Genomic DNA, 144,179 nt, shown 5'->3' with positions numbered 1-144,179 from the left:
CAAAAATAAAATTACATATACTTTTATCTGTACATAAAGACTGAAGACGATATTACTCAAAAATATTTAATTAATTTTTTATCAGTGAAACTTTTTTTTTTGCAACTTCACTTCTACATATATTATATATATATATATATATATATATATATATATATATATATATATATATATATATATATATATATATATATATATATATATATATACACACCCATTCCAACATTTTAGGCATGCAATGCATTCCAAAAAATATATATATGTTGGATTGGTAAAGGTGATACCTTGAAGGCAACATACATTGCTCTAAGATCTCAATTAATAATACTGCACTCAGCAAAGCAACTGATAACAGTCAGGATGGTCTTTTTCATGTTTTTTTTGTCTAAGAACGGATTTGTGCCTCCAAATCTACAAAAATCAATGACGTTCTAGATGTAATGCTTCTGTTCTGTTCCTTAAAAATAATGACAATAAAAAATGATACAAAGAAAATGTTTAAATCCATTTACAAGCTTTTGAGGAACGTTGTTTTAAAACATTTCAATCATTTTCTCACTCATTTGTTACAAACTGGAGATACTTTGCCCATCTTTACTCCTCAGAGACTCTTCATAGATTCTGCTTTTGTACCAAATCATGATTTTAATCATACGATGAGATCACTGGTTTGAAATCACATTATAATTTAGTATTTTTCCTTTGATACTTGTTTTAATACTTCATACTTGGCCCAATATCAATATAATCAATATAATTATATATTTTTATGTATTTTTTTGATAATTGCATTTATCATATAAAATATCTGCATAACGTTTTCTGTTTTAAAGTTACCTGTATATTCATGTGCAATTCTGTAATTTCTTGCAAAAAAAATTAAAAAATTAATGTAGCTTAATATTTTGGACTGTTTTTTAGAGACATACTAATAAAAACATATCACAATGTGTATTGTGATTTTTTTTTTTAAACACTATACATTTTTATAACAAAGTGTGATCAAACATTGATCTTTTGGCAAAAATCATGGATACATATCTAACATTTATTATTATGATACTGTTTCAAGATTATTATTAAGTACTCAACATATTTTACTGCTATCATTATTTTTATTTTGAGAAATTGTCATATATTCAACTGTTGACTTTTAATTTGACTTTTTTCAAATTAGATAATTTAGCTTTTTTTAATACTATAAAACAAATTAAATAAAATATTTTGCAAACAGAATTACATTTTTTGACAATAATCTTGTAATGAGAAATATTGAACATATCTAAACTGACCTGTTTTGACACTTCAACAAATATTTTTTAATTCATGAACAAACATTGGTTAAAAGATAAATATTGTAAAAATCAGTCCAGTTTATGAGTTACGTATGGATACATATTCATGTTTATGTACTGCATAGCATCATGTCACGCCTCCTCCCTGTATCTGTCATCCACATGTTAATTTGCTGTTTCACAGCTGAGCGCTGCAGACTGTGTGATGCATCCCACCAGCTGGTCCAAGCATATTGCTCATGCTAGCCCAGGGGACAAGTGTGTGTGTGTGTGTTAGTACTGGTATTGATCAGATATGCTGCCTTTGCTTTATTGTTACAGACAGTCGGCACACTCCCCTCTCTGCGACTGGGTTGGCCGGCTCTTTGACTGAGGGAGAGTGTGTGTGTGTGTGTGTATTGTGTGATTGGACACCCTTTGGGTGAGGGAGTGTGTGTGTATTCACAGGGCGATTTTACACACTTCTGCAGTGTATTGTCTGTGCAGGAGGAGGCTTTTCTCTACACACACAGCCGGCGGAAAAGCAGCTGCTTCTACAATGCAGAGGCAGCACTTCAGCCCACACAATGTGTAATGATGAGGAGAGTCAGGGGGATACAGCAGACACACACACACACACACAAACAAAAATGTCTCTGGGTTCATACATGCATTCTTAAAATTAATAGTGACTAAACATTTCTAATATACATAAAAGATATGCAGAATATTTTGAATAAATTAATATAATACATATAAATGAATGAATATAATGTCATGATAACTAATTTTTAAACAGGGTCGACACACCAGCCAATTCACATTACAGTTTTTGGTACCACTTTAAAATAAGACTACCTTTATAAAGGGTTTATAAATGGTTTACTGATGGTTGAGTTTATTGATGGTTACTAATTAGGTTGTAAATGCTTTAAACATGATTAATAATCAGTTATAACACATACAGAGAAAAGGCAACATTATAGATGGCTGTGGGTTCACTATTTGGCAAACAACAGGTCATTGTTGCCCTTTCTACGCATGTTTTTTAAGGGATTTTCAACCTAATTAGTAACCATTAATAAGCTAATTGTAAACCATTTATAAACCCTTTATAGAGGTAGTCTTATTTTAAAGTGGTACCCAGTTTTTTAAGTTCACTACAACCCGATTTCTGGATCTATCTCTTCTTTTGTTCAATTTTTTTTATTTTTTTATTTATTTATTTGTTTTGTTGCTAAGACCCCCCCAAAAATTATAGTTGTTGCACATTTTCTAGAATTAGTAACTCAAATAGCTGTAAGGTCTTTTTCTGCACCTACACTCAACACAGTTCCCTACATTATATACAGCAGTCCAAACTCAGCACTATTAATTTTACTTTAGAATACACTGAATGGCACATTTTTTTTAATTGTATGCTTGTTAAAATTCACCTGTGGCAAGTAACAGGTGTGAGCAATATAGAAACCACACCTGGAACTAGAGAAAAAGTTGAAAAGTTGACTCAATCTTTGCAATGTGTGTCTGTGTGTGCCACAATAAGCATTGAGAAAAGAAAGAGCAGAGGAGAAATGTCTGAGAATTTGAGAACCAACCTCAAAGATTAAAAGTATATATCCAGAGATTTGATGTACCTTAATCAATGGTGCACAACATAAACAAGAAGTTTACAACCATTGGTACAGTAGCTAACCTTCCTGGACGTGGATGGAAGAAAAAAAAGATTTAAATAAAAGTTGCAACACAGGATAGTCTGGATAGTGGATAAGCAGCCCAATCAAAGTTCTTAAGAAGTTCAAGCTGTCCTGCAGGCTCAGGGTGCATCAGTGTGTCAGCACAAACTATCGGTCAACATTTGAATGAAATGAAAAGCTATAGCAGAAGACAAATATCTCAAAAATGTTCTATTGATTGTGTTTTTTAAGTCAACTGAACAAAAAATATCGAATTGCACCGTAAACTATAGCAAACTAATTGTCTCAACTAACATTATTAAGTTTCTTGACAGAAAAGTTGGTCCAACTACATAATCTGTGTTTGATTTTTTTTTTTTTTTTAAGGTAAAGTCAAATATTTTCACATGCTCAGTTTGACTTTTTTTTTGTTGAAAAGGGTCTAATGAGCAATTTTGCAAGAGTTTTCACCTGATGACGTTCATGCTATTTGCATATTGGGTGTTTCCTTCTACCTTTCATTTCCATTAAGGTGTAATCACCCAACCCCTTAAAATGCCTTGTCCTATATATGGGCTACAGGTGTAGGTGATACAAAACTTTTTACTGCAGTAAAATAACTTATTTACACTCTGAAAATCTCCAACAGGACACTTGGAGAAGCGGCCTGTTTTCAATTTACTCCACTTAATAATTTCAGATCAGTAACAGGAATCAACCCAAATTCTGCATGTTTGAAAATAGACATAAAACTAGACAAACATAACGAAACTAAAGGTTTGAAGGACATGAACTGTTTGATTTGTTTTCAGGAAAATATTGATTTTAAAATGAAATTCAGGAAAAGCCAATTTTATGATTTTATTCATTACATTTTGACTTTAGCAGATTTATTTAAATATATTTTTTATTTTTTCTATTACAATTACAATTATGTTGTCAGTAATGGTCCTTATCAAACATGAAAGCTTTTTATGTAATGCTTAAATAGAAATCCTCAAGATTTAGTGGTGTAATGTCAGGCAGACTATTAACAAATATCCCGGCCTGTTAAGGGGTTAAATTAACACAAAAATAGTGGAGCACCTATTGCATGAGGTAGATTAATGTAAAGTGTATAATTGACACAACTTAAATGTTTTCAATTGATTCTAAAGAATAGTCAACTATACTTACAAGACACCTTTCATAGAACTGTTGGCAAAACTGGTGGCTTGAGTTTGAGTTGGTCTCAAAACTCAAAAATATAGTGCACTATGTTGCCTTGAGTTTTCTAAACTTATTCATTTTTACAATATGGCTGAATAGATAATTAGATTAGATGAAACTGTATGAAAGTGTGTCTGTGCAGATATAAAAATAAATATAAAAATAACGTGCTCAGTCAATATAAGCAAATATGTTTTAACACACATGCATAAACTAGGAACACAATACATGCCCAGTTCTAAAGCAAAAACTGTTTACAGTAATGAAAATTCATAAAACTTTAAAAAGGTTCTTCATGCTCACATTTGCACTGAAAGACTCTACAGTTTCTACAAATCCAAAGAAATCCTTTCGGCTCCTTTACTTGTAAGATTGTAGACTGTATGTATGTCTATAGCAGAAGCAGGTTTAGCCTTTTTTTAAATCCCTATAGCTTAGAGAGAGCTCACAGGCTGACAGAGACCTGCTGGGAGGAAGAAAGTGCTAACACATCCCACCAGCCCGGGGCCGCTCACCCCACCGTGGCCCCTCTAGCTGCCCACCAGGGCTCTCCAGCATCTCCTGCATGTCCTCGGGGCTGTCATCATCCAATAGATCGCCAACACCGGTCTAATGACAGTGCCTCGGGGCCCCCCGACCAAAAGCACACGCCCTCCCCAGGTGCCTGTCAGCAGGGACCTCTGCACCAAGACAGTGGTGTCACCCACCCCGTGAAAGCTCTCCCTCTGTGCTCTGTCTCTCCAGCCCTGGGGCCAGCCTTTGATATGACCTGCCTCCCTGCCATTGTGTGAAGGGGCCGGTGGAAAAAGGCCATTATTTCAACTCAATTTACTGTGAGTAAACTTTGAGTGATGGGGCTATGCCTTGCACACAGATCTTTCTCTCTCTCTCTCTTTTTCTCCTGCACTGCCTCTCTCTCTCTCTCTCTCTCTCTCTCTCTTTCTCGCTCCCGACGACCACAGGGGCTATAATCTACACAGCCGACAAATCACCAGTCCTCCATACTCTTCATCACCCTCTCTATAGTCCCGCTCCCTAATTCACTTTAAGGCACAATGAGGAGGACAGGAGCCATGTGTTGCTAAATGCACCTTCATTACGATACGCTCCCCCGAGCGGCCGTGTGCCCTGTGGTACACATATATATCCAAGCAACCCAAAGGCCTGGCAGTGGCTGGCGATCCACAGGGCATAGCATAGCTTAAGTAGCAGCAGCACCCACACCAACACCAACAACTGCAACCACCAACACAAACAACAAAAGCAGCTACTGCGGTAAATCCATTCGTTCCGCTGACGTGAGCATGACATATATATACACACACACATGTAAAAACATGCCTTTGACCTGGGTGTGGACACTCGGTGTCCTTTGTGTGCGAGGGACAGAGGGACAAAAGAAGCAAAGCAGTGCAACTTCTGACACACAGCTGAGACTCAGAGCGTGAAGACTGTGTGTGTGGAATACAGATTTCAGTAACTGCTCTGCTTTTTTTATTGTCAAGTTTTGCTCAATAAATATAAATAAATACTAGGCCTATTTTATATTTAAGCACTGAATAAGTAAAAAAACCTAAACTATATGTATTAATATATTTTAAGGCACTCTTCTGAACAGCTAAAGGTTCCCGAGAGCTGCAAAAGAGCCTTTGTTTGCAAAAGGCTACGAGCAGTATGTCTTAATTATGGTGAATTAGCAGCTAGCTTTAAGTGGAGGTCGTTTGCACTGTATATCCATGGCATGCGTAACGCGATTACAGCCCGTGTGCTTTATCTTGGGCCAAAAAGGGCTGACACAGAGCTAGAAACTAATGCGATAAAAGCTGCCACTATCAGGCCGGCGCTCAACGATTCGAAAGCTAACTGTTTATGACAAGCTAATAACGCGGCATGCAAAAGTCAGGGCTGTAAATTGGTTAGTTAGGAGCATGATGGATGAGGGGGAGCCTAACCTTATTTCCAATAGTGCCTCTTGATTTTCAGACCTGCTGATAATGAATTTGATTTAATTAGCCTGCCTCTCATCTAATTAAGCAGGGGGGGAGAAAAAAAAAATCTGACCCCGATTGTAGTGGTAAATCATTCCCCTCCAAAACAAACAAACGGAAAGATATAGAGAAATAGGGAAAAATAGAGAAAAACGAGACCGAAAACATTCAAGATACAAAGACAAAGAGACAAAAATATTTTCTACTGCTATAAATATATGTGCTTTTCTTTCAGTTTTATGGTAAAAGGATAAACTTTTTTCAAAAAACAGACCTACTGCAATTTACTCCGTTAAGTATCCTATATAGATTACCCCTGTTCACCTCAGCTTTCCTCTTGTCAGGGAAGACTTTTTTTTCATAAGCCAACTCGTCTCTGAGCACCTTCATCACCTTTCCTTAAAGAGTTCAATCTCTCGCAATTATTCCACTTCACAAAACTCCACCGAGCCAACCCTCCAGCCTCAGGTACATCATGCTTACACTAATTGACCAGGCATGCAAGAGGCTAGGCAGTGGGAAAAGAAATCTCAAGAAAAACACCGGCAACAAACGATGGCAGTTGCAACCAACCAACCACTTCAGCAGTTGCCCCTCCCCGAGCTGCAGACTTGGTGGTTTCACAGGGCTGTTTTTCTTTTCGCTGCGTTATTTATCTCCAGTCAGATTTGATTTGCTCAGGGTCGGCCTGAGCTTCTCAAACTCTGCTTTGAGATTCCCCTCTTTCCAACAGCTAGTCTTCACTGAGGGCTCTGAAGAGGAACACTTAAGAAAGCACTTCTAACGTCACTCACGTGTTCTCTTTGACGACTTACTGACGGAATCAGGAGAAAACAAACCTTAACCCATCGGCGCTTGCGTTACCATTGCAGTCCTGCAGATCTAATTACCTGGAATACGCACTTCAGTTTATCTACCCTCTGGTAATTATCTAAATTGCCGACATATCATTAGAGTATCTGGTTGTGAAGTGTATGTTTTGTCAGTGTGTGTGTGTGTGTACGTGTGTGTGTCTGTGTGTTTCCACTACCTCCTAATAGGGCCCAAAGGGAGGGGGTTGTTTGGGTGATTAGCCCTCTGTAGACTACATCAGAATGGCTTTGTAACTATTTTAAAGATGCTAGATGTAGCACTGAACGAATCCTTTACTCAGACCAAGAGATAAAGCACTGCCTAGAGACGCCATCCCACTACACTCGCCATCCCACTGTCCTACAAGATCATTCATTAGGAGACTTTTGGAGGGATGACAATTTTCATCATTTTCATTTTATCTACATGACTGGAGATTATATTAAAGACTAATTATAAAGAGACACATTGGCTTTTCAAACACAGTGAATTCAGGTAAAACATTGAATACATTATTTAATTGCAGTTTCCATCTAAACCACATAAAAATGTGGAAAATTTGAGCAACTAAATCTAAAAACAGCTACCATATCAATAGCAAACGGATAAAATCTTTGAAGCCGGTGTCACTTTGTTACGCAAACAGCAGTAGAGAAAGAAAGTGTGACAGAACATCGCAAATCAATCGCAAATTGGGTGAATACCAGACAACCACACGTATACTGGCTACCAAACACCAGTCCTGTGGATGTGATTTTCAAAACAGACCTACGTTAAACTGTAACACAGTCTGCCGCATCTGACCACTACCCGGTTCTGTTTAAGAGGCTGGATATGGGACTGAAATTATTGCAGCGGTTCTGAGCCAGCTAGCCCGAATGGCTCTATATATCATAGCGAGAGATAAAGGCTTCATGTCAGCCGAGCTCTTAAAAACAAAACCACCGTGTGCTGGCATCCAGCGCAATTCCCACTGTGAGCTTGTTTTCTCTGTTTTCCTCCCTTCGCCTTGCGTAACCCGGTGCCCATATGGATCACATGGGAAATACGACCAGCAAGAACCAGCTGACTGTTAGAAACCAGTTAACGCAATTAACTCTTTTAAATGTTAATGATTTATGAATAGTCCTTATAATTAAAGTTTTACCAATTCTTTACCAATTTTTATCAATATGTTTAATTAATTAATCATCCAAGGGTTGTTACATACATCTATCGTTACTTGATACAATAATTGTTTAACAAGTTTAATTAGAAAAAAAAGTAGAAAATCCTAAAGGTCTTTGTAACACATTCACCAATAGTAAATGACAGTATAAAAAAAGACCAAACTTCAGTATATATTCAGTACAACAGCTTATTTACTTATAGTACTTGAAAAATAGTTGAGGATTAAGATGTTATATCAAATAAATAACTTTTATGCATTAACATAAAAGTTCCTAAACCAAATAACTTTTTTACCCACCGTCCTAGTTTCTCACTCAACACTACCGATTACATATAAGTTTATATAAACTCTAACTATGAATTTTCTAACTGCATATACTGCTGCTTTTACATGTGGATGTATAATGACTGTGTTTTTTACAGGTTCAGAGAGAGAGAGAAAGTGCCGGCTCTTCGGTTTATATACAGTATATACCAATACACAAACAAGGAAAATTACATAAGAATGAAAGAATCAAAGAAATCCCAGGTTTTAGGATTCTTTCTCCGGCCATTCATTTGTCTTGCTAACATGTACTCATATGCTGCTGTTTCAGATATTAATGTCATTCATTCTTTTGATATAGGCATATTTGTACTCTTCTAATTATTGTATTTAAGATGATGGGGCAATACCTATCATGATTATAGAACAATTGCTACATGAAACATTTGTTAATTCTCCCAGCAGACAGTGTCCAGGTGATAGTGGGATATCACATTTAGTCCATTTACCCAAGATTTCCAAAATATCTGTGGAAAACTTGTTTTCCAAAAGGGTACAATCATTGTTAACATACATTTTAAGTTGTTGGACCAAAGGAGGATGGGTGCCTCCTTACTTATATTAACCTTGATATTACATGTGATAGTACCTCCTAGCCTCTGTTGCTCACTGGAGGTTCTGTGTTGATTGTTAAATTTTTTGTCTGAACCTCTGTCCTGCTAAAACATTTCTGTGAATCTGCTTTGTGAAAAGCATCAGTTGTAAAAAGTGCTATTTAAACACATTTGATTTGATTCAATTATTTGCACTGTTGGGAAAAATCATGGTCATTAATATAACTTGTAACAGAGATTCCTTATTAAAAACAGGGTTTACAAGCGACACTAGGACTTGTTATGTTGTTGTTGTTAGGTTCTAAATAGAGATTTAACAGTTAAATTTTAATAGTTAATTTAACACTGGCACATTTGCTGTGAGGAGAGGCTCTAAAGGCTTTAAAGTTTGAAGAACACTGACAAAATGTAAAGGCTTTGTGCTAATTCAAATCTCCAAAGATGTGAAGCATTTAAGTTAAGTTTTATTTTCAACACTAAAGGCACAGCCGCCAGTGTTGAAAGAAATAAAAAATAAAAAAAATAGATGCACAAATTAAATGCATTGGGATGACACTGCCCTGTCACTAACATAATCAAGAGGACAAATGTATAGGGAGATGGGCTCCAGCTCTAGCCCAGAGGTGTGTTTGTTTGTGTGTGTGTCTGTGTGTGCAATAACACCATCATCTGATAGATAGACAGCTAGATTAGAGATGGAGACAGGCAGACAGACAGAGATCAAGCTGTATTCCCCATGTCCATCATCTGGCTACACTGCTCTCAGGTCAGCACAGCTAATTTAATTCTGCTGGTTCAAAAGGCAAGTGCCACTCAGATGAAGTGACACGGGAGAGGGAGGGGGCGAGAGAGTGATCGGCAGAGAAAGAGAGAGAGAGAGAGGAGGTGGATGGGAGCAGTGAAAGGGAGGCACTGAATAATTATGAATCAAAGGAGATTAAGCTTTCCAGGGAGTTAATTTGAAGAGAGACAGTGATGAGTAGTGAGTGTATGTATGCGGGTGTGTGTAAGAGAAAGAGAGAGAGAGAGAGACAGAGAGAGAGATAGAGAAAGAGAGAGAGAGCTTATTTCCCAGGGGTCTCCCCTAAGCCATTGTGTGAGTATGAAGAGATCAGAGCTCAGAGCAATATCGTGTCTGTTAGCAACCATATGACAAGCTGACCTGGTAAACAGGCCGACCGCACCTGCCGTCATCATGGCTAATTTGTTAAACAAATCAATAGCGTTCTATTGGCTCTCCAACCCCCTCCCCTCCCATCCCTCTCTCCCTCCCTCCCCCAGCTCAGGCCTTCCTGATTTCCATCCACTGCTGTGGTCAATATACTGTGTCAGGAAGCAAACGAGTGTAGCTGCCCAGAACCAGCCACAGGTTAAAGCAGCAAGTCCTGCAATAATATGTCTTGGTTAAAAGTGGACAAAAAATGTTTCTAATTAATGGTCTCTCATATATATTTCTAATATTTCTTAGTTAAAAGTGTGTCAGCATGGCCATCCATGCAGCGTCTAATATACTCACTCTATAAACTGATAGGTTGGTCTGGTAGGTTTGGTAGGTTTGCAATTGCTCTCTATACATGTTGACAGCAACAAAACAGTATATTCCAAAAACACAACATTTCACACAGCAATTTATTGACATTAATCTGTATTAAAAGTACTCTTCTTCCACATGCTCTGTGCAATTACATATTCTCACCAGAGAGGGCTCCATACTTCCAAATCCTGTACAGACCGTCTCTTTAACGGTCAACAAAGAGGCAACATTAAAATAAAGCTAGAAATGCTTTAGAGCAAATGAAAAGCAATACATTGTAACATTTCTATCACCGGCGAATATGAAAAGTACACAGCGCACATCACTATAACCAAAACCAAAAGCTTCTTCATAAACTGCCTAATACGCAATCGCAGTTCCTCTTATCGCAATGGACACCACCCGGCAGATTTTGCACCCCATAAAGAAATTCAGAATGCATTTGGGAGTGCTATGATAACCTGGCCCGGGTTCTAAATATATCATAGTATGCTGCACCTGAGTCGAAACCTAATAAATCACAGGGTATATCTTTTCTTTTTCTCCGTGACAGTTTCACTCTCACAAATGTAATCATATTCCTCTGATATGGCAGCGAGATCAGATTAGCACTGAAAGTAGCTTTGGGGAGAGTGGGAGAGATGGAAAAGGAGACAAAGGGAGAAAACCTGGAACAGAAGAATAATATGGGTAGAGGAAGACAGGGGGAAAAAAAGAGATAGAGGAGGAAAACGGAAAAAGAGGCGAGAATAGACAGAATGCAGCACAATAAAAGTAAAAAGAAAGAATGCTGATGATAAGAAAATACAAGAAGAAGACACAGAAATGCCAAAAAAAGTGCAAAAAGAAGCACACAGCATAAAGTAACAATAAAGACCTAAGAGAAGAGCTCTACGTAATAATAATAATAATAATAATAATAATTATTATTATTATTTTATTTTTATTTATTTTTTTCCTTTGCAGCACAGACAGCCTCTAGTCTTCTTCTAAAGCCTTACACTAGATTTTGGTATATTGCTGTGAGGCGATTTGATGGCATTTAGTTGACTATGGAAACAATAGTCGGGTCAAAAAATAGCTAATTATGAATGATAAACAAAGATGAGATGAACAAAACACCATTCAAACTAGAGTTTAGATTCTTTGCTCGAGCCTGACCCGAAGCCAGACCCCAAATTTTTGGGCCAATTCGTGTCGAGCTCAAGAAAATGGTCAGTGACGTAGGCGGCTGTTTTTTTAATGCTATTTTTATTTTATATATAAAGCTATGGCGTGATAAATATAGCAAAGTAACAAATCAAACTGTGTTTTTAAAAAGTTGCACAAATTAGATTGTTACAATCATGCAGCTCTGGCCTGTGCAGTGGGTGTGTGTGTTTTTGGACGTAGGCTATATGCTAAATATCGCATGTTCAGGAAGTATTCTTAAACTTGATAATTATATTAGAGTATAGAAAAGTCATTCTAAATGTTTGTATTGCTGTTTTTTATGTTTTTGGACGCAGGCTATAAGCTCAATATAAAAGATGTGTTTGTTTAGAAAGTATTTTATATTCTTAAATTATATTGGATCAGAGAAAAGTAATACAGACTTCATTCTTCTAGCCTAATTTATCTTTGTTCAGGCTGTGGATCATTGTTTGCATTGTTTGTTTGTCTGTTCTTAATTAACATTGTTCTTAAATAATAGGTCTATGCTTCTTCAGTGCTGCAATGTCAATTAAAATAATTCTGAACAGATTTTGCTCATTCAGACAGCCCGAAAACATTTTTAAAAAGCTCAGTATTAATGATCTACTTACTAAAAAAATCTCAGGTTTAAATTAAAGACAGTTTATGGGTCGGGCTCAGGCTCGGGCATATGTGCACGGGTTTTGGGCTGGGTTTTTTTTTTATTTTTATTTTTTTTATTTAATCTCTAATTTAAACTTATCTTAAAACTATTGATTAGACCTTCAGCACTCCATAGCACAGTGCCACTGTTAGCATAGCGGCTAACCTGCTTCAACTCAGCAGATGTCAAGACTCTAACACTGCTTCAGACAGTGATCTTACATGACAATATAGGAAGATTATACAGCATTAAGTCATACTGATACAAAACAATGAATATAACAGTAATAGAAGTACTAATAAAACTTTGGTGAATTGGTGAAACAAGGTACAAGGCTTGAAACAATTCAAAATAAGTGATGGCGGAACACACTGTATTGTGCTAACAAATTTTAAATTGTAGTTTTTTATATATTTTTTTTAATTTAGTTTACATTTAAGCTATTTAACTTATGCGGTGGTAACTGAAGGTTTCATTCTGTTTGATATCAGTTCAAACTCTCTGCATACTTGATATAGTGTGTGGTATAGATATATAGAGTGTGTGGTAAATGTCAAAACAAATTCTCAGAGCTAGGAAAATGTGAAAATTGGTCATGTAAAAATATTAATAAAAAATATATAAATAAATGAAACTATGCACTATTAAGAGGTTATATCTGCATTAACAGTGTAAATGTTGAAATTATGTTTTTGCCTTTTAATGGGGTTCATTTCAAACTGACACTCTGACTGGTTTTGTAGCACTGCGCCACCCACCTTTACCTGGGAGGTTACAGAAGACGAAACAAGAATCAGACAAACTCCATCAGATGTTCCTCCTAATTCTACCACAGCCCTGGGCTCTGGGCTCTCAGCCTGGAGCTGGAGAGTTGTTCTCATTTTGCAGGAAACAGGAATGCCTCAGTATGAGTGAAGTCCCTATAGCTGTGAGAGAGACGAGACTGGCGTGGTGTGTGTGTGTGTGTGTGTGTGTGTGTGTGAGAAAGAGAGAGATGCTGTGCGGCCTGTGGGGAGACCCTGACGCCTGAGCCCACATCTGCTTCCAGTTTGCCACCAGCCAGCTCCAACAAGGAGCAGCTCCGCCAAGGGGTATCACGGGCCTCTGATTCTCCGGCTCTTTTGGCTCGCTTGAATTGTCATCCCTCATTACGCAGTCAGAAGGTGCTGAGACGAGGCAGAAAACATTAGCTGAAAGTGATAAGCTCTGGAGGCGAGGAAAGCAGCGTATCTTTGCGGGCGCAGAAGGAACACAGACGAAACAAAACAAACATCGTTCTCCCCCGTTCTGCTCATCCCCCCGCAGTGGAGCTCATCACAGCTGAGCTGAAGAGTGTAGAAACGCTCGGAGATCAGTGATTTAATGGAGGCACAAGAATTAGGAAAGGAGGCTTCATCTCCTGTCAGAATCATCAAAACCAACCATGACTAATAAGTACTAGGGGTGGTGTTGTTTTGAAACGGTAGCATTTGTAATGCTGACACAACAATGTATTTACTGTATTTAAAAGAGCACCCTGGCCCAATCATGAGGAGTCTAATGGAGGGAGTGGGTTTCTTTCTGCATGAGTAAACGACACACTAAGGATTGTTAAATTGCTTGTTTGTTTTTCTCTAACTGTTATGAAGCCCAAATTGTTGGTCTACGCTCATAAGCATGAACCAACATTGGGCTTCATTACAGTTATAAATGCGTTGGTAGTGGTGGTGGTGGTGGTGGTGCATAAAATGCTTTGAAATGAATGAATCCGTACAACTAAAGAAGGCAAACAGTGTATGAGAATGCTGGAAAATGCCAGACTCTGAGGAAACAAAAAAAAAAAAAGGTTTATTTTCACTGTTCATGCAAAGGATTTGAGGTTGTTATGTGCCAATTTCACAGTCAAAGAGGCCATATTTTCAGGATCAACCAAACAAAACAAACCTTTGGCACTTTTATTGGATAATCTTATGAAATTATTTACCATTTCTCTGGAAAACCAAGAAGGAAAACACGAAGACTCGGGAGCCAAAACAGAGGAGAAAAAGAGCACTGACACGCAGTAATCCTACCTCCATGTGCTGCTTTTGTTCTTTTTGCTCGCTGCTACGCTGTGCTTCTCTCCTTTTCTCCTTTTCTCCCAGACTCTCATTCAATTACAGTGTAACTGTGATCCACTGCGGCCGCATGCAGTGGGTGCTCGAACCCTGTGCTCAGGTACGCTTCCCTCAGAAGTGTTCCTAATGAGTCCAAAGGTTGACTCTTACCTCAAGGTGTTAAAATAACCATCAACAAAGAGGCTTTCAATTACACCTGGCTAATCCTTCAAGCAATGGCAGGTATGTATCAGGTGAGAACAGGTTAAGTCACACACACACACACACTGCTGACGAGCTGAGCTGGAGCTGGAGTTCCTTGGAGAAACACACTTGTACTGCTGTGACGTGCCCAACGTATCATATTGCAGATGGTATGCACACTGTCAGCCCTGTGGTGACATCCTGGGAACCCAACACACACACACACACACACACACATACACACATTCACACATTCACACACACACACATTGATGAATACTTTTCCCAAAACTTTTCAAGAGGGCTTAAATCTGTCAACCACTGTAAGAATTTCAATGTAACTTGTTTTTAACCCTGTATATTCTGTAGTATCAATGATTGACTGCATTGTAAACGAGGGTGATTTTTTCATTGTATTCTTAATATAAGTTGAAATAAAGCCTGATTTATGAATAACCATTAAAAAACTCATTGGGAATATTCAAATATATAAATAAATACAGACGTCCAAGACGACCATCGCATCTTGAATCTTCCTGCTTTCCTGCCAGTGAAAAAGTACAGATCGCTACCAACACACTTTTCTTTTCTGCTTTCTTTTTAAGGACCACTTTCTCTCTCTATCTCTCTCTCTTTCTTACTCCGTTGTTGAAGCGTGCCATCAGATTAGCCTGATCTCTGGTTTCAACGCTAATTGTGCTTGTCCACTTAAGAAGCTGACAGATTCGCGGGTGAGGAAAGGCTCAGGTCTGGGTGGCTTGCCTCTCATCCATCATCAGCTAACAGATCCCTCTCACAAGAGCCCTGCGCATTAGTGAGTGCTGCTAACACTGCTACTGAATGACCGCCTGGCTTTAGCACAGCAGCCCGCCGAGCAGCGAGCGGCTCCTTCGCTACGTAAACAGCGCTTAGATAAGCCTAGCATGCTAAGCGAAGGACTATGAAGTACCTCCTTTTACACAGGCCTTCTCACAGACTCTTCTGATGCTAGGATCTAGGATGCTGTTGTGTAGACCAGTGATGCTTAGTGGTGCCAATTTGTGTGATTTAACTTTTTTTTTAAGACAGTTTTCTTCCCTTCTCGTCTGCTTGACCTGGTAAAACGATGTTTTTGTTTACTGATTCGTTTATTTGGTTATTTTATTCACCAAGATCAGGAGATTTAAAAAAAAAAAACCTCCGACCCACACCCCGCTTCTCCTTCCGTTACTCAACCCCAAAGCCATTCTAATTTCATATTTCGCAAATGACAAAAGCCATGATGACGATTTTTAATTAAAACACGGAAGACAGAAATGAAAGTGGGAGGAGAGACAATAAAAGCAGGAATGTGCCCATCCGCGGACAGATTCTCCACGTTTTTTATTTAAGACCTCTCCAGTGCGCTAACTGCATTAATGATGTTATAAAGAATTATGAGGGGAAATCAAATTTGCCTCGCCACTTGAGCGCCACTAAAATGCCAAACAATAAACTACCAGATTGCAAATTAGATCAGTAAAAATATCAAACACATTGCAGTGGTGGGGAAGGGCGAGGGGGGCGGAGAAAAATCCATAATTGCGTTTAGCGTCTGGACCCTAGGGAACGGAGACACCAAAGATCATCAGGCCTCGCCGCACAAACCTGCTATTGACAGAGCGCTAAAAATCGACAGCCTAACTAAATAAACACTCCCGGCTCCATTAAATATTCACCAGCTGAGATTTGACTAAAGCGGCTATATTTCGCTTGCCTTCGTCCCTTCGGAATCACCGCTCCTCTCCGTCACACTCTAGGACACTTTCTCTCCTCCCTCCACCTCCCTCCCCTTTCCCTCTTCTCTTTAGCCCCCACTCATCACCCCATCCCTTTTCCCCTCCTCTCCCTGCTCTGACTCCTGACAGCAATAAATGATGTGGAGCCTGAGGGCCCGACTCTGAGGGGAGAGGAAGAAGGACAGGGTCTGTGAGGAAAAGCAATAGAGGAGAGACAGCCAATGACCAATACTCATCACAGCAGCACTGAGACCCAAATCACTGACATTAAATAAACGTCCCCAACACCTCACGCAGCCAAGACGGAGGACCTGTCACACACACACGTCCACACAGCCTGCCCAACATGCCGGCTGTCCAGAGGATAGATACGAGGTGCATGAATTCCATATAAGGCCCCGAGTCCTGGTTTGATGGATGTTTAAAATGTTGAAGGGATGATTATTCAATGAAAAAAGTATATATATAAATAAAACAGATACTAAAAAAACTGACCTAGTCATTGATCAGCGATTAGTATCTGTACACACATTGGTAGCAAGTCAACATTTTGACTTTGTTTATCCATTTCCAAAACTCTCCTTAAGGAAGCATTGTATTGTTTGGATTCATCATCTAATACCTGGTTTGGTTTTTCAGCGTGTGATTGATTATGGTAGGTCTAAATCAGTTGTTTGTACTGCTAGTAAAACTAAAACAGATTCAGTTCTGATGGTTAAAGACACCATTGAGAACCAAACCCTCTCTTCTACTAAAGATAAAGTTCTACTAAAGATATCAAGTTTATTTTATATGAATTTATTGACCCCCCCCCAACCCCCCCCCCCCCCCAAAAAAAAACAAGACTTTCCTTTAAATGTCTACTGGATAAATAAAGTATCTATCTATCTATCTATCTATCTATCTATCTATCTATCTATCTATCTATCTATCTATCTATCTATCTATCTATCTATCTATCTATCTATCTATCTATCTATCTATCTACTGCATTCTTAAATTTTATTTGTATTTGTTCTAACTCTATCTGCTTTTTTCAAAGACATAAACTTAAACATAAGCTACTTGTTGCTTACATATTAACGTATTCATTTAAGCTTATTGTTTCTGCTTTTAAATGTTCAATTGGTAAATCATATAACAAATAACATAATAATAATTATACAATTTAAATGTTCATTTTATGAAAAAAAAAATAATAGCCTACTTAACAGAATATTGTACATTATATAAATATGCTGATAATCTACACAGCTGCTCACATTAAGATCCTTAGACAGAATTAAACTTAAATTTAATGCAAGAGCACCAAACAGCCATAACCTCACAAACCTCACATTCACACACCCTCACACACACACTTTGGTTCACTGCTGCTCTGCCTCCATTGGAGAGGGGAGCAGCACTTATGCAAATGAGCAGTGACAGCGTTATTGTGGAAGGAATATCAATGGAGTAATTACAGCACACATCCCCCCCTTCCTCCTCCTCCTCCTCCTGCCTGTCTTCATCTCTCACCGCAGCTCCGCGCTCCCCCGGGGCAGAGACACGGCCGCCACGCTCCCGGATCCAAAGCTAATAACGGCGGCTCCGCGCGGGCACTGAGGGAGCCAGCCCGCGGGTCCTGAGACGCAGACGCGGCTAAACACGGCTAGGAGTCCCACTGGAGCATCACAGCTCAGATCAAATCATTAATAAAGAGAGGTGTGAGTGTGTGTGTAGGTGTGTTTGTGTGAATGTGAATGTGTGTGTGTGGGTGTGTGTGAATAGAGAAACTATGCTTAAAAAAATAATAATAATAAAATACATATACACTTTAAAATTATTAGTTTCTTTGATTTGACCAAATTGAAAACCTTTGGAATACAGTATAATCAAAAAGAAGATAGATAATCACAAGCCATTAAGCCACCAAGGAGTGGCATAAAAGGTATCAAAAAGCAGTGTGTAAAACTGGTGGAGGAGAACATGCCAAGATGCATGAAAACTGTGATTAAAAACCAGGGTTATTGCACCTAATATTGATTTTTGAACTTTATTATATGAACTTATATATATCTTTTTATTATTATTTGAGGTCTGAAAGCTCTGCATATTTTTTTTTTTATTATTTCAGCCATTTCTGATTTTCTGAAAATAAATGCTCTAAATGATGATATTTTTATTTGGAATTTGGGAGAAATGTTGTCTGTAGTTTATAGAATAAAACAACAATGTTCATTTTACTCAAACATATACTTATACTTAATAGCAAAATCAGAGAAACTGATTGAGAAACTGAAGTGGCCTGCTAATTTTTTCCAGAGCTGTACATTTATTTTTACATATTTGATGCCACATACCGACAATGTATTGCTAATGAGAACGATATGATACATCACAATATCAATATTTTGTCCCACCTGTGGCTGATATTACACTGTGTTACTAAAGTTTCAATCAAAACAATTCTGCATTATTTCATTTTTTTTCCCTATTTTCAGTGTTAGGGTTACAAAATAGGAAACTACACAATACATTTACTAATGCTACATGAACGCTACTAGTGACAAATCAACACTTAGTAATGTTATTTTAACTCTAGAAGAGTTGATTTAATACTTCTAGTGATTTGACACTGTTTCATCCGTGTCGATCAAAAGGAAAGCTTACTATAGTTATTCTTAAACAGCTCAAACCAGAAATAAGCATTTGTTGAAAAAATTGGTGAAACAAACAACCCTTTCACGTCTGTATCTTTACTGCCTCTTGCTAGAATAGATAGATGCTCATTGCTCTTTACTAAATAAAAAGTGATTTCACAGTTGGCAGTTATCCAAATTCTTTTGGCATGTCAGTGTAATGTAATTTACAGCTCTGACTTGTATCTTTGAGCTTAAAGAAAGTAGTCTCATTACTTTCTAACACAACGAGGCCTTGTGTAATCTGTCACTCTTGCCATCTTCTTCCAGGTGAGGAATGGGTAGTGCCATAAGCAACACAGAGGAGGAGAAACGAGAGCACGGACATGCAAAACCCTGGAGTCAAGGTAGCAAACTGTGTGAAGAGAGAAAACAGCTGAAAGGGAATGAAGAGAAGGGAGGGGGGCATCTTCAAAGCAACTGCATTCTTCCGTACCCCCCCAGGCTGAGAATTAACATAGCTGGGTCAGGAATGCTCTGATTCCACACCCCTACATGTGTATCACCAGCCTAGGGAAAACCCCACAAACACCTTTTCCGTCAACATTCGATTCTCATAAATGTTTTTGGTCAAACCCTGCCCTTATATTCCAAGTAATCAAAGTAATCGTTGGTGACTGCACATGCTATGTAGCAAGCTCCATGGAAATGGGCATAAATCAAATGACAGTGTTACAGAAATGCTGAAATGCTGTGGGAACAGGCATACAAGTGTGTGAAATCTAGTCGTCAGCAACTGATAGCGACTCTCAGAGAGGGTCAAGAGGAGTGCCGCAGGGGTCAGTCCTGAGCCCCAAGCACGTTCTGTTACTACACAGCACTGCCAACATCCAAACACCTCATAGATCAGCGAGAAAGGGAACTGGCTTATTTCCACACTTATCTCACAAGCAATAAATACCAATTAAAACTGAGCGAGTGTAACTGATGAATGGAGACCCAGCAACTAAAGGTTTTAAGGGCTCCTCGTGCACTCTTCCGCACCACGCTCTTCACTCACACTCACACTCAATCTGACAGCCCAAACAAATCCCGCTCGACCCTGCCTCTAAATAAATTCTGATTATAAGGGCAAAAAGGACCCACAGGGTTCTCGCGCTGCACATTTTTGAGGTTCGTTTGGCCTTAAAACCTACATAAATCACAATATCATCCAGCATGCTTGTACGTAATCCTGTATTATCACAGGAGAAAGCCCTTTACGGTTCTATGGACATTTTATGATGAATCATGTATAAGATAATGTACTGTAATAGTATATGGGGAGGTAGTTCACAGCCATTATCTTAAAAAAAAAAATAGGTACATGTTCTTATGCATAGTAATAGAGTTACAATAGTCAAGACACTGTTGACTGTTGACAGATGCTGAGAGATGGTAAAGGCTTCTTGAAGTGTCTTGTCTTCTTGTCTGGCACTCAGGCATATGATTTACTCAGCAGATGAAGTAAATGAAGGTCTGCCTTTTAAACAAACTCTTATTTTAAAAAAATTAATATTTTTAAATATGATTGTTGTCCACGTTCCAGTCTTGTTGTGCTCTGAACTGAGAAAAGAAATAAAAACTTAGAGCTACACCAACCTGCCTGAAAAAGAATAGTGGTAGGTGTTGTATAAAGATAAGTTCTTTTTTTTGGATTAAAAAAACAACTGCCATTGCATTTTCTTTGCATTGTTTCTTTTCTTTGTTTTTCTTATTGACTATAAAAAAATCGAACGAAAAGACGAGGGTCTCTCGCTGCACAGAACCTACAAGAAGCCATAAAGCCGATGCTAACATGATTAACAGCACAGATGAAGGGGAAAAAAAAGCTCTGTTTGCTTTTCCTGTTTCTCTACATGTTGCTTTTTCAGCGGCTCTTTGATCCCGCTGGCCTTATGAATCTTCAACATAAACGGTTACCTGCGTGAGACACTTTTAGTGCCCTCTGAGATTGATGCAATGCATCTGTTTGGAAGTCTCAAAATATCGTATCGAATCACAGATCATGGGAAAACAAATCAGGCGGCGAGCTCGGCTGACAGTTCCCTCCTTCGCTCTGGGGAGATGAAGAACACGTTCACTTTCAACTTGCAATATGCGGAAAACGGCGACGCGATTCTTTCGTGTATTTTTCTGCGTCTGTGTCATCCTTGGATCGATGCAACAATAGTCAAAATGGCATCTCCAGCATTCTGAAATGTCATTGGTATGGCAGGATTAGAGGGACGCGTCGTGGCGGACAGCCCGAACACCTGAATGTGTCTGAGACATCGTGATTCAGCCCAGGCTTTGAAATGTCAACCGCTTGTGCAATTACTCGCCCGCCTGTGGCAGTTTTCCACTGCAGGGCAACTTTCTCCTCAGAGGAGGACAGCTCAAACATGATAAACACACTGAAGAATGTTCTGTCAGTTCAGAGCGAGATCTCTCTGACCTCTCCAGCTCAGCCGTTTATACCCTACAATACTGAGGTATCTCTAGAACATAGTAAAAAATAAGAGTCCTAAAGATATGTTTATATTTTATTGCTTTTCATTGTAATTAATGGGGCTGCAACGATTAGTCGATATAATTGACAATGTTGATTTTTTTAATTTGTCGACTACAAATTGTATTGTCGACTAATCGTTAATTTGTAACAGTACCACATTACACAAAGAGACAAAAAGTGCCCAAACACAACAGATTGCATATTTATTCACTAATTAAATATCAGTACTCTCCACGCCTAAACAACATGCGGACATTTAAATGCCTTTTAAATCTCATGTTTAGCTGTTTTTCTGTTGTTTTTAGGGATGGAGGACATGGCAGAAATAATCGTTGACTAATCGAAAAAATGATCATCAGATTAGTCGACTTGCAAAATAATAAAAACAAAACAACGGCAAGATATCCATCATCCGATTCTGTCCAGTGTGTATTGATGTACTGCTCTGTGCTACATCAGTGATTCGTAGAGTCTGTGTGTGGGCCATATTTGTGGTTAAATTCTTTGAATGCTGTGATAGGTCTGATAGAGTAAATAGGTAAATGCTATGCTCTCCGTATTGTTACATATATTTCCCTACTTATCAACTCATGCAACACGAAACCCCTGTATATAAACAATAGTACAAGCATGGCTATAACAGCAGCAGAGGCCGAAACTTAAGTGCATTTGCAGAGCACTCTGCCCCAATAAAGACCACAGGAATTGTTTATCATACAGTATCCCAGTGACTAATCCAAAGCAGGCCCTGAATCCAGGACTCGTTTAAAGGTCCAAAAAGTCTACTGTGGAGAAACGGCCTCTCACACACACAAAAACACACACACACACACACATATAAGCACACAAACAACACACACAACTCAAAACCCTGACCCTTCTTCCCCAAACAGACCCTCAAGTGACCCCTGCAACCTTCTAGGTCAGTCAAAGATCTCACAAGCCACCCTGTGATGTCCTTCCCTGTCCCCTCCGTTTTTTCCCCAGCATGCTTTAGTATGGGTTGCCTGGGGGTGGAATACACGGAGCACCGTGCTTTACTCAACACAAATGTTCTCTTTCGTTTTGGTTTATTTATCCCATTAATAATCTTAATAATCTTCAGATAATACACAGCTTTTGTCTCCCTCCCTCCCCCCCCGTTTTAGGACCCCATTCCTTCGCTCGTGAATATCAAAGACTCAGGAGTAAATAATTACAGTAAATAACAAAGGAGTGCAGTGAGGGCAAAACATAAAAAAAAAGAAAAGAAATGCAACTCAAGACTTCAACGATCATTGATTGCAGGGGCAAAGTAAGAGTTTCCATTCGTGGTTGCCAAGGCACCGTTAAATGTTATGGGCACATCAGGGCCTGTTGGTCACTGCTGAGGGGAGAATGACATCTAACAATGAGCAGAACCGCTCTTGGACTGAACAGACCCTGCGCTTCAAAAGGCTCCGGCTCCTGCTCGGGAAAAAATAAAAAAAACACAACACTGGGTCATGGCTGAGGCTTTAATATCGGAGAGAACATGAGGTTCTGCCTTTATAGCCGTAAGGAGGGGCTTGAGAGCTTCTGTATTGGTCCAGAGGACAGTGCTAAAAAAATACTGCATCTCGTCAGAGCTGTGTGTGGAGTTGGGCTTGATTCTTCAGGAACAGTCTTCAGGGTTCCTTAATGGTTAGTGGCTCAGATTCAGAACCTTTAGGTCACATGGAGGTGCTTAAAACCAGCAGGTCAGAATATCTGATGCTTTATCATAGAATAAATGTCCATATTTTTGCTCCTATCAATCTCATAGTTTCATGCAACTTATAGAGATTCAACTGTGAGGGAAGTGAAATCACCACTGAACATCACACAAAATGTTCTTCACAGCTTCACGCCTCACTTACAAAAAAAAATATAAAAAAAATCAAGAACTACCAATTAAAGAGTTTTCTGCTGATGAACACCAGTGACAAATGCGGCATCGGAGGATAAACGCTACTTCTATGACAGAACATTGGACAGGATTTAGTCTCAGTCTTTAGAAAGGAGGTTGGAAAGTGCCTGCCCCGCTTGTCAACTAACTTTTATAACTTCCCTGAAATCCGTGAAAGAGGAGCTGTTAAACAAACGAAAACGTTCAAAAGATTGAGGCGTAAATCTCATTTAATGCCATACAGCCCAGTGTTAATGCTGCTTCCAAAAAACATTTACTCACCGCCTCTCTCTCTCTCTCTCTCTCTCTCTCTCTCTTTCTCTCTGTCTCTCTCTCTTTCCTTTGCCCTATTACTCTGTTTGCAGTATACAGCAGATCCACTTCATCTCCCAATACGGCATATTATCAGAGATTTGTGAGAAACTGCATGAATTTGAGCCAAAGCTCAGACGACTGCTAAAACGCTAATGCTAAATGCTACTGCTAAATGCTTGCAATTCAATTACTAATGCAAAATCATTAAACCTCTCCTGAGGTTCTCATCTCAGATTTCACAGATTTATAACAGTCTGATGTTTTAAGAGCACAGAATGAGTGTAGCTGCAGTTTATAAAAGTTAATAATGTGGAAGTGAATAAAAGCACATAAAGTTCCTTTGAAAGCATCCACCATGATTACTAGATTGAAAACATGCTCTAAAATATATACACTACCTCATTGTTTTTACACCTACTGTATATTTAAACAGCTCCATTCCAATCACACAGGATCTGTATGTAGTTCTATAAATACAGACTGTAGTCCTGTGGTTTCTCTTTATATTTATATATTGTTTGTTACCCCACTGGACCATCAGGGTGCAGCAGGTGCTTCTATATGGTCAGTGGAGCTGAAAAATGGACAATCAGTTATGATTTTCTTTGATTTTACCAAAATGAAAATAATATAAATAAAGTATAACCAAGAGGAAGATGGACCATCACAAGCCATCAAACTAAGCTGAACTGCTTGAATTTCTGCACCAGAAGTGGAATACGGTCACCAAAAAGCAGTGTGTAAGACTGGTGGAGGAGAACATGCAATTTCTAAACTTTAAATCTTTATGAATATGAACTTGTTTTCTTTGCATTATTTGAGGTCTGAAAGCTCTGCATCTTTTTTGTTATTTTAGCCATTTCTCATTTACTGCAAATAAATGCATACGCATAAAGGGAATAGGAAAGTGAAGAAACATATAGAGAAAAAAAAGTATCTGTCTCAGTGTCTCAGTCTTTTAAACCTTTAATAAACTAATGCACAGCAGTACATGTATTGGAAAAAAAAATAGTTGTGGGCAAAAAGAAAAACATATGTCGCTTAGTGTGGCACTAAACCTATATTTCATGCATGACTTTGGAGAATGTTAATAAGGATTAGGATCATTGTTCCTTTATTTGTGTGGACAAGACTAAGACAAAAAACATCTAAACCAAACTTTTTTTCATGTTAACTTTTTGGAAAATAGAGAACTCGGAGTAGATTTACACTTAGGAGCATAACGGGTAACTAAAATGTGAAGATAATCATCATTCTCTCTGTGTAAAACGGCTGACTCCCATGCTCTTTTCCTGTCCTCTCTCTTGATTCAGTTTTATTGGGTTGGGATGTCATGTCAGAAGCCCTGTAAGCCACTTCTTCTGACCCAAACTCAGTGACTCAAACTCATAAGTGCACAGCTTCTGGTTAAATGTCGTACCAATGTGGCTCTTAAGAGGAAATGTTTCATGTGCTCAGTGTATGTGCTTTGTGTCTACGTAAAGATGGGCCAATTAATTGAATTATATTCTCAAATGTGACAACGTGTACATCTGTATGTGCACATCCAAGCATGTGGTATACAGTTGTGCTGTGCGTCTGTGTGTGTAACCTGTAGATAAAGGCTGAAGATGATTGTTGAAAGGAGACAGCAGCTGCCCTCCCACTGCAAAAGCAAAGAACCCCAGCCCTTCAGAAACCAGTACCCACAATCCTTGCAGCCTACTGCCAACACACACATTTAAAACACTTATAGAGTTGGTGTATGGGTGTGTATGTGTGTGTATATACACTCGTGTATGGCTGACAGATAGTGTGCCCACTCGGACTCATCATTTGTCAGCATGATAAATGTGTTCCGCCATGGTGTACAGAAAGGTTCAGTGCTGAGTCGCAACTGTATGCAAATACAGCCCATGGGTGACTGACAGAGAGCGGCTCTGAGGTTGGGAAATAGCAACAGGAAAGAGCCGTGAAAAGGATACAGCGAGTGAAATCATAAACCTCCGTCCAAGCCTTCACGCTCCATTTGATAGCACAACACTGCAGCACTTAACACTACTGAACAGATCATTTTTTTCGCTCCGCTGTCGGAGGCGCTGTCATTACGGCCTGGTGTGTTATGCTGGGGATTCGACTCATTATTCTGCAGAGTTTAGCTAAGCTCGCCAGGCGAATGTACGAATGTGAGAGCGGAGAGCGGAGGGAGATTCATAGCTGAGCCGTCGCTGCTGAAAGCCAGGATACAGAGCTAACCCAAGAAAGTGAAAATGAGTATGCTTTAGTGGAAAGCACTCCCTACCACATCCTGAATAGCCAAAGCCTGCTCAGAACCTTCACACCAGCATGTTTCTGCCAGCATTATGTCTAGTTCCAGACCAACTTACATATCAGAGCATATAAACTATACACACTACCCTATATCAGCCTGGCCCAAAAAAAAGAAAAAAAAAAAAGAAAAGAAAGTAGCCACTTGGATTTAACTAAGTAAATGATGTGGGGTTGATGCTGCAGGTGGTCAGGTCTAGGTTCAGCAACAGTATGTGCTCAATTAATCAGAGGTCAGCTGACTACCTGAATATGGATTTTTTTTTTCCTTCTCTGATGGCATGGCCATATTCCAAGACAATGACAATGCCAGGATTCATGGGGCTGGAATTGTGAAAGAGTGATTCAAGAAGCATGAGATCATCATTTTCACACATGGATTGAGAGAGTTCACCACAGAATCCAGATCCTAACATTTCCCATTGAGAATCTTTGGGATGTGCTGGATGGAGAAGACTTTGAGCAGTGGTCAGACTCTACCATCATCAATGCTGCTGCAAGATCTTGGTGAAAAATTAATGCAACATTAATGCATGGATTGAAAAAAAAAAAAACACACGTGGACACACGTTTTTTTTAGAAAAGCATTCAGCTAGTTGCTGTCATTGCTGTGCAAGATAAAAATGACAGCATAAACCATAAGCACCATTCCTAATGCCAGGTGTGGGCTAGAGTATTGATCTGTGAAACAGTGGCTTATCTTCCTGCACTGTCTATATGTATTTTTGTTAACATACAATAATATTAGTCGATAACGTTCTGGGTAATTATTATTAAATTATATAATTGTATATATTGCCTGTAATAATGCTGTTGGATTTTATTGATATCTATGTGAAACAATATAACAATCCTTAATTAATTCAAGCTTACATGTTACTAAAAAAAATAAAAGGAATAGTTTAACAAGACATGATTACAGTAAATGGAAGCCAGTAGTAAGCAAGCAAATCAGCCAGATGCTAATTACATTTTAATTATATGATTAAAGAGTCATGCTATTATTAAATCATGTAAGGAAAGAATATAAAAAAAGACAAAGAATGCAGAGCTAGGGGTGAGACTAAGAGCAGTCTGAGAGAGGGGCTTGATCAATAAACATTAGTGGGTTAAAAAAAATCTGAGCACAGTCTGATACAACTCTTTTTTAATACTGTTGATTTTGATCAACAATTGTTGATAATGAGGCAAGTTTTCCAAAAGGTACGTCCATATTGTGCAAATTTAATTCATGTTAATTAGGGGTGTGAATTATCATATTGTACGCAATAATATCGCCAACATGTTTTAATATGATGACCGATTTTATACCCTAAATTATCGTGCCATATCACTCCGAATTATCACATCAGGGTACTACTTTTTTGCTGTTTTTAGCAAAGGAAAAAATCACACTGTTCTCATTACCCATTATATATCTACTAGTGACAGATTATATCTGTCCAGTATAATTTATTTTACTTTAATCTTGGATATATGCAGATATATGAAGTACATTATTAGTATCATGATATTCTGGATTATTGACTTCTGTTGCAAATCTGATAAAAATTCTTGTATTTTTAAATATCTCAGTTAGGGGTGTGCCATATCATATCATATACAATAATACAATTTAATTGTCATTTTGTTGCAGTAGTGTATTCTTGAAATATTAATATATTTTTAATTTAATGTTTTGTCATATCGCCAAGAGTATTGCTATCACAAAAATACCATGAAATATCGTAATATTATTTTAGGGCTATATCGCCCACCCCTAATAGTTATGTAACATGAGCACAAACAATTACAGGGTGGTGTCCATATATTATTTGTTTTATATAACTTGTATTAATGTCAGTTAATGCAATTCTATTAAAAATATTAAACCGCATCAAATGATATTGCTTTGTATTATGGGAAACGTATCATCCTGGTATGAGCCACATATTTTTCCTATGGTTCAGGTCGTACTTCAGAGGAGGCTGGAAGGAGCCTGCACACATCGTGCAGCGCCGACCCAAGCACAGCACCAGCACCTCTCCAGCTGAGCTCAGAGTGACACACACCGGCTCTGGTTTCATGTTCTGGGGGCTTGGGGTCAGCTCGGCTCTCCCCTCCACTAACGAAGGCCCTCCTCACGCCTGACAACAGACAGACACCCACCTCTGGGGGAGACGGGGGTTCTGAGGCGCTCGCAGAAGCAGGGGCCATGCAGGGGAGATGGATTGGTCTGAGAAGCAGCACACAGTACCCGCTTCAATGCACGGCCTGTTCTGAGTTACATGTACTGGTCTATGTGTTTATTAGCTTATGATAGATCTACATCTAAGCGATGTTAATCTTACATTCCAAAAATACCCAAAATAATACAATAATGTGGACCATGCTCTTGTGCTCTATTATAAACACCAGCGCTGCTTTACAATATTCCAAAAGCAGATATTTTTACTGGTTATTCGTCCTGTAATACTGAATAAAATTCTACTCAACACTTAAAGTCAGTTCAGCTCCAGTGAAACCGCTCTGTTTTCTGCATGCAGTCCAAAAAGATCTTCATGACTTCTAGGAAAGTCCAACATTAACAGAATGGGCCTGTCATTGGGTTTGTGTTAGTGGCCAAATATGAGCCATGCTGGACTGGTTTGGAGCAAGTCCATTCAAAACAATTCAAAACAATGTTCAGAGCTAAAAGAGAACAATAGGAGTATATCACTCCATATCTCATATCTTAGCCTATTAGTTTAGTTATATGTTTAGTGCTGTGTAAAACTAAGTGCAATATCATGACCCATGAAACACAAGGAACACTGCTTGACATTTAAATATAATAAAATCTATTTCACTGAAAATAGTTTCTACAATTACTTTATTCAGCAATCAGCTCTTGTTTTTCAATGTTTTGATTTTTTTTATAAATATTAATTTCACGTTCTACATCTCAATGTTGTAGGTGTACCGATACTGAAGTATTGATTGACATAATCAAGACCGGGTATTTATTGCATGTAGAGAATCTTCGATATCTCATGCCTTTTCCTGAGAGCAGTGGATCGGTTTTCCATGTTCACCAGTGCTGGAATTACCCAGGAAGACGTATTGTGGCTGTTTTCAGAGAAATATTAGCAAGCAGCCAGGAGGGAGGACAGAGCAGAGCGAAAGAGAGAGAGAGAGAGAGAGAGTAAGAGAGTGTGAGAGAGTATGAATATTACTATGATCAGAATAAGAGAGTATGATTTTCTTTCTTTCTCTCTCTTTCTCTCATCCTTTCATCTATGTATTCTATCTTTCCATACTCCTCATCTAATTCAATCAAAGTTTTCTTTCATTTCTTCTTTTCAATGTTTCTCTTCTTTCTTTATTTGATCTCCATTTTTCCTATAGCTTTTTTATATTTTTGCTTGTTTGTTTATTTTCTTCCTTTTTTCTAAGTTATTGCTTTTTTTGCGTTCCTCCCTTCACTGTAAACCCAGAAGTTGTTTGAACTTAAATAAATTAAGTCTGTTTTACAAAAGAAAAAGAAAAAAAAAAGATATTTCTAAACATTACTAAACAAACTATTTTGAGTTAGTTGAACATTTGTGGGCACATATACATTCAAACGGAGATCTTTGAGTTGAACCAACTTAAAATAACTGAGTTTAGTCTGTTGCCATTACTGTTTTCTGTCTTCATCTACTTTTCTATGAGTATTAACAAATAGTAAAAAATATTATGCAAAGCAATTGATATTAAATAATTAAAAATACAAATAACATACTATCATATAATTTGTGTTTTGGTTAAGTTGGCGGAAATTATATCAATTATGTAATTCTTACTAAAACCAATGTAGTATACAGTACTTGAGTAAATAAAATATATAAGTTCAGGAAAATCGTAATTTAAAAATAATAAAAAAAAAAAAAAAAAAAAAAATATATATATATATATATATATATATATATATATATATATATATATATATATATATATATATACATATAGGTGTGTGTGTGTGTGTGTGTGTGCGTGCGTGTGTTTCTTAAGTTCACTGTACTTAAAAATTATATTACGTGAACTTATATTAGATAATCGGTTACAACAAAAGTTTTGAGTTTAGTCAATTTATCAGGTTCTACAGTGTTCTTTCTTTTTACCTTTCTTCTTTCTTAGCTTCTTGCCTTCCATCCCTTTCACTTTTCCTTCTTTCTTATTTCTTTTCTCTCTTTCTAAGTAACTGACATCACGCGCCGCAGCCAGCACAGCCCTCACTACAAAAACATGATCTGTTAAGTTGAGGAATTCTTCCATTTACAGGGAAAATGAAAAATCCCGCGTTCCTATCAATCCTATGATCTCACACTTGTATCAAATGATCTCTGACTGCTCTGTCTGTTTAGTTCTTCCAAATCCCGGGCCAAGTGCTCGGGTAAAGCCAACATCTGTATTGTTGTAAAGCCACTCATCACTGGCGCGCGGCCTCCTCTCTCTCTCTCCTCCTCCTCCTCCTCCCTCTCCAGCTCATCCTTCTCTCCTCCTTCCATCACCCTGCCTCCTGTCGACTCCTCCACTCCTCCTAACCTCTCTATCTTACAAATATTTCCCCTCGCCGCTTTTTGAAGCTGCCACGGGTCGGCTGACCCCCGGTACAAATCATTTTAGTCGCTGGCGGGGGGGCTCCCCGACCCGCCGACACCGGGACACGCTGAAAGGCGATCCGCTTCGTTTCGCGCTCGCGTTTGTTTTTCCAAGCCCAGCCGGTGACGGTCTGATCAGCAGCGATCCGCGAGCCCCACCGAGCACAGGAGGGAGGGAGGGGTCGGTCGGGGTTGGGAGGGTTTCCAGGCTTTACGCCGATTTAAACATCGTTCCTTCAGTTTACTTAAACCCCCAACCCCTCCCTCCTCTTCCCGCGCGCCCCCGGGCCCTCTAGGGAAGGAGGCGTAGTTAGAGTTCTCGACGGCCCGCTGAGGTCGGGGTTCAGGATTTGGCCCCGGATACGCGCACGCTGGGCCCTGACGCTCCCGCACTGATGGACAGCGCAGTCTCCGGCCCCTCTCAGACTGTCTGATCCACAATATTAACAGGAAGTATTAAGTGTCTGAGTGTGTTGAGAAGATAATCTAGAAAACCAAAACACGCACGTGGAGCCCAGAAGAGATGGGGGTCCAACGTTTGATGTGAAAGAGTCGACCTGGTGCTGTTTTTGACATGCGTGGTTATGAACCTTTGCTAATACAGCTCTGGAAAAAATACGAGAAAATAAGAGACCGCTTAAAAATGAGCAGTTTCTTTGATTTTACCAAATAGAAAACCTTTAGAATATAATCAAGAGGAAGATGGATGATCCCAAGCCATCAAACTAAGAAAAACTACCTGAATTTTTGCACAAGGAGTGGCATAAAGTGGCATTATCCAAAATCAGTGTGTAAGACTGGTAGAGGAGAACATGCCAAGATGCATGAAATATGTGGTTATTCCACCAAATATTGATTTCCGAACTCTTAAAACTTTATGAATATAAACTTGTTTTCTTTGCATTATTTGAGGTCTGAAAGTTATTTTTTGTTATTTCAGCCATTTCTCATTTTATAGAGTAAAACAACAATGTTCAACATATAGCTATAAGTAGCAAAATCAGAGAAACTGATTCTGGTCTCTTATTTTTTTTTCCAGAGCTGTATAAGGTGTAGGCAGGACAACCTTATCCCTTTCAGACATGAATTATACTCCTGTGATGAAAAAAAAAATATATATATAAATGCGTTTTTCTGCTTGTAATGCACACAAAAGAAGAATCTAATACTCTAATCTAAAGTTTGTTTTTTTTACCAGTGAAGTGGGTGGGGCTAAACTACTGATTCTTTGGTTTGTAAACGTATATATTGGCTGGTTCATGCTCTATTCCTAGTATTATGAGCAACACAACATAAAAAAGGAAATACGTGATGTCCATTGTAATGGACACAGGGTTTGAAAGGGTTATATGTACACCAATAATTAAATGTATAGGTCTCAGAAAAGCATAGCCACACTTTACAAAGAGCTCTGAACAACAATAAGTTTTAGGTTGAGTTTAACAAGACAATATTTGCATAAAAGTGGTACCAAGATTGGGTTTTGTTGGTAGGCATGATGAAACTTCTGGTTTACATTATCCATTTGTGCAGATCTTTGCTAGGATACTACTAGACTACAGGCTTTGACTTCGACCCTGCCTCTGAACCACCTAAAGCACTCAATGCACTCTGGTGCATGCACTAGGACTGGGCGGGTGCAGTAATCAGATTGGTTTCAGTGCATCTGATCTGCAGTCTAACAGACTTCCAACCAGTTGAATGAGTAAATAAAGAGCAGTGGGGAGGGAGCTCCAGCTGGAGACAGATTACCTCCAGCACTGAGAGGGTGCAGCGCAGTTAAGGCTAAACCCAGGAGGAGGACAAAAGTACCCTGTGTGGGCACAAAAGCCAGCAGCAGGGCTTCCTCCAGGAACCAGAGGGGCTTATTTATTCCGAATCAGGGCCGCTGCTCCTCCCAGGCTGTTTAGATGTGGGCAAACACACGTAGGCATACAGATACGGAGACGTAGATCTCATATGAATTATTAGCTGATGTGCAAAACACTTACTATTTTTATAATATAAATATTAAATAGTAATACAGCAAGAAGATTTCGGTCCTCTATGCATAAATCAGAGTGTATGTGTGTGTGTGTGTACTTCAGGGTGTTGCTATGTGTATGTGTGTCTCATAAGACCTCTCATGCTCATTTGGCTGTGAGAGAGGGCTCAAAAGGCAGAGAGTCTGTGGTGCCAGTGCCATTCCAGAGCACTGTCTCGTTCCGCCCCAATCAAGCCTCTTTTCTCTTCCCAACACGAATAAAGGGATTAGAGCACACAGCTTCCGCCAGACCCTCCATTCAACACAAATCAGCCCAGAGCTTTAGCAAGACAGCCCAGGATACGGGGCTAGATCTCTGCCACTCACACCCTTCAGTAATGCTGCAGAGAAAGTCTAATCTCATTACAATATGGAGAGAGAGAGACGGCATGATAGAGAGAGACAGGGTGATAGAGAGACCGAAAGAGAGAGGAAAAGGAGGAAAGGACTGTACTAAATGAACTTTGATTATCAAATTTATTACTGTGCACACTGGGCAGGCTTCACCAGACAGCTACTTCAATCAAAATTCAAACCCACACACAAGAGCTGTTTAAAATATCATGTAAAAACCACTAAAACCAGGGACTAGTTTCTAAAGTGTGATTTTGTTCCTTGTTTTTGCAAATGGATTTCAAAGCAGCAAAATAAGCCTTCATGTCAATCCCATTGGCTTCTTTCAAGACACGTGTCTTCTGAGCCATTGAGTACACTGTGAAGATGCCACAGGATGGTGATTAAGTAAAGCCTCCTGCATCACTGCTAAATCCAAACCCGTGAGCTGCATCTGCATGTGCTGGTAGAATGTGTGAGGTGGGTGCCACAGCCAGTCCAGACCAGGCTGCACGGCCCTGGCATCGCTTGGCACCCCCATGAAAGCTTTTTCTAACATCCCTGTGAAAAGTCCAAGCATAGCTGACACAAGCTGGAGCTATAGTGGCATCAGTGCTGGACCAGCCAGAGCCTGTTCTATGCTGGGGCTCACTTATCAGACGCTCTGTACATTCTACAGCACCTTCCTAAAAAAAAAAAAAAAAAACTCCTCTTCATAATCATACAAGAACAATTGTGTCGAATTTATTAATAGAATAAACATATAAATTAAAGATGCACCATATGTCTACATGTTGTGGACATACCTTCTGGTGAATGTAATTAGCTACAATAAGTTGCACCTCTTGCTGACAAATGAACACACAAACACACACACACACACACAGCTCCTATAATCCCTGTGGAGAAGTACTGCCAATAGAATAGGACTCCCCACCAGCATTGAGCTGCAGAGCAGTGGAGAGCTGTGCTCTCTGGAATGTTGGCACTCCATTTAATAATACTTTTGGATGGGATGCGTTAGGGATTTGGGAATGAGGCAGGGTGGTGATCCTCAACATCCTGACCTCTCTAATGCCCTGAATGCAATCAGATCCTCAAAGCAATGCTCCAAAATATAGAAGAAAGCTTCCCATGGACAGTAAAGACTTAAAAAAACAGTAGTTACTCCAAAAAAAAAAAAAAAGGACGAGGAACTATTCACCTATTCTTGATTTCTGGCTAAAAAAAAATAAGCATATATATATTTAGTAGTTTATTGGCAGACATTTTTAAGCTACAATTTACAAACAATAATTCTGTATATTTTAATATTTGCTCTACTGTTTGAACCATTAGACACTATATGATACATTCATACCACCACAGTATAAAGATACAATTAGAATTTTTTTTTTAATTATTTTAGTGCCCTTTAGTTACTTTAGATGAAGCTGATTATAAGGCCTGTCACAATAGGATTTTTTTGTGGATGATATATTATCCCAGAAATTATTGTGATAATCGATATTATTGTCATTTTAAGACCATTTAATGATATATACCACTAATAAAATGATAATAGAATATCATAACAAAAAAATAAATTACACCCTTTTAAAGACAACAAAATTGTATCAACAAAATAATCATAGTTTTGGAAATAAATAAGTATTTTTTCTTCACCTACTGCAGTCCACACTGTGTATGGAGTCTCAGTTTTTGAAGCATTGCTCTGTTATTGCTGACAAAAATCCACTCTTCATTGTTATACATGTGTATATATAGGTGTACAAACATACAAATAAACATATACAATAGGCAATATAAAGTTTATGTCCATTTATTGTACGATAATGTAGATTTTGTAATTACTGTGACAGGCCTCTTGATTATACAAGACGAGAATTGCGGTAAATGTGCAAAACCTGCTCTTTGATATCTAATATCTGGACTAAAGCTAAATCTAACTAAACTAAATGTAATGTTCAGTGTGTGTTAATAAAGAATATATGATTAAAGCAAATACAGCATTAAAGAGGTTGTGCAAATGCAGCAAAGCTAAATGCATACAGAATAGCTCATTTGTAATGCATTTTTAATGCTCTTCAGCGCACCTAGTATAATGTTAAGTAGGACCAGTAATGTATTTAATAGCAAAGGAACTCTCAGTGTGCGATGTTCGTTAATATTGCTTCTATCTTCTACATTAAACGCCTAAATGTTTTACCTTGTCAAACACTTAAAGCGTGCTATAGCAGGAGGGAGCAGGGGAACAGACAATAATTGTTCTGAGAGAAATGAGTCCGCCACAGAAAAACCTCTCTGTAGGTGAGTGTAGGGGAACACCATCCAACACCCCAACCCCCCTTCAAAATAACATCCCGTTAGGTCAAAGCATTAAGGCACACTAGTCACGAGATGACAGATTATTGCATCATTTTAATGCTGCCGGGAGAGACTGGGCTGATGTTGACACAGAACCTAATACTTCCGTATAGAGGAACAGGCAGAGCTTCAGCCCGTGGCCCAGAACCCTGCTCTGTGAGGAGCTAACCTACAGCCAGTTGAGCTGTTGAGCTTACATGGCAGCAGCATCAGCATCAACACACTTACATTGGTTTCCTTAAATCAGTGCATCACTGTTAATATTGTACTGTATAATTTAATGCTCCCTGGATCTGGCAGTAGTGTTTTTTTCTTTAATATTTTAATATTTTCTTTAATATGTCCTATCTAGAGGTTTTTCAGCTCTTAACTGAGTGGTGGGTGATGTAGAACTATTACTTTAGATTATTTAAACTTCCTTCCTATTAGGGGTGGGTGATATGGCCCTAAAATAATAATATCACAATATATCATGGTATTTTTGCGATACTGATACAAACCCTGCATTAAAAAACATTATTTCAAGAATACACTACTGCAACAAAATCGAAATACTAATAATGCACTCCACATATCTGCATATATCCAGGATTAAAGTAAAATAAATGATACTAGACAGATATAATCTGTCTCTAGTAGATATATAATGGGAAATGAGAAAAGTGTGATTTTTTTTTTTTTAGCTAAAAACAGCAAAAAAGTAGTACCTTGACAATATTCAAAAATGTTGGAGATATTATTGCGATTACAATATGATATGGCACTGCCCTATTTTCTATTTCTTACATACATTACCTACAAAAAAAATAGAAAGTTTCTGGAGCAAATCAGAAATCAAAAAGGGGTTGTTTCACGGCTTGAATCCAAATGTGCTTTGAAGTTTTTATAGGTCATAGTTCTATAAAGAACCTGTAAATAATGCATTCAGAAAAAGAAGGGAAATGTAAATCATGGTAAAAGAGACATTATGACGTGACGTATCATGCGGTAGCAAATACTGTACATTACAGTTAAATATGTGTGTTTAGCATCCACCGCATCCCTGTGAGTCAGGAGAATCCACAACTCTGGTGATCCAACAAACACACACAAAGCCTAAATCCACCCCAGTCAGCATTAACTCCACGTCCCACGTGCCGAGCAGGGCTAATTAAAAAACAACACATGGCAGGAGGACACTCCCTCGACGTTAAAAAAACATCCATCAGCACACCGGGGAACATGTTCTCAACTTCCTACTCAGAGCAAAATTGCTCCTGGACAACACAGCCAAGCTTAGCCTTCAACAACAAGAACAATATATGATCAGACCAAAAGCTCCAGTTTTACAGAGAAATAAAAGTGTGTCTCATGTGAAAAATATGAATATAATCAAAATAAATACTAAAATGTACAAAATGTACTAATAATAGTAAAAAAATATGGGGAAAACCTCCTGTGCATTAATAGATAGTTATAGGGGAAATTGGGAATTAGCAATACCTCAATGCTGCACAGAAAAGCAAACCCAGACCACAACCAACCAACAAACACACACACTGCTCTGGAATAATAACAGAAATCACAATACTGAATCACAATTGTCTCTCAGGGGTTTTACACACACACACACACACACACACACACACACACACACCACACACACACACACACACACACACACACACACACACACACACACACACACACACACACACACACACACACACACACACACACACACACTTAAGGCCAGCAATCCTACTCAGGTGATTCCATACATGCTTAAATCGCACTATAGAATGGAATTTTAGAATATATTTAAGAATATATTGGTCATTTTATACAATTATCTTCATGAAAATATACTACTACTAATAATAATATGAAGAGGAGTACTAACACTACACAGTACAATTTACAGGATAAAATGTGATATTTAACAATATACTATTTTAATAGTGTTAATATTAATTATACTACTATATAATAATAATAATAATAATAATAATAATAATAATAATAATAATAATAATAATAATAATAATAATAATAATGAGAAGAAGAAGAAGAAGAAGAGAGTACTAATTCTACACAGTACATTTTTCAGGATATAATGTACTACTAAACAATCTGTTAAAAAGTGTTATTAATTAATAATTGCCGTAGTGTTATTAATTATTGTTACTAATATAATAATAATAAAAAAATAATGATAATAATAATAAATCCCCTGAAAAAGTTCCATTACAATTATATATATGCATAACATTGTCAACAAAATAGTTACATAATATAATTGAAATGAATGCTTAGTAAAAGTGAGGTATATTGTAACAGTAATATTTTGTTTCCAAATCATTTTAGAAATGTATCCTTCAAGAGATTTTTTTTTGTTACCAGCCTGAAGTGTTTTAATATCACTATTCACTATATTTAATAAACGCATGATTAAAACGTTATTTATTCAGACCTACTGGTTGTGTTTTGGAATTGACGTCTATGAAAAACTTTAACACACGTTCACGACGTGCTGAAATAACAGCTGTTATGAAAAAAAGTAATTCCAAGAATAACTAATGATCATTAATTTACCTGTATGTCATTAAATTTAATATGTGTTATGTTTTGTCATTACACATTATAGTACATCAAAATCTGGAATTGCAGCATATGGATTGTAATAATAATAATAATAATAATAATAATAATAATAATAATAATAATAATAATAATAATAACAATAATAATAATTTACTGTGTGTATATGTACACATATATGACTTTAGGGGCAATCCTTAAATTATATAATTTGCTTTTGATGCCCCGAATTATAGAAGGGCTGCAATTTGGGTTTAAAAACAGGCCGTAAATCAGCGCGTGAGGCTCCTGCTGGAACCAGCAGCGGAGAGGCGTGAATATGAAGCTCCGCCGCTATTGTGATTTATGTCTCTAATGATTACAGCGCGTGAATCAATCGATGCTGGGATGTGATTAGGCAGAGATCCAGCCGAACGGCCGCGAGCGTCACGCCCTGAGCCACAGGCTCTCTGCGCGCGCTGACAACTACAACCTAAATGAACGTCATAAAAGTCCAAAAGGTGCCAATTACATCTCTAAGTAGGCCGTCAGTGCAGATCAAATAAACAAATGAGCTGAACCAGGTGAGACAAGAGTGTGTGTGTGCGTGCGTGTGTGTAGAGGTAAAATCACACACTTATACACACACACGGTTTACTCTGAAACAGAAGAAAACGCGCGCTCACTGATTGGAACACACAAAACATACGAAAATAAGAAGCGATTATTATTTAAGCATGAATAATTCGCAAGAAAGGCCCTAACAACTTGTTTATATTGCATTGAAAATATTTAAAAATCTAAAATGATTATTTAAAATCCGCAAACGGGTTTTTACTTTTGGGAAATGTGTCATGGAATGAACAGAGAGGACACACACACACGAACACCCCAAAAGGTAAAGGAACAATCGTGCACACACACACTCCTAAGATAAAGGGTATGTTTTAAATAATTCCACAGTCCATTGTATATAAAGGAGCTCCTGTTTGTGGCCTGCAGGCATCTCCAGAGCTTCAGCTGGAATTCTCATTCTCTCCACTAACTGCTTTACTCAGGTCGGCCTGCTGGGAGAAGGAGCGGGTGTAAGGTCCTGCAGTAGATACAGCGCAGGCCTGCAGTATTGTTTGTTTCTGGAACTGAGAGGAGCTCCTGCTAAGCCCATGATAAACCTGATGCTCAAGCACAAAAAAAACGCCTCTTTCACACGACGAGGCCGAGCTGAGCGAACCGCAAAGCGTTAACGCAGAGAATACGATATACAGCACAGTAGATACCCAACACCCACCCAAACACACACATACACACCCACAGCTCACATCTCCGCTGTGCAGGCAATAGTAAACAGAGGAAAACAATAGTTATCTAATATTACGGAGGTAATTAGTCTGTAATTGTCAGTCAATAAAACACCATAGCCTCAGTAGGCCTGTTTGTTTTCGCTTTTAAAAAAAAGTGACGCTCAGCATGCTCCCTAAAATATTCTCAATACTATATAACCCTACTGATATTAATACGAATTTTAAACTAAACGCAAGTCAAAAATAAATAATAAAATATATATTCGCAATTATAAACGTCTAGATTTTAGGTAATAAATAACGCCCGCTTGTTTTAATAATTCGACCACTTCCTTTACATTTGGAAAATGTGACCAACTGCCCAAAAACATTTACTGTTCTCCGAGGACTCAATGGGCCTCTGTAGCCCACTGACCATCACTGAGCATGTCGATGACAGGTGGTCAAATACTCGCACTGAAGGCGCTCAAATATTTGGAGTGTAAGCGCAAAGAATATATATATAAAATGAATACAAATATAGCCTAGTAGGCCCTACATTTTGTCAGCAATGGACGAAAAAAAGCAGTAAAATATTAAATGTATTACTTAGTGCCTTGTGAACAATGATATCCCATTGCAATAAACTTTTAAAACTGAAACGGAATCAATCAGTCCACGGAATGCACACACACACGCCTGTGCACTGAGATCACATGCAGCAACCAGAGGAAGTGTGTAAGGCCTATAGAAGAAGCCGCGCTCTTACTGTTGGTAGTCGTGCTTGCAGTAGAGTTTTCGCTCGCGCAGGTAGCAGCTGGTGGTGAGCGGCTGCTGACACACAGCGCACTGAAGACACTCCTCGTGCCACGAGGCCTCGTTCACGCGCATGAGGAAGCGGTCAGATATGGGCCGTTGGCAGCCCTCGCATACCGCCTGGTGATGATGATGATGGCACTCCGGCCCTGGATGCCAAACAGAGACACGCACACACACACACACACACACGTACATTTTCAGTTATTCTATCCAAAAAAATGCTACCTATATTGTTATAATGTATCATTTTTTTTTACTTTAGAATTAATTACAGTAATTCACGTAAAAGCAAAAATAAAAAGCATTAAGTAAACTCAAGAACAATACTCTAACCAAATAAATTAACAAATAAATAAATAAATAATGCATGCAGGATGAGCGATCTGTAATTACACAACTAATCCCCCATCTCAATCCTTTAGTGTTATAAATAAATAACATACGTCTTAAATAAACAAAACATAGCTTAAATAAATAGATGAATGAATTATCAGCACCAAAAGCGATCTAACCTAAACAGACACCACCGCAATGTGCGTAATGATGTGCGCAAATAAAGCTGAAATAATGTGAGTGCAGATTTAAATACATAAATAACAATTTTAACATCTGCAAGTTTAAAATAAATATGAGCACTGGACGTGTACTCGTTAATACAATACATTTTCCTTATGTGCGACCGCTTGGCAGATTTAAATCATAAATAAGTTTCCAGGGCGTAATGGGTGGCAAAAGTTTGGATAAAGTTTTGCAAAAAAAACTTTGATGTTAATTTAATAACACACATGCAGAGGTTATGGGCAGCTGACCACTGAGCTCTACAGGTATACGGTATGTAACTTCTACGAAGGTGAGACGCAGGATCAGGGAAAGCAAAAATGCAGCAAAAATATTTGGATGATTTCATCTATTAGAACTGAATATAGAACTGTTTTCTAAGACTTAGCTCGGACAGGAGCGTGCGCGTGCACTTATAGAACAATGTTAGCTTTCTGGACACTGCATGTAACCACAAACAGCCCTTAGAGGCTCCTTACCCAGCATGACTCCGAGAGTAGCCTGGCCTGTCCGCAGCGGATGGTCTTCGATTTTGATTCCGTCCAGCATGTCTGAACACCGCGAGCCTTTCCCCACGCAGAGGCGCCGCTGCAGGGACTCAGGACCTGTTGCAATATCCATAACAATATTTTGTTCGTCAGGCATTTTCTCGCTTCAGATTCCAGAACTAAAGCCCATAAACATCAGCTGACAGCACACAGTCTCAATTACTACCGAGAAACAAAATAAAACGCCCGTTTTTACACACGTCTCACTACGGCTGTCACCGGCAGGGCTGGAGGGTTTTTCGCTTCATTAAGAACCTCACGGTTTTGGCGTCGAGGCTCGAAGAGTGAGAGAGATAAAGAGAAAGAAAGAGATGCAAAACTTGATCAATCACCTGCTAATGAGGAGTACGCGCGGCTGGACAGTGTTTTTCTACTTTGCACCGCACAGAAGTTTGGTTGTATCCGGGCCGCTGTCCTGAAGTGCACAGAAGGATCCTCCCTCTCTGAACGCAGACACTCGAGCGGCCTCGCGCACCAAAACAGCAACAAACGAGTAAAATCCAAAACAGTGCGACTGAGATGTCACGGCTGTAAGCGTTTAAATGAGTGTGCCATTGAGATCCGCCGCGTTCACGAAGCCCTAAGCCTGAGAGGAGCTGAGGGAACCCCCCCCCCCTCCTGTTTCTGCCCGCCTTCAGAGCTCCCCCTTCACTCCTGCGCGCGGACGCTGCTATTGGTGCAGAGTTGCTGTCCTCAACACTGAGAGCGCGAGCCTCCGTCCATATGAGGAGACAGAGAGAGGAGAAACGAGGAGGTAAAAGCATATAAAAATTCAAAGGTAAAGGCGTCAGAGGAGTACCGTGGCAGCAAGAGAAAAGCAAAAAGAGAGAAAGAGTAAAAAAAATAAATAAAGGACGAGAATAAATAATAATATATTTATATTAAGAAAGAAAGATGGGACACAAGGATAAATAAGAAAATATATATAAAAATTAAAAAGGCTAAAGAAAGGGATTATTTAAGATGTTATAGTAAAGGTACACATTTTGTTAAAATCTAAATCACGCATTATATTACATGATGTAGAACATGCGTATCTCAGCTTTCCGTTTTTTACATAGTGTGCATATAGCAGTTGTTCTTTGTTTTAAAAATATTTCACGAGGAATAGACGGACTAATAAAAATGCTCCAATATGACTTAAAATATCGTTTTACTAAAAATCATTGGCTTTCATTAAAAGTTAAGAGACGTCAATATTTTAGAGATACTATAGGCAAAAAAATGGCAAAAATTAAACACATTAAAGAACTTTGCCATTTTATTCTCGCTAATTTAAAATGAAAAGCTCGTTTTCACAATAAATTAGACATGTACATTTTAAAAACATTTAAGATAAAACAATAAAAAAACAGCTACGAGAATGTAAATAACAATATTTTAACAATTATATTGTAAAAAAATAAGATGCGTATTATTTTTTTTTATTATTATTATTGTTATGAAATGATAATGTTCTAGATTAATCTGCAGTAAATGAAGCCAAAAATTAGAATTAGACGCTTTTATTTGAGCAGGGTTTTAGTGGGGAAAGACTCGCTGCTGTGTGCTGAAAAACTGCGCGCTTTGATATGAGTCAGTGAAGCATCGTCCCCTCGCTCTTTTCGGTCTTTCAGCCTTTGTGTCCATCATGAAGAACTTCGAACCTTCTGACCCGCATGTCCGATGCACCTGGAGATCAGGGTCGATAAGAGCAGGGCAGCGAGGACTACAGGAAGGGGCGGTCGGGGCGGTGCTGCGATCCCACCATCAGCACAATTAACTACATCAGATTTAAAACATGAAAAAGAGGTGATGTGAATTATGGAATAATTTGTCTTTATTTATTAAATAAATATTTTAGAGATCTTAAAAAGCTAGAAGCTCATCGAATTAAACAAATGAATGCTCTGAATTATGCACAGTTCATTAACACATTGGTGAATTTGGTAACTGGAATTTATTTAGAAAGGAAATAGTGGTTGATTTGCTTTATTTGTATTGTATAAAACAAATGTGTATTTCGGCATTTAGAGATGCAAACCGTTGCTTTAGCGCCATTATTTATTTAACAACAAGTAAACGCAATATCTCTAAACAGCGATGGTTTCTCGGTGGACTTTTAGAGGAGGAATTTCTCTGTTTGGACTTTGCTAGTGAGGAGGACTCATATGGTGGACCGTTTGATTTCAGAGCTACCTACATTACTTTCTAAGCTCTTATTCATTTCACATGTTTTTGGCTGTCGCTGAAATTGAAGGTTTCACCCAAACTGCCTCCCCATTATTTAAAATAACTAGGAACTGTAGAGAGCTATTTTTTCTGCAGCCATTGCACTTCGTTGTACACTCAAATCACAATTTGACTGTACATTTTGGATTTTACACGAGTAACAGCAAAACAGACAGGAGCTTTGCGTGTGTTATAGGCAACATCACCTTGACCTTGTCTTGGTATGTTTGGGCCTATACCATGCACACACACACAGTCGCGCGCGTCCACCACCACCGCCCTTTAAAGAGCACCTCTTTTTAAGCATGCTCTTTTCCAGTCTTCATATGATTACCCACAGACAATAACCTTCGCGCGCCTACATTAGGAAGCATCTTAGTGAACGCTTCCACCAGTTAAGGTCTTTCTCCTCACAGAAACTGATATATGTAGTGTGATAATGTCTCTAAAACGGAAAATAAAATCATGTAATTAAACATTCGGTATTATTTATCACTCGGTGTTTAAATCCAGTGGCTAAAACGTCCAAGAAGGCAAATAAATAAAAAACCCAACCTGTCATGGCACGAAATCCGAGAGCGGACGGACTATTTGCATAGCTTAAAGCAGTTAAACACGCTTCTATAGTTTATTGCATTAACCTGTGTTTTTTGGAAGGAAAGCGCAGGAGTAAAATGACGGGGTCAGTCCGGTGCGTCACTGTTGCTGTTGGTATTAATAGTATTTTATATAATAATTATTAAAACGGTATAGTAAAATTTATTATTTTAATTACACATTTTTCATACAGTGCACAAAGAATGCCCTAAATGTACAAAACCAATGGGAGGACGTACTCTCTAAAATGAGAAAATGTGAAAGTCAAAAGACAAAAAAAATATATATATTTGTTAATAAAAGCACTGTTAATACGGAGCACTCACGTTTTGTTTGTAAAAAATGAATATATGTACATATATGTATATGTACTATATATATATATATATACGTATATATATATACGTATATATATATATATACGTATATATATATATATATATACGTATATATATATATATATATATATATATATATACGTATATATATATATATACAAATATATATACGTATATATATATATATATATATATATATATATATATATATATATGTATATATATACGTATATATATATATATACGAATATATATATATATATATATATATATATATATATATATATATATATGTATATATATATATATATATATATATATATATATATATATATATATATATATATATATATATAGTATTTTTTACAAATTAAGTGCAACTACTACGATTTCTGTCACCCGGCCACTACGACCACCTTTACAACAACAGCAACAACAACAACTATAATAAAATAAAAATAATAATCATAATAATAATAATAATAATAATAATAATAATAACAATTTACAACTTAGTAACACCACAAGTGTAGTCAATCAGTCAATATTAATTATTAATATAAGCTCAGACCAACACAGGGTCTATAATGTATATAACCTAATAATTATTATAAAATGAAGAATTATTCGAAAAATAAAATCGAAGACCTTTCAACGCTGTGTGAACAGAGAATTGCTTTACCTCGCCGTCATGGGTTCGCTTCTTCTCTTCTGTAGTGGCTGTGAAGAACGCCCCTGTGCTCCATTATCTACTGAGCACACTGCGCTTCGCCCTCCATCGGCTAAAGTTTGCACTGCATCGCAGTCAGGCAAAGCGCTGGCATGGTTTCACCATAAAGTGACTGACAGAGTAATATAGGCACGCGATGGACACCAGCAGTGATTACAGCCATTCAGAACGTACGTGAAGATCAAATCACAGCCCACATGGACTCTGCGCTCATGAACCCTCTCTAGATTTAACCTCTCGAAACAGTTCCATAGAAAGGTGCTTTCTGTTTTTTTAAATGCCCAGTTAAGTGAAATAAGTTAAAAAAGATCGTCAGCTCGTGACAAATGAGCAGCGCATGTGTGTGTGTGTGTGCGGAGGGAATTTGGCCTGGCTTTTGGAACCGACAGTCACTGCTTTACGAAGTGTTTCATAAAGGCAGACCTCACTGGATAAGCATAAAACCAATCAAAGCGAACGCCTCGCGATGTTTAGAGGGTCCCCCAAAAAACCCTCTTAAGGTTTCGTCATTTCTGACACTTTGAGGCCCAACGCTTTTTCAACCTGATCCTGGAAATATGCAGTGCGATTGTGCACGCGAGAACCTCAGCCTTTATACAGACCGAGCAGGGCGAGTAATACACATCACAGAAACGCATTCAGAAAAAAATCTTACTGAGAAAACCCTACTCCTCATTATAGGTTTCCTCCTCTATCGCATAATGGGTCACCCGCGAGCCGCCGCAGGTGTGTGACACGTGCAACACTCACTGTGTGCGCAAGGTAGAGAAAGAGAGAAAGAGAGAGAGAGAGAGAGAGAGAGAGAGAGAGAGAGAGAGAGAGGGAGAGAGGTAGAGAGGGAGAGTGTTAAATTAACCCCAGTACAGGCCCTAAATACACATCTTTGCTACAGTTTGGTAGTTTCAGTGTTTAGTTTGGTTAAAGAATCCGGATTACTGGGAGTAAGGTAAGAAGAGCATGAGCTTATATGGGAACTATTACAGTATTTGAAGTTAGAACATTAATACTATATATATATATATATATATATATATATATATATATATATATATATATATATATATATATATATATATATATATATATATATGTGTGACTTTGGCGAGTATGGATTAGTAAGTAATAAATGAATGAATCATTATCTAATTAATAAACATTAGCGTATATTTAAAACAAATAAAACAAGTAAACAAGCAAATACAAGAGCGAACAATATGTACAAAACTCCTCGTATGTATTTGCTGTTTAAGTAATAAGCAAAATACCAAATTTAATAAATAGATAAATAAATAATATTGAATAAAGAAATAAAGCGCACAATTTAAACATCTTCATAGATTGTGTTGTTTGTGTGAATTATAATACTGCATGTCGTTATTAGTTTAATTTTGAAGGACAGATCCGGCAGTGGGTCTGAAGTTCATGATTAACTAATATATATGTATAACCGTTAAAGGTAAAGTTACCGATTTTAGATACGAAAACCTAACACAGGCCTATATTATTATTATTATTATTATTATTATTATTATTATTATTATTATTATTATTATTATTATTATTATTATCGTTATTATTATTATTATCGTTATTATTATTATTATTATTATTATTATTATTATTATTATTATTATAAGAAGAAGAAGAAGAACAGTATTAAAGTTCAATAATTATTATATCGTTAATAACAATTATTATTGTTAATTGTTACCCTTTTCTAACCCCCCATAAAAGTTAAATAAATATTAGGGCTTTATGCAATTAGATCTCAGTTAGGCAGCAATAATGCAATACATTAATTTAATTTGAATGGCAAAACAAATCGCCACTCTGATGCAAAAATATCAAATTTCAGAAGAAGGAAAATATCTTCTTTAATTTATACAGAAGCTAACGTAAAAATATTCCACTAGTTATTTTGTAGCATTTCTATATTCTCATTCGTTGTGAAATTAGGACTCGATACAATAAAAAGATCAACTGCAACATTAAAAAAGTTAAGTCTGACTTGGAGACGGAGGTTTTTGCCCGACACGGTATGCCGACACAAGAAATATTTAAATAAACAAACAAATGAATAAATAATTGAATAAATAAATAAGCAAGAAATAAAGATATAGGTTTATTCTATGTTCGTAACTCTACTTTAATACTTATATCTTTAATATTAATCCAGCGGAAACGTATTATTTATTAACTCGTCAGTAAAATAAATAAAGGAATACATGTATGAATGAATGAATTAAATTAATAGAAACTTTCACAAAGCATACTTCTCCAGCCTTCTAAACATTCGTCTCTCATGCTGCGTGTGAAAAAGCTCCAAGACGTAATATTCAGTGGCAGTATTGAACACTATTTATGTATTTTTTGAATTGTTTGTGTGTGTGTGTGTTAGAAAAAAAATAACTTAACGGTAACTAATTTCTTGGCACAGTTTGTGTAACAGACAGGTTAAGACCTAAACTCGTTGAACAAATCCTGCAGCAGAGAGCAGAGTCGCGCGCTCGGCCGCGGCTCACAGAGACATACAGTAAACTACACTTTGATGTCTGAAAACGCTTTGATCTTTTAATGAGTGTTTCTGAACCTCTGCTCTCTTCCAGCGAATTCTCTTAAGCGCTTTCTAACAATGCTTTCTGATCATTAGAAATCCTTTGTTGTATTTTCTTTTATTTATACTGTGTTAATTCTACCTATTTCAATCGCATTTTTATAGATGTTTTACACACACACACACACACACACACACACACACACACACACACACACACACACACACACACACACACACACACACACACACACACAAACACACACATATATATATATATATATATATATATATATATATATATATATTACTCTTATGCAGTAAGATAAATACATTCGGCTTATGCTGTTCCTAGGACTGTCGGGCTTTAATATGGCTTAGAGCCGAAGAGTCATTGAGGTTCAGTATAATGTAAATGTCGCCCCCATGTGGTTAATTTAATTTTTACGAGTCTTCAGTTTTTCACACAAACATCTCTTAGTTGCTGGCATTTTCAACGACTTAGTTTTATTGGTTTTCATTTGAAGTGTTGGCAAAAAAAGTGTTAGTTTTTTACAAGCATTTACAGTTTCAGAAATTCATAATGACCTTGGAGCATAGGCAAACTGTAATTCTGTTTAAAGCTAATTTCTTAAACTGTGAGTTTCTCAATTTTCACACTAGTTAACAGATACAGTTACTTCACACTTTTCCTTTATTGCATCACATTTACAGCCAACATACGCTGATACATAAATGCAAAACATTGAAAAAAACCCCAAAAACATTAATTTAATATGCCTTGTGATATTAACACAATTAACTCTGCTACTGTGAATGATATGGGCAACACTGATACTTCAAACTGATCTAAAATTATTAGAATAAACTGAGCTGTGCTTATTTTACACACATTTACTGACCTGCACTAAACATACTGCTATATTAAAGATTTCTATTCTGATCATAAGAATCTGAAACACAGTTAAGTTTCTGCTTTCTCACAGCCCTTTGTCAAAAAAGCACAATATGAACAAAAATATTTTTGTTCATTTTTTATGTTTACTTTAAAAATAAATCATGTAATTTATTTTAAAATACAATATATTAAAGTGTTATACAATAGAAGACCAAAACAGTTCTGTTGCATGCGAAGATTAAAATGTTTAAAAAAAGGTTTGTATGACAGGAAGTGGAAATGTTATATAAGTTTTCAATGACATCATACAAATATAATACTCACTGTAAAAAGTTTCTTGTGAATTTTACATTACGTTAACAGCTAAAAAAGTTTTACCACAAAATTACCACAGTTCAAATGTAAAGATCAGTAGAACAGTAATTAACTATAAATGAATTACAAAGTATTACAGATTTGTTAGAGTAAGTTAAATACAATATTGTAATAATCATTTACAATAACTATATGTGCTTAACATGCTTGGGATATTCAGCTGCCAATGAAGTACTGTAAAATTATAGCTAGAGATGCACTGTAAATAATTTCCCTGTAAATGAACAGTAAAATACTAGCAGCAGAGACACTGCAAAGTTACTGCACTGCAGTTCTCAGCCAGCATGAATTTACACTTTACTGTAAAAAAGGTAACTTGCTCTTATGACCTACAACACTGCAGCCAGACAGTCAACAATTATTTTAAATATACCTGAATACCCAAAGGGAAGGTAGCCCTGTTAGGTAAGAGTACATACTGATGGTGAGTAAGGGATAGGGGGGACACACCCATTATGTAAATAAATTATGTCAGGGTCCAATAGGAAAGATTTAACTCTGGTGTAACTTGCTAATAAATTATAGATTTTTTTTGTTGGTTTTAGATTATTTAGGATTTTTTTACTCAAGATATGGGGTCAAATCTACCCAACTCCAGTGAGAGCTCATTGTTGATTCAAATGTATTAATTAGATTCTATATGTTACTTTTTACAGTTTATACAATTTTAAAACATAAAATTTAGAAAGCTTCTGCCTGTGGTGGATTTTTGCCGGGTGTGTATATAGTATAAAATTAAAGCAGTAAACACCTGGTAAATGTTTTATGTAATATAACTACCCAGTTTCCCCTCAAATGTTGCTGTTATATATACAGGTTTCAGCTGTTTTCATTGGGCATCCCAAGATGTTTTGCGTTTCACAACAGAACATAATTATACATATTGTCGCTGTCCTATAAAAAACAAATCTCCATTTTTGGTGATTTTTAATTTACTACATAATTTGAACAGACAAACTGTCCCTTACACTGTGCCAAAATGTCTTGATGAACGGACCAATAGAAACTCTTCAAAATTACCTGAAATAAACTCTTTTTACACTGACTTTCATTGAAAGTCAGTGTAAGTTCACAATTTTTTTTCTCTCCTGTAAAGTTGCTGTTTTGAAGATGAGTGTTTTTTATTGGACAGGGACGATATTTTTTTAATATGATTTTACTGGAAAAAAATACAACAACTGGTTACAGGGCATATAAGAATTTTTTTTTATGGCTTTCTCAAAATATATCAATAACAATCTAACATTTATTTATGCTAAAGCATTTAATTTGCGTCACTTAAATTATTACAAATGATTTAGGAAACATTATCACTGTAATGTTTTTGTAGTTTTTAGTTAAAACTACAAAAAGTTTTACAGGTTTTTACATTTTTAATACATTTACTTATTAGGAAATTGAATGCATCGTTTCTAGTGATGTGTTCTGCAGCAAATCAGATGTCACTCACAACAGAGTAAAACACTTGTCTGTAGTCAAATTTAAATCACTGTGTTAAATTTTGTTAAATTGTGCTAAAATAGAGACATAGGTTAGTTTATAAAACTGAGGAGAGAAAAGCGTAAATCAGGGTGCTCAGGTTAGGTTAGCTACTTGGTGATTTACCAACATCATGATAAGATTGTGTGGAAAACACAAAACATTTTAGCAAGTTTTAAAATTCTTAAAATGCAATTTACTTAATTTTCCTATTATTAATAAAATGTTACGGACTGCTTTATGTAAACACGTGCAAAAGAATGTGGTGCTATTTTTTTTTAAACTATAGACAGTTATTTTATACTGTATAATTTAACAAAGAAAACAATCAAAAATGTCATCAAGTCCTACCTCCTTTTTTGTTTAATTTATTTACTTTTCTTTTATTTTTTTCTGATGGTTAAATTGGTGACTGAACTCTCTAAAGCACTGCTGTTAATGAGCATAGTGGTTTTAAACATATGCCCAGATATCTAGATATTTTGTTTAATACTGGAAACAAGGGAAAGACCACACAGCTTAGCTGGGTACTGTAAAAAAGTAAGCTCACTGGTTAGTAGGAAAAGTTAACATGTGTTGCTAAATTATCATCAATTAAAACATATAAATTATCATTATATTTCCAAATAAAGTACAAACAGTTCCTTAATGTTGTTGATATAAGATCTAGTTTTATAAATTCATCAAAAAATTATATATATATATATATATATATATATATATATATATATATATATATATATATATATATATATATATATATATATATATATAAGGCCTGGACAATAATTCGATATCGCTATTTATCGCGATAAGAAATGTTTCAATAATGGTGATATCACTTTTGTGGTATATCGATATGTATTATGTACAGAATCTGTCACGGACAGGCGTTTTTTACTGGCGTCAGCTCGCCGCAGAGCCAAACACATTCAGCCCCCATAGCTGTGCTACCTCAGTGCGTGATGACGCAATCACACAGGCACGTAGCCAGATAGGCTAGGCTAGGCTAGGTTAAAATGGCTAGGCTAGGCTAGGTTAGGTTCAGGTCCGCTCCGCTACGCATCTAAAATGTCTCGAAACGGAGCCGGGACGAGCGGATCCAAGGCTAGGGTAGACTCGGTTCGGTCAGCCGCTGTTTCGCTCGCCCATTCGCGCGTCCGCTCGCTCATCCGCGGCTCCGCTCGCTCATCCGCGGCTCCGCTCGCTCATCCGCGGCTCCGCTCGCCCAGCCGCGGGTCCGCTCGCTTGCCGCTTTGCTGCAAATTGTGCCGGTGAGTGGAGCCGACAAGCAGCGTAACGTTAATACATCTAATCTGTTCCACCACCTCAAGCATCTTCACTACATACAATATTTTCCTTATACTGACTGAAGCACTTTAATAGATTATGTTGAAACTAAGTTATTTAAAGTTTATGAATCCTTTAGGTTTGTTTATTTGACGTTGATATCATGTTGAATACCTCTTGTATTCTGGCTGAAGCACTTTAATAGATTATGTTGTCACTAAGTTATTTATAGTTGAAAAATCCTATAGGTTTGTTTATTTGACGGGAAAATCTTGTTGCTTTTATGTATATAAAGGCTTCTTGTATTATATATCCTAGTTAAAACACTTTTGTTTTAATCTGTTAAATTTGTTTACAATGAATAAGAAGCTCTGCCTCTGTTGTCATTTAAAGTTATTTTTATTTGTAATAGTTATATAGGCTTATGTTTGACAGGGATGTCATGTTACTGTTTTGCTATATGCAAATAAAATTGAGCATTGATTTATTTTGACTACTTTTATTTCTAAAGTATTAAAGTTTTTGTGAAAGGAGGTTTCAAAGACTTAAAAAACATTTTCATACAGTAGTATGTACAGATTTCCATTAGATAGATTGATACAAAAAGTGCAAATACACAGTTAAATAATAATTTAAATTTGCAGTGCAAGCTGCAGAGATTGCAGGGATTCTTTTTCTGAGGCCTTCAAAGTATTTATCGATATCGAAATTATATCGTATCGACCGAAATTTAAGGAATATATCGTGATATAAATTTTGGCCATATCGTCCAGCACTAATATATATATATATATATATATATATATATATATATATATATATATATATATATATATATATATATATATATATAGAATATAAATAATTTTAGAAGTAAGATTCATAAGCATTTAAATAAACTCCCTTCTCCTTTTTTTCCACCTTCTTCATTACCAGAAAAAGGTTTAAAGCAACATCATTCTAATTGATTTTTATGAAGTTTTACTTCAAAGCTTTCTCTTTTTTAACTTTTACTTCCTCTTATCAAAATTTTAAATCTAGAACAGATGAAAGGTAGCTTAAGACGACACAGACTGTCCTGAGCAAAGCGTATAATGGAAGAACATTGTCAACTTCTTTCCCTTTTTACAGAAATTGTAATAACCACCCAAGCAGAGAAATATATAAGATAAAGTTTCACTGACATACTTGGCTTGGAAACGCCCAAACCTTTTACATGAGGTTGGTTGAGCTCAGCCTGTTCATGGTATACCAGGTGAATTATGAGAGTTGGAGTGAGGTCTGATAGAGTGGGTGCAGGTAGATTATGGGAGTTGGAGTGAGGTCTGATAGATAGAGTGGGTGCAGGTGGATTATGGGAGTTGGAGTGAGGTCTGATAGAGTGGGTGCAGGTGGATTATGGGAGTTGGAGTGAGGTCTGATAGATAGAGTGGGTGCAGGTAGATTATGGGAGTTGGAGTGAGGGTCTGATAGATAGAGTGGGTGCAGGTAGATTATGGGAGTTGGAGTGAGGTCTGATAGATAGAGTGGGTGCAGGTGGATTATGGGAGTTGGAGTGAGGTCTGATAGAGTGGGTGCAGGTGGATTATGGGAGTTGGAGTGAGGTCTGATAGATAGAGTGGGTGCAGGTGGATTATGGGAGTTGGAGTGAGGTCTGATAGATAGAGTGGGTGCAGGTGGATTATGGGAGTTGGAGTGAGGTCTGATAGAGTGGGTGCAGGTGGATTATGGGAGTTGGAGTGAGGTCTGATAGATAGAGTGGGTGCAGGTAGATTATGGGAGTTGGAGTGAGGGTCTGATAGATAGAGTGGGTGCAGGTAGATTATGGGAGTTGGAGTGAGGTCTGATAGATAGAGTGGGTGCAGGTGGATTATGGGAGTTGGAGTAAGGGTCTGATAGATAGAGTGGGTGCAGGTGGATTATGGGAGTTGGAGTGAGGGTCTGATAGATAGAGTGGGTGCAGGTGGATTATGGGAGTTGGAGTGAGGGTCTGATAGATAGAGTGGGTGTAGGTGAATTATGGGAGTTGGAGTGAGGGTCTGATAGATAGAGTGGGTGCAGGTGAATTGTGGGAGTTGGAGTGAGGTCTGATAGATAGAGTGGGTACAGGTGGATTATGGGAGTTGGAGTGAGGTCTGATAGATAGAGTGGGTGCAGGTGGATTATGGGAGTTGGAGTGAGGTCTGATAGATAGAGTGGGTGCAGGTGGATTATGGGAGTTGGAGTGAGGTCTGATAGATAGAGTGGGTGTAGGTGAATTATGGGAGTTAGAGTGAGGTCTGATAGATAGAGTGGGTGCAGGTGGATTATGGGAGTTGGAGTGAGGTCTGATAGATAGAGTGGGTGCAGGTGGATTATGGGAGTTGGAGTGAGGTCTGATAGAGTGGGTGCAGGTGGATTATGGGAGTTGGAGTGAGGTCTGAAAGATAGAGTGGGTGCAGGTGGATTATGGGAGTTGGAGTGAGGTCTGATAGATAGAGTGGGTGCAGGTGGATTATGGGAGTTGGAGTGAGGGTCTGATAGATAGAGTGGGTGCAGGTGGATTATGGGAGTTGGAGTGAGGTCTGATAGATAGAGTGGGTGCAGGTGAATTGTGGGAGTTGGAGTGAGGGTCTGATAGATAGAGTGGGTGTAGGTGAATTATGGGAGTTAGAGTGAGGTCTGATAGATAGAGTGGGTGCAGGTGGATTATGGGAGTTGGAGTGAGGTCTGATAGATAGAGTGGGTGCTGGTGGATTATGGGAGTTGGAGTGAGGTCTGATAGATAGAGTGGGTGCAGGTGAATTGTGGGAGTTGGAGTGAGGTCTGATAGATAGAGTGGGTGCAGGTTAATTGTGGGAGTTGGAGTGAGGTCTGATATAGTGGGTGAAGGTGAATTGTTGGAGTTGGAGTGAGGTCTGATAGCGTGGATAGTGGGTGCAGGTGTTTTTTTTTTTGGAGTTGTGTTTCTCAAGTTATGTTTTCTGTATTTAACATTCCTTCATCAACCATGTAACGTTTGTACCAGGAATACACATTAGAAGGCCAATATTACCACCCACAGTGGACAGTGCAGTATGGGTTAATGACTGTGACCAGCAGTGTCAGGCTAGAATTGTCTGTGTGAACAGACAAACAATTCTGACAGAAATCGCATCCACATTTAGTGATCAGTGCAGTGTTCAGCTTTAATGGTGCATGGTAAAAGTCATGAGATACGTTACTCCACTAAAACGGCTCTGTTGTCGGTGACAGAAGCATTAAAAACTGCCTGTGCTGCATGACAGTACCCAATACTCATTCAATTAGTCAATCATGACTTTCTCTTATCTATACCCTCAAACATGGGTATCTCACACAATGCGTTATTATGGTTCAAATCATACCTCACTGTACGCTCATTCAAGGTGTCATGGCTAGAACAACTTTTCTCAGCCCACTCCTTATCCACTGGGGTTCCCCAGGGCTGGGTACTGGGACCCCCTCTTTTTTCCATCTACACCACCTCTCTAGATGAGTTTATCCACTTACATGGCTTCTTCTATTAATGCTTTGCTGGTGACACCCAGCTCTATCTGTCATTTCTGCTTAATGACCCGTCAACCTCTGTATGGCTATCATAGTGCCTCTCCGACATATCTGCATGGATAAAAGAATACCATCTTCCGGTTCTACAAGGAAAACCATCTGTTCAACAAAAATTCACCATAATCATTGACAAGCTTTCAGTCTCCCCAACAAAGGTTGCTAGAAACCTGAGTGTTATGGTTGATTACCAATTATCCTTTACAAATCATGATGCCTCAGTTAATCAGTCTTGCTGCTTTGCACTTTGCAACAAAAAAAATCCAACTTCTGATACAAGCAATGGTCAGCTCATGCCTCGACGACTGCAATGCAGCAGTGAAGTTAACAACGCATAGACAGAAAAGGCTCTCTCCTACATGCACCTGATGCTAAAGGCTTACGTTACCTCCCGGTCGCTGCTCTCCTCCAGTGAACGTCGCCTGCCTTGCCAAACATTCACACAAAGCAATCCAGACTGTTCTCATACAGAGTTCCCCAATGGTGGAACAAACTACGTTCCACTACCAGATCAGGAGAATCTCTCACTATCTCACTAAGGAACTCCTGAAGACAGAGCTCTTCAAAGAGCACTTACTCTCCTAAAACCTCTAACTAACTACCTTCTACTACCAGATCAGGAGAATCTCTCGCTATCTTTAAGAAACTCCTGAAGACTGAGCTCTTCAAAGAGCACTTACTCTCCTAAAACCTCTAACACACTAACTACTTCTGACCACTTTTTCTGCTCTCCTCCTCTATTCCACTATTTTTCTTCGGCCTCCTTTAGGCCCTGAAAAAATGTATTGGCTTGGACTTCTAGGTCCTCTATTGCTATTGTACATCATTATTGTTAGTTGCTTTAGATTACTTTAGGAATGTCATTGTTTATTACTTACAATACATAGAACTTGTTCCTCATGCTTCCTTTAGTTGAGTAACTTTATCCTTTAAATGCTATGGTACCAGTGTCTCCGGTGCATCATCATCCAATGTCTGTTTAGCTTGAAGTCATGAATGTACATGTTCCTGCAAAGCTTTAATTCACCACTGTTTCCTAATTAATCACAAGGCCTCTAGACCTTGATGCAGCAAAGCAGCCCTAAATTAATCATGCTCCACCATGTTTCACAGCTGGAGTGAGGTTTAAGTTTGTGGTCTGATCTTCACATTAAATCAAATAAAAGTTTTCTCGTCACATCACAGTTACAAATGTGTACAGGTGAGTAAAATCTTAGGAGCCAGGCCATACACAATAAATACAAATAGAAATACAGAAATAAAGAATTTCACACTTAACTTACACTATACATACATTACTGCACTGTATAAGGTATTAATATTTAAACCATAAATAGATGTAAACATGTGTTAAACTAAAAACTAATGTGTCTAATAGATTTTTCCAAAAGCACTGTGGGACATCCTTCATATGTTCATACTGGTTTCCTTCATACTGCACTTCTGAATTCCTGCTTTGTTTTTACTGTAAAATCATGCAGTAAATAACTGTATAATATAACTGTTTAATTATGTTCTGTTGTATAATGTTGTCACCCTTTAGCAGGGCTGTTTTAAGGCATTTGGGTCCACCAAGCCAAATGCATCTATTAACACCCGAATTAAAAAATGTTGCATTAACTTGTTTGTTACCAGGCCCATTGCAACAAGTCAAGCAAAACAATCAATTGCCTAGAGCCCTGAGCTGACCTGAAGCCCCCAGACAATGACAACAAACTAATTATAGCTTTTTTTAAATTGGCTATTAATATGTCCGTTTTTGCTTGTGTTGTGTAACTAGCATTGCTAACATAAACATTGCTCATATATTTTGCTGCTAGACTACCTGCTGCTAAAATACACAATTTGTACAAGACACACAGGCCTAATTTATTCAGTGTAAATTATCACTTACCGCTGTTTTGTTTTTTATTTTCTTCCTCTTCCTTCCTCTTCTATCTTTTCTGTCTTTCTGATAAAGTTGCTGAAGCTTCATATTTTGGCTGCAGGAATGGACCTCCATGGCTGTCTTGCTACTTTCAGCAACTATTAAAGGCTCCCCCTTGAGGTAGTACATGTAACTGCGCACATAAGAAATACTTAACGCCCTTTTTCCAAATTCCTTTAAACAATTGGCTCATGCATAAAATGACAGACAGGTACTTTACACTTTTGATTGGCCAATGCAAGAAATGATTGACAGTTGATCTCTGTTGTACGATTGGCTGATGCATGAAATGATTGACAGTATCCCCGCCCATTCGCCACGCCATTGTTTCTCTGGGCTGCAGTTACACATACTAGGCGAGCAGGACTACCATGTGGGCGTTAAATAACCTAACAACATCTAGATTGGCTGATGATGGGGAGGTCGTTCTACTCTGCAATTGGTCAATGCAAAAAGTGCTTGATGACTAAGAGCAAGAATTTAATTGGTTGATGTAAAACATGATAGACAGGCAGGCTCATGTCACGAGTCCACACCCATCCCATTTAGGTCTCAGGTGTTCAGTCCACGCGCACTCTTCTTGCTCGCGGGCAAACACCGACGCAAACCCGACGTTTACATCAACATTAAACAGAATAAAGAATAAAATAACAGTACTGTTCTCGCAAATGAGCTGCTCGCGCACCTTGACCTAATGAACGCGCAGGTCACTGTTCTCTGCTGAGAGGCTCAAAAACTCACACCTGGTTCTTAAAGGTGGAGTGGCAAGTGACACGCTGGTTGTTTTTTTTTTTCAGGTTCTGCACAAAACACACCCATAATTAATTAATAGAATAATGCAGCCTTCAAGTCCGCCACAAAAAAAAAAAAAAAAAAATAGGAGGTTGGAGGTCATAATTACGACTTAATATGCGTTCCAGTGTTTTTTGTTTTGGGTGGAAATAGACGCCATTAGGAAAATCCTTTAATTTATACTTTTGAATTATTATCATAAAAAACAGATGGTTTATTTTACCCTACTCCAAGAGAATGAAGCGAATGATACACGCATTAGTTAAGCGATGTTTTTATCCCATTAGAACCGTGAATCATACCAGACTTTTACGTTTTTTCACGTATTGCTAGTGATTTTATTAGTTAGCTAATAACAACCTGCAAGTGTTAGGCAGTTGACAATACAAACTGTCTGCAGCAATATATTGAATTTATTTATCAATTTAAATAAATTTATTTAAACTACTGACCTCTTGTTACTGACACGCCCCCAACTGGGCTTTTAAAAAAAATCCGAGTTAATGCGATATTTCTCACACAACCTGAAGGAAGCATATTACATGCCTTTTGGGTATTTGTTTGCGTTCTCACACCAAACACACCAAAATTAAAATAATTTACAACAGAAATGGGCTCTCACTTTGTTTTGGGGAGTTTACATCATATTTTGAGTAAATATTACCTAAACTGAATAGCTGAGATACACTGAAAAAAAAACATTTACTTTACTTTCTTCTGTTACACCAAAGTCACACTTTTCTATTGTTTCCTGACATTATTTATTTGCATAATGAGCGTGTCCCTCGCCCCTAACTCACCATCAGTGTCGACTCTTGCCTACCAGGGCTACTTTCCCCTTCTCTTCACTTTTATATTTTATATAAAGGTTGCCTGTCTGTGTAACGTATTCATTTATGCCCGAACTTACTCTAAAAAGCTGTAATACCCTGTTCACAGCTGTAATTTGTTCACAGAAAATTGGTGTTTTTGATATGCATTAATATGCAGTAATCTTTCTCCACAATGAATTTCTATAATATTACAATTCTTTTTTACAGAGTGTCTTTCTTTTTACTGTTCAGGTTTATATACTAAGACTAGAGAAAAAAAAAAGCAAAAAGCAAAATTCAAGTCAAGTCAAGTGAAATTTATTTCTAAAACACATTTAAAAACCAAAAGGGCCAACCAATGTGCTGTACAATACAGAAGTACGAACCAATAAATGTATGAGACTAAACAACAAATAAGATATTAGATAAGTAAATAAAAATATTATCAGGAATCAAGATTCAGATTAACCCCAGACATATAGATAAGTCATAAGAAATTAATAAAAATATTAAAAAGTACGTTTTTAGATTATACTTAAAAACCGTAATGGTGGGATTTGCCCTACTAAAAACAGGCAGACTATTCCACAGATTGGGAGCTGCAACAAAAAAAGGTCTGTCACCCTTTGACTTCAGTTTAGAATGTGGCGTCTCCAAGAGCAGCTGAATTGAGGATCTTAGGACTCTTTGGGATAAATATGGACACAGAAGATCAGAGATGTATGATGGAGACATGCCATTTAAGGCTTTAAAAGCAATTAATAAGAACTTAAACTTTAATCTGAATTTGCCGGGCAACCAATACAGGGAGGCAAGTACAGGAGAGATAGAGATTCCCTTTTCTTAGCCCCAGTGAAAAGTCGAGCAGCAGCGTTTTGGACAAGCTGCAAATGTGACAGAGCTGAATGGTTGATACCCGATACCCAGGTAAAGAGAGTTGCAATAGTTCAACTGTAAAGTGATACAAACATGAATAACAATTTCCAGGTTTTTAACAGGTAACATGGGTTTGAGCATGGCAATTTTTCTGTTTATCAAATGTTTATAAAATTTAAGTGCAGAATTAAAAATAACTCCAAGGTTTCTGGCATGATTACATACATTTAGATAATAGGCCTAGGCGATCAAAAGTTTGGGCATTCTCTATGGTCACATGACCATGATTATCACAGCCTAAAAAAGCCTTTTGTTACCAGCTGAGGGGGTTTAATTTCTCTTTTTGGTGAAGTGGATGAATTGTTCTTGATCAATTAACAAATACAAATGAAATCAAATACGAATTAATTTAGTAACATTGTTTAAGTGATTTTCTTGTATTTTCAGTGTTGTTCATATTCTGTCTCTCTCTTTTAAATAAACCATTTAGTCCATTATATATACATAGTCGTATATAACATATACATAGTAGATAGATAGATAGATAGATAGATAGATAGATAGATAGATAGATAGATAGATAGATAGATAGATAGATAGATAGATAGATAGATAGATACATATACAAGGTCAAAGCACACACCCACATGCATACTGGACAACTAACAACTATGCAGACTGTAAGTTTTCCCGAGCAAACAGTGAGATTTACGAGGCTTTTCAGCATACGGGTGTCTTGGTTATGGGATTCGTCTCCGCACTGATTTATTCATCCTCAGGCAGAGGCCTAGCTGGGGTTCTGAGTTTGATTTTAGGATATGTGCCATTGCTCTTTTGTGGGACACATAAATTCTGGCAGAGCTCTTCAAATCACATGTGTGCACCGAGCCTTGTGGCTCAAAATGCTGCGAGATTTTCGAAGTAGATTTAGAGACTCTGAGCCGTGTCAAAAGAAAATGGGATTTGAAAACTCATGACTGGTGTGTAATTATGATAAACTCATGTACTGTGGTGAAGATTACAGAGGATCCCTGTCTCTGGAGGGATGCGCTCTCATGGATATCCGCAGAAACCACTGGATGGGATAAACAGATAAACATTGGCTTATTACTGCACTTTTTGTAGTATTGCGGTGTGTGCTACAATTATATAAATATTACATTAATATAATAATTATTAATAAAAAAAGTCTTCCATTATGTTATTAATGGTCACTTTTACATGCAATGGCCTTCGGTGGATCTATAAAATAACGATGCTACAGCACGGCTGGAGGTTCTAGAAAGGTCCATTTTGGTGCTATAAATCTTATATATATAAACTTTGCAGTGTGTGTTCTGTCAGTCTGTTCTGTGTCCAAACAGCCGTCCTCCCAGATGTTGTTCAGCTGGGTGTATCTGGAGGCATAGATCCAAGGGCGTAGGAGCGGGCTTGATATTGGGGGGGACACATTTGCCAATATGAACCCAAGCCCACCCAATAGTTTCCTAGAACAACATTTGTGGAAATTACTTTTAATTAAAAGTAAATTATTATTATAAGGTGATTTTACAACCTAAACATGTTACTCCACATTACAGCTACTGTTGTTAGAAAAATTATGCAAGCAATGTCTGAGTTACCTAATATTTAAAATAATATAACAGATTATTATTATTGTTATTATTATTATTATTATTATTATTATTATTATTATTATTATTATTATGTATTGGCATGTCAATTCTTTTGTATATTTACATTTTCTCCTGCACTTTTATTTTTTTCTACCGAGAGCTCTTCTTAAGATGGTGTCCTTTTATGTAAAAGAATGAAACTTTACGTTTCATAGAGACTTTTATAAACGTCAGGACATGTGGTCTTACTGTGAACTACAAATGAACAGAAGTCACGTTACAGCAGTATTTCTCAACCCTGTTCTTACATATTCTACTGCATATTAAAACTGTTCTGCATATTCTAGAGCTTCCTCTGGTGGATATACATGATTAATTTAGGCTCCATAGGGGGCTAAAGGATTTTAACAGGTAAACTCAGTAAATGACTGTTTATTAGCTGATCAGGTGGAAAACACTAGTTTAGGGCAGTGATCGGAGTTAAGTAACTGCTTTAAACTACCAATTTAAAGTACTGTACGAAATTCTGGCGATCATCTACATCCAGCTTCTAGATAACTAGTTAGTTAAATCAATTTTCGTTCATTATAGCTCACAGTAAGTCCTGTAATCCTAAATGAATAAACAGTTTGAAAATTAAAGTGATTAGCTGATCAGGTACAGGGAAACATTACATATATATTTTATTTTTTTCCTTTAACCTTGATTCCCAATCTAGCTAATTCCAAAGATAAGCTTACACACTAACACAGCTGCAGTTTATTAATCACAGTGGGTTTAAACTGTGTGCTGATTCAGAGACGTGTATTTTTAACCAGCTATCAGAAACATATCATCACAGTTGAAGTGGTTAGCCTATCGTTACCTTTCTGTTAGAAAAATCTCCGTATATCCAGATCTGTTTTAAAATCATCTGAAGCTGCTGCGTCCCGATCCCGCTGCTAAATCTCACAGCGAGGGGGCGGGGCTTCCCCAACAGCAAACTGCCTCTGCTCCGCGCGCCGCAAAACCAGCAAGCTGATTGGCTGTTTCTACTGAGAGGCGTGACTTAATACCTGATCCGGCTCCGTGATTGGTCCGGTCTGTCTCCTCATTAATAGTACAGCTGACCTGAGCGAACTGATATCATTCAAATATTCCATATTCAATATGTTTTTCATCTTCGAAATAAATTCTAAAAATCTGAAGCATTTATTTTATTACAAAGTGTAAACAATGCACAGCAGAATTGAGTAAAGTGTAATTTGACAGCATAGTACTGTACAGTTGTAAAATTACAGTTACATACTGGATTTGTTTAAAACAAAATGTATTTTACTATATGTTTTTCAAGAGTAGGATACCAATAGTAATTTAACCCTGTAAATAAAAAAAAAAAAATACTGGCAGCCACAGTGGCTAGTAAACCTGTAAAAAGACAAGTGCAGTTTATAATAATGAACTGTTTAATTAAAATGAGAGTAAACCCCTGTAAAAAAAAACACTATGAAATACTAACAGCCATGGAAAATAAGCTATTGTAATTGTAGCTAAGTGTTTAATTATAATCGTTAAGACCTAGAAACCCAGTAAAATATACAGGAGAATTTTATAATAATTAACAGGTTATTTAAAATTACAGTAGTGACCCTGTCAAAAACGGTTTAACTGTTTAGTTGAAAAAGAAGAATTTTTTTTTTTAAACTGTACTTTTAATGAAACAGTTTCAACAATTTCTGTGTTGCAGGCCAAGAAGGTAAAACATATATATAAAAAATAATATATATTTATATATTATATTATAGTTTATGACAGTATTTTACTGTGATTTTAAAGAATACAATCTCATATAGTGAAATTTCTTTTTCCACGTACAGTTCTCCACAACAGAAATCCTGTAAACATAATTTTTTGCCATGTTTTCATATACTGTATAATCGTACTGTGGCAACTAGAACATAGTATAATAATAATAATAATAATAGTAATAGAAAGGATATTTAATACGTTTGTACTATCATATGTTTTAAATGCTCATGTTATTATATTTTAAATAGTTAAATTCAGCTGTGTAAATAAAATATAAAACTTTCCATCATCTAACTGTGAGAAAAAGAAAAATAATGTTAATAACTTTTTTCATTCACAATATATCCTTTCTTTAGCGGAGACTCAAAGAAGGCATCACTAAAGAGACAAAACAAACCTCTGACAACAGTGCCATAAATCAATGAACAGGAAGCCTAGCAATTCTAATGACGTTATTAGAGCACCCCACCTGCAGGTCAGCGAAAGGGCATTGACCCGCTGGTGTACTGAAGCATGGCATTTCTCTCACTTATTATTCTCTGTTATTTTTTTTTTCTCTAAAAAAACCAACACAGGTTAGACTTGACTTGCATAATGAGTGACTGTACTGTATTTTTTTTAAACTTCATCCTTATACTTCTACTAAATAAATCAGAAAGAAAATGCTGCCAAAATATACTTAATTACATTTATTTTATTGAGAGTCTATACAGATTAAACTTAATAAATATTAACCAATCCTAAAAATAAAAAAAAAGATGCCACTGCAACAATATTTACTGTATTCTATTCTATCAGACTGCCCTTCACTCACTGTGAGTTTTTTTTTTTTTCAGTAAAAAAGGGGGGAAAACAACTCTCACGGGGAGCATTAGGAATAACAAGAAAACAAGCTCCTTCTACAAAATCCTTCTCTGTACCTGTCAGTGTTTTCCCTTCGGACCACTTTCAGCATCATAAACATCTTAACAGGGCCCGGCTCCCTCGGGAGCTTCTGAGCGTTTCCTATGGGGGGACCGGGGCTCAGGAGCTCTGCTCTTATTGCAACCAGGTGGCCATGTTAAAAAGCACTGCCCAACCATAAATGTCCCATAAACTGCAAGTGGCACCTCCAGAGGTGGACAGGGTCACTGCACCTGTCTGTAGACTGAGCTTCGAAACTTCCCTCTCCCACGTCCCTCCTCCCTCTCTCCCTCCCTCCCTTCCTTCCTTCTTTTTTGACACACTTAGTACAGCAAACAGAATATGCAGAAATTCTGCTGCAAATTTAAACTCATACCCTAAATATATTAGTTTTTATCAAATTATTTATGATTTAGTAAGAATGTAAAATTTTGATTTAAAATCATTCAATATATTATTTAACCCAAGTACCAAAAAGTGGAAAACCTATTATTTTCTGTTACAGCCATTTATAGTTTGAATACCTTTAAATAAACTAATTAAATAGTTTGAATTTTGTTAATTTTATAAACTTTTTGTAATTTCCTTTTTTTTATCCAAAATGCATTCATTAAATATGTATATATTTTCTATAGTCATAAGTATAAAACCTATTAAATGATGTTATGATAACTCAAAATGACTTAATATTCTAATATTAAGCTACAATTGAAGCTGAAAAAAAAACTTCCAAAGTTTCTAATCAGGCTTCCATTCCTCAATTGACCAAAGCAGTGTAACTGTGCAGTAACACAACTGTGAACACAGTAACTTGCTCTTACAGCCTACAACACTGCATACCAACATTCAGCCATTATATAATATATATATATATATATATATTATATAAAATTTCCCTGAGGAGCTAAGAGAAGGTAACCTGAGGGGAACAACTTCTCAATTATTGTGAGGGGGTGGGGTCACACTCTTTATGTGTAATAGTGGTGATGGGAACCAATGGAAAGAGTGTGAGACTGAGTGACAGAAAAACTTCAGGAGGTATGGTCTGATGTGATGTCATAACCTCTGAAATGAAGTAAAAAATAGTATGTGAGTTAAATTATTTATTTTGTTGTATTTAGTTGTTTCAATATGGAACGGATTTGCTTTCAGGCAAACTGAGAAAAAACAGAACTAAAGATCATAGTTTTTCATTAAACCAACGTAAAAATGCACTTTACACTTTTTTTCAGAAAAAAGTAGAAATAAATCTTAAATAACTGCAAAAAAGAAAAAAAAAAACTTAATAAAGTATAAACATAAAGATATTTTTTTTTGTTTCTCCCTGTGTGGGTACTTATCTGCATGACATGTGTGCACGGATGGCGAGAAGAGGGGGTAACAGGGCAGAATCCCCTACAGATTTAATTGGTACACAGGTTGTGGAAATGTCTGGACATGGGGCCACGCCGCTTTGATCTAACTTGAAAGGAGCTAATTGATCTTTTTGTTCCCCTCACTTTGAGCTGTCCAGCTTAAAAAAAACAAAACAGCAACAAGCACAAAAAGCTACAGCAAAAGAAAAAAGAAAAACGTATTGAAGAAATGATGATGAAATATCTGAGTAGAGGTAGAAAGTGAGTGGAGCTAGAGCGAGTGTTTCTTATCCCTAGAGAAAGAGAGATAGAGACAAAGTGAGAGAGAGAGAGAGAGAGAGGACAGCGAGCAAAAGAAGAAAGAGAGAGATCACCTCACGCCTGGTCCCATTGCTCCTCAATTACCCTAATGTGCATCATATGGCCGAGGCATTCTCATGGAGAGAGAAAGAGAGCCAGAGAGAGAGAGAAAAAGAGAGAAAGAGAAAGAGAGAGAGAGAGACCCCGTGGAGTGAAAGGACTTGCCTGGCCCTTTGATATGGCTCAGTCCTCTTTCTGCCAGATCCAGACGTGATGGTTTTCATCTGCATCTCCCCCCAGAGTCCAGTTTGAGCTTGTTAAGGAAGAAGTGCGATGAAGACCACACGTTTAATCTCTCACCGACAAAGCCACAGCGCTACACCGCCCCGCACCAACTGACCAATACAAATGAGGGGAAAAAACAGGAAAAACTTCACCCAACATGTGGCTGCGGCGTTCATTTTTTTAATCGTCTGAAGAATATCCCAGACTATAAAACAATTTGATTAAATTCTCACAAAAGTTAAAATTCTTAGTGACCTGTTACACCTCATTTTTTAAGTTTGGTCTAATTCACATGTTGTGAAATGCATATTGCATGTTGAGTTCAAACATTTTTAAGTAAAAAAAAAAAAGTTTATAATTACTGTCAATAAAATATTTTGTGTTGCTTATATACTATATTTACTTTGTCCAACAATATTTATAAATATAATTACTTGATTACTTTATTAAGTACTATTAGGTACACCTGTCCAACTGCTCATTAACGCAAATGTTGAATCAGCCAATCACATAGCACACTGTAAACCCAGAAGTAGTTTGAACTCAAATGATTTAAGCCTGTTTTACGTAAAATTGGATATTTCTAAACAATACTCAACTATTTTGAGTTAGTTAAACATTTGTGGGCACATAAACATTCAAACTGAGATCTTTGAGTTGAACCAACTTATTACAAATGAGTTTATTCTGTTGCCATTAACAGCTTGGGTGTGTCCAACAGTTTCTCACCAGACAGACACTCACCATCAGTGTGTAATGATTCCCCCTGGGCTACCTTAGAAATAAATCTACTTCCGCTTTAGTTGTAATAACTTTTTTTTGAATACTTTTTTAAGTAAATTTAACTTATCCAGGCTTACAGTGCAGCAACTCAATGCAGACGATCTGCTGCAGTTCAAACCAAACATAAGAATGAGGAAGAAAGGTGATTTAAGTGTCTTTGAACGTGGCGTGGTTGGTTGTTGGTGTCAGACGGGCTGGTCTGAGTATTTTAGGAACTGAGGAGCATGATCTACTGGGATTTTCACGCACAACCATCTCTAGGGTTTACAGAGAATGATCTGAAAAAGAGAAAATATCCAGTGAGTGGATATTTCCCCCGTTCTGTGGGTGCAAACACCTTGTTGATGCAAGAGGTCAGAGGAGAATGGCCAGACTGGTTCTGGAGCTGATAGAAGGGCAACAGTAACTCAAATAACCACTCGTTACAATCGAGGTCTGCAGAAGAACATCTCTGAACAACAGCACGACACGTCAGACCTTGAGGCGGATGATGAGCTACAGCAGCAGAAGATCACACCGGGTGCCGCTCCTGTCAGCTAAGAACAGAAAACTGAGGCTACAATTCACACGGATTCACCAAATTTGGATAATAGAAGATTGGAAAAAAAAAGTTACCTGGTCTGATGAGCCTCTGATGATTTCCGCTGCGACATTCGGATGGTAGGGTCAGAATTTGGCATCAACGACATGAAAGCTATGATGTATCAGTCCTGCCTTGTATCAATGGTTCAGGCTGATGGTGTTGGTGCTGAAATGGTGTGGGGGATATTTTCCTGCACACTTTGGGCTCATTAGTACCAACTTAGCATCATGTCAACGCCACAGCCTACTTGAGTATTGTTACTGACTATGTCCTTTATCCCTTATGACCAGTGTACCATCTTCTGATGCTACTTCCAGCAGGATAATGCGCCATGTCATAAAGCGTGAAACTTCTGAGACTGGTTTCTTGAACACAACAATGAGTTAGTTCACTGTACTGGAATGTCAGTCCTCCACAGTCACCAGATCTCAAATCAATAGAGCAGCTTTAGGATGTGGTGGAACGGGAGATTCAAATCATGGATGTGCAGCCGACAAACAAATCTGCAGCAACTGCGTGATGCTGTTATTTCAATATGGACCAGACTCTCTCTGGGTGGATAGATGGCGCTCTCTTTTCCCTCATCACTCCAAAGGGTGATGTCGCTTAAGATAAGGCGTCTGTGAGCTGTTGTATTGGAACCATGGCGCTGCGCTTTCCTCCAAGCGCACTGTGATGCTACACAGCAATGCTGCATAGGCAGCAGTTTGAAAAGAGGCGGTGGCTGACTTCACATCTATCGGAGGAGGCATGTGCTAGTTGCTAGTCTTCACCCTCCTTGTGTTGGGGCATTACTAATAATAATGCGTAGGTTGGGTAATTGGCCGTGTAAATTGGGGAGAAAATGGGATAAAAATAAATGAATTGGTAAATAACTTTCACCTTGACTTTTTAAATCTTAAAATGTTTTTCACACATACATAAAATTAACTAAAATTATTCTCTATGGCATTACGCAAGGAATTCTTTTGCAGCACCTTTAGTCTAGTTGTCACATGTGCAAGCATTTCAGATGCTGTCCGTGAGCATGAATTTTTGGTTTGGAAAAATATCTGACACAGTCCTTGTTCTTTTAATTTGCAGATATGTTTGATGTGTACCAAAAATATGTTCTGTCTAATTATAAGCTGGCTTGTAACAAACAGTTTCATTTAAAATGGTTACACAAAAACAGCTTTTTTTTAGACACACATCCACCCAGATGCACGCAAGCTAGGACGCACTAAAGCTAAGAGAGCATGGTGTGCCCCTTCTTGTCATTTTGGGGATTTTCATTTTACGATGCGGTTTGAGAATATCGTAGTTATTTTCTCCATCAGAAAGCTGTCGCAGCGACCAAAGCAAAGCCATGTGAGGAGAGTCTGTAGAAGAAGTGTTGCTAGGCATGTCTGTGAAAAGCCACTTAGAACTTTTAATGATTCTGATCCAGGTTGTATTTGGGCCATTAAAAAATTGGATTAGAATTCAGAAAGAAAATAAATGAGAGAAATATGAGAGATATGAGAGAAACACAAATATACAGATACAAAATAATGGCATCACATCTTTACTTTGAGAGGATGGATCTTAACTTAATTGTGCTTGATGTTAGATTTAGGAGACGGTGAAATACTGACTGTTATGCCTAAATTTCCTTCGGGATAAATAAAGTATCTATCTATCTATCTATCTATCTATCTATCTATCTATCTATCTATCTATCTATCTATCTATCTATCTATCTATCTGCTACAGTTATACAGTTTAAAAGACAGTGTTTCAGTGTTTAGAAGAACAGAACTGAAACAGGTGTGCAAATATAAAAAGTTTTTTGTGCTTGATGATAGGTGGATGATGTGGGGAGGTGAAGCGTTAGTTATATTTTATTATTATTATTATTATTATTATTATTATTATTATTATTATTATTATTATTAGTTGATATTACAGTGTTGGAACATAAAATAAAAAGGTCAGTTTTTAATTCCCATGAATTAAACATGCCAAAGTAGAAGTGGAATTAAGGGCCACGGGGTTGATTTAAGGTTGAAGTGACCTTAAATATTATTGTTAATATTATGACCTTAAAATTATAAAACATGCTATATTAGTGTAATCACTCCTTCAAGACCTGCAGTTTAAAGTTTCTACTGCGGATTTCTACTCATTAGTTTCTATTTATTCTACTTAATATTGTATAATAATAGTAAATGAATTATAGATTATTGCATCTTTGTCACAGTTTGTTTTGGCATAAATAAAAAAAGACATTATTATATTGGAAATATTCTTTGCTGCTGTTGCTGTTGGCATAATTATTAGTATGCCTCATTGGAAGAAGTTGCATATAACAATATAAACTAAAAGGTGCATTTATAGACACAGACTATACCCAACTAAAGCCAATTGTGAAATGCCAATGAAAATTGTTTTTATGGTAGGTTTATAATTAATCTGGACTAGACAACTACTACTTCTAATGTTTTAAAATAAAAAATTAAAGAGAAAATCTTTCTGGTAAAACTGCAGAAATTCTGTTATAGCTTATTTGATCCTATGACTGACAAACATATTTTTATATGAATAACTACCCGCCTCATACTTACCATTTAAAATAAAACATATTTAATATTTCTAAATTAATAAATCTGAGTACCCGCAGAGCATTTTAAAAACATTTTGTATACAATCTTTTTTTTATCTTCCTCAATGTAGAACAAAAGATTTTGGCAAATTACATTATACATTTTTATTTATTAAGAATAATAAAATAATCAAATTACATTGCAGTATGTGAGCTGAGTGCTGTTGGTTTCCTGAACCTGCAGACATTTATATACCGCTGATGGACACTGTAATGGATGTGTGATCTACGCAGCTCTCCTACACTGATTAATAGACAACCTCTAGATACTAATATAGCATGTGCACAAATATATATGTATATATAGTTATTGACATTGATACAGAAGAGTTTTAATATTCCCTGTGAATATATATATATAAATATACATCTCACAGATTCCTAAAACTTTAACAAAAACATCTCTCACTAAGAAAAGTGCTAATTCTGCTGGAAATGATTAACTTTTTCATACATTAAAAAATCAAGGTTATAATCAGGGGGTCCTTTGCAAACATGTAAGGTTCTTTTAAAGCTTTATTTTTTATTTTTTATTAATTTCATTACTATATGCTGGTCTTTTGCCTACAAAATCAGTTATCCCCAGAGAAAATATAATCATTTTCACTATTAAATAAAATAAAATATAAATAATAATTTAATTTATTGATGACTTTCATCAAATAAAAGAGTACATTGTAATATGTAATACAAACTACAAACAGTGAGTTTTATTATATACAATATTTACTATTGTACTTTGTGGTTGTTCAAAATGTGTCTCAGATATTTGTCACTGTAAATCCCCTAGTTTATAGTCATTAAACTCAACTTTGACTTGTATTATATGTATTATATGTATTATAGTTATGCATTTTTATATGTATTATATATTTCTATATGCATTACAGTTACGTATATTATGTGTATTATAGTATTATAGAAAGTTATGGCTATGCAGCAGCTATCTGTGTATTATGGTTACTGGTACTGACTTTATTGTTACTGTGATGATCTAATATTTAATTATATGGTGATGGCGTAGTTTTAATAATGATATTGTTTAATTGTATCTTATATATCCCTAAGAAAAATGTATCACAGTGCTCAGGATTGTTATTTTTGACCAAACAGTTTAGACCAAAGTTGTAAAGCAAGAGGTTAGTGACTTGAAGTGAGTGCTGTGAATAATGGATTTGCATGTTGTGATAAAGTCACCACCATCAGAGGAAGTTTTATTTGTTTTAAATGATAGCCTTCAAATACCAATTTGTTCTTATAGCCTTCAACCCTGAGACCAGGCAGTTAACTATTATTTAACACATATGTACATCACAGGAGAAGGCAGCAGCCTGTGAAGAATGACTAGACACTGATGGTGAGCGAGAGATGGGAGGACACGCCCAAAATGTAAATAGCGTGACCAACATTAGCTGAAAAAGAGTTCAACTGAGCATGTGCAGTAGTGCAGAGTAGTTGGCTTGGCCTCTAACTAGTGTAGTGAACTAGTGTTCAGCTAGTTAAGCCAACTTTTAACAAGAAACTTAATGTTAGCTGAGGCAATTAGTTGGCTATAGTTTACTGTGCAATTCAATATTTCTTGTTCAGCTGATTAAAGATCACATTAAGGAAAAGAATTTTAAGTTTTTTTTTTTTTTTACAGTGATGAGTTATTAAAGTAATAGTCCTTTTTAATAAAAAGGACAAAAACATGATTGTTAAATACATTAAAAACATTATTTTTTTCTGTTTAGGCTTAAAGCAAATGTTTGTATGATGTTAGATCTTTTAAAGGAGTACACATCAAACAGTATAAAAAATGGAGACATAAAAGTAAATATTCATTATTTAACAGCATATATGTGTATTAAGAATGCAACATGATTGAAAAAAACTCTACATACGTATAAGACCCAATAAATAGAAAATAGAACAGAATTAGCTTTTTATTGTGTCTGATGGTGTTGACAAATCAAAGTACATAAAAACACCTATTTTATTAAGAAAAAAAAAAAACATCCATTTGCATTTTTACATTTACAGCATTTATCTGACACTTTTATCCAAAGTGACTTTCAAGGTTATTCCTATTATAAAGTTGGGCCAATGTACAAATGCAAATACAAAATGAGAAGATTTCTATACCTTCTGATTTAATAATTTAACTAATTTTTATTTTAAGAATTAAAATCGCTTTTATCCAAATTCTCAAGAAAATTACTAAAATACTAGATTTATAGAGCCTACAAATACAGTTTTTTTATTAAAATAACATTTTTTCCTTTTAGATTAATTAACTAGAGTACAACTAAAATAAAGAATATTCTTAAAGAATACTGCTGCTAATGTTTGACAATATTTGTCATTTTTTTTTAAACGATAAATATGTTTTATAATTATATCCAAACCCTTCTGAACGTGAGGTTTTACCCACATTCATTCTGGACTAAAGACCCACAGGCAGGTCACGTTTCCGGTGCTGTGATGGTTTCTCTGGTTTGCTGTTGGCGGACTGTTTAAAGTCAGATTCATCACCTCGATCAGGGATAAGCAGCAGCACTGAGCTCAATATTGAAGAAGTATGAAAACTGCAAAACAACACAGAAGCAGAGAACACACAGAACAGAACGTCAGTCTCAAACTGTGTGATTTAACACTTCAGACTGGTTAAATGAACTACAGACTATAGAGGAGGAAAAACAGTATGATAAGAATGTTTTGTAATTAATAAGAAATTATACTGAACATACAATCTCCCTGTGGAAATTTTTTTGCTCCATTCTTTCAGGAGTCGGCTCCACCCCCCTGCAGCAACCCTAAATTTAACTGCAGCCAGTTACTTTCTGTAGCTGTTAGTCAGAAAAGTGAAAATCACTAAAGGAATCTGACACATTTTGCCTGAAGTCTATTTTTAGGCTTTTGCACCTTTCAGGTTGAAAGTCTTTTTTTAAAAGCTAAAATGTCTTATTTTAAACCATTTTGAGGTTTAAACAAAGAAACAAAACATATTTTACATTATGACATTAAATTTTGGTGAACTGGAGATGAGAATTGGAATTGATATTGAGTTCTGAACGCTGATCTGAACTGAGATAAGAGAGACACATCCTGGGATGTTTTTTAAAATTTAAACTTAATTTAAATTTAAAGCAGTTTTGTATGGGATTAATTATTTTCCCATTGTAATTAAATGTGAGTTACTAAATTAACTATACATTTTGTTTAGATCCTCAGTCACTTCTGTACAAAAAAAATGTCAAAGCCAATTTAAATTATGGTATAATAAAAGAAATCATACATTTGAAATTTATGTTTTATATTTTACTGTTTTGACTTCATAGTTATATAATAGTTTATTAAATACTAGAATGGAAACAAACATACAGCTCTGAAAAAAAATAAGAGACCACTTAAAAATGATGAGTTTCTTAGATTTTACCAAATAAAAAAACTCTGGAATATAATCAAGAGGAAGATGGATGATCACAAGCCATCAAACCAAGCTGAACTGCTTGAATTTTTACACCAGGAGTAAAGGCATAAAGTTATCCAAAAGCAGTGTGTAAGACTGGTGGAGGAGAACATGCCAAGATGCATAAAAACTGTGATTAAAAAACAGGGCTATTCCAACAAATATTGATTTCTGAACTCTTAAAACTTTATAAGTATGAACTTGTTTTCTTTGCATTATTTGAGGTCTGAAAGCTTTGCATCTTTTTTGTTATTCAGCCATTTATCATTTTCTGCAAATAAATGCTCTAAATGACAATATTTTTATTTGGAATTTTGGAGAAACAAAAATTGTCCATAGTTTATAGAATAAATCAGATTTGGAAATTTTTAAATGAATAACTATCAACCGTTTCTCCCTTATGAGAGTAATAATTTTGTTTACTTGTGTAAATTATTTAATTGTAAGTGCCTTAATAAATGTCTAAATATAAGTCTAAATAAAGCACTTTTAGCTGTTCAATGTAAAAAATACAGTCTGATGTATCTGATTTCTCCTAAAAGAGAGTAATGAGTGATATATACAGTTATTCATTATATTCAGAATCATTGCATTAATTATATTCTGAACCAAAATTTACTTTTACATTTTGCTCACAATAATTGTGAGCCAATTCCACGACATATCTAATGACGTATCAGTATTTGTAATCACTGGATTACTCCCTGTGCTCCACTATCCCACAGAAGAGGATATTTGATAGTGACCCGGTGTAAGACTTATTCATTTAGAAAATGTTTCAGGATAAGAGTGATTACACTGAGGGTCTATAGGCTGAGAGACATGTATGCACATGTCATCCACTGGCGCCCCCATGTGTTCCTAACCTTAAAAGACAGGACTAAATTCTCTGAGTGTAACAATCATAGAAACTGCTGCTACCAAGAATGTAGAAGCAGTTTTAACATCTGCTACTATGATTTAAAGCCCATCCTATCCACTACAATAGCTTTAGCTGTAGCTAAAGTAGTGAATCACTGTATGTATAGTGACTTTGTGGAGTTACAGTAAACCACAAATAAATCAACAAAATGCAATGCATGCTCTGTACTTCTTTTTTTATTATTAGATAAACCCACTTAAACATCAATCTAAAAATATGGTTTTAATTTATGTTGTCAGAAAACATGTTTGCTTTACATTTATATATAACATAAAAAGTTAAAAGTGTATAATAGCAAAGTTTGCACGCCCTTTAGGCAAGAGCCATGGTCTACGCTACACACTAAGAACATTTGTATTTGTATTTGTACTTAAAAGAGTACAAAGCTTGTTTTTGTACCTATGTTTTTGTACCAGTAAAGATTAGAAAAAATATCATCAACTGAAGGGGTCAAGAACTGATCCAAAAAAATCTGGCTTTCAAATGAAAAATGAATAATTAAAATATATATTGTTTATTAGTACAGTGATACAGAATACTAAATGTACATTTTGGCTGGGAAAATGGTAATGGACAAATCTGTACTTCCTGCTGTTAGGAAAGACATTGTACTTCAGAGGGAACACTCTACACAAATCTGACACTTAAAAGGCCAATATTATACCTTTGAGGGCACATTTAAAAATCTCTCTCTCTCACACACACACACACACACACACACACACACGCACAGACACACAGAGGTTTCTTTAATGTGGTAGTGATGTGTTTTTTTTTTGGTTTTTATGTCCACAGAAAAAATGTACCTCTGAGTACTAGAAAGTACTTATGTCATAAATCGGTTTTTAATGTGTAAAGCCCAATTTTTTTTTTTTGATGTTATGTTTCATTTTTCTGCTTTCTGACAACCTTGCTAATACTGTCTGTTCCCATAAGATATTTTTATTGCAATATATTATAATTATACACAACCATTCACTGTTTTATACAGTACTGTATGTACACATACAAACTAATATATGTGGGTTCATTGCTTTAGACTACATCATACAGACAGAAGGTTCATGCTGATTAAGTATACTGTGAAGTGTGATATCTACAATTGGATTTTATATATAAATATATACAGGTATGAGTTTTATTTCCAACTTTACACAGTAAAAATGAGTAAGTAAAGACAGTATAAAAAGAAATATAATGCACTGGATGATAGTCGTCTGCCCTTATTGTTATAATTGTTAGTAATAAATGATGGTGCTATATTAGATCACAAAATACAGTTTGTTTTATTTACAAAATTAGATTAGATTAACATAAAAAAAATGCATGAATCATTTTCAGAGGAAAGTTTAGGTTAATAATAAATAAATTCCCCAAATAAAGCTACACATATTTTCCCACAGTCTTTAAGTGTCACACAGAAATAAAAAGATCAAAAAGTCTTTTTTTATATAAACAAGATGAGGTCAGGACCAGATTACTAGTATTCCTGCACTGACCTCTAGTGGACTTTATACAATATACATTACATGTATATACTGGAAATTTAGAATAACTAAATAAATGTTAAATAAACCATACACATTTTTACAACATTCGACCACACTGATAATCCAAAATAGCACATATTTGTAACTATTGTGTATTACACAATAAGCCATTTACAGATGTTTTTGATCGTTTGAATTTTATTTGCAGGATTCATCACCCTAAATATACTTGATACATAAAAAAAAAAAAATAAAATATATATATATATATATATATATATATATATATATATACTATTTTAACCCTCCTGTTATGTTCATTTGTCAGGATTCAATTTGACCTAGTGCATATTAATTATCCAAAAGCAGTGTAAATATTTAATTACTAACTCCGTTCAATTATTCTACCAATATTTATTGCTATATTGTTCTTTACCTCTAACATTTTTCATAAAAATATATATTTTCGAATGTTTCACTACTTTTAAAAGACCGACATAAAAAAACACAATAGTTTTACATAACATTGAAACATAACATTGAAATCTTGTTTTAGTTTTTTCAGTTTTATCAGGGGGTGGTTGCAAATATGTGAGATGAACCATTTTTATATTATATGTTGTTTACACTACATTAACTAAGGCAAGCAGAAGAAGTTTCATACTGAAAAAAAAAATACTTTTTTACTATTTTTCCTAAATCTTTAAACTTTAAAATGTGTCATTTTGACTTTTGATTTTTGTAACATAACAGGAGGGTTAAAAGCTATTGCCTTATACTGACTCTGGTTAGCAGCTGCTAAAAACAAGAGCATTCAAACAAGGTGTCATTCAGACTTACAGCACTAGGTGATGCTGGAGGATCACAGATGCACAATCACAAATACAGCAGAGGAGCACACACACACACACACACACACACACACGAACACACACGAACACTCACACAGACTATTTACTTGAAGCAAAACTGTAAGTTCCACCAAGATGTCACATGTCACACAACGCTGAGTTATAATAAAAAGTCATGCATGCCATGAGAATAAATAAACAAGATTGTGTGAGAGAGAGAGAGAGAGAGAGTGTGTGTGTATGTGTGTGTGTCTGAGTGAATGTGTGTGTGTGTGTGTGTGTGTGTGTAAGTGTAAGAGAGAGAGAGGGGGATGATGGATGCGGGGCGGTGTTCTGAGGGAGAGCATGTATCACTGTCTGCCATTTTTACACAGGCCTGTGACAGAACAGTGACATGCGGAACATGGGCGGCGGTCTGCCAGATGAGCAGAGCTTCATTTCCTGTTCCTGCTCAGTGCAGGTGAAAATATGTGACATGTTGTCTTCATTAATTCCTCCTTCATTTGAATATCACCCTCTCTTTATTGCTCCGTCTCTCTTACTCTGTAGGTCCACACACACACACACACACAAACCCACACACACTCAGAGTTTGCTGGTAGCCAGTAAATTAAAGCAGGCTGCACTATAAACTCATACATTTAGCTTCTTCGCTAATGTCTCCCCTTCACACTGTGTATGCTCTATTGTATTCACACTAGAGCACACAACTGTGACGTGCTGTCTCTCTTTTTCCTTCTCTCTCTCTCTCTCACTCTCTCTCTCTCTCTCTCACACACACACACACACACAGAAAATCATTACCCGGCCTTCAATAACAACATTTTTCAGTTGTGCAAACTACATAAAGACGTCAGCTCAAATCGCTAACTAATTAACACTTAAAAAGACACAAATTAGATATGCGTGGCTAAAAGCAATTATAATCTCCACAAGTTTTGTGAGTCATTTGGGAAATGAAAAGAATGCCTAATTGCTGGAACCAACGTCTTTGACAAAAAAAAAATGGCTTAAGCGATGCCTGTTAGAAAATGGCCTTATCTACAAGTCTGACGGTGATTACTGCAGTTTTCTGCAATTACTTGTGCATATGTTTAATGTCACCAAGATGCCTTTCTTTAATGAATGTCATTTTAATAGAATTAGCAGTCAGTCAGTTATGATGTGCATCAAGAGCTCGGCTACAGCAGTTAGCATCCTGGGACTAATGCAGGAATATTTACAGATTCTTTACTGAAGCCTAGTATACTGTACTTTCAGCTATTAACCAGTTAATGCGTCCTGACAGCAAAAAGCGAGTTTCTTTAAAGTGAGAAACTGCACAGCAAAATGTACATAATCCTGAAAAGTCTATAATCCAGTTTCTCAGTGTAGAAAACTACACTCTAAAAGACAGAGGTACGATATGAGTACGTTTTTGTACTCAGAGGTACACTCATATAATTATAATTGTACCCTCAATGGTACACATTGTTCTTTACAGGGTCAGATTTGTTCCCTTTGAAGTACGAAGTCATTCCTAACAGCAATAAGTACAGATTTGTACCATTTAACCTGCAGCCAAAAGGTACATTCAGTATTCTGTATCACTGTACTAATAAACAATCTATATTTTAATTGCACATTTTTTCATTTGAAAGCCAGACAATTTTGGATCATCAAGTTTTTGAGCCATATTCAGTTGATGATAATGTTTATAATCTTTATATTTATATTATCTTTGCTGGCTCAAAAATATGGGTACAAAAAAGGACTTTCATCACTAAAAAAGGTACTTTTTTGTACCTCAATATGAGGTACAGCCCCAGCGACAAGCTTTGTACTCTTTTAGGTACAAATCTGTACTTTCTTTTCTGTTTTTTTGTGGTAAAACAGAGAAATCTGTGTGGTAAAACTGTGGAGTATCCTGAGGATCAATAGTGACTAACACACGTTAGTATGTTCCTGAGTGATGTGTGATATGTGAGGTGTGTGAGTGTGTGATAATGTCCAGGCTGTATGATGAATGCATTCAGTCTAGAGCTGCAGTTTAGTTCCATGCTGAGGAATCTTCTCCAGTGCTCATTGACCGTGTTAAAATAATAAGAGCGGTTAAAATGCGAGCTCTTCCCCGCTCGAGTAATGCAGAGAGAACAACACGGCCAGGGCCGAGATGCAGCTGAGGCACAATAGCTGTGGACGCTCGCACGCGTTCTCTAATTATCGGGGCAAACGCTGCGACTTCATCGTCGACAGCCCTCGCTTCACCATTAATCTTGCGCTGTCGCCCACTTCACTAAGCCTTGTGCCGTTACACTATCTCTGCTCTCTTTCATCAGCCGAGCTGCCGTTAGGCTGTAATTAATGAATCTTCAAGCTCCTCTCTCCCCACAACCCCCCACCCACTTCTGCAGGGTCTGCTGCTCCTAATCACAATCTGGGCTGGACGAGGAGAAAAGACCACCGTGATAGCTGCGGCGGATCGACAGACCTCAGAACTACCACTTTTTAAGCTTTTGCATTCAAATATAAGAACTGCGATAGTATTGATCACTGAGATCACACACACTGAGATTTTTTTTTTTTCCCAGTATTTCATGCCTTAAAGTATCACACATTCAAAACTACAAGGTCATCCTGCATTGTTCTCAGGCTTTAAATAAAAAAAACAAAAAAACAAAAAAAACAAACAAAAGGGATGTTCCAAAAACAGCTTTGAAACGTTGCTCAGCATTTGTGTGTTTCAGCAAAGATCAATGGAGGAATAAAAAATGGGCCTACTGATTTTTTTTTCTGCCACAGTCCACAGTACTGCCTGGTTTTATATATATATATATATATATATATATATATATATATATATATATATATATATATATATATATATATATAATGTATATAAAAATAATAAAATTTATGCATTTCAATGATTCTTTCTCAATTAGTTTTTAAAAGATTAAGCTACATGTCCAAGAATTCCCTGTCCACCATGTCATCTTGGGATAACTCCGCCCCTTTAAGAAAGCAATCTTTGATATTAAAACATTCATACTGTTTTATTTTCAAGGGACTGAAGACACTTGCTGCTGCATGTTCTTATAATTGAATATAATCAATTTAATTTTATATTTCTCATATTGTCTTCATACTAGCTGAGGTGAAACTTAAGCTGTTCGCCCAGTTATGGTAAAAAAAATACAAACAAACAAAAAAAAAACTTTTCCTCTTTGAAACAGTACAAGAACTGTCATCATAAACAGCTTGCATGAGAAACTGAGAAAATTACATTTCTGTATCATCTTATAAACAAATATGATAAAAAGTCAAAAGAATTCTATAAAATCTATAGATTTTTTTTGCAAGTTTTAAGAGTCAATATAAGCAGTATTCAGATAATGACCCAAACTTGAGTCCATTAAACAGACAGGCCATAAAGTCTGACACAAAATTGTTCTTCAGATCAGAATTACTACCATTTAGACCAAAATAGGGTTAATATGGGTTATTATTATACATTACTGGGGATGCACACCTATGGCAGATATGGTATTTATGGAAACTCTGGATTCATGCAAATATAATAATGAAGTTTTTCCAAACTTAAGAATTAAACTGAACTAAACCTGCCTGGAACACCATTCCCAACAAATCACAACATCTGTTCCAATATGTCTTTTTTACATTTCCTGTGTGTACCAATGTGATTCTGATAGACCCTTTAAAATATCTGTTAAGTTCCTTATATCACTTTGTCCATCATTTTAATTCATAAAATCTCTAAGTGACATATACTGATCATCCTGAGAGCATCACTACAGGACAGTGTGTGAACATGTAAGCATCTGACCTTATGTACAGAATGTAGTAGTGCTGAGTTAGAGCTGGAGATATTACTTTTAAAAAACTTTTTTTTTTAAGGTGAATTTTCTTCCTCTGCATCTCTGTTCCAACCATTAACCCATTCAAATGCTTTAATTAAATGTTTTACAATCCATACAATAAAAAAAAACAAACAAAAAAAAACATGAATGAGCTGCACACTGAATTTATCTGATTAAATGTTAAATTTGGTATCAATATTTAGAAAAGGGTCTGGGCTCTTATGGGTTAACAGGCATTTTCTTTTAAACATTCAGTGCAGTAGGAAAAAAATCCATTTAAATTGAAATGTTGAGTTATTAAAATGTATGTAAACATACTAAGCAACAGAAAAGATTATATTCAAGTCTATACATCTACTGATTTATTCATATCATATCTAGTCTACCTATCTACATATAAACATTAAATTATAAAATAAAAGTGGCCTAGTTGTTGTTTTGTTTTTACTCAGTTTTTGCTGTATGTTGCTGTATAGTATATGTAACTTTTTTTTCTGCTTCTGTATACAGTGTGAATGTGAGAGCAGGTCTTCTCAGGCTCAGTTTTATTAAGACTGAAAAGGTCTTTCGCCCATCTAAAGCTCTTAATTATCCCACACGGGACTGCGCGCTTTGCATTGTTGGCCCTGGACGGGAGCGCTACCCGAGCGGCAAGGCCTCTACTTACTTCCTCCTCGATCTCTGGTGGGGATTTGATGGTAATGCCCATTAAATTGACTGACTGTGTCTGAAACCCAGAGCAGAAAAAGAAAGATCAACATGAGAAAAGGCGGTAAGAGCACAGAGGAAGCACTGCTGTGTAGCCCTGTTGCTATGTAAATATGCTTAAGATTTTTAATCCGATCCCGTCTTTATTTCTTTACTCCGTGCATCGAGCCAGACGTCCTGATCTGAGCCAAATCTCTCCGCCACATTCCTTCATCAGTCAGGATCACTATAGTGGTGGCTGTGGAAGTGTGCTATGATTATTAGTTGGTACTGATAACAGGATCTGATTCAGGATCAGTTTTAAAATGTGATTAATAGTGAAATTAGAAATATAAATCATTGCATGCGGCACTTTCCATACTATATAATAAAACTTCCATAGTTAAAATACATTTACAGCTCTGGAAAAACAAAACAAATTAAGAGACCACTTCGGTTTCTGAATCAGTTTCTCTGATTTTGCTATTTATAGGTATATATTTAAGTAAAATAAACATAATTGTTTTATTCTATAAACTGCACAAAACATTTCTCCCAAATTCCAAATAAAATGTTGTAATTTAGAGCATTTATTTGCAGAAAATGAGAAATGGCTGCAATAACAAAAAAAAAGGTGCAGCACTTTCAGAGCTCATAAAATGCAAAGAAATCTTTTTAAGAGTTCAGGAATCAGTATTTGTTGGAATAACTCACTGCTTTTGTATAACTTTATGGTGCAACTTCCTGGTGCAAAAAAAATCAAGCAGTTCAGCATGGTTTTCAAATTTCAATGTTCAATGTTCAATTTCAATTTGGTCAAAGAATCAAAGAAACTCATCATTTTTAGGTGGTCTCTAATTGTTTTTATTTAAATTTTCCAGACCTGTAAGTACACAGACACAATGCAACAATCTAAAGCAATGAACATACTAATACATGTTAAGCATTTTTAAGGTATTATTTTAGTATTTAGCAAAGAGTATCTACAATGCTATGACTTTGCACATTGGCAGTATTCAGTATGGTACTTACTTCTCTGACGACTTTCTGAGCAAACCTCTCAGAAATCATAAAGGGTACATCATCGATTGCTGCAAAAGTAAAAAAAAAACACACTTATCATTACAAATCAACACATAAAACCAGTAACACAAAAACCCATCTTCCAAATGTGCACTTCACTGCTCATCACTGCACGAGCAGACAGTGGGAATGCGTTTGACTGGATGTAATAGTGCAAAATGGCAGCGCGTTCAAAATCTTTGGATCCCCTTGAAAACCCGCTCAGACAAAGCGAGATGAAAGCCTTTTTTTTTTTCTTTTTCAAATCCGGCACTGAACTGGAGTCCCTCTCCCTCCCTCTCTCCCCTCCCCCTTTCTCTGTTAATTACTCTTGATTATTCCTGATCCTGTCTTGTCAGGGAGACGTTCGCTTCTAAAAACAAAGCACCTCGCACACTCGTCAAAGGAGAAGGGGAAAAGAGAGAGACAAAACATTTGCCGGATATCAATTTGCATGAAAATAAGCCTGAATGTTGGGCTCTCTGAAAAAAAAAGAAGGCGAGGGAAAAGAAAAGAGAAAGAGAGAAAAGAGAGAGAAAGAGAGAGAGACTGAGAGAGAGAGAGAGAGAGAGAGAGAGGTGGATTGAAAAGAGGACTTGCCAAGAGCGCGGTGGTATAATTAGCATTCTACCAAACAAACGAGCTTCAACAGAGCTATAATTAAGCAGGCCTGTAATTAAGTGTATGCCCTTTATCATAATGATCATGGTTAAAGCGCCTTTGATGGCTGCCAGTGGGTTATTAACGGCGTAACCCCACGCCACACGGCGCCCCTGCTAGAATCAGGGTGTCATGACTGTCAGGCTAAAGAGTGCCCCTTTGTTTATCAAATACATTAGGGCCCAAATTAACACAGGGTGACATGGCCGCACAACAGCTCCCATTGACTTGCTCCAAAAAAAAAAAAAAGAAAAAAAAAAGCGGCCTACCAAAACCTCGAAAAACGTCTGTAACTTGGTGCCAGGGAAAGTGGTCGAGAGCTGGCATCTCCTAGTGATGCACACGCTCACATCCATATCCACTGCAACGCGCCTGCTGGCAGAGGAAGAGGAAGAGAAAGAGGAAGAGGACGTCGTAAAAAGGTGGAAGGGATCTTCCCAGGAGTCGCTCACTCCGAACACTGACATTTTATATTTTGGTACAGCTGAATGGTTCCTTGTGTGCTAAGATTGTACATCATTCTTAAAAAAAACATTCCAAAAAATACCCTTAAGCTTGCTTGTCTGCAAAATGAGGTCTTCCTGGATTAATCTTTTTTTTTCCTGTTGGATTTACCTGAGCCAGTCATGAATACATAAAGGGACAGATCAGGGTCACACAGGTTAACCCCAACCATCAGCATGACTTCTGACTTCTGAGATAACTTCTGAGCAAGTTTTTTCACCCCTGAAAGTCCAGACCAGTGTCAGGGAGACGTGGAGGCGGACGTAAAAGCAGGTAAGGGTGGTTTTATTTACAAATAAACTAATAAACAAAGAAACAAACCCAAACAAATGAGAGATAATAATAACATAAACAAACAGGGAGGCTAACAAACAAGAAACTAAAACAAGACAGAACAAGACTAAACAGGGCTAGGAACCTAAACAATGAATAAACAAGAAATAAACAAAGAGATAAACAAGGAGAATAAAACTAGGGCTATAAACGAGAAGAACCGTGAACAGACAAAACAACAGGGGAAGGTGCAAATACCAACAAACATAGACTGAAACACTAGGACTATATATACACACAGGGAACACACAAACTACGAACACCTGGGGAAACAGGTAATGAGGGGGCGGAGCTACAAATAGACATTACATTACATTACATTACATTTGGCAATAGTGAAGTACAAAAGTAATAGAAGTTAAAGATAAAAACATCTTTAGATGTTACAGTGCACCTGTATTTCCCACCGCCAAGATAGAAACTCGCCGGAATTTTACCTGAACACACCTCACTTCCAGACCACCACTCCCATCAGCATTAAAATATACCTAAAGTCTAATGCTATTTTAAAGACGTGTGCGCAAAGGGTGAAAAAAGACTGTTGATGGGGTGTAAGATAGCAATGTAAGGACCCAGATCTGGAAATCATCTTTCTAGTAAGTAAAAAGTGATGTGTGTGTATCGCTGAGTACTTTTAGAATGGTGTACTGAATGGCTATCTGTGCTGAGAGGCTTGCCTTGCCGGCAGGCTTCTGGAAAATGGGCTGTGCATAGTGATGGCTTGTTTAGGACCATAAAACCGAGTGAATAAACACACACACTCACACACACACTGCCCAGGTGAACCGTGGCGAGGTATGAAACAGCGGGAGAGCGCCACATTTGAATCAATATGCTTTAATGGTATGGCTGGTGCGGATAGAGGAGTTGAAGGCTGGACCGCTCCCTTTACCTGTCACAGGACTGTGCTTTCAATCAGGTCTCTGTTAGCCTCCACCAACCATTCAAACCAGCCATTTCCCTACTCATCACACTTAACACAACACAACACAACACAACACACACACAGTGTGCAACACTGAAGCTCCGCATGGAACATAGGGTCCACTCTGCCGGGAGAGAAATGGATGCGAGTTTGGGGTCTCGTTGAGGAGAAGTGCCCGAGCAGTGTTTGTCCAGACTGCAGCTGCCAAGGCAGAGGCCGTAAAGATAAAGAATGAAGTGAAGCCCACTCACCCACATCTACTCAAACACAGCGGGCCGGGTCCATCATGCTAACGGATGCCCTCGCTCAAGGAAAGATGGCCGCCGGTCACCGAGAGTGGGCCAAATCTTAGAGGAACACCCTACTGATGATATTCACGATCACAGCATTACAGGATACAGGTGGGATTGGACTGGGTAAATATCAGTGGCGTGCAGTTAATATAGTGGGTACCCCTTCTGCAACACATATTCTCTGTCTTACCTTCATATGTCTTATGAACTTTAGGCGCATCTACAGCCCACAAACACAGCTACAAACGACAAAAGTTTACAATAGACCCCACGATCAATGCTTAACCCTTTAAACCCTAGGCTGTTTTGGTTTATTTTTTCTTTGTTTTTGTCAGTTCCTCTTTCAGGTCTTATAACACAGTAATTATATCAGACCGCCTCATGCCATGAGCTCTTTTACTCCAGAAGCCATACACCTGCTCAAAAATATAATCATTTAAAATGTTTAAAAAGGAAACAGAATTGTTATATTTTCCTGGAACTGGACATGTTGTGGTGAAATTTTTGTTTTACTTATTTTTGAATATATAGACTTTAAATATATTCACACCTAAGGTTTATTTTCAAAATACTTAGACTAGAGTGTTTATGAGTTGAAAGCATAAGAATATTGATGATAGTTCATTACATGGTTTATTAATTATTACTTTGATAAAATACATGGAGAGAGAGCATCAGGCGGATTTATTTTTCTTGATAATCACACCTCTAGGATACATGTAGATTACTGAAAACCTGACACTCAGAGCAGCCTATACCTTTCAGTATTTTAATCAGGACACACAAAGAAATCTATACACAAAAATGTAAACTTTTTAGTCAAAATAAATAAAAATGATTAGGGCAAAATAACTACTTATTAAACATGTGCAAGTAAAATAAAAACTATATAAAGTAGTGCGCCGCATATACAGCTTTAGTTTAAGTGCAGGTAGTTTCACACTTTTTCTGTGGACACTTTTGAGTCTTTATTTACTGATATTATTTGATTTGAAACATCATATAAATATGTTTGAAGCACTAAAGGTAAGTAATATTGGTTGGGGAAGGAGATCTCACTTTTTTAGGTGTTTTTCTCAATGAGTTTCTTGTAGATTTAGCTTTACCGCACTGGAATATGATCACTATTTTTAGAAAGAGTAAGTTCCGCCCTTTCTGACCATATATGGATTATGTTTATGTGTGAAGGGATTTCTGAGTGATTAAGCTGAGAACACAAGGTGCGATTTTGGATGGAAAATCCGTCCACGTGGTTCTAAGGGTTAACATTCCTACAAGTACAGCTGTTCAACAAAGATCATTAGAACAGCCAAAACATTAAGTACACACACAAAAACTCACCAATCAGACGACCTTTTATTGTGAATTAGTTTCACATTGAAGGGCAGCCTTTAAAAAGGCTTTTTCATTTGATGGGACAATATCTGTCTGATTTACAGTCGCAATTCCATGATAGTTTGCATGTCTTACAGAACTATTTTGTTTAGTGATGCACATCATTTTCTGGTTATGTGCACATATATGGGATAACATTTATATTTGATAGCACCTAGCATCATTTAATTGTAAGCCAACACCCAACAGGGATGTAGGAAAATGTTGATGTATTGTGATATTATGTTCTGGAACATGTATTGACTTTTAAAGGTGTCCTTCTGCTAAAATCTACTTTTCTTGTTCTTTGTGAAATATTATAGGTCTCTCTGAGTGGCCTCACCCACCTTGGCTCACAATCGCCTTATTCAGTAAACAGTGAGTAAATTAACTAATTAATGTGTATTTACAGCTTCCCAATTACTTCAGTGTTTTATTATTTACTCATGAAATAAAATAAATAGTTCTGTTTACACTAGTTACTTAGCTAACTAGTTATCTTGTGTAAGCAATGAGTAGTCCAGGTCCAGAAAGTAAAAATCCACCCCAGGGATTTTGTTCCAACTGCCTGGGTGACTCTGCTGCGACTCAGCCAACAAAACCCTGGAGTGTTTTTTTTTACTTTCTGGACCTGGACTGCCCACCTTTGTGTGTACATAACTATAGGTTTACATAGGATCTCCGGTGGATTTTGTGTTTTAAAGAGACTCTAAGACTAGATCACTGGTTACACTACACTCAGCAGTGCATTACACATGTTGTAAAGTAGCATATGACATTGCAAAGACTGTTATTAGTGTAACAGATGTCTTTATTTTAAACTGTTTCTAACTGTTGTCCGTCTCGCTGCCTCCTGGTGTCACCTGCTGTTGGCCAATCAGAGACGAATTGTTTGCATGTATGAATATTCATGAACAAGAGCTGAAACTCTTCTACCGGACTAAAAGCAGCGTTATACCGAATCACCAGAGCATTTTTTTTTTTCACAAAAAACAGCTCACAGGGCAATCATTCATCTTAGAGACCACAACTAGACATTTTCAAATGAATGAAAAAAACAATAAAATGACACCATTAACAACTTTTAATTTAGAATTATTTACCTACAAAATAAATAATTTGTTTAGAGTTCAAAATTCATAACAGACCATGGTCCATTTTGATAAATGTTGTAGTACTCTGTCGTCCTAAATCCTGTTGTTCTAAATAATAAAAATCAGCGTTGTTTTCTTTTTTTTTACTCACATATAATGCACTTTATCACAGTGTGTGTGCCATAGTGTTTTTTCTAAAAAATCCCAAAAATGTAAAAAATATATTTTATATAACATAGTGTAATAAAATATAATATATTAGCAATATGCAGATTTATTAACCCTTTATATTTATAGTTTTCGTATTGCCAGGAACTTGTCAATACACAGCCCTACTATAATATATATATATATATATATATATATATATATATATATATATATATATATATATATATATATATTTTTTTTTTTTTTTTCCCACAAAAAAAATGACATTTCATTACATTCTTAAAAAAAGGGTTTGTAAGGGCTTGTAAGGGTTAATCAGAGCATGTGCAACAAGAATGAACAAAATAGTAGATCTTGATATCTAAGCTAAGCTCAGTATTTCATTATTTACAGGAGTACGTTCCCGGGCCAGAGCTGTGTTTCTAATTGCTGATTAGCGCAGTGGACTGAGAGCAGGGATTGGTTAGCGGGTGAGTGATGGGGGTGTCTGGGGCAGAATGTGTGCGTGGGCTGTGTGGATCATGCCCTTATTAATGGTGGTGTCAGGTGTGGTGAGAAATGTAGGCATTGTCATGCCCGGAGCCCACAGCTGCAGACGAATGGCTGCTTCAGGCCGGGAAGAGTTCCCCTACACGCTGTTGTGAGCTCCAATCCCTCACACTTCTATTGTCGGGGAGTACTGTCACCTAGGAGTTCTGCCAGCCACACGCGTATCCTCTCAGCACACACACACACACACAAGGTCCCGATGCACGCATGCGTGCGGTTATATTCACTCTCACAAACACAGGCACACTATCAGATTTATATGTGGACTAATGCTAAGAGACTGACGGATGGAGCACGCTTCATGAAACTAGAAGCCTCCAGACTTTCCTAAAGGAAAAAAACAGCACTCAAAAAGGAGGAGCAAAAAGCATAAAGTGAGACACTTAAATCACTTGAAATCTGTGCACCACTGCAGCTAAACCATAAACCATGAAGCGTAATATAATATTCAACATGTAAAGGCAACATTTTAACATTTTATTTATACAGTTGCAAGAAAAAGTATGTGAAACCTTTGGGATTACTTGGATTTCTACATAAATTGATCATAAAATGTGTTCTCAAGTCACAACAATAGACAAACACAGTCTGCTTAACCTAATACCACACAAATATATATATATATATATATATATATATATATATATATATATATATATATATATATGTTTGCATGGTTATATTGAACAAAACATGTTAACATTCACAGTGCACGGTAGAAAAAGTATAAAGTATGTGAACCCCTAGGCTTATGACTTTTCTAAGAGCTAATTGGAGCCAGGATGTGATGAGATGTGATGGATGTGTTGGTTAAAGCTGCCCTGCCCTATAAAAAAAAACCCACACACCAGTTTTCATGTCTTTTTCTGAATTGTTGACTTGCATGAAGATGGAAAGGGTTACAAAAGAATCTCTAAAAGCCTTGATGTTCATGTGTCCACGGTAAGACCCATGACGGTCTACAAATAGAGAAGGTTTAGCACTGTTGCTACTCTCTCTAGGAGTGGTCATCCTGTAAAGGTGACTGCAAGAGCACAGCACAGAATGATCAATGAGGTGAGGAAGAATCCTAGAGTGTCAGCTAAAGCCACTGCTGTAAGGGTTCACATACTTTTTCTTGCAACTGTATTGTTATGCATACCCACATTAAATGAGTTTAAATGCATTTAATTCATAAGAAGATATAAGAATAAAGTTAATTATACTGAGTTCAGTCTTTGTATTTGGTTATGTGGTTATTTATACAAGAAAAGGAAGTATACAGAAATAAGGACAGAACCTGATTAAAAATTACCCACATTATAAAAAAATCGGTCCTGACATGCCTTTAGGAAAACGCTCGCCTCCAAAAATAATTGCTCGCGTTTGGCTGAGCATTCACGGGGCCTTCTCATGCGCTCACCTTTGCCCCTCACCCCACACAATTAAATCTCCTCACACCCACCGCTCTCCACCACTGACTCGCAGCCAAAACACAGTAGAGGAACAGAAGACTGGGCTGACTTATTGTAGTAGTAGGTCATGCATAAAGGACAATAGTGCAAGTGGATGTGAAATCTAGAGAAGCTGCTGTGTGGGTAGGGGGGGCCAAGCGGTGGGGATGCCCAGTAGATGAGGCATCTTCCTTATCACGGGATCTGCGGAACAGAAAGCAACGAGAAACTGGAGGACTCTCCATGACCACGCCCCCCCAAAAAACCAAGCCCACCCCCACCCAAAAAAAGCTACTGCCCTTCTCTCATCCTGCGCCTGTAATCACCTGCCCGCCTGAAGACGTCTCCCAGACATATTGTCGTTTATTTTGTCGCCCGGGTCTGCCATCTGTGCCATTCCAATAGAGGCGGCTGCGGTGGTGCCTGAGCACGGGGGTCTGCCCGTGCCCCTCCACGAAAAGCCCCCCCTCCCCCCCGAAAAGCTGAGCCTGGTCATTAGTCAAATTGCCTAATGAGAGAGAATACAAATGGCCCCCTGCCCTGACAGGAGGAGTTTTGGAGGTGTCAGCGCTCCTGACCCGTGCTATGAGAACAGATGATGGCTCACTGCTATTTTTGGCTCTCTTTTAATGACTGTGCCACTGTCCTCGCCTCTTCTCTTCTCTTTTACTTCTTTACTTCTACTCGTTTTTATTCTTCACCTCTTTCAGACCTTCAGATCTTCATCAGTTTGGAAATTAAAACTGAAGTCTGAGGATTTAAAATCTGTAGCACTGAAACTGTACTTGGTTAGAACCAAAAAAAAAAAAGGATTAGAGCCATAAATAAAACATAATAAAGTAATAAAGTTTGGCTTAATTTTAGATTTTTAATTTGTCATGGTAAACAATGCTACTCTTGAGTGTTTTTTTAAGCTAAAGATGTTAGGAAGTGAAGATACCACTCTGTATACAAAAATGTCACATTTAAACTGTATTACAGTTAAATCTCTAATGATAAAAAAGCAGATAAAGAATACAAATAAGAAAGAACAGAGGGAGCAGGGAAATAAAAAAGGGAGTGTTCAGGGAGAGAGAGAGAGAGAGAGAGAGAGAGAGAGAAGAGGTGTTATTTTTCCATCTGGGTGACAAGCGGCACTTGAAATCTGGTAGTGGGTTGGATGCCAGCACGTAGAACCCACTGGGCCCAGCTCCATCACTCTTCTAGAGAGGAGAACAGCCAACAGCACCTACTGCGCTCTGGCATCAGCACCCGGCAACAGGGAGCTCCGCACTCCCCATCTCCCATAACCTGCCCCCACGCAAGGGGCCAGAACACAACAGCGCTAAATAAACCAAATACCACAGGAGGAGGAGTGATGAGAGAAGGATGAAACTTGCTTTTAAAAAATACCCCGAAAGAAAATCGAGAGGAGGAAGCCCAGAATACACAACAGAGCCAGACACTGCTGACACAACCCAATATCACAATATTTTTAAAATAAATAGTAGTGTTTTATACTATTATACAGCCTGGAAAAACATCATATATTACATTTTTACATAATAAAAATAAAATGACTTTATTTAGACTAATATGTCTACATTCATAACGGTATAAAATAACTTAACATATTAAAGAAAAATAGTCGATATATGGTTATTTGTTGAATGTGCTCAGTTAATACGTGTTAATGTTTCCAATGCTATTTTTTATGATAAAAAAAATCATGTGTTACAAAATAAAACTGTGTTGTGTAGTTAGGCCTGTCACAGCAAAACAAAATGGATGGTATTTTGCAGCAAAATTCTTTGAGATACAGCTCTGGAAAAAAATAAGAGACCACTTAAAAATGATGAGTTTATTTGATTTTACCAAATTAAAAACCTGGATGATGACAAGCCATCAAACCAAGCTGAACTGCTTGATATTTTGCACCAGGAGTAAAGGCATAAAGTTATCCAAAAGCAGTGTGTAAGACTGGTGGAGGAGAACATGCCAAGATGCATGAAAACTGGTTATTCCACCAAAAAATTGATTTCTCAACTCTTAAAACTTTATGAATATGAACTTGTTTTCTTTGCATTGTTTAAGATCTGAAAGCTCTGCATCTTTTTTGCTATTTCAGCCATTTCACATTTTCTGCAAATAAATGCTCTAAATTACAATATTTTTATTTGGAATTTGGGAGAAATGTTGTCTGTAGTTTATAGAATAAAACAACAATGTTCATTTTATTCAAACATATATCTATAAATAGCAAAATCAGAGAAACTGGTTTCTTAATTTTCTTCCAAAAACACATTTTAGTTAAAAAAGTTAAATAGGCTCATTTAATTTAATTTAACTACTTTGTTAATAGAGACAATAGACACTATTGCGTTTAAGGCTTGTCCATATATCTGACATTAAGTATATAATGTAATTGTTGCCTACATTCAGTGAACACACACATATACACTAATAAGCACAGACACATGTCACAGTGACATATAGTGAGCACGCATGCCCAGAGCGGTGGGCAGCCAGAAGTTCAGGGACATGATCTCATGCCCAAAAGTGGCAGCATTCTGAACCCTATCATCTATTGATCCAGCACTATAACCACTGAGCCACAACCTTATTCCAGCCAATCAGCAACCAGGAGAGTTTGTGGTTATATAATCAAATGAAGAGGGGTGAAGGCACATGTAGGTTTTTGAATCACGGGGATCACAATATTATCCCACAATTGAAATGATATCATGATACTGCAATTCAGCGATACACAATATATCACAAGACAATTCTCTAGAGGATAAAATACTGGAAAATTATGTATTTGTTGGTGTCAGTTTAACAAAATATAACAACCAATGGTCATTTGATTATAGCAGCACCATGTGGTATGAAGCGAGTAATGAAGCAGTAACTTTAAGTCTAATTGCGGGGTGAGTTTTAGGGAGTTTAGAGTGCCTATGTTTCAATAAAATATATATGTATTTGGCGCCAGGTTTTGATGAAGTATCGCAAACAAAAATTGTACAATATATTGCGATATCAAAATTTTGGCCCACCTCTAAAATACACTTGTGAGGTTTTTAGATGGTGGCAAGATCTCTGAATGTTAAAAAGCATTAAAAATAGGATGAGACATCTAGGTAACCCAGAATTTAGAATTAGAATTTTACAGAAATATCTAAGTATTGTTTTGTCTTTGTTTAAAGTGTTATAAATAATTATATTTGCCTCCCAGAAGCAACAGTTGTTTGTAACAACAGTTTGCTAAACGACAACATGCATGAATTGAGGGGTGGAGTTTCTAAAGGGAGGGATGTGTTTGTTTTGCAACAGTCTTTTGCAACAACTACAAATCCATATACAACACCTTTTACTATTTACAACACCTTTTACTATTTAACAGATTTTGAATATTCTGTGTGATTAAATAATAAGAAAAACTCAATGGTTAAATATCTTTGCTTCGTCAGTCTATACCACAAAAGTAAAAAAATATATTTACATGCTGTGCACTATTAATAATAGTTTATGACCCACTGCTAATCTATTCAGATTTAGATGACAGATTTGAAGAGTATTACTCTTTTTTACTTTTGATAAAATAAAAAAAAGAAGTAAAAAAAAGAAGACGACTACATAACTAATTATTGTTACTTTTTTTCCGAGCTGCTAAAGTAATTAGTACTAGCTCAGATACATGCAGAAAGTGATTGTGGTGTAATGCCGGCCAACTGGTGTACAGCTGTGTGTGTGTTGCTGCTGCACGGAGGCCCGAGTCTCTCTGAATAAATGGGCTAGGCCTCGGCGGAGTGTGTGCGAGCTGCAGAGCTGGCAGCCGAGCCGCCGCTAAATTGCGTGTGCCGGATGGGCTGCAGCAGAAGGCACAATTACACCAAATCCCCTCTTAATTAGCGGTTCTGTGGGCATGCTAACTCACCACGATGGGGCCAAGAGGGGCAGGAGAAACGTGCAAGCAAACACCCGCAGCAGACAGAGCGGCAACCGGAAGCAGGAGCACGGCGGTGGGGTCACATCCTGAACCGTGACCTATAAAAAAACACTGATCTGTTCTTTTTACAGAACTAGTATTGATAACCTGAACCAGCGATTAGAACCATCTTCCGTACCGGACACTAACCGTGACAGCCCCTCACCTGACCTGCTCAGTGGCTGTAGAGAGTTATTAAGTTTTCCGCGCTGGTTGTACCGCACCGATGCAAAGCGACACTCCGGCCCAGTGAGTAATGACACGTGCCAGGGCAGAGGCAGGAGGGATGACAGCCAGAGAGGCCTCGTTGGCAGCCACTGGCCCAGCCACCAGCCCATTTATCATTCCCTAAAACCAATCCACCAATGCATCACCGCCATTCCTCATTAATTATGCTAATCAGCACGGCATTGTGTTCGTCCTGACAAACAGGCTCAGTGGATGCTGCAGTTCAGATGTGCCACTCATTGCTGAATCTGTACACTGGATATGGAGTAAACTCCCGGACTGTGAAAGGGGCAGTTTTAAGTCTTAATTAACGGCTCATATCAATTTACAGTCATGGCATTTACAGTGTTGGCACCCCTGAAAGTATTTCTTTCAAAAAAAAAAAAAATATCACAGTTATACATGTGTTATTATATATGTTATAAAATAAATAAATAAATAAATAAAAAAAAACTAAATTGATTTTATTTCACACAAAACTCTGTGCAAAAATGTGCTGGACAAAATTATTGGCACCCTCAACTTATTATCTTTGCACAGCCTTAGGAAAAATATAACTATGACTATCAACAAGCTTCTCAACAAAATTCTCAACTGGAATTTTGGACCTTTCTTCTTCTGCAAACTGCTTCAGCTCTCTCGTATTTGAAGCATGCTTCTCCCAACAGCAAATTTAAGATCTCTTCACAGGTGTTCCATGATAATTAGATTCAGACCAATGTCTGGTCACTTCAGAATTCATCAGTGGTTTGTTTCCAATTAGCTCTGGGTGCTTTGTGAAGTCATTGTCATGATGGAAGGCCCATGAACTAGGAAACAAAACCAAATTTCTGACACTTGATCCTACATTATGACCCGAAATCCTTTGGTAATCTTCAGATTTCATGGTGCTTTGCACACAATTAAGTGCCCGAGGCAGTTTTTTTAATATATATTTTTCCTTTGTTTTTTTCTTTCTGTTCTTCATGCTTAATGTGGCACACACAGGCACACAATGCAAAGATTGATTTAACATCTTTTTTTTTTTACCTGGTTTCTGATGTGATTTTTTTTTTGTTGCCCACACCTGTTACTTGAGGTAAATTAAATGAGCATTCAAATATGCTTGAAACTAAGTTATTTATCCACAAAGTTGAAAAGGTGGTTTTGTGTAATTTTTTTTTGGTTTCAATACATAAAAAGTACATTTAATTTATTCACAAAGTAATTTTATGGGAGAAATACTTCACTTTTGCCTAAGACTGTGTATCCAGACACCGGCTAAGTACAATTTTAATAATTAGGTAATTATAAACATATAAAAAAATATATAAAAAACTCAGCAGTGTCTCAAATAGCTGCACTTCCAGTGAGCTTTAAAAAGTTCAGATAGCCCATTTTGCATAAGATCCCCTGAGAACTACTTTAAATAACCACTGCTTGTTCATGCTCAGCAATTCATTTAACACCGGCACCACTGCCGCTGTATGTGTGTTCCGTGTGTTTCTATATATACATGCTCACTTATACTAACATTTAAATACACTGCTCCACAGGCCTAACTGGGACTAAAGCATCTGGGATGTTCATAAATTACGGTATACAACAATGCAGTAGGTATTGCACAACGTTGCTGTAAGAAAGAAGCTTTTTTTACAGTTCCGTGTGCTTCGGGAACTTGGCTATTGTTTCGAAAAATGTTATAGTGCTGATACAGATACAACTGTACGAACAACTTTGGAAAAGAAAGAAAAAAACGTCTCTCTTTAGAAGCGGCCTCTGGGAGGCTCGCTCGCCCCTCGTCTGAAATGGCTTCATTTCCCAGAATCTCATTGTGAGGTTAAATCACACTATATATTAGGAGCTCATTAATTACCAACTTAACGAGTCAGCAGACCCATTAAAAGATCTTTAAGAGCATATTTGATCATAAATCTCCTTAAACTATATTTAATGGCTGGATTTCGGGGAAATATTTTTATCAAGTTCTAATTAGATGTGTGATAACAAAGGCCGTTGAACATGAGGGCAATGGGAAGGCTGAGACAGGCCCATCCATTGAGGGCGGCCATGTTTGATAGGCTGGAGACTAATGGGGGAACAGATCTTATTCTGGGCTGGGAGATGGACGGGTGAGGAATGATGTTCCAGACTGCGATTAGGCCCATAGGCACCAGGCTCTCATTACTCTTAGGCTCCAGTTTATTAGCCCGCGCGAAACTTAGGCACAGATTTACTAAGGCCATTAGCACGTTTCTGAATTCTTTGAATAGGCAAAAGTAAATGTCAACGACCCGAGCGTGTCAGATAACTCGACAGCTCACTGGACACGGTGTGTATTTTGTGATGTGGCGTTATTAAAAAATTCTGGACTTGGATTTCACTTACTTTCAACCTTGTAGATTAATATTAAAGGGACACATGGAATTATACAGCTCTGGACAAAACAAAAACATAAGAGACCCCTTACAAAATGATGAGTTTCTTTCATTTTGCCAAATTGAAAACCTCTGGAATATAATCAAGAGGAAGATGGATGATCACAAGCCATCAAACCAAGCTGAACTGCTTGAGTTGTTGAACCAGGAGTACAGGCATAAAGTTATCCAAAAGCAGTGTGTAAGACTGGTGGAGGAGAACATGCCAAGATGCATGAAAACTGTGATTAAAAACCAGGGTTATCCCACCAAATATTGATTTCGGAACTCTTAAACTTTATGATTATGAACTTGTTTTCTTTGCATTATTTGAGGTCTGAAAGCTCTGCATCTTTTTTGTTGTTGTTCAGAACCTCCAGGAACTCTTTTCTTCAAGACACTGAGAAAACTATTCCAGGCGACTCTCCCTCATGAAGACACTGAGAAAATAAAAATACCAAGAGTGTGCAGATCTGTCCTCAAAGCTAAATGTGGTACTTAAAATCTAAAGTAAAAAACATATTCTGGTTTGTTTAACACTTTTTATGTACAATAGAATTCCACATGTGTTCCCTTGTAGCTTTAATATAGTTTCCAATATTACATTTACAAGGTAAAAAAAATTATATCATATATTTTTTGGTACTGTATATAAATACCTGGGTTACCTAAAAACAGCATTACCTAAAAACACACACACGGCCTAATAGATATTTGCTATTTGCTGACAGGGACATTCACATTACTCAAACAACTTTTAAAGCTCTTCTATATTCTCTCCCAGCTTCCTGGCTTCCTCCACACTGCCCATGAAAATAAATCATTAACAGTTTTTCTTTCTTTTTTTTTTTTTTTTAGGAAAAAAAAAAAAAAAAACATATGCAGTGTTTCATGCCCTGTCGCCAGCCTGAAGACCTTGGCTTCCTTTCAGACGTTCACAGCAGTTTTATTGCCCCGAAATTGCGCGGCTTAAATCGTGTACCCATCGAAAAGTAAAACACAGCTGTAAATTTGCTCTCCACATCTTCCCCCCCCCTTCACCCATCAAATATCCATACACAATTCATTTAGGGCAATTTAGCCGATGCTAAACAGAATCAAGGTGAACTTTCAATGGGAGGCGTTCAGTAAAGTGTTGGGGTGGGTGAGTGGGTTTGGGGGGGGGGGAGAAAAATGGAGGCAGGCTGCAGGGTTTTTTAATCAAGCCGCTCTCTTCAAGGCTAGCCAGCGAGCCATGGAGCACCCATATTTAGCGGATGAGCTTTTGCGCCGCTAGCCTGAGCGCGCGTGTTCTCTAATCCTTCAGCCTAAAATGTTTTGGTATTGTAAAATATGGCCACACCGCCGTGGAAAAAAAAAAAAAAAGCGGCCGGGCTGCGAGGAGCCGGAAGATTAGAGTCACGATTAAGAGCCTATAGGATCCTCCTCAACTGCCAGGGAGGCCTGCCAGAGCCCGTAATGGCACACTCTGCACCGAGAGATAAGATGGAACTTTTGTTTGAAACCTGATGAGAGGCTTCTTAATGAAAGTGCTGGCCCAAAAATAATCTTTTTTCTCTGTGTTAGTCAATCACAGAATGGTGTGGTCGGGGATAGCAGGAGGAAAGGAAAAAAAAAGAAAAAAAGGAGAGAGAAAGAGAAGTCATTTTGCATAATCAGCGAGCGCCATCTGGAACAATTAACGGAATTCCACAGAACTCGGAGGATCAGTCATATTGGCTTATTAAAGATCCCGAATTATATGAGCAATAAATCTGGGGAAAAATGAAGCGTACCCCGGCTTGTCATCACTATTTTAACTTCAAATACACAGAAATGTTCGATAAGGCTGAAAAGACGAGATTAATATATGCAAATTGTGCGGAGCGTTTTTAAAAAGCCGAGCACCCCCCCCCCCAAACCCCCCTCCTCCCAACCCAACAACTGTCTCCGTTCTCTTTTTTCTGTCTCTTATTATGAGCCTTTATGTTTTATTCATACACCAGCTCACCTGTCATTTCATAAGCTCTAATATTATGGGGGTATTATTAAAGCACGTAAAGTGGTGCTTTAATTGGAAAGCGCCGTTGCATTTTCCAATTATTTAGAGCAAATTAAAAGCAGATGCACATACTTTAATAAGGAGTCTAATATCGGTTCCGGGAAATCAAAAATCATTGTCACCCATTCTAGCGTGATATTTTGCAAACCCGAGTTAATTTTGGATCATCTTCTAGCATCTCTCTCTCTCTCTCTCTCTCTTTCTTTCTTTCATTCTCTCTCTCTCCCTCTCCCTCTATCTGAGAATAAACTGTCTTCCAGTCTCATAATTGAACTTCTTTTAATGGATTGGGAAATAATTGCACTCCATATTAGGTTAGATTAGAGGCAATGTCAAGGTTTTTTTTTTTTTTTTTGGTTGATTAATGTGATAGATATGTTAATGTCCCCTGTATTAGGTTTATCATTATATTACTGTAACGCACGCTGAATGGCCTGTGTCGTTTCACAGAGATGCACAATGTAATGATGAATAAAAGTTCATCTCATAACATCGATGCAAATCATCAATACAAACAAGCTGCTTAATGCTATAGCACACTACACAATATATTAACAATGCATATATACTATTACAATCACAGACTGTATCACTGAGGGTTCTTTATGTATGTCAGAGTATGTTTTAGATACTTTTCTCATTAGATTTCTTCATTAGGATCCTTTTTAAAAGACACAATGGTCTGGGGACATTTCTTAAACACTCATACATTCACAAATATTAATTCAACAATGGAATAACATTTTTTTTTTATATATTTTCTTAATCCTTACTGTACATTATGTGGAAAAAACTGGGACAAAAACCTTCCTGGTTACATTATGGTCGAACAAAGTGGCGACTGCAGTTGGAGCCCGGAACCCAATGAGCTCAGACTGTGATGTGAGTGAAGATTGCAAAATCAATGTGAACTAGTTTTTAATATTCTGGTAATAAATGTCAAAGCACCGGCACCTCACGTCCACACATAATACAGCTGACGATGATAGACTCTCAGACATGTTGTCTCTCCTCCTCTAGGCTGGGCTCTGTTGATTTTTTTCTTGCTTTTATTGAGAAGTGACGGAAGGTTTAATCGAGAAAGCAGGCAATTCATCAATCCTAAAGCAGCTAGTGCAGCTAGCCTGACAGGGCACACATGGTTTTAGACCAACCTGAACCTGGCCAGCTGTCTCACACACACACACACACACACACACACTATCATGCAGTCCCTCACAATTAATGCAAATCCATCTGTCTGCTCCAAACCCCAGTCTTGGTCTTCAGGTCATCACCCAATTAATGAAGAGACATAAATAAGCCACTCTACAGAAGGGGATGGGAAAGAGGGGAGGGGGCACTCTTTATAAACACTGTAAAAATGCATCACAAATCAATAGATGATCATTCAAAACTTCAAAAAGAAAAAGAAAAAACTCCCCTCTTCACAGTCTCTAAATCTCTATTCATACAAAATGAAATGTAAAAGATATTTGTAAACACCCCTGAAGGCTGATCAGCAGCACACGCTGTTCAATGCCGCGATTGGTGGAAAGGCACGAGTCAATCTGTCAATCAACTGCCACAGATACAGGACTGCAGAAACGTTATCAATCAGTCATTCTGTTCACAAATTCCCACCTTATTCACCGCGGCCTCGCTCTACAGCAAGTCAGTTCAGTGGCACCACCCATGTCAAAGGGCAGCAGCTGAACTGAGCATGTCTTTCACCCACATCTCAGGACTTATCAAATCATGATATACTTTGATAGTGATAGGATTTAATCTGAGACCTGTTTCCCTGAGTATCAAGCAGCTATAAGCAGAGAAGTTAAGCATAAAAGGGGAAAAAAGCATAGTAATAAAGTTTTTTTTTTAATTTATGTACCAATATTTGATATGTACTGATATTTGATTTGCATGCATTAGTAAAACAGTAAAGACTACTTGAATGTTTTGTAAGCATTAAAACAAACAAATATGCACAATATTTTAGATTACAATTTGCAAAAAATAACTGATATCTAAATAACTAATCTAATAATGGGCAAAAAATGACTAAATCCAATCAGATACTTACTATGTCAAAGGGCAGCAACTCAAATGAGCATGTCAGTCACACGTGCCTGTCACAAGGATATAATTTGATAGTGATATGATTTAATCTGAGGCCTGTTTCCCCAATTTTAAACAGCTATATAAGCATGACAGTTAAGCATAAACGGGGTAAAAAGCATAGTAATACTGGGATTTCCAAAAAACATCATTAAGTCATGTACCAATATTTGATATGTACCGATGTTGGATTTTAGTGGTTTGCTTGGAAGCAGGAATAGAGAAAACACATCAGTAATAGAATTAAGACTAATTGAATGTTTTATGAGCGATTAAAACAAATACGTACAATATTTTAGATTTTAGAAAATCTAAATAACAAATCTAATAATTGACAAAAATGACTAAATCCAATCAGCTACTTACTATATACTTAATACAGATACTATAACATAATTTACTGGCTTAGCTCTTAATGGTACTTGCTATTATGTACTGATGATGCTATATTACTATTATACACTCAGAAAAGCTATTTTATTGCTCCCTACAGCTTCAACTGAACTGAGCATGTCAGTCACATGCATCTCAGGACTTATAAAATCAGGATATAATTTGATAGTGATAGAATTTAATCTGGGACCTGTTTCCCAAGTATCAAACAGCTATAAGCAGAGAAGTAAAGCATAAAAAGAATATATATATTTTTTTATATTTAGGTACCAATATTTTAGTGATTTTAGAGGTTTGTTTGGAAGCAGGAATAGAGGAAACGCATTAGTAAAACATTAAAGACTAATTGAATGTGTTATATGCATTAAAATGCAAAAAAATATGTAAAATTTTTAGATTAACATTTGCAAAACAAGAAACTAATATCTAAATAACTAATCTAATAATAGATAAAAAGGACTAAATACAATCAGCTACTTACTATGTACTTTATACAGTTACTATAACATAATTTATTGGCTTAGGTCTTAATGGTACCTGCTATTATGTGTTAATGATGCTATAATGAATATTACATAATTAAAAATACTAATGTCACAGGGCAGCAGCTGAACTGAGCATGTCAGTCACACGTGTCTCACGACTTGATATAATCTGATAGTGAAAGGATTAAATCTGAGACCTGTTTTCCCAGTATGAAACAGCTGTAAGCAGAGAAAAAAAGCATAAAAGTGAAAAAAAAAAATACTGTAATTTTCCTAAAAAGTTCATTAATTGATATACCAATATTTGATACATACCGATATTTGATTTTAGTGTTTTTTGTTGGAAGCAGGAATAGAGATAATGCATCAGTGAAAGAGTAAAGACTAATTTAATGTTTTGTAAGCATTAAAACAAATCTAAAACAAAAAAAATCTAAAGAATTATCTAATAATGGACAAAATTGACTTAATCCAATCTGCTACTTACTATGTAGTTTATACAGTTTCTATAACATGATTTACTGCCTTAGGTTTTAATGGCACTTGCTATTATGTTTTGATGATGCTAAAGCTATTATATACTCTATAATTGTAATATTGTGATTTTCCAAAAAAGTAATTAATTTATGTACCAATGTTTAATATGTATCGGTATTTGATTTTAGTGATTTGCTTGGAAGTAGGAATAGAGAAACTGCATCAGTAAAACACATTGAATGTTTTGTAAGCATTAGAACAAATACGTACAACATTTTAGATGAATATTTGCATATATATATATATATATATATATATATATATATATATATATATATATATATATATATATATATATATATTCAATTAGCTACTTATTATATAGTTACTAGTTATACAGTTACTATAACCTAATTTACTGGCTGTTTTATAATATAATGGTATTATGTACTGATGATGCTATAACTACATACACTCACAAAAGCTATTATATTGCCCACTGCTTGCCCACTGCAAGCATGCACAGATGCTAATATGTAAATGTATCAAATATATCGAATATAGATTTTGTATGTACATTGTTTAAAATCCATATGATTTTTATTTTTATATTTTAAGCTTATGTGTGTTTACATGGCTTCTACATTGCTAATTTCACGAATCAGTGCCTCACTGTACTGCGTCTGTCAGTACAGTGAAGCTCTAGGTAAAGAGGAGTAACGCAGATCATCTTCACCACATGGTGTCTCTCTCCAGCCAGAGAAGACACAAACCTGCCTCGGGCGCACGTGCTCAGACGATCCTCGCTCAGTGCTGCAGAGCAGTAAAAACCCCACACCAAACATCTAGAGACTGGAAGCGGACAGCAGGACCATCGCAAGTGTCTCTCATCCCCATGCGGGTCAGTGCTGAATATTTCATCAAATAAACGCGTAAATGTGTCTCAATAGAACAGACAAGTGAAGAGTAATTACACACAGCTGCTTAATGCTCTCAGGTGGGCAGTGGAGGCTTTCTGTGGGACGTCTGTCCTCACTTTTTCATATGATCATGGCATTTACTTATTCCAGTTTAAATGATCACCATATATATATAGTATAGTTTCCGTTTGCTATACATCATTATCAAGGTGTGTCGTCAAAAATATACACAGATTTTGCTATTTATAGATATATGTTTAAGTAAAACCAACATCGTTGTTTTATTCTATAAACTACAGACAACATTTCTCCCAAATTCCAAATACAAATATTGTCATTTAGAGCATTTATTAGCAGAAAATGGCTGAAATAACTAAAAATACGCAGAGCTTTCAGACCTCAAATAATGCAAAGAAAACAATTTCATATTCATAAAGTTTTAAGAGTCCAGAAATCAATATTTGGTGGAATAACTCTGGTTTTTAATCACAGTTTTTATGCATTTTGGCATGTTCTCCTCCACCAGTCTTTCACACTGCTTTTGGATAACTTTATGCCTGCACTCCTGGTGCAAAAATTCAAGCAGTTCAGCTTGATTTGATGGTTTGTGATCTTCAATCTTCCTCTTGATTATATTTCAGAGGTATTTAATTTGGTAAAATCAAAGAAACTCATCATTTTCAATGGTCTTCACTTTTTTTGTACCTGAGACAATTCCCTCTAATTAGAATGATTAAAATAATTACTGCTTCATTACTCAATCAAATGAACAGAATAAACCTGTGCTGAAGAATATTGGTTGCTAAATTCTGTTAAACTGACACCAATAAACCAATAATTCCTGTTATTCACTTATTTAGCAGTGTTTTATCCTCTTGAGTAAAACAGATGCTGTGATGTATCATAGATAATTGTATTGCGATAATATCATACTGTGAGATGCCCTGTGAATCCAACCTTTAATACTGATAAGGGCCATAAATACAGAGTCTATATGCAGAGGACGGGTGTCTAAATGCAAGAAAAAACTCACCTGATGTGCTGTTGGAGTTCTGGTGCTCAATGTCGGGCCGAACTGTGCTCCTCTTGGGGAAACTTGAGGTCTGGGACACCGGTGTGTGACTAGAGGAGAGAGAGAAACAGACAGCAGTAACACAATGATGAGGAAAAAGGTAAAACTGAATAAATTATATTAGAAAAATACAAGCAGGACTGATACTACTGATTATAAGTGTCCCCTAAACCCGTTTAAATTCCATACTACTTGCCACAATACAATGCAGAGGTAGAGAAGAAAGTGAAGAAAGCCTGGATTTAAGTAAGTAAATGATGTGGGGTTGATGCTGCAGTTGGTCTGCAGGTCTAGGTTCAGCAACAGTATGTGCTGAAAGAATGAGGTCAGCTGACTATCTGAATATACTGAATATAGACCAGGTTATTCCATCAATGGATTTTTTCTTCCCTGATGAACACGAGCATATTCCAAGATGATAATGCCAGGATTCATGGAGCTGGAATTGTGAAAGAGTGATTCAGGGAGCGTGAGATCATCATTTTCACACATGGATTGAGAGAGAGTTCACCACAGAGTCCAGATCTTAACCTCATTGAGAATCTTTGGGATGTGCTGGATGGAGAAGACTTTGTGCAGTGGTCAGACTCTACCATCATCAATGCAACACTGGATTAAAAAAAATAAATATTGTGACATTGCAGAAGTTTATCAAAACAATGCCACAGTGAATACATGCAGCAATCAAAGCTAAAGGTGGTCCAATGAAATATTAGAGTGTGTGACCTTTTTTTTTTAAGATTAGTCTTTAGTACATCTGCCACTGCTTCTGTGTCACTATACTTACAAACAAACAAACAAATAAGAAAATCACAGGTTTAGTTCACAGAATTTTCTGTGAACTTCAGCCACTGTATGAATTTGTTAAAGGCAGGACTGGTTGTCCAGGTTAGATCCTTGATCATGGTGTTTTTTTTTTTTTTTTAATCAGGATTTCTCATAGAGAAAGATTAGAAAATGCTTTGTTTAACTTTGCATTGTTTAAAAGGGCTGAGCTACATGGTAAAATATTATATCATATCATTTTTAAGACATGTTTAAATCCACAATATTTATCTATAATTTATTGTTCTGAATTATTTTACAACAAGGCAGGACTAAATATACTCTTTGTAATTAAATGCACAGTTGGTCCGTTTTATTTATGATGATATTAACAAGACAATATGCTAAGAAAAGTCATATTGCCCATGACTATTGTTTAATAATAAATGATTACTTTGCAAAAGAACTGAAGAACATCTAAAATTGCTTAAAGACACCTACAGCCTTTTTTGCATCGAGAAAGTAAAAAGTCAATTAATATTTATTTGTATTTATTTTATCAAATAATCAAAAACACATCTATATATATATATCTTTTTCTATCAACTTTATGTACTATACACATGAATAAACATTTTATGACTTTATGAAATACATGACATTTAATCAAACACTGGACAACAGTTTAGCCAGCATTACCAAACAGTGTAAAGAATAACTAGCAGTGTTTTTTTTTTTTTTTTTTTTTTCAGTAGATAATGCTGAGTGTGTTCGGCTGCATGCCAAGGACTTCATCTGATCATTAACCCTCTCTTCCTCCCACGGCTGCTCCCCGGTGCCCGGGAGAGGCTGTCATGGAGTCGATGATAATAAGAGCAGTTTCTGAGCCCAGCATGGTGCCACACATTCATACTTACTTCACCAGCAGCGGCAGCAGCAGCAGGCCAGAAAAAGCCTGCACACACACACACATACACATACACACACACACACACACACACACACACACACACACACACACACACATTACCACCTCATCAACCTTGAGAAGGTGGCTGTAGCCAGGCTATCAATGTCATACTGCATGGACAGATCATCTGGTCGTCTTGGCTTGCCCTGTCTCACTGGAGCATCGTCAAGTAGCCGCGCGAAAGGGAACACTATAACAATGCGAGATAAATTCCAAGATACATTCTCAATACACCATTTCATTTTCCATGTCTTCCGCTGGAATTATGCACTTCACTGGATTTTCTTCACAATATGCCTCCATATGCCTCATCTGCAGATAAGCTACAGAACCAATCACGTAAAAAATGCAAAAGATAAACAAGTTGTTAAAATATCTGTAATTAAAAAAAAAATACTGCCATAATCTCACACCCAGGTCTTTCGCCTTATTAAACTTTTGCTGCAACACACAAAAACAGCCTGCAATGCACTTCCTGGGCAGTCTGAGTGCGCTCCACTCTCCTCATCAATCAAGCTCTGGTGAATTACGCTCTCTGACTCACTCACAGGGATCAATAAATCCACTGCCGTGCTGCTAAGCCTCGCAGTGCTAGGAGCGCTGCATAATTTCACTTTATGCATGCTCTGAAGACAAAACCAGCAACTCCAACAGGTAACGCCATACACCGGACGCGCCGGAGTCAAGCTGAGACGTTCTATGGAGAGAACCGAAGCATAAAATAAAACCGACCCCTTAAAATAAAAAGAAATGTGTTGGGAACCTCATCCAGAGTAAGTGCAGGCAAGACCAAAAGGTTTAGGAAAGATTTAATAACGTTAAGAACAAAATGTGCATTAATCAAATCCAACAAATGAACCGAATCTAAAAAAAAAGAAGGGTTTAATCACATGGTATAAATCGAAAAAAGTTACAATCATAGCTCCATAACTCCAACAGCAAGCTTCTACAGACTTTGGGCCAAGTTCAGAATTCACCTCAAATCTTCTGAAACTTTCAAACCATTCAATAGTGCATTGTGGCGACTCTGCGTTTCTATCAGTTCTATCAGTGATGAGATAAATAAATGCAGTAATTTCTATCAGGGGCAATAAAACATGCTCCTTGACAGGTTGTGGTATTTATGAACTGAAGCCTGCAACTCAGATTTATTTCCCTCGATGGGGCTGACTTTCCCCCTGTTCATCTGCATCAGCATTCGCCCGTGTTCAATCCGGCCCAATGGTGAATTTTTAAAAGGTTGACATCAATCTTGTGGAACCGATTGCCACATTTAATGAAGACTTCCCTTCGTTTGCAAAGGTTGACTCAGACGCAGAAGGGGGAAAAAAAGCGCGGGGACATGACTCTTCTTGCGTCAAGACATTTCACAAACAGCGATAAACTGGGGAAGGAGATGGGTTTCTCACTCTTCGTGAAACGGGCCTCAGCCACCGCGGCCAGTGAAGCAGCGGGAAACAATAGAGGATGATCCGGAGTGATACACAAAATGGAAATGAGATATATTCAGTGAAAGGCCTTTATAAGACATTAATCTATTTGGACATACCATATCTGCAATTTGGTAAGGTCAAAACGGAGATATGGAGAAGTGGTCTTTAGAGAACTTACCATCTGAGAATAAATGGATCCCTACTTGCTCCCTTTGAAAGAGTTTTGAACATTTTTTTACAAAAACTCCCCATTAATGTTTCTTATCTGACTCAACAGGCAAAGGGAAACTGGTACAAAGGTATAAGAAGTGGGGCACGAGCATCTTTAAACTTGTCACAAGCACTATATGGAGAGGAATACATTTATGTGAAGTAATTCTCTCATCATGTACTGCATTACTGTATTTCATTTCTGTTCAGATCAGCCATGTCTGTAATTTTCTCCCTCCTCCTGTGAGAAAAAAATTACAGGCCAGAGCTTAGTGGTGGTCATTTAGTCCTACATATCCCTCTGATTTTCTAGGCATATGTTGCCTAGTGTTGACAAAAAGAGATTTTGAGGGCTCTAAGTGGTCCATCACTGGCTCAAATCCCGTTTATGCAGCTTGCCATTAGCTGCCGGAACCCCGAAAGAGAGCACAGTTGGCTTTGCTCTCTCTCTGGGTGGGTACATGGTGCTCTCTCCCCTCATCAATCCAAAGGGTGATGTCCCTCAGCACAAGGCTGCGTCTGTGAGCAGATGTATCAGAAGCGAGTCGCTGCGCTTTCCTCCAAGGGCGCTGTGATGCTACTCAGCAATGCTGCATCAGCAGTAGTTTGAAAAGTGGTGGTGGCTGACTTTATACTGTATGTATTGGAGGAGGCATGTGCTAGTCTTCACTTTCCTGGTATTGGGGCATCATTAGAGATAGAGGGAGTCCTAATGAGTTGGTTGGGTAATTGGCCTTGTAAACTGGGGAGAAAATGGGAAAAAAAATTATTTAGAGATCTTCTGGTACATACTAAACATTCTGCAAACCCTGAGATTTAAATGGAATGAAATGAAATTAAACTGTTGTTAGAACATTTGGTTCCACCAAAAGCAAAATAAGAGCCAGTCTCATTTATCCAGCGTCTTTACAACCATTCAGATCCCATTTTGTGAAAGGCTTGTGTGACCACATGACTCAAATCTTCTTATACTACGCTTATTTGTCCTGTGGTAATTTTATTGCAGTCCGGATGGGGCAGTTTGTCCACTGAGAAGATGTAATTTTTTTCATAGCGGATGTCTCCCTGGTAAACGAATCCAATCCGAACAGAGCTAAAGAACGTAAACCCACTCGGCAAGTTCCTCCAGCTTCTGACTGCACTGCTCTGGCTTGGGCAGCATATGGCTTATCAATTACACGTCTAATTCGTAAAACAAAAAACATGGCAAGTGTATTGCCACTTAATCATCAACAGCCCTTATTCTAGGATTATGTAGGCCACTGGAGTTTTGTGTACAATTAATCATCATTCAAGCCAGCAAAAGCCATATTGACACATATCTAATTTGAATATCTAATTAGGCCGTCATTCTGCCCAGGATCATTGCGAGACTGGGGGACGTAGCCTGGATGATTAAAACAATGCACCATTTAACTTCAACATAAGTAAACAAGGGGAAAATACATACTTACACTGTGTACGGCGAGATTAAACCCACTTAACTGCAAAAGCTTAAAAATGTTGGAACTGTGGATTCAGGCGTCTGTTCATTCAGAATAAAAATGAGCAATGAAATAAATTATTGCTTTTTAAAATAGCACATGCTGACTGCATGCTGACATTTAGTAAAGTTACATTATATGAAGTAAATTCAACAGATACTGAAAATCAAAGTCTGGAGTTCCGTCTAAGTCACAGCTAAGTCTGAATAATAAAGTAAATCCTACAGTGCAATGACTTACACAAAGGAAAGCGTAGTAGTACATTTATCCCATGAAAGACTCGAGACGTGAGCTTAAAGTACAGTGACGGCTGACTGGAAGAGAACAGGAGATTAGCTGGGAGGTATCGCGCAAAAAAAGGGCAGCGAGAGAAGCACAGTTCAGGATGTGAGGGAAGGTGATAAATTAGGAGGAAGTCTTCAGACGAAGAGACAGTTACATCAGACCCGGCGCGGAAAGTCTGAAAAGTCTGGAAAGTCTCAAATGATTTCCAGAAAGAAGACTTCCGAAGACAAGCGTTACGGCGAGGATGACGGTTCTGTGAGTACAGTAAACAGCAGAGCGCTCAAACAGCTATAAAATCATCTGCGGAGTGAAAATCTAACGAGCACCACAACTCTTAACAAAGCAGGTCTGTCCAGAATGTCTTTTAATTCGAAAACTAAGCAGCATAATTCTCGCCTCCCACACACGATTCGCCGCAGACACGTCTATAAATATCTCCAAATGGCAGGTAAACCAGGTTCTATTAATTGTCTAAATCACAATATCAAAAGGCACCCTCCTACACGCTCACCACACCATGGGAGGCTGATGAGCAACTGAAACAGGCAACAGCGGAGAGGCAGGAGTACGGGTCCGTGTAGAACATCTGTCACGGCTTGGACAGATAGGCGGAAGCCTTTGGAGAAGCAAGACAAGGATAAAAATAATATCGGCAGAGAAGCACACGGACTGAGATGGAGGAATGTGGAGGCTGGTGTTTTGACACTCATCCGAGCTCCTCCATGACAACACCTCAACGCTTGGCTCGGCGCTGGCGGCCCTGCCTGCCCACAGTGTGTAGACAGCTCCTTTCAGCAGTGGCACCTTCCACACTTGTCATTACGCTCCTTTAAGTTGCGTGTCAGGTACGGAAAAGGGAGGAATCACGGCGAGCGCAGCCGGCACGGCTGGAGAAGCCTGGAGAATCCCTAAACAACAACAGATCTTTCGTGATAATTCTATCATGGGTGGCACCGCTCGGTTTGCATTTGCTTGATGCTTGAGGAAAATTTGCAACTTTTTAGGATCCTCCGCAATAAAAAAGCGGCGGGGACGGAAAAAAGGGGAACGTCTCGAAAAAGTAGACGCCGGGAGACGCTGTCAAAACAATGCACATACTGTACAACGCAGGCAGGCCCTCCCAGAGGACTGGGATCTCGGCTGTTGTTAAGAGAATTGATGCTTTGCAGGAGAGACGCAGCCGCTCCATCAAACACGCGTTGGAATCCATGACACACATTCTTCAACTCTTATCATGACAGTGTACACAGTACTCAACACCTTCAGATCCGCGAAGCCTAAAACCTATACATTAAAGAGCAATGCTCCTCCATAACGCTGTCATACCCGCATCAGTTCGCTCTATAACAATCAGCTTCTGAGGGACACGAAATGAAAATGGTGAAACGGTGACTTTTACATTACGTTTGAGAAAGCTGCTGAAGTGGATTTTTGCCTCATTTTTTTTACTTCAAAAGCTTCAACTGTAGAACAATAAAAAAACAAACAAACAAAAAAAAACTAGTGGCAGTCAATGCAGAACGCAGACACTGGGGCTGTTTTACACAGTATATTCGATCTATTCTATACCCTGACCTCCACATGACACAACCACATAAATGAATCATTGTCCAGAAATCATAAAAATCAAACCAGGCTCAGAAAAGGACGGATCCTCGGCCTCTACGTTTATATTCTTCTGCCTTTTGATTTAAAAAGCTTCCCGTCCTTATATGAGGCCATCATTGTGAGAGAAATGTCTAGAACCTTGGTTCTTTAGGCAAAAAAAATGGAAGCGAAGTATTAGCACAAGTCCAATTTATGCTAGCTGTCGGTCTGGAGGTCAAATCTCAGGGCAGGGATGACAGTTTTATCAGGAGGACAAACGGCAGCTCGGGGCGGAGGGAAGAGGGAAGAGTCTCTGAAGTAGACTTTATAAAAAAAAAAAAAAAAAAACTTACACTACACTAAAGCATCTAATGCCTAATGCCTACAAACTAATCCACAAAGCCCAGGGCAAGCAGAAGAAATCCGTTCTGAAGGACGCAACTGCTGGATTGAAAGCGTTCGATAATTGATGAGGAGGCAACGATCAAGGACTCGATCACCACAAAGTAACAACCGCACATCCGAACACACCTCCAACCTACAATGTATGGGGAAGGGGTGATCATGGTGGAAATAATTTGTTTACACCGCTCCCGCGCTTTAGCAAACAGGGCGTTGAGTTAATTTATGCGCACGCTTTTATCTCCGGCCGAGATCAGGATATGCATTTTGAAAATGTTTTGGTTGAAGCGCTTGTCCTTGCAGCATACTTGAAATTTCACTGAGATTTTAATGACTTTGCACTTGTAGTCAGAGCACACTTTGAATGGTCTCCTAGTTGCCTGGGGCAACGAGGGGGCTCATGTGCACCAGCATTCAAAATTACAGTGGTCATTAAACATTTATTCCTTATTGACTATGTTTAAAACATCTTTCCTCTAACTGTAAAAGGCACTTAGATTTAAGGGCATCTTCAAAGAGCTCAGAAATATACTAAATATAGCCAGGAGTACTAAACAGAAGAGGGAACATTCCCTGTGATAAAGTCAACTCACAACTAAGTTGCTTTTCACTAAAATTCACAACTAATGGGTGACGTTCTTTTTCAACCTTAACTCCCCCCACTAATGTAAAATATATAAACTGCATTTTTATGAGCTACAAATAATCAACAAATATTGTCTTTGTCAAAAAAAAGATTTTATTTCCATCTTTGCTTTTTTTTATTTTATGACATAACGTGAATCTGACAGTTGTTTGTTCCATTGTTTTAAAATGACATGTTTAATTGTTTAATATTAAATACCTTATACTTAAGTAAAGAAAATATTTTTTTTCTTTCTCCAGTAAAGGTGACATTTAAAAAAAAAGGGTTTTTGTTTGACAGCAACAATAGAGATATTGAATGTTTGAGTATGAACTAAGTGTATTTTTAAACACTGCCATGAACCCTGTTGCAGACACTAAAGACTCCAACTCCCAGCATGCACCCACTCCGTAGACCACCAGAACATTGCTGATCACGTGATTGCTTCGGTGTTCTATCTCGCCGAGCTTCTAATTACATACACCTGTCCTGTTAGTATAAATACCCCCCTTGTTTCTTTTGTGTATTGCTATTTTGTTACTGACCCCTTTTTATATTTTTCGACTACTCTCTTGCCTTGCACTTAATACTTATGTAAAGAAAGGAAATATTTTTTCTTTCACCAGTAAAGGTGACATTTTGAAGATACAAGGATCAATAGAGATATTGAATGTCTGAGTATGAACTAAGCGTATTTTTAAACATATTATTATTCTCAGATTATACCCTGACATTGTCAGTCAGACTGCCATGAACCCTGTTGCAGACACTAAAGACTCCAACTCCCAGCATGCACCCACTCCGTAGACCACCAGAACATTGCTGATCACATGATTGCTTCGGTGTTCTAACTCGCCGAGCTTCTAATTACATACACCTGTTCTGTTAGTATAAATACCCCATTTGTTTCTTTTGTGTATTGCTATTTTGCTACAGACCTATTTTTATATTTTTTTGACTACTCTCTTGCCTTGCACTTAATACTTAAGTAAAGAAAGGAAAATATTTTTTCTTTCACCAATAAAGGTGACATTTTGAAGATACAAGGATCAATAGAGATATTGAATGTTTGAGTTCGAACTAAGTGTATTTTTAAACATATCATTATTCTCAGATTATACCCTGACATTGACAGTCTGATTGCCATGAACCCTGATGAATACACTAAAGACTCCAACTCCCAGCATGCAACAACTCCCTAGACCTCCAGAACATTGCTAATCACGTGATTGCTTCGGTGTTCTAACTCGCCGAGCTTCTAATTACATACACCTGTTCTGTTAGTATAAATACCCCCCTTGTTTCTTTTGTGTATTGCTCTTTTGTATTTTTTTACCACTCTCTTGCCTTGCAATTATACTGTTTGTTTTATCACTGTCGACCCTTATTTTTGCAAGTAGACTTCTCTTTTTGCCTAGCCCTTCTACCTGTTTTAGATTTACCTTGTATGACCCTTTTTGCCTGCTCTCACTTTGGTATGTTCTTATCTTTCTCTATCATTTTTAATCACTGTATTAATACACTGTGTGTTTGGTATCAGCATGTATCTGGCCAGCGTGACACTCAGTTTTATGTCTAGCTCAAAGCTGAATCACACAGTTGTAGAAAAAAAAAATTCTAGTAACTAAAAAAACAACCAAAAATATATTCAAATTCCTCCTGTGTTGCCTTGTGTTACTTAAATCACACTCTTACACTTCATTCCCAGATCCAAGATATTGGATGAATTTTAACACCTAACCGAGCGTCTCACGCAGAACCATGAATTTTAATATTAATAAAAAAAGCTCACAGCTTGTGATCACAGCAGGAATCAGAGGAGGGCCAGGGGTCCTCACTCAGAGGTGCAATTTATTCTCACCCCTTCCTCTCTCTCTCTCTCTCTCTCTCTCTCTCTCTCTCTCTCGCGCTCCAAACGAGGCTTCAAAAGAGAGCCGGATTAACAGAGCGGGATGGCAGGACGTGAAAGTGTGAGGCTCTCTAGGACAGCTCAGAAACATCAAACACTCAGCCGGCATTCGCGAAATGGTCATACAAAGGCTTTTATTTGAACTCTGAAGTCAGAGTGTAATTCTGGAGCTCTGAAGCTGAGGTGAGAGCACTGTCCGTTTCCTAAAGCTCGTATGAGTTCTGCTTGTGTAGTGGAGTAGCCAGTTACCTGAAGGACCCCTAAAAAACATGTATTTGAAGATCTAATTCCAGATACACTTACTATAAAATCTATATATAGCATTTTACATATTAGCAACATTCCATTTAACCTCTTTCAATCTGATTTTACTCCACTGCTGTACAGCATATACTGAAACTCAAGCGTGTCTGGTAGTCCACAGTCGGCATTTAAAATGCCATTAATAAAACCTCACCCACACACCACCCCCAAACCTCCAATCCCAAACAGCCTTGGTTGTTTATTTACAGTTTAGGAAGGAAAACTCTAGTCACTTCCTGCTCATTAATAATTAAACTGTTGAGTTTGGAGAGAGTACAAAGTCAAAATCTCTCAGTCATCCCTTCAGGCACACAGACTGGTGTGTGTGTGTGTGTGTGTGTGTGTGTGTTGAAGGACACAGTAGAGGATAGCAGCATGTGTGTCTCCAGATAATTACACCTGTTCTGACTTTATTATACAGCTGGCCTGTCTTATTTAAGGGAACACATTTTATCGTACTGTTATTTTATGCATTAAAAATAGAGATCAATCAGATTTTCTGCCAAATTCAGATCATTTAGACTATCTAGTTGTTAAAAGAAGACAATAATTTATGGTTATTCACTTATTATTTACTTATTATTTGCTTTCACGCAAAAATGCACTAATACTTTGTATATTTAACAAAGGAATAAGCATCCACTAGTTTATTAAAAAAAGTATATATTTTTTTTTCATCATTATTGTAAGTAAACAGGCCTTTAAGAAATATTACATATTGTACCTTTATCATTGCAAAGCAATATTTACAAAAGCAGGGAAAAATGTATGATTTTATAAAGCCTAAATAAAATGGATTTAACTAACAAATCATCTACAAATCAATGGAATGTTCGCCACTGCAATGTCTTGTTTTCTCTAATATGGATGCTCACATAAAGCAAATATGTACTGTTTTAGCTAAGGGGAATGAAGCACATATACAATATGTAAGAGCACAGGGGTATCCAAACTTTTTTTGTTGGGGGCCAGAAGGAGAAATATATTTGAAGTCACGGGCCACAGACTCTATGAAATATAATGAAATATGCCACTTTAAATAATACATTTTCCTGATTACTTTTATTTGCACACCATTTCACTTGACTTACTATCTTTATCTTTGACAGTATTGTGTAAACTAAGATTTTTCAAATTGATGTTTCATTTCATGATGTCTCTTAATATTAAACTCCTTAATTACAGCAACTTTTAGACTCTTTGGTCCGTTTTTCTGCACTAAAACTGCGCACCCTCTCCACTTTTAGACTCTATGGCCTGTTTTTCTGCGCTACAACTGCGCACCCTCTCCGCTTTTAGACTCATTTGGCCATTTGTCTGCAATACAACTGCGCACTCTCTCCACTTTTAGACTCTTTGGCCCGTTTTTCTGCGCTAGAAATGCGCACCCTCTGCGCTTTTAGACTCTTTGCCCGTTTTTCTGTGCTAGAAATGCGCACTCTCTCCACTTTTAGACTCTTTGGCCCGTTTTTCTGCGCTACAACTACGCACCCTCTCCGCTTTTAGACTCTTTGGCCCGTTTTTCTGCACTACAACTGCGCACCCTCTCCACTTTTAGACTCTTTGGCCCGTTTTTCTGCACTACAACTGAGCACTCTCTCCACTTTTAGACTCTTTGGCCCGTTTTTCTGCACTACAACTGAGCACTCTCTCCACTTTTAGACTCTTTGGCCCGTTTTTCTGCGCTACAACTGAGCACTCTCTCCACTTTTAGACTCTTTGGCCCATTTTTCTGCGCTACAACTGAGCACTCTCTCCACTTTTAGACTCTTTGGCCCGTTTTTCTGCGCTACAACTACGCACCCTCTCCACTTTTAGACTCTTTGGCCCGTTTTTCTGCACTACAACTGAGCACTCTCTCCACTTTTAGACTCTTTGGCCCGATTTTCTGCACTACAACTGAGCACTCTCTCCACTTTTAGACTCTTTGGCCCGTTTTTCTGCGCTAGAAATGCGCTCCCTCTGCGCTTTTAGACTCTTTGGCCCGATTTTCTGCACTACAACTGAGCACTCTCTCCACTTTTAGACTCTTTGGCCCGTTTTTCTGCGCTAGAAATGCGCACCCTCTGCGCTTTTAGACTCTTTGGCCCGTTTTTCTGCGCTACAACTGAGCACTCTCTCCACTTTAGACTCTTTGGCCCATTTTTCTGTGCTACAACTGAGCACTCTCTCCACTTTTAGACTCTTTGGCCCATTTTTCTGTGCTACAACTACGCACCCTCTCCGCTTTTAGACTCTTTGGCCCGTTTTTCTGCACTACAACTGCGCACCCTCTCCACTTTTAGACTCTTTGGCCCGTTTTTCTGCACTACAACTGAGCACTCTCTCCACTTTTAGACTCTTTGGCCCGTTTTTCTGCGCTAGAAATGCGCACCCTCTGCGCTTTTAGACTCTTTGGCCCATTTTTCTGCGCTACAACTGAGCACTCTCTCCGCTTTTAGACTCTTTGGCCCGTTTTTCTGCGCTACAACTGAGCACTCTCTCCGCTTTTAGACTCTTTGGCCCGTTTTTCTGCGCTAGAAATGCACACTCTCTCCTCTTTTAGATTCTTTGGCCCGTTGAATCTCACATTATAAAAATCTGCTTAACAGCGGGTCAACTTTCATACTATTTGTAAAATACCTCGCGGGCCGCTCCAAAAAAGGAAACGGGCCACAAATATCCCGCGGGCCGTAGTTTGGACACCCCTGATCTATACTGATGCGAGAGCATACAATCTACAAAAAATTCTGTTGTGGTTAATGGTGGTTAAAATATTATTGATTGACTGATTTGCATATCATATTGTGAGCGTCCACATAGCGAAGTACACTGCAGAGGCCAATGTGACGGCAATAAAAGTGTTTTTTAAAGGTTAGGAGAGGTTTAGAAAGGTTTTAAGCAGCACCGATGTGTTTTATTACTTCAGATGAACACATTTCAGCTATGAAAAAATTTGGTTTAGGGTTAAGTGCCTCCTTGAAGCCTTTTGCCAGGTGGGAGTTTTGTTATTGTCCTTCCCTGGAGCAATTTTGGTAGTTGGTGACCACTGCATTCCAAGAACAACCCACAAAGATCTGCCTAATGTTTCAGAGATGTTCTGACCCAGTTGTCTAGGCAGCACAATTTGGACCATGACGAAGTGTCTCAGATTCTTATCCTAACCCATTTTTCCCACCACAAGAACTGACTGTTCACCTGCTGCCCAATATATGCACTGTAACCAGGTAATCAGTAATACATCAATAACAAACCTTCAGCTTCCTTTATGACAGCCTGTGGGTTTTACAGATGTATCTCACAGCTGCTATTTACATGCATTATGTGTTTGTGTGTGTGTGTGTGTCCAACCTGGAGTCTGGAACAGTTTGCTGAGCAGGTGGAATGTTATTAGAGCCTTGATATGTCTGAGCAACGTTTCCCATCAGATACCAAATCGTCATTCCATTCAGCTCTCTGTGGAGATCCAAGATCACAAGAAACATAAACATTCAATATGTGAATTTACTTTTAATTTAGTGCAAACTTAGTTTTAATAATCTAATAATAAAATGTGTATAAAATATGTGAGATTCAAAACCTCACATTGGTACACAGTAAACTCATAATTAGTTTTAATTCAAATCAGTTAAGTCTATGTTTAGGTTTATGTAAATTTAAAATTTCTAAGCATGACTTAAGTATTTTTGAGTTAGGTGAACATTTGTGGCCACATATACATTCAAACAAAAATCTTTGAGTTTAATCAATTTATAATAACTTAGTTATTATTAGTCAGTTTGATGCCTTTTGCTTTGATCGCTTCTTTCTTTTGACACAATCTGTTTGCATACTGGCTGTGTCCCTACATTTCTGACACTCACCATCTGTGTGTAGACATTCACCCCAGGCTACCTTAGTCAAACTTGCCTATTATATATATGTATATATATATATATATATATATTGTGGTAGGCCCCTGGGGTTAGGGGCGTGACCACTGTGACCCGGAAGGAGGAAGCTCACAGAGAACACAGACACGGGGAGTAAATGAACTCAAACGTACCTTTATTTTAAATGCCCTCCACCACACCCAAAAACAACTCAAAACATAATGCTAGCCCAGTGGGGCTCTATAGTTCAGTAGTTTCTTTAGTTTCTTTAGTAGTGTTTTAGCGTCCGCGCAGCCTCAGCCCTCAGCTAACCAGTCGAAGTCCCCCCAAATGATGGCGGAGGCTGAGTATATATGCCTGTCTCAACTTGCGGCTCAATCAGCCCTCATGCGGGCCAGCTGAGACAGGCATGGCTTTGCGCTCTGGCGTGGGGCGGACCCACAACTCCCCCGCCTCCTCACGCCACAATATATATATATATATATATATATATATATATATATATATGTGTGTGTTTATATATATATTGATGGAGCAAGATGCTAACTCTGTGTTGGCTGTAGTATTCAAATTATAGCATTTTCATTCTCTTCCATTTATTTTTTCAACATAGAAACTCGGTTCAACAAAGAAAAAAAATAAGAGACAATTTCAGTTTCTGAATCAGTTTCTCTGATTTTGATATTTATAGGTTTATGTTTGAGTAAAATGAACATTGTTGTTTTATTTTATAAACTACAGACAACATTTCTCCCAAATTCCACATAAAATATTGTCATTTAGAGCATTTATTTGCAGAAAATGAGGAATGGCTTAAATAACAAAAAAGATGCAGAGCTTTCAAACCTCAAATAATGCAAAGAAAACAAGTTCATATTTATAAAGTTTTAAGAGTTCAGAAATCAGTATTTGATGGAATAACTCTGGTTTTTAATCACAGTTATCATGCGTCTTGGCATGTTCTCCTCCACCAGTCTTGCACACTGTGTAATAGAGGTAATTACTATCTCACTGGTCTTTTTTGCACACTTTTTGCACACTGCATAATTTGCACACTGTCTTGTTATTTATTATTCTTTGTCTGTATTGTGTTGTATTGTCTGTCTGCACTTTTGTACTGTTGCACTATTGTTCTGTCTACACTGTGTTTATGTGCACCATGGTCCCTGGAGGAACGTTGTTTCGTTTCACTGTGTACTCTGTATATAGCTGAAATGACAATAAAAACCACTTTGACTTTGACTTTGACTTTGACACTGCTTTTGGATATTTCTTTTGATTATATTCCAGAGATTTTCATTTTGGTAAAATCAAAGAAACTCATAATTTTAAAGTGGTCCTATTTTTATAGAACTGTATATGTAAAATGTTGTTGATGCTCAACTGACAGTCAACTAACACTGAATTGAATGTCCATTAAATTAAACTTAACCCTATGTTGAATGTAAATGATTCAAAATAGAACCTATACACCTAACCATAATCTTAACCATGAATTAACCCTAAAATCTAACCCTAAACCTAACCCTTAACCTAACCTTAACCTAAGCTTAAAATCTAACCCTAAACCCAATCCTAAAATATTAAGATAAGTGTTTGGGTTAGAGTTGAATGTAGGGTTATATTCAATAGAGAATCATTTACTTTCACGTTTTAGTTCATTTGCATTTAATAGACATGTAGTTGAATGTTAGTTGAATGTCAGTTGAGCATCGAAGAGGCCATCAAATGGACCGTCTAAGTAAAGTGTTACCATTTTTTTTAGATGAAATCAAAAAGAAGACAATATGCACATCTTTTTTCTTTACCTATAGAATAAGAAAGTAGAATTATTGTTAACTAAGAAAGATTTTTTAACTTACAAAAGTTAGCGTTACTTAAAATTGCTTAGTAAAACCTATTTAATATTGAATATTTGTTATATTTGTAACTTACAAAATTGAGTTACGGCCAATTACATTTATAGAAGTTAAATTAACTTATTGGATTTTTTACTGTACAGTGAACGTGAAAAGCTTGTGCCTGGATTAAATTCCAAAACTATAACAAACTAATAATTATAATCTCACCCTACAAATGTGTGGTTTACAGTGCTCTGCTTTGACCTGCTCTGAATGAGCATGTCACATATGGCTGTTGTAGTGCTGTGTCTTGGGACAAACTTCACACACAGCCTCTTCTTCCTCAAAGCTACCTCACCTGAGAGAGAGAGAGAGAGAGAGAGAGAGAGAGAAAGAGAGGAAGAATAGTACAGTTTTTAGTAGGGGTGTGCCATATCGTATCATACTCAACAATATAACCAGCATTTTTGAATTACATTAACAATATTATACCCTGAAATATTGAGCCATATCACCCACCCCTAATAATCACATCAGGATACTACTTTTTCCTGTTTTTAGCAAAAGAAAAATTCACACTGTTCTCATTTCCCATTATACATCTATATATCTATATAGAGAGATTATATCTGTCCAGTATCATCTATTTTACTTTAATCCTGGATATATGGAGATATTCAGAGTGCATAATTAGTATTATTAGTATCATGACATTCTGTTACAAATTTGAAAAAAAAAAAAAAAATAAATATCAATTAGAGGTGTGCAATATCATACCATATGCAATAATAAAATAAAATGTTCATTTTGTTGCAGTAGTGTATTCTTGAAATATGTATTTTTTTAAATTCAGTGTTTTGTCATTATCGCCAAGAGTTTAGTTATCGTGAAAATATCATAAAATACTGTAATATTGTTTTAGTTTTTAGTATTTTTTTTTTTTTGCCCAACCACCACCCCCCCTCTTCAGAGGACAATTAATACTTTATTTTTATTTATTTATTTTATTTTTATTATTATTATTATTATTATTATTATTATTATTATTATTATTATTTTTTTTATATTTTATTATTATTATTATATATATATTTTTTATATATATATATATATATATTTTGTGTGGATATAGTTGTGGGAGTTCAGGGTTGGAAGGATCGGAGTGTGAGGTACAGGAGGGGGGTACAAGAAGAAGAAAAAGAAAAGAAAAGAAAAGAAAAGAAAAAAAAACTAAACAAAAAACAAACAAACAAAATTCTAAATTGTCATTGGGAAAACTGCCTATATTATTATTTTTGTGTTCAATTTTAAGACTGTCCCTTATTTGAGAATCTTGAAAAGCGCTATATAAATAAAATGTATTATTATTATTATTATTATTATTATTATTATTATTATAATATATATATATATATATATATATATATATATATATATATATATATATATATATATATATATATATATATATATATATATATATATATATTTCCTCATTTTAGAATAAGATAATGCATTTAAGGATTCCCTTTCAGATAGTGATATTGTACATGTAAATTATTTTAATGCACAGATAAAAAAAAAAAAAAAATATATATATATATATATATATATATATATATAAAATGCAGTGGTGAATTCCAACCATGCAACCAATGAGATACACTGCATATAAGGCTAAATCTTTAATATTTCAACACGAAAAACAAACACAATATATGTCATAAACATTCTCAATAAATGAAAGATGATCATAATAGTAAAAACTGCATTTGCAGTAAGCGATGGGCACGTGTGCATCTATGTGTGTGCCAGTAGAAAATAACCAGTGGCTTGATTGATGGTAAAAATGGCAATTTAGCAGTGGCTGCTAATATATATTAAACATAGTTTCACACAATAAAAGCATCGCATTAAAGCACGGCCCAACAAGACTTTTTATGCCTTTTATTCATCTTTTTATTCATTCCAGTGGAACCTGAAGCCAGCCCTGCTCATATTACTTTTGAGCTCATCCCATTCATTTTAAAGCGGCGCGGGGCAAGTGCTACATAAATGCAATAATAATGAAAATAATAAACATGCTGTCCTCACTCTCAATGGCAAAATAATATTACATTCTCAAAGGCACAAAGAGAGGAGAGGAGAAGAGGGGAGAGAAATACATAGCACTCAAAAAGCACTAAAGCATCGGGGGAATGCATTTCATTAATATTAGATAACCACCATCCACTTGCGCTCTTTCCAAATAAATACATAAATAAATAAGTGCGTCATAAAGAAAAGCCAGGCTCAGGCAGAGATAAACAATGACTCATCGTTCTTCTCTCCTTCTTCCTCCGGGGCAAAATGTTTATTTTATTCTTTTGCACCCTCATAAATTATGCTAAACCTGCACCCATGAAACACTCGCGCTCCGTCGCGAGAGGAAACGTCCCCCAGGACAGTGGCTGTTACACAGTGTGAGAGTCTATATATATATATATATGTGTGTGTGTGTGTATGAAATGCATACTGGGGATCTATGCAATCCTACAGGCATGTATGGAGCTTACGAGTGTCAATGGTGTCTTGGATGGCGATGAAGCCCTCTGGCAGTGTGTCCTTCGGGTCAGCAAACTTCATATCCACCAGAACATGTTCTAATTGCTTCTGCAGCAGAGGAGAGAAAGAGGGTTAAAAACCAAAGCTGTCCAAACTGGCCCTCCAGCCAAATCTGGCCCACTAAGACCTTCCGGCCATGGCATCTGCTTTGATGGCATCTGCTTAGGCAGTGACGGGAATCTTGTACCATTAGAGCATCGCTACACAGAGGTATTCATGCTATTATGCTATTTGAGGGAGCTGACTGGCTGAACACATGTTCACAACTCAATGTTGAGTATTTTTCCTACCCCTCTTAAAGGTAAAGGTTTGGCACTAGGCATGGTGCCAATTGGGTCATATTTATTTATCTGATTCAGAGAGTTCTATTCTATTGGCAGTACCTGTCTACCAGAGATGTCAGAGTATAGTAAGGAAGCAGAACTACTAAAATGCTGTATCTGTATCTACTGAAGTATTATTTTTTCTCCTACTTTCAATTTTACTTTGCCACATGCTTTCTTTTAATTATAAAGATTCAAGATTCAGATTTTTATTGTCACGTCACAGAGTACAGGTGTACATGTGAGTGAAAAACTTGGGTGCAGATTCCCACCAATGCGCAGAGAATAATATTTACAAGAAGAATAATAAAATAAAATATAATATAAAATAAGATATACAGATAGCTTTACAGTATAAACAATATAAGCAGTACACTCAATAACAATACACATAATAACTTGCACAATAGACAAATATTGCACGGAAATATGTTAAGTAAGACTGAATAAGTAAATATATGATGCTATATAGATATGCAGATATCTAGAGTGTGTGTGTGGAAGTGAGGAAATAGTCCAGTGACAGAATAACTATGAGTAAAGTGCTGGTAAGGAATGAGTTGAGTGGGAAGGGGCAGAATGCTATATAATATGGGAAAGTCTAAAAGATGAAGGGTGCAGAGTTTGTATGGGTGTCAGTGGGGTGTGTTGGGCAGAACACTGTTCTACTGGCTGTTCCACAGCCTGGTCGCCTGGGGGAAGAAGCTGTTTCGAAACCGGCTGCTTCTGAGCCTCATTCCACTCAGCAGCTGTAAGAACAGGGAGTGGCTTGGATGGGATCCAAGTGGTCCTTCATGATCCTTCTGGATTTCCTCAGGCAGCACTTGGTATACAAATCCAAAAGGTTTGGGACCTAAAACCTTTACTTCGATTTTTTATATTTAAAAAATGTTCCTAACCCACATCATCACTAAAGCCATAGCAGTAGTTTTTCTGCACTGTCACCACTAAGCGAATCAAGCGATCAAGCTAATCTTATTAAAACTGCTCCCATTCTCTGCCTTGAGCTCTGAGAACTTTCCACTTTTTCTGCAATTACTTTTACTTTCAGTTCTTAAGCAGCATATTTTACAGTAAACGTTTTACAATAAACTACTTGCAATACTTAAATACAACACAACATTTTGAATACTTTAGTGCTTCTGTTTAGTTGTGGAGCTTAAAGAATAATTCAATTTTAGCCCTATTTTTTTAAAAGATCTATAGGCAGGTTGTCAACCATGCATAATGCAGCTTGATTTAGGGCGTGTCAGTAAGTCTTTGCTATCGTAACAACGGGGAAAGTACGCCTCGCATGGCTCAAAACATGCAAAAGGCATGTAGAAACTCTATTAATTATTCATGGGTGTGTTTTGGGTATGCTATCACTCGTGTCATTTCCTAAAATAGAACCAGGTGCACTTTGACTTTGGTGGATTGCTATCATAATGGCGCAGCTACCTGGACATATCCAACACTTCTCAGCAGACCAGCTGCTATTTTATGGGAACAGAAAGGTTATTTTATTAAGTCTTCTGTTTATTGTTGATGTATAACTTGGGTTTGTGCACTGCTGTGTGTCCCTGTGTGTATAACAAGCACGGGTGTAAGCGCACCTGCGTTGCCAAGATATCAATGAACGTCTGATGGGTGACTGTTGTCAGGGTTCTAATCAGTCAGTGGAGCACCTGTTTTTTTTTTTCACCACCAAGATAGCAATACACCAGGAATTAACCTGAACAGACCTCTTTTCCAGACCACCATGACCATTGTTGTAGATATATTTTATATTTGTAAGCATGTTTTTTGCTAGTTAAACAGCGCAGACGCAAGGTATGAAAATAGACTGTTGGCGACTGTTGTTAAGATAGCAATGAGCATTGTGACACCCACTTTTTTAAGAGACTTCTTGTCATTTTACTTAAGTCTGGGTCTCTTTACACTTTATACATAAACAAACAGTGGTGCATTCATTAGAAGGAGTGTCCACAAACATTTGGACATATATAACTGTACGTTCAAATGCACTCTAAATATACATTTTTTATTTTTTTATTAAAACTACATTGTAGCCACTGTAACTCTTTTTTTTAATTCTTTTTACCACACCTGATCGACAGCAGGTAACAGCGCAATCACAGCTCCTCTCCGGTAGACGAGCACCGACGCGCCAGCCGTCACCTGCCAACACGGCAGACCAGTAGCGGAACCGTTGCGCGGCAGGCCGAACGTTTCAGAACAGGGAGCAGTTGAAAACAATCAGGAGCTGTTTAGTTGACATTTTCAAGCATGACTTTTTTCCCTCAGCCTCCCCAGCCTACACTCATTATGCTTCCATTTTTCGTGGTAATAAATTGCAATAATCCAGTGACGCCCCTGAAAGCGCGCAGGGCCAGCGTGGCGTGACGTTGACGAGGCCGACGTTCTAGATGCCGCCGCCATCGTTGCCCCGCAGTTATTACCAGTACAGACCAGTACATTTTTTATTCATAGTTTTTTATTCCTGACTTGCGGGCAGGAATATGGATGAATGTTATTACTATGCGCGTGCTTTTTTCCCCCCTCCCTGTCTTTCTTTCCTTCATTTTTCCTTTTTCTTTTAAGATGCAAGAGAGAATTTTCCCATCAGGACCTGACAAAAGGCCATCTAACTCCAACCCAGAGTATGATAAATCACAAACTGTTTACTTCCCACCACATAATTCACTGGCTAATTTTGTAGAATCTGTTTTTGTCATAGACAATTACAGTGGGGGCCACTTTGATTGACAGACAAAATAGCCTTTGTTGATGGCACTGTCATGTTTTATTAGTGTCAGGGACTTTAAAACAGTCCAGACACACGTTTTAAGACACTAGGCAGCAGCGACAGAAGCAGGGATTGCTGTGATACATACTAAAACCCCAGCTCAGATTCAACCTGATCAACAGGCAAGCAGCTCAGGATCAGTCAGGGCAGACCGGTCACTTTCCGAACATTCCCACAGATCTGTTACAATTTATTATCATTTTATTAATGAAATAGTAACAGATACTGCACACAACAACACAATCACAAGTGTTAAATTAACATTGACATTAACATTGAGGTATCGGAACCTAGCCACTGTGCTGGCTACTCAGGCAATGATTCATCAGCAGCAGCTCGAAAAAAAGGGGTGATTGACTTCACACGTGTCGGCGGAGGCGTGTGCTCGTCCGCATCCTCCAAGGGTCGCAGGTGCCACCGGTGATGGGGACGCACAAAGGGGTGGGACAATTGGACAACCAAATTTGGAGAAAAAATGGGGAAAAATCTGAAATAAAATTATATATATATATATATATATATATATATATATATATATATATATATATAAAAAAACTTCCGAAGCTTGAAACGAGCAAAAGGCATGAACTTATTCTCTTAATTAACCAAAGGTGTGTTTTGGGTGTAACGTGAATCTAATCGTGAAACCAATCAGTGTGCAAGTAGTCATTCCCTTTAAGAGGCAGGTGCTAATAAAACATTGAAAATTATAGTAATTCACTTAATATACAGCATATTATTGTATAATAAGAATAGTAAATTACAGTAAATGGCAACTTGCTCTTATGGACTGCAGCACTACAGATTGCTCTGGTAGGCTAGACTCCACATTGAGGAAGTCAGCCATTGGGTAAAAATCCTGACAACAGTCACCCATCAGATGAACATACCTACATACACACATGGACATGCATGGAAAAAAAATAAAATAGCACTGCTGTTCCTGTAAATGACCTACTCGTCCCCTCTACAGCGTAAGCAAACAGGTCAGTTTCCTCTGCTGAGAAGCGCAGAAGCGCTGCGTCATTAGAATAGCAATACACCAAAGTCAGTGCACCTTTTTAAAGAGAATGGCAAGTCACACAATGATTGGCTTATTTCCCATTACTCCCAAAACACATCCATGATTAATTAAGATAATTAGAAACATGCTTTTGTGCATTTTAAGCAACGCAGGGCATACTTTTCCCACTCTTACAATAGCAAAGACACACTGACATTCTGTAAATTGAAGGCGCCTATAAATCACAACAATAGAGCCCTATATATTACTTTTTACAGTCTATAAATGGACAAAGTTCAGAAAGATTGTGTCTGTGGTATATTTTATGTGTTTTTGCCTGGTGTTTAGTCTTATAACACAGCAGTAAATTGCTGGGAAGCGTCTTAAACATAATGTCTCATTTGTTCCTTAAATGTTTATGTTACATATACAGGAGTCGTTTCAGGAGATGCTTTCATAGGGCATCTCAATACAATCTCAAACAATGTTGATATAGTCTAAAACAAAGGCTGCACAGCAATGAAGCATTCACAGTACAAACAGTAAGGCTGAAATTAGCATCAGAGGTGTGAAAAGTGGAAGTAAATATATACTCTGTGCCAAAGCAGCTCTGCAGCAGAATTATTTTATCTTCTCACACATTGTTTAGAAGAACGGAATCAGAACATGTGTGTGAGAACCATCATGAGAACCAAGATGAGCACAATTAGCACATAATAAATATAAAAAAGAAAATCTATAAATGTAATGGACATGTAATGTTGATATGTAAAAAACTATGGAATGATAAAAGGGTTTTACAGTTAATACAGTCTCAGAGCATTTAGTATTATATGATACACTGCCTGGCTAAAAAAACAGTCACGCACACTATATATAATATTTTATAATATAATATTTTGCTTGTCCGCCTTCAGCTTTAATTGTGACACACATTTGCTGTGGCACTGTTTCGATAAGCAAGATTTATTTTAATCTACATTTGCATTACCGTATGTGCGCCTTATAATCCGGTGCACCTTATGTATGAATTTTACCAGTCAGGTTGTAAGAAGCAGTAAAGCAACTCTGCTGAAGTACAGCTTTATACAGGAGTTTCAGTTTAGTTCTCCAGCAGCATTAGCATTAGCCGCTAACCAAACTGAGCACTAGCTCTTTGGCTGTTTAGAGGTGAGTATTGTCAGCCTGTACCTTGCTGCAAACTACGGATAGCACTGCTGTAGCAGCATTAGCATTAGCCGCTGATCACAGTGCTAGCTCTTTTGCTGTTTAGAGGCGGCTATATCAAACTGTAGCCTGTGTGTTTTAGAAATCTGTGTAGATTAACATCCAGTTTGACTGGTCTGACTCATCTGAAAGTTATTATTTTTTTTTTTTAGAATTACAGTTTTGTTTAGTTAACTTAGCTTAGATTAGCTGCTGTATTTAGAAGGGAAACATGGTGACATCCCTGTTCCCACTACTATTTACTAATTATTAAAGTTGCATGAAATGTGACTTATAATTGGATCTGCCTTGTGTACAAAGAATAGACCAGAACATATACATTTATTGATAGTGCGCCTTATAATCTGGTGCACTTTATTTTTCACCAAGATCTTGCAGCATTGATGATGGTGGAGTCTGACCGCTGCGCAAAACCTTTCGGTATATTCAGGTAGTCAGCTGACCTCATTCTCATTCTTTCAGCACATACAGTTGCTGAACCTAGACCTGCAGACCAACTGCAGCATCAAGCCCACATCATTCACTTACTTAAATGCAGGTGCTGACTTTTTATTTTTATATTACAGCGTAATATAAATTAATTATGTGAATGAGAATGAATGAGGAAGTAGATTTACTTTTTTGAATTGTATAAAAAAATATATATATTTGCAGTAAAATAGAAGAGAAAACTATGGTAGCTCCATCACACAAAGACATAGAGACATCCCTCAGTCTCCGTTAAAATAGGGAGCAGTTTAGCAGCCATATTGATGTTTCTGTTTGATGTGCCATTTTTCATTACAAAAATCATACTATTTAAAAAAAATAATATATATTTTTTTGTGGATGTGTTCATCCTCTTTGATGAATTGCAGGGAAGTATGGAGATATTCATCTGGGACCAGGTTAATTGAATGAAAACAAAATCCCAAACTACAAAAGCCGAGAACATTTATGAATAATCATAGAGTGAATTCCTCGGGGAGTGTGGCGGATCATAAACAAATTTCTTACGGAGGCCCAACAGGGTATCGCACATCAAGGTGGTGGTAAAATTCGACTCATTCCAAATTCAGAGCGGTATTTGCATTCGGCGCAGATAGTCGGCTTTAAAAGTCGGAAAGCATTTCAGCGGCGCCGGTGATCAAACGTCCAATCAGAGCTCTAATGAGGGACGGATGTTACCAGAGCAACCGGTGCTAAGGCATTCCGAGCATGCACGTGTTTCGAGCGGGCCGGTGTGTGTGTGCGAGTGTGTGTGTGTGAGTTGAATGTACACATTTCACTTACGTTTTCTGTGGAGGAGGCGCGGGTGAAACAGAGATAGCGCTTGACCTTGGATTTGAATATGCTGTCCTTCCACAGGTCGGCGTCGAAGCCATCTGTTGTTTGTGCAACCTACGAGAAAAGGAGAGGTAAAAAAAAAAAAAAACAGGAGAGAACAACACACGACTCGGTGGGATAAAGTTAATGTATGGACGGATTGTGCAGGATTTTTTTTTTTCTCTCGCTGCTTCGCATACTTGGCTTAATTAACATTTTACTTGCGAGCAAATCTTCGCTCGATCTCATTATGGAGCCCTAAACCAGCGAAGACACAACACCATCCTCAGAAACTAAAGACTAAAAATACCACGAGAAAGTGGTTTAGGCATGACCCGAGAAAGCTAGGCCTCAAACGAGGCTAATGATACTTTATCCAGCCCTGATGAGACGTGAAACGTGAGAAGTGACGGAGATTGGAGGGCTAAAAATAGGAAGTTAGTTGAGTTGAGCAGAGTTTCTAAAAGCTTAAGGAGAAGCTGGAGAGAGATCGACGGTCTGATTAAGAGAAAGACAGGAGGAACAACCAATGGACTGATAGACAGAGGGAAACACACAGCGAGAGAGGAGAAAGGAGAGAGGGAGCGCGAGAGGGCTGAAGCTCCGTCCCCAGCGGTCCTCGCCTGAAGTAAATACTCTCAGGAGGAGTCTATACATCAACTGCACCCCCTCCCTGCCTCTTTTCCTCCTCTTACAAGACAACCCATCCTGGCCACTCTTTCCAGGTCAGTGCCCTGCACCTCCTGTCAGCGTAAACAAAGGGCCGGTGCTGTGCAACCCAAGTCAAGCAGGGTAGGAACCTGGCACCAGAGGAGTCAGTCTGCCACGCCACAGCCAGACCGGCCAGCCAATGACAGTGCTCTGGGACAGTAACACCGGGAGCCGACGGAGAGAGAGAGGGTGAGAGAGGGAAAGAGGAGAGGGTGATGAAGTTTCTCTCGGAAAGTTTCACTAATAAACTTGACTCAGTGTTTGCCAGTGCGCTAATACCCCAAGCTTTTTCAACAGAGTGAATCTGCAGAACCGAAAACTGTTTTGTTTTTTAATTCTTATTTTAGATTTATTATTTATTTTTGTTATTATTTTCTTCTGCCCATGGTTAATGTAAAACATAGAATCATGTCAGCAATATGCTTATTTGTGTTCAAACTGTATTTGTCCAACTGACAAATGTGTGTTGTGATAAAGGATTAATTATAAATGTGAATAAGCATCAATAAAACATGATAATCAGTAGTGATGTCAAATTTGAATCTCGATAAAAATAAATTCTAATCTTTTTTTCCACTTTTTGGCACTAAGTGCAAGAATTTGATCTGAAATCAGGACAAGACTACACACTGATAGACAGCTGAAAGACAGTTGTGAGGGACATGCCCATTGTGCAAATAAATGATGCTAGAAACCAATAGGGAGGGTGCATGGGTTCATTTGGTTCTATACTATTTAAATGACATCTACGAAGACACAACAACTAAACTATACTACAGTGATTGTGCATTACAAAGTGTAAATTAGCATTTAAGTTGAATAATTTACCAAAGGACTGAATTTGAATTGCAAGTTATTTTCTTAGAATATTATAAAATTATTTAAAAAGCTCACTAATGTTATTTGAGAATTTTACAGTGTAAAAGTAAAAGGTGCTTATTGTGCCAGTCCTATAAAAAAACACTTATCTACTCTTTTGTCAATTTTTAGTTTACTACATTATTTAAACAGACAAACTGTCCCTTACCCTGTGCCAAAATTTCTTGATGAACGGACCAATAGAAATTCTTTAAAATGACCTGAAATAAACTATTTTTACATTGACTTCCATTGAAAGAAAGTTTTTTTCTCTCTCCTGTAAAGTTGTCTTATCTCCTGTTTTGGAGATACAGTAATATGAAAAAGTTTGGGCACCCCTATTAATCTTAATTATTTTTAGTTCTAAATATTTGGATGTTTGCAACAGCCATTTCAGTTTGATATATCTTTGCACTTTGCACAAGGAGAAGCTGTATGGGAGAGTGATGCGAAAGAAGCCATTTCTGCAAGCACGCCACAAACAGAGTCGCCTGAGGTGTGCAAAAGCAAAAACACTCCTCAGGCGACTCTGTATGTGGCGTGCTTGCAGAAATGGCTTCTTTCGCATCAGTCTCTAAACTTTTGGTTTAATGCATATTGCACATTTTCTGTTAGTACAATAAACCTCATTTCAGTCCTGAAATATTACTGTGTTATTAGATATATCAAACTGAACTGGCTGTTGCAAACACCCAAATATTTAAAACTAAAAAAGATTAAGATTAATAGGGGTGCCCAAACTTCTTCATACGACAGTAAGTATTTTTATTTGGACAGCAATGATATGCGTTCCAAATTCTCTGACCGGCACAGAGTTTAGTGTTAGCTACTTCAGGTCAGGTCAGGTTTGGGACAAATTAGCAGTGCAGGTGTGACTGCCAGGATTATTCGGTGACAGCCAAGGTCATCTGGGCCAAAAATCCTCCTCCCAAACCTTCTTTAACATTTGTATGGGGTGTCTTTATTTATTCACATGACTGTTATGCCAGAATTTGGCACCAACAATCCAAATCCTTTATCCCACCTTCAGTGGAGTTCCTCATCATTGGATCAGACTTTAATAGAACGTCTTTAGGATGAGGTAGAAAAGGAGACTTCCAGCATGAAGGAGCTGACAACAAATCTGACATGTCAACAAGGTCCTGAATCTCAAAGCAACATAAACTGGAATCTTTCCAAAGAAGAACTGAAGCTCTTTTAAAAGTCCCATGCAGTATTCGTTTAGTGGTGTAGTGTTCCTAATAAAGTGTATGAGAGTTGAGAGTGTTGAGTGTTCACGTTTAGATTTGCGTTATATCTCTGAAGAAAAAGAAACAGTCGTAAATTAATAACCGTATTTGTCTGTGCAAACAAAACGAGGCGTCGGCGTCCTGCTGCGTTTGATGTAAGATAAGGGCAAGCGGAACCGAGCTTCTCAAAGTCTACTGTCGCCATGTGCCACACGCCGGATCCTGAACGCCAGTGGGCAGAGTCGCAGCGCTGTTCCAACCCTCTGCCGGGCCCACCGGAGACGACAACAGTTGGGTTTGGCGAGGTGGGGCAGGAAGAGAAGGGGCAAGAAGAAAGAGAAAGGAGGAAAGAGATGAAGGAAGAGAGAAGGCTGCCCGTAAGCCTAACAGGGGCCCTTTGTATTCCATCGCTCGCTTACTGCTTTGTTTGATTCGCAAAACAGCCCTTCTCGCCTTCCTCCCCGTTCCATTTGTGCGCAGGCTTCACAGCAGCAGAAACATGTGTGCATACACACACACACATACACACATATATTCACTCACTCACATACACACACACACAAACAATTGCAGCATGGCGTGTTCCCAGAGGTCGCCAAATACGGCTGTCCTAGTTTCCCCTCTTGGTGCGGTGGGATTGCTTGGTGTTGCTGAAGTGCCAAAAAGCCAGTCACCCCTGCGACTGTGCCAGCCGAGTGTTAAACAAACAAAGGGCTCCGGTGCCAAGCTCGGTGGGACGCCTCCTCGGAGAGGCCTGTTAAACTGTATCCTCAGGAAAGGCTGAAGGACTAATAGAGACTCTGCAGCACAGAGCCGGCCAGAGGAAGAGTCGTCATCATCAAAGCAAACATTATGAATTAGTAATGGAGCCGCATTTGCAGCCAGAGAAGGCAATCGGCAAGGAAATGCTTTTCAACAGGATTCTGTACTGGATGGTTATCACGTTAACGCAGAAGTTTCAGCAACTTTCTACAGCATCATTATCAGAATTAACATTTAGTTCATTCATAAATTCCACCTATAGCACCTAAGGCAATAGCACACTCACCAGGCAGTAGTTCGTAGGTGCTTCTTTCTTGGACACTATCGCAATGTCAGTGATAGGTTCAGACTGAAGTTCTGCCACAGATTTGGACAGATCCTGAAGGTCTACCATTATTAAATCTGTTGAAAAGAGAAAAGATTTAAAAAAGCATTAAAGTAAAGATGTAATTACCCTGGATTTACCCTGGTCAATTCTTTGTAAGTTGAATTATTACAATATCCCTTCACATATCAACTCAACATACCAAGCTTTGGATGTAAAAAAAAAATAAGGGAAATGTTCTGTTTCCTGCATTGAGCCAGCCCACCAACCTAACCGACATTCAGTATCCCTTAAATTGTAAGACAGGTTCACAATAAATCTACAATAACCACCTGTGAACCACTTACAAACTATTAGACGAATTAGATGATCAGAATCTGTTAGGTCTACCTTTGTTGACACTAAAATGCTGTGGACCTTCTCATTCAATGCGTTTTCTTTATTTTCATGACTGTTTACATTGTAGATTCTCACTGAAGGCATCAAAACTATGAATGAACACAAATGGAGTTTTATGTACTTAACAAAAAAGGACCTGGCCTCCACAGTCACCGCACCTGAACCCAATCCAGATGGTTTGGGGTGAGCTGGAGCACAGAGTAAAGGCAAAGAGCCAACAAGTGCTAATAAACACCTCTGGGAACTCCTTCCTTCAAGACTGTGGCCACCTCTTCTTGAAGCTCATTGAGAGAATGATGCCAAGAGTGTGCAAAGCAGTAATCAGAGCAAAGGGTGGCTATTTTGAAGAAACTAGATTATAATTTTTTTTGTTGTTGTTATTTCACCTTTTTTTTGTTAAGTACATAAAACTCCACATGTGTTCATTCATAGTTTTGATGCCTTCAGTGAGAATCTACAATGTAAATAGTCATGAAAATAAAGAAAACGCATTGAAAAAGAGAAGGTGTGTCCAAAAGTTTTCACTTTTTTTTGGCAGGAATGCCTTCTCTCTCTCTCCTTGCATCCATCCATCATCCATCTCTCTGATTTGTTGTTCCAGAGTTGATCCCACTGTTTCTCGTGAGATTAGCGACATTTTATTTTGGAGAGAAACAATAATGATTTTTTTTTAACTATAATATAATACAGGAAATTTTCAGGAAAATACTAATATGACTACGGGAGGACAACGGGAAAGAGGGGTAAATTATGGGAAGACTTGACAGGTACGCATCACATAACTCACACTGCCAGGAGAACACACACATGCATACCAGCTATTGCACCCACCCACCCGGACATTAGTGAAGATAGTGAAACGAGACGCTCCATAAACTGCGTACGGTTGCTGGTCTATGATGGGTGCTTTCCAGTGCTGGATTGCACTCCCAGTGTCAGATGCTGAGTGATGGCGCTGTCGCTGCTCTAATGGCCAGGCATACGAGCAGGAGAAAGCACCAAGCCAAAAGCCTCATTTGTACACTAAATAAGCTGCACCGACGCAGACAATAATACTGCTGTGGGCCCAATTAGCAGGGTAATTAATTACCGCAAACCTTTGTTTCTTCTTTAATGAGCTCCTGAAATATGGAGAGGGCTGAAGCCGAACTGCTTTAAGTGCTGCTAGTACATCCAGAGAAGAGGTCTTTATTCTTGCAGTAGGAGTAAACTTTTCACTACATAAATAACACCTTTAACACCGGACTCGCATAAATATAGAAATTAAAACTGCACCTTGCTCCAGACAATCTCCATCCTGATTAATTAAATTAAATTAAATTTAAATAAATGAATAAACTGAATTAATGAATTAAATAAAATGAATAAATGCAAAACACTGTAGAGCACTGTAGAGTTTGTTAGCCTTTTAAGAATATTAAGGTCTACTCACTACACTGTAAAAAAAATTAGTTCTCTTATGTTCTGTGAAAATAAAAATAAATGTTGGCACAACATGAAATATAAAAATAGTTACCCCAAAATAAAAAAAATAGGCTGTGCCATCAGCTGCAGAATTTTTACCATTCAACATACAATTTTAAATTCAGTGAATGAACATTACTGTTCTCAGTCAACATGTCAAGTCCAAAGCAAAAAAATAAGTTGAGTGAACGACAGTGAAACTACTGCACATGCGCACAACAGGGAAGTATTTCTGGCGCGTTCTAGACCAAAATGAAAACGAAGACCCAGACCCAGACCCACGGCTTGTTTGGAGTACTTCAGAGTGCATTGAGAGACGTTCAGGTGAGTTTTACTCATAGACTGTCTCTGGTTTTACTGGCCGAACACAATTAACTTAGTATTGTTTGTTGAGTTCGAGCTTTAAATTAGGTTTTACTCAAACATTTTCAAACGCAACTCCAAGCTAGGTAGCGCTAACTGGCCAGCCACTCATGATACTGTTTGAAATAGTGCACCATTCGTTACTTTTTGCAGTAGTGCTAGCTAGCAGTTCCCCTATGATAGCTACTTTTTGGATGAGTGCTTGCAGGTCAGCCACCCTTGCAGCAGCTAGCTAGGTTAGCTAACTCACTAACCTAAGCTAGGTTAGCACTTTACAGACTAGTGCTGGCTAGCCAGCCCCTTTGTTTGCTAACGCTACTTTTCGGACTAGTGGAAGCTAGTCAGCCCCCTCTGATTGTTTAACCTAACTTTTTAGACTGAGTTTTATGTCGTGGTTTAATAAATTGATTTGCGTAAACTGTGTGTTACGAATTTGACTTAACTAACACCACCTGGGCAAACTGTAGTTTATGGTAGGTTAGCTTAGCTGGATCGTTCTGCGTTTAAATTAACGTTTGCGAAAACCCAGTTCGTTTCTAAATAAATAAATAGCTAGTTAGCTTGCTACTGGGGTTATAGTTGGAAGCATTTTTCAGATGTATGCCATTAAAGTGTGGCGCTCCGTACACAGACATACAAGGTGTAATTTTATTTCTCGTTAATGTTCTCACGGCTAGATAAAGTCTGTCGTATATAGTTTGTGCATATTAATATTAGATACTGGGATAACCTCTTAACACGCCCTGGCCCGCCGGCGGGCCAGAAAAATATGATATTTAATATCTGGCTATGTTTATGAATAGTTATAGGTTCAATATAGACACCCAATATACCATTTTAAAGCTTAGAACCTGTTTAGCTGTATCTCCTTTCAGAAATATGCCTTGGTTATGAAAATATGAAATAATAATTTTCATATTTCCGTTTATCGTACGTCCATATTTGATCGAATGCGGACATGTTATACACCATTCGAACCGTCTGCCCCTCCGGATTCCGAAACTGTTCTCCGTTTTACTGTAGGATGTACGGTTTTGCTCTGTAGTTACCTAAAGTCACTCCTCCCCCCCCCCCCCAACACCCACCAACACCCACCAGCGCGTCCCCCACACTCTTACCTTCAAAAGGAGTCCAGACTCAAGAAAATCCATCAATCCAGTCTCCTATAATCCACAGTTATATCCACCCCGCGCGAGGAATAATGTGAGACAGAATCTAAAGTTTAATTCCTAATTAAAAGCATTTTATTCGATGCTGCCCCGATTCTGGCCCACAGCCAGACAGGGCGGAGCCCACTGGACATGACGGTATGCAAATGAGGTCTGTCAGCCAATCAGGTGGCGAGCTCGGCCAGCTGAAAGGCTAAAGAAGAGAGATGCTTGGCCACAGATCCTGAGTCTAATAGACTTTCCACTCTGCAGAACAACCGCTCTTAAAGAGACACTGCGGATTTCTGTTTGTATATGAGTAGACCACACAAAAACCCAGAGTTTACTGCAAAATGAGTTATAAAAGTGGTAGTTTTTATTCTTATAAAGTTTCCAGTCCTTTGGAGAAAGAAAAGACCATTACTGGTTCAAATCACTATAACTTCTAACCAGTAATAGGTAGCAGTTTAAAATTTTATATGATGATTGTAAACACATTATAGCAAAATGTAGAGCTGCCAAAACCCTTGTTCCATGTAAATAGTTTATTTTATGTGTCTGAAAATAAAAAAATAAAATAGAAAATCTGAAAAGCGTCTAAAAATTTTCCTGGTTTTTACCATATTTTGGCCATTACATGTTCAATTGAATAATTAAAGTGTCTTAAATGAATTGTGTAAAGGCTTCTAAGTAATATTAATTCATAGATTTGACTAAATAATTTAATATTGGAGTGATAAGCCTTCAAATGTGAGTATGTAATTTCAGGCGGAAAATGGTAAAAATAGGCTTGGAGCTTAAGAGGATAAATAGCAAAGCTTAACGTTTACCCTTGGCATTACATGTGCAAAATGAGTTAATAGAATTAGTACATTATTTCAGTCTTTATGTGAAATATGACGAAATTTGACTGATGGCTGTTTAAATGGTTATTATTGTGTTTTCGTTCACAAGGTGGAAATGCAGTGCCGTTACTGCAAGTTCTCCGCACAGCATCAAGACAATTTGGACAGTCACACCAGAGGCTTGCTGAAAATGTACAGAGCCAAAGCAAATCAGGGAAAAGGTCGAGAAATGGAAGCACTTTTGGAGAATCTGGATTTTCAGGTAGCTTAGCAAATTTAAAGCATGGATTCTTTTTTTTTCTTTTTTTTTATTATTGCATAATCTGGGGAATTTTATGCAATTAATTTAGGTCAACATCTTAAGCTGCCAGTATTAACCACCTCTCCACTGTTTTCTTTTTTTTTTATTTTGAGACAGACCACCAACTTGACAGCACATAGAAGATGTACTGTTCTCCGAGGTCTTCCATTATACATGAGGGAGGAGCCTTCCATTTCGAAAACCTTACTGGTAATTTTTCTTCTTTGCTACTACTAAAATAAAAAAGGATACAGATGTTATATAAATAAATAAATAAATCTGTAACTATATATGCGATTTAGGATATAGCTAGACTCCTCTGTATTTAGGTCTGTTGCAATAATTGCACTGTCAACGTATTGAACAACAAATTAACATGACCATGATAGTTTTTGCTGCCCTTAATGTTGCAAGTCTTGTTTACTTGTGTATATTACAGTAGCGACATTGTCATTTGTGCTGTTCTGGTCTCTCCTCTGCTCTGTGTCTGTGCTGAGAACGAGTCTCCTCCACACACACACACAGAGTATTTCACACAGTCTAACTAAGCGACACATCTGCAGTTAGTCAAGATTTCTTAGACACAAGTTTGACTACAATATTATTGTGTTTCATAGGATACAGAGGCATTGGAGGACCACACGAAGAATGTGAAGATTGGAATTTTTGAAGTGGTGAAGGGGAGTGCTGAGCCATCGCGATCACATACAAGTGTGGTCAATGTTGCAGTCGTCCTTGAAGAGGAGGTAGTAATGGCTAACTTGCCTGACTACACTAATGCCTTCATTCTTCTCTTTGGTCTTTTGTATGCACTGAACATATAATATACAAAAGACTTAAAATACACTTTTGAAGTGGTCCAGAAATTGTTCCTCCACCTTGGAAATGAGTGCACAGCCAGAGTGCAGTCTCTCAAGAACAAGTTATCGCACATTTAATCAATACATGTATACGTGTTTTTTTGTTTTCTTGTTTTGTTTTTTAATGGTGGTGATGCGACACACAGCCGCAGTGCTTTTATTTTATGTTGTTCATGTGCACCTCTGCTTGTTTTGCTACTCATTTAAAGGGACACTATGTAGGGTTTTCTTGATTATTCATACTTTTTAAAGAAGTAAATTTACAAAAAAGTCAAAATGACTGTTCCACTCCATTGAGGTGTAATACACATAATAATATTCCTCTCATGTCTGATCTGGGCTCCACTGTGTTGAAACAAGGCTATGTAAGTTGTGAGAGCCCCACCAATGCTCACATAGCCTTGTATCAACACAGTGGAGCCCAGATCAGCATGAGAGTGATTTTTTTCCTGCGTATTACACCTTAATGGAGTGGAACAGTGACTGAAAAAAAAAAAAGAATAATTAAAAAAGAAAATTGTACATAGTGTCCCTTTAAGAGTACCTGTTTTGAATCTAGGCTGAGATGTCTGATGGCTGCACAAGTTATTGCACATGTAATCAGTATATGCCTACATGTGTGGCATATATATATATTTTTTTTTTAAATAGTGGTGATGCGACACAGCCACAGTGCTTTTATTTTATATTGTTCATGTGCACCTCTGCGTGTTTTGCTACTCATTTAAGAGTACACATTTAAAATATAGGCAGAGATGGCTGATTTTTTCTGCTCCACATGAGTTCTTGTTCATTCTTGCTTTTCCCTCTGAAAGGGACACTATGTAGGCTTTTCTTGAATTATTCACATTTTTAAGAAGTAAAGTCACAAATGTGTATATTTAAAGTGAGAGCATTGTTTTGTTTTTGGAAAGTTTTGCTACCTATACTACACAGTTGAAATAATGCTGCTATAAAGAAACTATTCAGTAGTAAAGTAGATTTATTTTATAACTGTTAAGTGTTAAAATCTGATTTCATATTTTTGGAAGAAATATGTGCAAATAAAAATGCATTTGTTAAAAAAAAATCGGGGTTTCTTTAATTTTCTGTATATTTTATATTTACTTGATACAATATAAAATTGTTAATTTGGTCAACTTTGATAATGATTATTAATTAGCTGAACTAAACACATGTAGCTGACGCAATGCAAAATATTTAGTTGGACCCACTAGATGTGTTTGGTTTACATATAGTATTTCATTGACTCAAATTATTTTCTTTAATTGGGCCAACATTCTAGGGTTGTCAGCAGAACTTAAAATATGCATCTCGTAGAACTTAAATTAGACCAACTAAAAAAAATAGGTGCAACGGGTCACTTAAAACTTTTAAGTTGGTGAGAGTTAAATTTTTTTACAGTGTAGACTCGAGCCATCATGAACGACCACAGATAGCTTGGTAAATGTCATTAGCCTGTGCTGTAGCAATCAGACATTTTCAAGGAAATGTAGATCAATGCGTGTCTATTTCTGTCACAGTGTGCCTTGGCATAATGTGTATGCATGGCCCACACAAGGATTAGTGGCTATTTGGAGGCTCCTTTTCTATCTTATCGAATTATGTCGAAAGCAAGCTACTGGAGTAAATGACACAGTTATTGCGCTCAATCTAAATGTTTACCGACTTTATAGTAATTACGCTTATTGAATCTGCAGGATTTACTGGGCTAGCGGAGGGTCCATGTATAAAGAAGTCGGGTGGAAGGACTTATTAGAGCCAACCCAGAGCAGCAAATTAGCTTACCGAGGGAGAATGATTTCTTTCTTGCGTTAATTTGCGCACTAATCAATGCGGCCTTTTGCCGAACCGGGCTGGTCTTTTGATTGCGAAGCGACTTTAATTTAAAAATGGAGGCCTGGAAATCCAGACTGGGGACGACTTAGAACGCCGCTAATGACGCACACTCATCTTAACATCAAACTACACAGGGGGGCGCAGCCTAATGCTTAGCTCACAGCAATGCATCGGGGACAATAAAGCAATCCGCCGGTTAAGGCTTAGCCTGCCAGGGAAATATGAAGCAAATTTAAAGACGCCTGAAATGCTACTTCTGTCAAATGAGCCCACAGGAATTCATTAAGCCTATTGGCAATTTTTTTTTTTCCCAAAAGGTCTGTGTTGCGTTTCAGCAGATTCTGGAAACTGAAGCTAGCATTAATGGCCGAAGCAATGTGCTAGCCTACACCAACAATAAAACAAACGCAACAAAACACAGCTGAACAAAATTAAGCAAACTACATTCATACTATATTCATTTAGAGTAATTCTTTATGCATCGTTAGGGATCATTAAATCATTTTGTAGCTACCCAAGCAAAATAATATTCATGTTCCTGTGCATGTGCACATCATTATCATACTAAAAGTATCGACCTTATTCTGCATAAAGAAAAGGAAAGGGCCATGTTTGTTACTTTGTGTTGTTTGTTAATTTCTGGCGCAGCAGTTGACCAATAATATAGATATAATGATAATAAATGTAATAAATGAGCTTCAGAACAGAGTTTCCCTTCACAAAATAGTAAAAAAAAAAAAATTATGGATGTGTGGATGAATGTTTTAAATTTAGCTCCTTCAATCACAGATGCAGCTGCTTTTCTTTTAAAGGTGGATGGTGGATAAACAAGCTTACTAGTTAACCTACCTTTTTTTTTTGTAGTATAAGGTGCACTTAAAATTCTTTAAATTTCCCAAAAATCAGCAGTGCGCCTTATAATCCAGTATGTATGAATTTTACTAGTCAGGTTTTAAGGAGCTGTAAAGCCATTCTGCTGAAGTACAAGGCTATAAAGGAGTTTCAGTTTAGTTCTCTAGCAGTATTAGCATTTGCCGCTAACTGCACTAAGCGATAGCTCCTTCGCCATTCAGAGGTGAGTATTACCTGCCTGTAGCCTGCTGCTAACCCCCGGCTAGCACTGCTGGAGCAGCATTTGCATTAGCTGCTAACTGCTCTAAGCGCTAGCTTTTTGGCCATTCAGAGGTAAGTATTATTAGACTGTAGCCTGCTGCTAACCCCGGCTAGCACTGCTCGAGTAGCGTTAACATTAGCCGCTAACCATGGCAAGTGCTAGCTCTTTCACCACTCAGAAGTAAGTATATCGGATGCGTGTTTACCATGTTAAAACAAGCTATGTGGGATGGACCATTAGCTGATATCACCCTGTCTTACTGAAACACTCAGAGTTCCTCAGTAGTGCTGTCGGGCAGCATTAGCCGCTAACGGCGGCTAGCGCTAGTGGTTAGCCGCTAATGCTAATGTGGCTTAGAGGAAATCTGGAAATCTAAGACTACTGTAAATAAACAGAAGTGCTTTACTCACCCAAATAAACAGTTTTCAGAAGAGAAATCTGTGTAGATTAACATCCAGCACTCAGATTTGTTTACATAGCTTAGCTTAGCTTTACAGCTCTCACCACCCAGTTAGTGATGAGACCTGCTGAATATATGGCAACACCCCTGTTCCTTTCTAGTGTCGCATAACGTGCCTTATAATCCAGTGCACTTTATGTATGAAAATAGGCCAGAAAATGTATAATCCGGTGCTCCTTATAGTGCAAAAAACATAGTAGCTAATCTAGCTACAGCTACATGATCTCCCTAATAGCTGTAAACAGCATTAAATAGGCTGCTAAACTGTTGGATTTCTATTTCTAGCTACTTTATAATCAGTGTCCATAAAAGTAAATACTTTAGACTGCATTTACTTTAATACAATACCACCACAAAGCATTTAATATGAACTGACTAGATATTAACAATAGCACAAATGCAGAAGAAATTAACCATTGAAAACAAACACCAAAAGTTAGGTATGGAGGTACAGTAGGACATTTTTACAAGGTAAAAATATATACTGCATCCACTACATCATCGCAAAAGTCCCTTGATAGGTATTATGATAGTCCCTTATAAGTATTGTATTCAATTATATTCCTGTTCTATATGTAACACTGTAGCTAACCTGATAGAGACTTGTAATAATGCCACTCCTTCTATCTGTCCATAGATATACTATTAAGTTTAAAAACACTTAAAGTTACAACAAGAAAATAATCACAGGAAAAATACTTGCCGGTTTTATTGTTTACCTTAAAGTTGCAGGAGAATCAGGACTGTAACTCCATGTGCGAAACTGGACTTTAGAACCTATCAATAATGCACCAGTTTCAAGCCATTATCAGAGTACCAATAGTAAATGATTAACAAGGCACTTCAGAGGTTAGCCTTGACACCTGGGAAACAGATTAATTATACAATGAACTCATGCCAAAGGATTGCTATTTTAGTCAAAGAGATTGAAAAAGAAAAAATATATGATTTAATATAAAAAAAAGGACAAGAAAATGTTGCTTTTGGTTCCAAAGGTATAATTGATTAAAAACTAATGTCCAAATGTAAATAAATGTCCCATGCTAATAAATGTACTTTACTTTAAGCTGCACCCATTGCTGACACATCACTCTCTGGAGCAGATAAACATGAACTTTTTTGCACCATGACTTAATGATAATAATGATAAAATATTGATAATATTTTAACGCTAACAAAGGAGCCATTTGTATTTTATGGTAGGGATGGTAGATATGGTCCTAAAACTATATCATGATATCTCAGGGTTTTATTAAGTATAAATAAAACAGTTTTAAGCATTCAATACTCAAAAATATGTAAACTTTTGTCAATTTTACAGATAAGAGTAATTTGCTAAGGCTTTGTACGAAATTGAATACCGTATTTTACGGACTATAAAGTACACTATACAAAGTGCACTATTATGAACATCAATTTTCTGTTCTATTTTTATACATAAGGTTCACCAGATTATAAGGCGCATTTTAAGTATTTTAGTAAGGAACAAGGGTGTCACCATGTTTCCCTACTAATGGGGAAACTGGGAGAAACGCCTAAGTAAACAAAACAAATGTTTTTTATTTCAAAGTAAAATGAGCACTGGATCTTCTCCTGAAAACTGTTGATTTGGGTGAGAAAAGTGCTTCTGTTTATTTATAGTAAGCTTAGATTGCTAATATTTTCAACAGCGTGATTAGCAGCAGCGCTAGCTGTGGTTAGCCATAGTTAGCAGTGCTTAGCGCTAGTAAATGCCACAAGGCAGCACTAAACTGGGAAACTTTCAGTGTGTACCAATTCTACTAGACTGTCCCATTTTGAAGACTCCTTCGAATGCAGCCGACGAATGCAACATACTTTTCCTCGGAAACGAAGGACGCACCGGGTGTATCCTTTACAGCCTACAGTATCCCAAGATTCATTGCGTGCCGGCTTATTTCAGCATGAAAAGGGCGGAGTTAGCCGCCTGGTCCTGGACTTTATTAATTTGGTATTTTGTGGTCTGAAGCAAAACTCAAATCAAAATCTCTGGCTCATTTCTTAGCTCAGAATTTGGTTGTGGCGGGTAGAATCTCATAGAGGAAACAGGAAATACTCCGTAGGGTAGACTGTCCCATTTCAGTACTGCCATCGCAGCCTACCCATCCTTCCAAGGACACACCTTCGAAGACTGCGTCCTTCGAAGGATGCAGCCCCTGAATTGGGACACACCTTCTGAGTGTTCCAATAAGCCAGGGCGCTATCAGCTAGCAGTTTGTCACACGTAGCTTATTTTAACACGGTACATGCCAAGGCAAAAGTCCAATATACTCACCTCTAAACAGCAAAAGAGCTTGTGCTGTGGTTTGCGGCTAATGCTAATACAGCTCCAGCCTCTGTGCTAGAGTAATACTTAACTAAAACTCCTGTATAACTCTGTACTTCAGCGGAGTGGCTTTACTGCTCCTTACAACCTGATTGAAAATGTTCTAAATTAATAACTGCTTTCAATACAAAATACTGTCTGTTATCACTATATGGATTTTTCTTTATCATTACTAATTAGGATGGTATTATTGTGTATGATGCGATAAGGCCCCTAGTCCATGCATGAAATCACACATATCAGATGCCCTTTTGTATTAGGTCACATTTAATTGTGTGGGTCGGGAACTTATCACTCCACGTCACGCCATTACACTGATGGATTTCTCTCTGTCATTTACATAAGAGAGAGAGAGAGAGAGACAGACAGACAGACAGCAAATGAGAGAGAGAGAGAGAGAGAGAGAGAGAGAGAGAGAAAAAATGCATGGCTGCTTACAGAAACCAGTGTCTAAATAAAAGACAAACTAGCTTTTTACTAAAATATCAAACGACTGACCAAATATACACCCTGCACACCCTAATCAGCCAATATTCACACCAACAAAATAATACTAAAATTGTGCATGTTTTATAGATTTTTAAAAAGACATTTTAATTGAAG

At 37.4% G+C, this 144,179-nt stretch overlaps 2 protein-coding genes across 6 annotated transcripts in view; both read right to left on the bottom strand.

Moving 5' to 3' along the window:
* Positions 1 to 45,491, bottom strand: part of lmx1bb (LIM homeobox transcription factor 1, beta b) — an 80,497-nt gene extending 35,006 nt beyond the window's left edge. The window contains exons 1-3 of one of the 3 annotated variants that reach the window (XM_015605511.3): positions 45,054 to 45,491; positions 41,157 to 41,282; positions 40,070 to 40,265 (exon numbers count right to left, since the gene is read on the bottom strand). In XM_015605511.3, coding sequence (XP_015460997.1) covers positions 40,070 to 40,265; positions 41,157 to 41,226 — 266 coding nt within the window. In that variant the 5' untranslated portion in view covers positions 41,227 to 41,282; positions 45,054 to 45,491. The other 2 variants (XM_015605510.3, XM_007247979.4) reach the window with 2 other exon arrangements.
* Positions 45,492 to 71,804: 26,313 nt separating this feature from the next.
* mvb12bb (multivesicular body subunit 12Bb) lies at positions 71,805 to 142,038 on the bottom strand. 3 transcript variants are annotated; one of them, XM_022670728.2, is made up of 10 exons: positions 141,952 to 142,038; positions 132,401 to 132,516; positions 128,522 to 128,629; positions 121,860 to 121,956; positions 119,533 to 119,662; positions 116,943 to 117,047; positions 103,601 to 103,689; positions 82,198 to 82,256; positions 81,146 to 81,205; positions 71,805 to 72,471 (listed from the first exon to the last, which is right to left on the bottom strand). In XM_022670728.2, exons 2-10 carry the CDS (start codon positions 132,506 to 132,508, stop codon positions 72,424 to 72,426), a joined length of 804 nt encoding a protein of 267 aa, XP_022526449.2. In that variant the 5' UTR covers positions 132,509 to 132,516; positions 141,952 to 142,038; the 3' UTR covers positions 71,805 to 72,423. The 3 variants fall into 3 exon arrangements, with proteins under 3 accessions (XP_022526449.2, XP_049341849.1, XP_022526450.2); XM_049485892.1 differs by lacking the exon at positions 141,952 to 142,038 and adding an exon at positions 141,183 to 141,279 and having other exon boundaries at positions 121,860 to 121,953; XM_022670729.2 differs by lacking the exon at positions 141,952 to 142,038 and adding an exon at positions 141,183 to 141,276.
* Between the last annotated feature and the right edge of the window lie 2,141 nt (positions 142,039 to 144,179).

This window comes from Astyanax mexicanus, chromosome 12, assembly GCF_023375975.1.
Source record: "Astyanax mexicanus isolate ESR-SI-001 chromosome 12, AstMex3_surface, whole genome shotgun sequence".
In the NCBI taxonomy this organism is placed as follows: Eukaryota; Metazoa; Chordata; class Actinopteri; order Characiformes; family Acestrorhamphidae; genus Astyanax; species Astyanax mexicanus.
The sequence above is the reverse complement of the archived record's forward strand: the minus strand, read 5'-3'. Positions and strand labels throughout refer to the sequence as shown.

Excerpts from the sequence above, each read along its gene's own strand:
- mvb12bb (XM_022670728.2), bottom strand. The coding sequence starts at position 132,508 with ATGGTAGACCTTCAGGATCTGTCCAAATCTGTGGCAGAACTTCAGTCT. Across the intron at positions 119,663-121,859 it reads CCAAGACACCATTGACACTC|GTGAGGTAGCTTTGAGGAAG; the intron begins GTAAGCTCCATA and ends TCTCTCTCTCAG. Across the intron at positions 103,690-116,942 it reads CAAACTGTTCCAGACTCCAG|TCACACACCGGTGTCCCAGA; the intron begins GTTGGACACACA and ends TCTCTCCTCTAG.